Consider the following 120,259-nt stretch of genomic DNA (forward strand, 5'->3'; position numbering starts at 1 on the left):
ATAAGAAGCACAGATAGACTTATCTTCCCTTTCCTTGTACTGTAATGAGTTTAAATTAAGACATTGCTCTGCTTCATTCTCTTTTTTCTCTCCATTTCTGTTTTTCCAGATGAATATAACCCTTTCATTCCCAAACTGGAGAAGAGTGTCAGCGGAAGCAGCCCGTCCAGGGATCGCCTTCTCCTCACCGTGACGATGCTCCTTCTGGCCGCTCTCTTCATCTCCTAGCAACGGCCATCCCATCAGTGTCACCATGCCAACTAGCCTTGGGAGGGTGTACAGTATCAGCGGGTGGGGGAGTCGAGGGGGGAGTCAGGAGAGAGAGGAGAGTTAAGATACCACAAATAGAGCAGAAGGCGAGAGGAGCAAGACATTAGAGTTTTCAAGCATCAGTGTGAATGTGTGTGTGTGTGTCCAGCTGTGTGTGTGAGGAAGTGTGTGGTTTTCGTGGAGTTGAAAGACCTTGAGGCACTCGGTGACACAAACTGAACCGTATGTTTTAAAGTCAGCCTGTGCATACAGATGCAGGTGTGATAGACTGTGTGTGAGTGTGTGTTTGTGTGAGTGTGTGTTTGTGTGTCTGAACAAGCCACAGGTTGAGCTTGTTGAATCATGCACACCACACAAAGCATTTATACACCAGGAGAGGCCGGGCTGAAATCCTAGTAAAAATCAAAGCATCAAATCCACCCAACCAATTGAAAACCATTTGAAGACTTTCCCCTGGATGTGATTGGCTGAAACACTTCCTTAGAGCTAGTTGCCATAGTTTCTTGCAACAAGAATTAAAGTGAACTCAAATGAACTGAATCAGATAGATTTAATGAAAACTGAACTGAAATTGCCTTTTTTTTGTTGTTGTTGATGTTGATGCTGGAGACTTTTCCCAGTCCACGAAAGAAAAAAGGAACCAGCTGATGAACTGAGCAGGTCCTGTGTAGGAGACTAGTTGAAGTAGCTGATATTTCATAAACACACCCTGGGACTCCAGAAGCCAGTGTTTTAGTTTTCATCTCCGATGTCTGCCGTGTCATCCTGTGTTCACCATCAGCTCGTCTCTATGGAAGGGGCTGGACGGGGTCCTGGGGAAACACAGAGCATTTAAACAATGAAGCATTCACTCAAACAAAACAAGAGGGGATTTACTGTAGATGTGCCATTGACACGGGGGGTTTGTTGATGTTATAAGTTGCTGTGTCACTTTTCTGTCCTGTATTTGAAGTACCGAGGTTAAGGAAGAACACGATGGCTACAGAGCAGCCATGGAAACATGCAGCAATACTGCCCTCCTCTCAACACACTGCTGGCTGTTTTGAGGAGAGCAAGAGGAACAGGGACAAAGGAGGAAGAACAGTCCCTCACACAGGCGTCTATGAGCGGGTCCAGTCCTGGACAATAAGCAGCCCTCCACTGATCAATGTGGCGCAGCAGTCCGCTCCACCAATGCCATCTCTGTAAACCCATTCATCAGATACCACATGTAAACGGTTTTCTGTTACTGTTTGATTGTTAAGTGTGCCTGAAAGAGAAAACATATGTCTGAGTGTGCCACATGTGTGTTTGAGATTGAGAGAGACTATTTTAAATGGTACTAACGGTCAGAAAATACATCCACATTATGTACATCTTATACGTATGAAAATGCAAAAATAAAATAAAAATAAAAACACAAACTAAAGCAACAAGTAATATACAGTACATAAAACCGAGTGCTTTGGTGGAGAGCTGCGGCGATTCAAAACTCAAACAACTGTACCAGTCGGTTGCTTCAGAATAGTTTCCATAGCAACTAGCACCTTATTCACCATGGTTACCCCACCCTGCCAACGATGGACTCTAGTAGGACATGGCTTACCATAGTAGCTGATAAAAACGATGATGATGATGATGGTGAAGATGATTTTAGTGATGATGAAGACCTTGATGGACTGCGAGCTGACCGGCTCACCCACCGGCATGTGAGGCGTTAAAGTACGCGTGTAAATGTCATAACGGACAAAGAATGGAATAACAATGTCTTTACATTTGCCAAGGTGAAATGTATTGTAAGCATTTTTACAAACTTGAAGCTCAGTTTCCTTGTGGTTGTTTTTTAAATCTTGTTTTTTAATCTTTTATTTTTTAATTGCTGTGCTGAATTTGTTGTTGTCTTGAGGGGGGGTTGGGATTGAGCCATATGTAAACCTGGGCTGCACTGTGTGAGTTTCTTTGTCAACTTTAAGGTTAAGCTATCTTGGGTTAGTATGATTTCCAGAAATATTAATATTGACAAATCATTTATGGCTGTGGTTCCCATCCCTTTTTTTCTAGTGACCCTTTTAAAGGACAGTTCATCAATCATACACATAAGGATGACTTTACTCATGTTGCAAAATGTTTCCTGTCACACATAGGGACATTTTTAAAATCTGAGAAAAAATAGACCGACTGTTCAACCAAGAGATGATTATACTTCTTGAACAGGTCAAATTATCCAGTCATCTTAATTAGAACCGGAAAATCATAAGAAAAAAGTCCAAAATCATAGCAGATATTGTGCGGTAGAATTTCAATTTTTTGCTTAACGATCCCATGACTCGTCAGATTTGTGTCTGGGTTAAGTCGATCAGGTTGGGAACCACTTATAACGTTTTATTTGCATCAGTGTGCTAGTAGTTCTGGGTAACCTTCCCCAATGGGTTGTGACAGTTAGCTAGATTCTTTTCTCCACAAAACTTTGGAGAGCACACGTTTTTTAATGAATGTAGCTCTGTCACCCCAGACAAGAGTTTATACCTTTGGAAAAAAACATTGATCATGTAGTTTTGGAGCATCATTGAAATCAATACATTAGTGTGTTAAAGACCCAGGTGTATATATGGCTCATGATGGGAGGGTTGTGGGTCCTGGTGTGGAGGCAGAGGGTTACAAACTCTTCAAGAAGTTGCACTTAAGAACTTAGACACGAGAATAAGAAAGTGTGTGTGTGTGTGTCAGAGAGAGAGAGAGTACGAGCCTATTTCTGTTCATCACTTCATCTCTGTGCAGAGCTTTAGCATCAGAGGGTGTCTGTGTTAGTGTGTGCTGATGTCAGTGTGTACATGTGTGTGTGAGCAAATGAATGGGTGAGCAATAGTCTCTTTGTTTCTGCTCTTCCTGTGTGTGTATGAGCGAGAGTCTGTGACCGAATGTTGTCTGGCAAAAGAAAAAAAAGCATTTAATAGTGTTGGAAACAACAATTACAATCATGTTTACCTTTCGACTGGAATGACTTTAAATGAACTTGAAAATAAAATGTAAAATGAACAAACCATAACAGAGGTTATAACAATGATCATAATAACAAAATAATAAGCTTACAAATATTACTTTTAACAAGATGTGTGTTTGGCTCTTTATTTTTCTCCCTTCCCCTCTCGTGCCCTTTTCGCTCTCTCTTTGAGGATCTGAAAAAACAGAAAACATGCATGGAGCTAATCCAAGACAGCAGATCGCAGGAAATGTTTTTCCTGGTATATTCACCTCTCTATAGATAATGTTGTTTGGGAGCCCACAGATGTGATTTTCCATATCAAAGTTGGTGTGGCGCGCTCTCCCTCAGCAGTAATACCTTTACACGGTCAGATGAGGAGTGATAAACGCTTCAATCTGATCATTTGAATGACAATGGGCCCAACCTGCAGTGTGTACCTGTATGTCTGCGCTGGTGATTGAAGGATAAAACTGCTTCTAATGTCAGAGCGAAGCCATGCTCACTGATCTTCTGAACAGGTTTTTGTTGTGCCAAAGATATCTTTGACTAAGTGACAGGACGGCACGAGGAAGAAGATCGACAGATAGAGGTCAAAGTAGTCATGTTCACATAGACAATGTTCTGGCAGCAAAGTCAAACACGTTGAGGTTCGGGCTTTGGAAGCAAAGTATTGCTTTTCAAACCAATCCTGACCACCTCTTTGTTTACCATATGTATCGTACCAGTTGACATCTAAATTCAAAGAGTGTTTGCTATTCAATCACATGTCTTTTGGCTAAATTGTTATTTTAATGAGATACCGAAGTTCTGATTTGTCTCTGACTGATAAGGGAGGAATACGTTGGAGGATTTAGTCAAGTTTGATGCTTTGTTAACACTCATTGAGTGTATTTTCAGGTTTATAAATGATGTAGAAAGTTCCCATTAAAACGTATTACATTAAAAAAGTTCAATGAAACCATATTAGCTTTGTATCAGTGGTAGAGGGATAAGGGCATGTTGTTTGCTTTACTGCAATGACGTATCCTTATAATCTCGCTGATCTTGTGTTTGAAAAAAAAGCAACATCACATCTTTTAGGAAACCGATAGATCATCAGCCCAGAGGAATATGATCCAGGCCGTGAGTCAGACATTTAAGAAGAACACTTTTGATGGATGAATGCTATGACTGGCAATGCTTAACAAACCATATTCTGGAAACATCAATTATTTCCCAAGAATCACCCTGAGTCATGTTGGGGTGTAAACAAGCTTCCAGGCACATTTTTTATGATTTTTAATATAATCAAAACACTCCCTTCTTATTAATCTCAGACCATTCTTCTTATAATGCCTGATTTTGTGGTTGGGTTGAATTCCAACAATAACTTAATTAGCAGGCCTGAATAATTGATGCAGTTTAATTGAGGTAAAAGCCTTTCTATTATGTTTCCCCATCTTGAAGCTGATGCATTTTCCAATCACATTTACACTGATCATGATTGACCAAAGCTGTAAAAAAGGTGTTTTTAAATAGTGCAACATTTGCAGGATAAACAATTGTGAATTTACATATTTCTTTGGGGTCTCCATACATCAGTAACCAGTGGTGACCACTTGGGGCCGCTGTTTAGTCACAGCTCTGGTGAGGGGAGGTGCAGCCCCCCGATGCCCCTGCCTTGTAATCCTTTATTTGAATACATAAATCCATTAAAGCCACAATGGTCATTGTGTAACTGGAGTCACTGGGATTAAACATGGAGATGTATTTAACTGGGTTATGATATAACTACAGCATGTTGAAGCAGGTTGGTTCATGGAGAAGGTTTGCTGTGGCGCCATCTGAAAATGTGTCTTGTAGAGGCGAAGGACATTTTCTCTAACATACCAACCTTTGAAATATTGTGCATAATGCATCCAAGGCTTTAGAAAAATATCCCAGTCAAGGCAGCGTTTTTGTCTACATTCATTTATCACAATGAGTCAGGCTGAAGAGAAAATGTCCTGCCTACTCTGATTGTGTTTGTTAACAGAGAAACCAATGTTATGCATGGGCAGGCTTGTAAATATAAAGCTGTTTGCTAAAGGCTTGTTCTACCAATATCTGAGACACACACATTTACAAAGTGCTACCTTTTTGTGAGGACCTCTGACATTGCAATTATCTGTTTAAAATGCATTTTAACACTTATTCTCAAAGAGAGGAACACTTAAAGCTTCATTTATAGCTGTGTGTTAAAGGGTTAAGGCCTACATGAAGCATGCTGAAGCTCATCTGGGCCTCCTGAAATGTCTCCACACGTTAGTAGAATTCCTGTAACTTTAAATAAATACTATGATTAAATACAACTCAGGTTTTATGTGTGTAGCTCAGGCCTTCTGACCTTAAATTAATTAATTAATTCATTATGATACATTGTGACCAACAGTGTTGTGATTACATAATGAAGAAACATACCCACAAATAGCTCTGTTGAGGCAATAAATAAAAGTGGTCAGACAATGATACAGGTTGTAAACCAAAGTGAGCAAACCCACAATGATCTAATTTGATGATATAAATAATGCGTCAGCTGTGGAACAACTGGTGAGAATGTTAGGTCAAAGTTGAACAACAAAGTCTGGCTGACAGTTTTGGGGTGTTTCTCAATAGCGAGGATGCTGGCTTGGTAGTCGCGTACTTCCAAGTCACTTCCTTCAGATACGAAGCAAGTATGCTTCCAAGCCACTGGCCGTTTCTCAATCTCGAGGATACTGGCTTCCAAGCCAATATTTCAAGGATGCTACGTCATCGAGTGCCGCCGATGTACTGTTCCAATCTCCAGCATACTTGGAATTCCACCGAGGCCGCGTCCTTAGTTTGGGGAAAATTTCGAGGCTGCACATGGGTAGACTTTGCGTCCTTAAAATCCCCCCAATGCTTTGCGCACGGACCAATTTCAAAAACCCTTGCGGAGAACGACTGAACCGACGCAGCACACATTTAAATGTAAGTATGTAGTGGGTAGTGGCGTAGAAAATGTGTAGTGTTGGTACATTTGTTACTTTGTTAAATTTGTTACCACCATAAATGTGTTCCGTGAAAGTAAAGCAAGTTCATAATTAGATAGACATCGTGAGGTATTTATTTTCGGTACAGTTTATGTTGAAACCGTTAGAGAGAGTGGCACACTTGTTAGCCTGTTCCATTCTTCTTCGTTTTCCGAAGCCGTGGCTTGGAAGCATACTTGCTTCATTTCTGAAGGAAGTGACTTGGAAGTACGCGACTACCAAGCCAGCATCCTCGCGATTGAGAAACGGCCACGGCTTCGGAAAACGAAGAAGAATGGAACAGGCTAACAAGTGTGCCACTCTCTCTAACGGTTTCAACATAAACTGTACCGAAAATAAATACCTCACGATGTCTATCTAATTATGAACTTGCTTTACTTTCACGGAACACATTTTTGGTGATAACAAATGTAACAAAGTAACATATTTACATATTCTACGCCACTACATACTTACATTTAAATGTGTGCTGCGTCGGTTCAGCCATTCTCCGCAAGGGTTTTTGAAATTGGTCCGTGCGCAAAGCATTGTGGGGATTTTAAGGACGCAAAGTCTACCCATGTGCAGCCTCGAAATTTCCCCCAAACCAAGGACGCGGCCTCGGTGGAATTCCAAGTATGCTGGAGATTGGAACAGTCCTTCGGTGGCACTCGATGACGTAGCATCCTTGAAATATTGGCTTGGAAGCCAGTATCCTCGAGATTGAGAAACGGCCTAGGTGTCACGGTCTGTTTAATTTTATTTTGAAATGTCTTACCTCTTTGTGTCTTGTCTAGTTTTACTTCCTGTCTTTATTTCCAAGCGATAGTCTGATTGTGTTCACCTGTTTCCCTTGTGTTCCTGGTTTTGTTCCCGTTCCCAGGTTTGTGCCTTCAGTTTTTCCTTGTTATCGGCTTTTTTGTGGATTAAAGCTAGCTTTTAGTCAAACTACTTGACCTCTTGTTTTGTACTGCGTTTGGGTCCTGCCTTTCTACCAAACATTGACATTTGGTATTGATAGGATATGGAGTGTCTGGGCTCTCATTTTATCCAGTTCACCTTTTTGTTCTCCTTCAAACTAATTTCACTAACCTGGGGTTTGTTGTGATCTGACCACTCATGGTTGTTGCTCCATTGACCACGATGTAATGTGTTGCCTCATTCTGATGTCTTAACAACAACTTTGCCATGTAAAAGGTTATCAGAATCAGAAGAACCAATGACCTGAGACACAAAAGTCTAAACAAACTGCAAATGTTTCATTATCATATGGTCTTCATAATTCAGAAATAATCCGCCTCCCTACACCCATCCATCTGCAACACCCAAAGAACACATCAGAAAGAAAGAAAATACCGCAACAAATGTGAAACAGATGATCACCCCGCGTTGACACCCGCCCTGCTACCCGTGCTCTCAGTGACATTTGTTTGGTGATGAATCCCGGTACTGGCACAGAAAAACCCTGTGCCTTATGGCTTCTGCCTAAAAAAGCACGTTCCTCGACATGTGAACATGCTTTTCTGTCTTCATGATGATGAGCCTTGAATAATGTGTGTCATTAAGTCAGAGATGTTTCTCTGAGCATAAGGAAATACACGTGGTGTTTGGTGCTCATCGCTCCAGAGCCACAGAAGGTGAAAGCCAGAGAAGTCACTGATGTCACGTTGTGGAGGCACCTTGGGCAAAACCAACCAGGTCAAACATCACGTCTGTGTGGATGATCACACTTTACATGGAGGTACAGTAAAGCCTTCTCCATATCTCTAAGAAACCTGGTGGACTTAAGGGGTTCCTTTACAGCTATCTAAAAGTTCAACAACTGTTTTAAAGCTTTTTCATGTTTTGTTTGGATTTAAGTCAAAAGGAAATAGCTCAAACCTTGTTTTTGTTCTTGTTTCATAACTCTGCAAGGTTTAAAGTCTTGTTAAAAAAAAACACGTGTACAGAGGGCCCATACGTCGGTTACAGCATTGGCAGATGCTCTCACTAGTGCTTCATAGAGATCCCATAGGATTTTAAAGATGCAATTTCATCACTGATCAATGATGCCGATGATTCCACTTCTGTAACCTCATGGTAAAAACGCTAAAATAATAATCAGTGTAACTTTTTATGTAAATTAACTTCTGCTTTTCTATTCAGTATTAATTCAACTTGAAACATGTGTGTGAAACATTTAAAATGTCATGAAAACTTGGGAATATCAGAGGGAAATCTTTCTCAGCACAGGAAGTGATTTGTCTTTGTTATTCAAGTGGCAATAGTCAGTTATTTGGAATATAAAAAAACAATTGTGTGCTGAAATATTGAAAGCCACCATGGCTGGGTACATGTAGATATCAAAAACAACTTAAATTGTGACAAACAAAAGAACAAAGAAAGACATCCAGAATTTCACCCTGTTCAACACAATGCATTGGTTTTCATCAAACACTACTGCAAAACACCACCGTAAATGTCTTTTTTGGTGTTAGTTCAGGATTTGTGTTTGTTTCACTTTAGAAATATATGTTTTACATACCTTTACGTGATCCTCGTACATCATCACTCTTTCACATTCACACTGTACGCTTCTCCACTGAGAGTTTGGACTCAGCTGATCTTTTTATTGCCGACAACTATGAAATCAGACATTTGTACCTCCTTCCATCTCTACCACTGTAACGTGTCTTCCCCTGACAAGCAGAACACAAATGAGATTTTGATTACAGCTTCTCAAGACCTCTTTCTTGTTTGATTGAAAGGTCCATTGAAATTCAGCAATGCCCAAGAGCATCACGAGAAATAAATGAATACAATTTGTGTTATGTGGATTGAGTTCTGTGTTTATACAAAAGCCTTTGTTTGCTAATTTAGCTAAAAGAAAATCAATAATTCCCAGCAGTGTGAATCGTGTAGTTATGATTTATCCTGTCTCCGGAGACAAAAACACATTCAGTGAATTTGTTTGCATTCACTCAGAGAGATATAAGCACATTTCCTCCCTACAGACCAACGACCACATCTCCAGAAAGTAATAACACGGTGGATATTTATAACCAACTATATGTAAGGCTTTGATGAGATGTTATGACAGTTTTGAAAGTTACAAATGTCTCTCTTTATATTTCTGTCCATCCCTCCAGGCTTCCTTATTTTTGAATTCTCCCCGGTTCCTCCTCCCTCACATGGATGCAACATGCTTTGCCCCATCACATCTTTGCACAGCCGTCCTTCCATTTTCTCATCCTCCCCTTTGAGCGGCTACTCTGAAGCTGTCAGTCACCATCAGATTTATGCTTTTGTGTTAGTCACTGCCTGGCTTCCCCCCCCCCCCCCATCCACTCATCACATGTCCCCCTCTCCTCTATGTTTAGAACTAATCCTCTATTTCTGAGACAGCATCTGTACAGCCCAAAACAGATGGGAGGGTTATATATACCCTGTCTCTCTGTCTGTCTCACTCCATACAATACCAATGTACTTTAACACTGCACAAACATTAGAATACACACTGGAAATCAAAGACTTATCAATAAAACTATTGACTCAAGAGTAAACATGTAAATTAAAAAGTGTAATTTGATCCTTCATCTTGTCAAGTCACTACATTACAAATAAAGCTTTTGCATGATGCACTATCATTGTTCCCACATTATGCTGGTTTTCTATCATATCAAGATATTTGTGTTAAGTTCATACACAGTATCGGATATATCTAATGGACTCAGATGTAAATGATTACGAGCTTAAACTGTACTTCCAACCAGTCATGTCCTCATTTCTTTTCCTCTAATCACCAGATAATCTACCCTAAAATCTCCAGAGTGACGGTCGTCATTCGGGTGTTTATGTATTTCAACAACAACAACTTATTTAGCTCTCCACAAAGCTCCTGATCTGAAAGACCCTGTTTGACATCTGAATCTCTTCTTACATGTTTTCCTGTAACTGATAGTTGCCACTGTTTCCAAAAAATTGAAAATATAACTCATCTATTGAAAGATCCAAACTGGGATCAAATGTCAACCAAAGAACAAAGTGACAGGTATTTGAATATTAAAACTAAAACATAATAAAATCTAAAGCTAGCTAAATCTTAAAGTTATTATTTTTGACAAAATAAGGAAAAACATCCAAACTCAAGGTCTACTGTACTTACTTGTTCTTGAGAGCTTTCAACTATGTCTATTCATTCAGTGTATGGAGATTTCTTCAGAAGGTCTGCTTACATCAGTATTGTTTGAGAGCAGGCCTATGGTTTCAATAAAGATAAGTTAATTAGGTATTGATTAAACATTTTCTGCAATATTACATATTACGTATCTCACAAAACTAGAAGAAATGCATGGCCCCTAAAGAATCATAACAACTCATTCTGGATTCCTGAGATGTACAGTACAGCAAACTTTCCCAACCCGCACAACATACTGGCACAGTTTAGAGACATGTGCGGTGACTGTCTGAGACATATGTGACTATCGTTTTCTGAATCATCTCAGTCACCAAAAAAACATGCCACGCAAGTGTGAACATACTTAAATATTATATGCACTGGCACACACCCACCTACTGTATATTCAACATATGCACGCCCCAACGGTGACACACACACACACACACACACACACACACACACACACACACACACACACACACACACACACACACACACACACACACACACACACACACACACACACACACACACACACACACACACACACACACACACACACACACACACACACACACACACACACACACACACACACAGGGCGGCCATCAGGTGAGACATATATATATACAGTCTATGGGTGAGACATATTGTGTTGTTTGTTCTCAGAGTGTTGGAAATGTCTTCCCACCTTCAGCGCACATGCACACAGAGTACAAATGTCAGCTCAGGGTGACGGAAATTATTCTCTGATATATAATGTTTGGTTAAATTTGGCAATTTCCACGCACTCCAGATTATTTTTAATTAAAAATGTTTCACTAATTTATATTCTTCTCCCCCTCACTGTGTCCCAGGGAAGTGATTCTAAACCCAGAAAACATAAAAATCTAATAAAAGAAAACGACTTTTATGTTAAAAAAACTCCCTCCTGAAAGCTGGCTTTAACAAGTTATTAATTTATTTTTCTTGGTATGTTGTCAAATATGCTGCCAGTCTGCTTCCAGTCTTTATGCTCATTATCTAATTAACTCCCGACTGTAACTTACCAAAATGTTGAACTATGCCTTAAAGCATCCACCTTTCAGGCCATTTGAACTAATATAAGATTTGTTTCGGGAGAATCATGTTGAGACTATAGGGACTCCATGTGTACTTCTGCAACAATTAATTGTTCAAATGCCATTATTTTATCTGGAAATATGGAACCAAAAAGGCGACTGTAAACTGAATTTCCTTTTCTTGTTTTGCTAAATTGAGCTTCAAGAAACCCATTGGGTCCACATAAGTGAAAGCTCGACTGAAGTGGATGATACACCATGGGGCATATGGTGTTCTCTAGCTGCATTATTTCCCCCTAGATTTCGTGTTAATCTCTCATGTGTCTCATTTTGATTTTTCCGTCCTGCTTTTTACTCTAAAAATCCCAATTGTACATTTATCTACACAAGTCTCTCAAATGCCAAATGAAACAAACAGCTGAGCCGACTACACGACTCTCTCTGTCTCTCTCACACACACACACACACACACACACACACACACACACACACACACACACACACACACACACACACACACACACACACACACACACACACACACACACACACACACACACACACACACACACACACACACACACACACACACACACACACACACACACACACATGCATTCCCAAAAAAACACACACGAGCTGATGAGCACGACTGAAGCTGTGAGCACATTGCAACTTGCTGAGTACAGCTTGGCCAAGAAGAGGAATTCATGAGGAACACATTAACAGGCTGTCTGGGACACTATAATACATGTCTGAGACTCTTGAGTATTTACTGCATTGGACTCTTTATTGTTGTTTCACTGCTGCTTAATACTGGTTTTGATTTGAACAAATGTTATAGTTCTTGAAAGCTTCTGCTCATGAGTCCTACATTGGCCTTATTCTTAAATGATTAGGTCACCTCGAACTTTAACCTTTTGTAATCTTGTGTTGTAAAACTAGTTGGATGCTTGTCTGGTGCGGATCATGCTGTGTGTCTCATTGTAAAACAAAACGCATGCTATATTTGAGACTAACTAAAATTAATAATTGTACATGTTTCATTTCCCGGAGATAACGTTATGCTGTCAAATTGTAATGTGCTTTTGAATGAACCGCAGGTCATACGAGTTAATTAAAAAACCTTATCAGTTTCTGCAGCGAGGAGTGATTTCAGTGAAAAAGCTTTGCTTCTTTCACAGTGCTTCCGCCATCACACCTTTTCATTCACGCTTTCTTCAATCCAGGGAGTTTAATATTCACATAAAGCTTGTTTGTCAGTTCAATTTTGAAGAGAAAATGCTGACGATAGATTTCCCCCTCAGCTCTCCCTTTCTGACTTCTATTCTTCATTTGTCCCTGTCTCCTCAAATCTCTATTGCACTGCATCATTTCTTGTTTTTCCAAATGTCTCAGCTGCAGTGTACTGTAAAATCAGATCAAATCTCAAAGCCTTCTGGTGGCCTCCCTCTTTTTCACACACTAACACACTCTGAGACACTGATTACTAAGCACCTCCGGGCAGCAACCAGCGTGTCACCAATGTGGGTTATTGTGCATTTTAGGTGACGAAAATAGGAATTGATGAGCAAAGAGGACAGACTGTCAACCTGTCAGTACACGTGTACCTACAGTAGGCCTTCCTATGTTTGTTTGTTTGCCAAATAAAATACGTGTATTTGTTAGTGGGCTGAAGCGCACAGAGGACAAGAGAAGCATCCTTTCTGATTCTTCAAATAGCGGCGTGGTGGGCTAAATGAGTGTATCATTCCATGCCTCAGTTAGTCAAGACATGCGCTAAACCCCCAACTCGTCTTCTTATCTCTTGTAATTACAAATCAGCAATGGCTTAATGTTGCAGGAGTTTTATGTTGAGTTTCTCAAAGCTGTTCTTCTCGTGTCATAGACTGCCGTCAAATCAACACACCCAAGTTTTACATTTAAAATGTCCTTAAGATTTTGGGTTTATCCATAGTTTTGAAACTGAAATGAAGTTGTGTTATCGGGGTCCAAATGTTGCCATGCGAAGATTAATTCAAGATGATAGAAACCTACATTTTGCAAAACTGTCACGATCTTAGTTTTTGTGTTTAGTTTTATTTTGACTTATTTTCTCCTGTGTCTTCCTTCCTGTGTTTTCCCTCCTGTCTGATTGTCTCATTGTGTCCACCTGCTGCCCCTTTGTTTCACCCCCCCTCCCCAGCTGTGTCTTGTCTTGTGATTACCCTTGTGTGTATTTAGTCTTGCTTTCCCTAGTGTTCTCTATGAGTTTTTTATCGATGTTTCCCTTTGTTGGGTTCCCGATCGCTTGACTAAATGTTCTGGATGTCCCTCGTCCCTCCTGTGTCTTCTTAGTGTTCCTGGTTTTGTTTGCTTCTTTTCCCTTTGTTCAACCTCGCCTGCACCTGCTGTTTTTGTGTTTATTTCATATCAGCGTTGAATTCAATCACACTTGCTTTTGTTTACTCCTATATCTGCCTCAACTGTTTTTGTGATGACAAAAACTGAGATTTCTCACAGTTTTTTTAGGTTTTTAGGAATCTCCACAAGGTATACAGACATTACAAATATTGTTATGAAATGCAGAAATCCTCTGACATCTTTATGTGAATTGTTTTCTTCATAATGGACTCATTTTATTCCAATAATTTCATAACTGTGCCCTGCCCCTCGGCCTCCACATCAATCACATGCGAGAAATACACCAACTGTTTTGATAATGACAATGAGAAATGGGGTATTATGGCCATTGTATAACACATCTATTGTTATTGTCATAAATATCTGTTGAACAGTACCTATATAGACTCAGGGAGGATTCAGGTCACAGCATTTCATAATATAGATCACACAAATCCTTATCAGTACTGTCTCATTAACACAATGCACTGAAATATAATGTGAGCAACCTGGAGATTGAAATGTATTAGAGACATTATTATTTGCGCAAATGAGTTCGTAATGATCTGCATTATCCGATATAGAGGCCTACATGTGTTATCTAATGTTCTTTCCCTTCACAATCTGTCAAATGTAACCCCTAGTGTGACCTCTACAATCCAGATAAGACATCAGGTCCTACAATTCTCAACCTGCTGCACATTGAGCATAATGGTTGCTCAATAAACCAAAGTGTAATAGTTCCCAGATACATTGCTGTAAATGTTAATTTTTTCACAGAAACTTCAGGGGTAATTCTCATATTTCAAATTGCAGTTGTTTTGTTTCCCTACAAGCTGCTTTTTAAAAGAAGCCCACAACACTCACAAAAAACCCATTTTATCATTTTTCTATGCCAGAATTGCATTTGTTGAGTGCTCTGCCTTTGTGTCGCTTTGCGTGATTCAAAAGATGCCCTTCTTCTGATGTTTCCTTTCTGTCCTGGTCTTTAGGGCGCTGTTTGCATGCCGGTCACATATTAAATGCAACTGCTTTCATACAAAAGTGGAGTGAAAACTGTGTCTGCAAAATCTGATATATTTCTGCCTGCACACACAGCATACTATATCGCATGTGATTGCACTTTCCTCTGCAATTTCACAATCATTATGTGTGTCCCCTCCTTAAAGGGGACCTATTATGCAAAATCCACATTTTCATGTCTTTTATACATAAACATGTGTCCCCTCTGTGTAAAGAGATTCTGAAAGTTTCAGGAAAAAAGATTCACTCACTTTTTGTCCTGATCTATTTATATAAAAACCTGTCTGAAAATGAGCTGATCAGATTTTGGCCACTTTATGATGTCATAACTTTTTTTTGGCTTGTGTAACCATTAGCCAATAACCAACCTGTCATAGTCTGCTCCATCATTCACCAGTAGTTTCCATTCACCTGTCTCACCTGTTTTCCACACCCACTCGTTAACTCACTCTCTTTCTCTTCTGCACCCATTAGCTTCTGCCAGTATTTAAACCCGCACCTGACACACACTCTTTGCCAGATTGTACTTTGCCTCATGCTTGTCTCTCCCGCGTTCAAAACTAGATTGCCTACCCGGTTCCGACCCTGCCTGTCCCCGACTATCCTGCCTGGCCTGTTATCCGACCCTGCCTGTATCCACGCTGACCGCCTCGCTTACTCCCTCACCCTCTGCCTGTCCCTGACTCACCTTCTGCCCGCTGTCCTCCGGTGCGTTATACTGCCCGGTTGGTATTCCTCCGATCCAGTGGAATCTCCAATAAAGTATATTACCAATTCTCCTTGGTTTCTCGAGTGCTGCATTTGGGTTCTCCTTAAGATTGTGACAGAACAATCTGGCCAGAACATGGACCCAGCGCACTCCTCTTCACCAAGAGACCGTTTCAGAGGACGCGAGACACGAGAGTTGAGGACGCTCTCCAGAGGCAGGAAGCCTCGATAGCCATCCTGGCCACCGAGGCTCATCATGCTACATCTTCACAGGACCAGACGCTAACCTATTTAGCTGCGCAGCTACAGCAGCTAACGGCTACGGTGCAGCAGCTAGTGGCAGGAATGGCCACTCCAGCGCCTCTTCCTATGCCGTCGACACCCGCTTCTGCATCACCTCTGATGGGATTTACCCCGGAGCCTCGGGTGGGAACTCCGGAGCGCTACGCCGGGGAACCGGAGGGCTGCAGCCCGTTTCTTACGAACTGTTCTATCCTGTTTGCACTGCAGCCACACACTTTCGCTTCTGAAGCTGCTTGTGTGGCGTTCACGGTCAATCATTTGACTGGGAAAGCCCGACTGTGGGGCACAGCGGAATGGGAGCAACAAACACCCGCCTGCTCTTCGTTCCCCGCTTTTTCTGCGGAGCTGCGCAAGGTGTTTGGACCCGTGTCTGTGGGTCCAGACGCTGCAGGAGGACTATTGAACCTGAGCCAGGGTAATGGATCTATAGTGGATTATGCCATTGAGTTTCGCACCCGGAGCCGCCTCAGCAACTGGAATTCTGCAGCCCAGTGTGACGCCTATCTGCGTGGGTTGGCGGATTACATTAAAGACGAGCTGGTGTCGTTTGATCTGCCCAATTCACTGGATGGGTTGATTGAACTGACTTCCCGCATGGATCGGCGCATCCAGACACGGAGACGGGAGCGACGATCGGCGGAAGTTCAACATGCCTGGGCGCCCCGACGTCCGAGTTTGGCTGCGACTCCTCACCTCACTCCAGAGGAACTTGGAGGAACGTGAGCATCGCAGACGTCGTAACCTGTGTCTCTACTGCGGCCAGGCCGGCCATTTTGTTTCTCACTGCCCGGTAAAAGGCAAGGCTCAGCAGTAATGGGGAACATACTGGTGAGCCAAACCCCTGGATTTGTTCCCACTCAGAGACCATTGAGCCACGCCAGGTTGCTATTACCGGATAGCTCTCAGGCTCTTGCCGTTTTTATTGACTCTGGTTCGGACGCGAGTATTATGGATGAAGAGCTTATGCTGCAGTTGGGAATAGACCGGGTTCCCTTATCTCGCCCAGTTCCAGCCAACGCCTTAGACGGTCACCTGCTGGGGACAGTGACTCATCAGACTGTACCCGTTCACATGCTCCTGTCTGGGAACCATCACGAGACTATTCAGTTTCATGTTCTCCGGTCTCCACATATCCCGCTTATCCTGGGTTACCCATGGCTCCGCCGCCACAACCCTAACATTGACTGGGAGACGGGAGCCATTTTGGGATGGAGCCCCTCTTGTCATCAGATCTGTCTGAAACAGGCTGCCGCGCCTCAACGCTAGGGGAACCCCAGCCAAGTTCTGGATGTTACAGGAGTTCCACCGGAATATCTGGACTTCAAGGAAGTATTCAGCAAGTCGAGGGCTACTTCCCTACCGCCACACCGGCCCTACGACTGTGCCATCGACCTGCATCCCGGCACCAGCCCTCCCAGGGGTCGATTGTACTCCCTGTTTGCTCCGGAAAGAGTTTACATGGAGACTTATATCAATGATGCTCTGGCGGCTGGGATTATTCGCCCGTCCTCATCACCTGCTGGCGCAGGGTTCTTCTTTGTAGAGAAGAAAGACAAGACCCTAAGGCCCTGTATCGACTTTCGGGGTCTTAATGACATTACGATCAAGAATCGATACCCACTGCCTCTTATCTCTTCTGCATTTGAGTTGTTGCAGGGAGCAACCATATTCACTAAGCTGGACTTGCGTAACGCGTACCACTTGGTACGTATTCGCGAGGGGGATGAGTGGAAGACAGCCTTCAACACCACCTCGGGGCACTACGAGTACCTAGTCATGCCTTTTGGGCTTACCAACGCCCCTGCAGTATTCCAGGCGTTGGTAAATGACGTGCTCCGAGACATGTTGGACCGACACGTGTTTGTTTACTTGGATGACATCCTGATCTTTTCCAAGACGCTGAAAGAACACGTGCACCACGTCCAGGCGGTTCTCAGGAGATTACTCGAGAACTCGCTGTTTGTTAAAACGGAGAAGTGCGAGTTTCACACATCCTCTGTCTCTTTTCTGGGATACATCGTGGGACAAGGGAGCATCGAGATGGATCCTTCCAAGGTTGATGCAGTCACTTCCTGGCCGGTTCCAGATTCCCGGAAGCGGCTACAACAGTTCCTCGGGTTCGCCAACTTCTACCGGAGGTTCATTCGTGGATACAGTACCTTGGCCGCTCCTCTCACAGCCCTGACTAAGGTCATGTTCCAGTGGTCCTCCTCGGCTGAGGAGGCATTCCAGAACCTTAAGGCCAGGTTCACCTCCGCCCCCATCCTCCGAGTACCCGATCCTGTAAGACAGTTTATTTTGGAGGTGGATGCTTCTGATATGGGGGTGGGAGCCATCCTGTCTCAGCGAGCAATGCACAGCCAAAAACTCCATCCCTGTGCTTTCTTTTCAAAGCGTTTGACTCCAGCGGAAAGGAATTATGATGTGGGAAACAGGGAGCTGCTAGCAGTGAAGTTGGCTCTGGAGGAGTGGCGTCACTGGCTCGAGGGGACCAGTCAACCTTTCCTGGTGTGGACCGACCACAAGAATTTGGAGTACATCCGGTCGGCCCACAGACTGAATTCCCGACAGGCTAGATGGGCCCTTTTCTTCACTCGGTTCAATTTCTCCCTCTCCTACCGCCCTGGTTCTCGGAACATTAAGGCTGACGCTCTTTCTCGTCAGTTTGGAGAGGGAGGTAACATTCCCAGGGGCTTGGACACCATCCTTCCGACTTCTCAACTCGTCGCCGCCCTCATCTGGGAGGTGGAGGAGAGGGTCAAAGCCGCCCAGCAGGACCAGCCGGGACCCAGTGCCTGTCCTCCGAACCGCCTGTTCGTTCCGCAGACGTTGAGGTCTGATGTTCTCCAGTTGGCTCATAACTCCAGACTCACCTGCCATCCTGGGATCCAACGCACATGGGAGGTAGTCCAGCAAAGGTTCTGGTGGGCAACACTTAAGGAGGACACCAGGGAATTTGTTAATGCCTGCCCCGTTTGCAATCAGAACAAGTATTCTCACCAAGCTCCTGCTGGTCTCCTACGACCTCTGCCTATCCCTCATCGCCCCTGGTCTCACATTTCTTTGGACTTTGTTACTGGTCTGCCACCGTCCAACGGACACACTGCCATCTTGACGGTGGTAGACCGATTCAGTAAAATGGCTCATTTTGTGACAATACCCAAGCTCCCCTCAGCTAAAGAGACGGCTGAGCTGGTCCTGCTCCATGTGTTCCGGCTCCATGGGCTGCCTACTGATGTGGTTTCCGATCGTGGTCCTCAATTTACCTCGGTGTTCTGGAGGGAATTCTGCACGCTCCTTGGGGCCACGGTCAGTCTGTCATCCGGTTTCCATCCGCAATCCAACGGTCAGACAGAAAGAAAGAACCAGGAGATGGAGACGACCTTACGCTGTATAGTCTCCAAGAACCCAGCGGCCTGGGCTAAACAGCTGCTCTGGGTCGAGTACGCCCACAACACTCTGGTCAGTTCGGCCACCAAGCTGTCCCCATGTCAGTGTGCTTACGGGCTTCAACCCCCTCTGTTTCCGGCCCTGGAGAGGGAGGTTACCTGTCCGTCCGTCCAGGCTTTCATCCGTCATTGTCGACGGACCTGGAATCAAGCCCGGAGAACTCTCGTCTGTTCGGCCAACCGGTACGCCTCCTCTGCCAACCGCCGACGTTCCGAAGCACCTGTCTACCAGGTGGGCCAAAAGGTATGGCTTTCCTCCCGGGATATTCCTTTACGGGTGGATTCTAAGAAACTTGCACCTAAATTCATTGGACCGTTTGAGATTGTCAGGATAATCAATCCTGCAGCAGTAAGGCTAAGACTGCCTCGGACTCTGCGGATCCATCCCACCTTCCACGTTTCCAGGATCAAACCTGTTCGAGAGAGTGCCTTGGTTCCTGCGATCCCTCCCCCACCACCCCCCCGGATGATTGACGGCGGGCCTACGTACACTCTCCGACGACTTCTTCGTTCCCGTCGCAGAGGAAGAGGAGTCCAGTACCTGGTGGACTGGAAGGGTTACGGCCCTGAGGAGAGGTCTTGGGTTCCAGCTCGTCATGTGTTGGAGCCCCGGCTCATCAGGGAGTTCCATCGGCGTAATCCCGAGCAACCATCTAAGACCGTCACGTCGATGGGCAGAGACACAGGGAGAGTCTCTCCTCTTACCGTCAGCTCGTCAGAGGAGGACAGCGAGGGGCAGGCTTCTGATGAGGATGCAGATTCCCACAGGGGGCAGGAGAGGGAGGCGGAAAGAACTTTTTCAGATGAGTATTAATCCCACCTCCCACCCTCATCTGTAGATTAGCATTTAGGGACGTCAGGAGCCGTCCATTAAGGGGGGGGTTCTGTCATAGTCTGCTCCATCATTCACCAGTAGTTTTCCATTCACCTGTCTCACCTGTTTTCTACACCCACTCGTTAACTCACTCTCTTTCTCTTCTGCACCCATTAGCTTCTGCCAGTATTTAAACCTGCACCTTACACACACTCTTTGCCAGATTGTTCTTTGCCTCATGCTTGTCTCTCCCGCGTTCAAAACTAGATTGCCTACCCGGTTCCGACCCTGCCTGTCCCCGACCTGCCTGCTCTGCCTGTTTCCTGATCCTGCCTGTCCCTCGACTATCCTGCCTGGCCTGTTATCCGACCCTGCCTGTATCCACGCTGACCGCCTCGCTTACTCCCTGACCCTCTGCCTGTCCCTGACTCACCTTCTGCCCGCTGTCCTCCGGTGCGTTATACTGCCCGGTTGGTATTCCTCCGATCCAGTGGAATCTCCAATAAAGTATATTACCAATTCTCCTTGGTTTCTCGAGTGCTGCATTTGGGTTCTCCTTAAGATTGTGACACAACCATGGCAACACCCATTGATGTTGTTGGAAGGATTTTGTTCAGAGGGATTTTTATGTTTTTCCTTGCCTTATTTTACTTTGTTGCCTGGCCTAGTTCCGCAATAAAAGTATTTTGGATTTCAAACAATATTCTGCATTTGGGTCCTGTGTACCTTGCCCTCGAGCCGTGACACGTAGAGCACCATTGTGTTCTTTTTAACCAAATATCTCGAGAGGCGTAGGGAGTGGCTCCTTATTTTCATCTAAAGTAACAGACATAGGCTGAGTCTCACTTCGGTTATTTTTCATTTCCTCGCTCCTCGGTCTCGGTATCACCGGAAGTTGATTTGTCTGCGCCATCTTGAGTAGCGTCCCAGTGGCCTTATTTGTGCCGGAGGACCGAGGATCGAGGATCGAGGAGCGATAACGGAGGAGCGATAATCGAGGAACTACCGGACCATCCTCCGGTGAAATCCTCAGACACTCGCCCTGCCCCCTTACCAGAGATGGGGTCGCTACTAAAAAAAAAGTAATATATTACATATGACTTTAAAAAAAAGTAATATATTACACTTAGGGCTGTCAGTCGATTAAAATATTTAATCGCGATTAATCGCATGATTGTCCATAGTTAATCGCGATTAATCGCAAATTAATCGCACATTTTTATCTGTTCTAAATGTACCTTAAAGGAATATTTTTCAAGTTTTTAATACTCTTATCAACATATGAGTGGACAAATATGCTTTATGCTAATGTTTATTATCATTTGAACAATGATAAATATTCTCATGAATATTAAACACAACAACCTGGAATCTCTCTCATTCAATACAAATGTGTGTGTGTGTGTGTGTGTGTGTGTGTGTGTGTGTGTGTGTGTGTGTGTGTGTGTGTGTGTGTGTGTGTTGTGTGTGTTGTGTGTGTGTGTGTGTGTGTGTGTGTGTGTGTGTGTGTGTGTGTGTGTGTGTGTGTGTGTGTGTGTGTGTGTGTGTGTGTGTGTGTGTGTGTGTGTGTGTGTGTGTGTGTGTGTGTGTGTGTGTGTGTGAGAGAGACAGAGAGAGTCGTGTAGTCGGCTCAGCTGTTTGTTTCATTTGGCATTTGAGCGACTTGTGTAGATAAATGTACAATTGGGATTTTTAGAGTAAAAAGCAGGACGGAAAAATCTAAATGAGACACATGAGAGATTAACACGAAATCTAGGGGGAAATAATGCAGCTAGAGAACACCATATGCCCCATGGTGTATCATCCACTTCAGTCGAGCTTTCACTTATGTGGACCCAATGGGTTTCTTGAAGCTCAATTTAGCAAAACAAGAAAAGGAAATTCAGTTTACAGTCGCCTTTTTGGTTCCATATTTCCAGATAAAATAATGGCATTTGAACAATTAATTGTTGCAGAAGTACACATGGAGTCCCTATAGTCTCAACATGATTCTCCCGAAACAAATCTTATATTAGTTCAAATGGCCTGAAAGGTGGATGCTTTAAGGCATAGTTCAACATTTTGGTAAGTTACAGTCGGGAGTTAATTAGATAATGAGCATAAAGACTGGAAGCAGACTGGCAGCATATTTGACAACATACCAAGAAAAATAAATTAATAACTTGTTAAAGCCAGCTTTCAGGAGGGAGTTTTTTTAACATAAAAGTCGTTTTCTTTTATTAGATTTTTATGTTTTCTGGGTTTAGAATCACTTCCCTGGGACACAGTAATTTTTTTTTGCGTTAACGCGTTATTAACGCGTTATTAACGCGTTATTAACGCGTTAACTTGACAGCCCTAATTACACTACTTCATTACACTCTACATAAAGTAACTCGTTACTTTACTCGTTACTTTACTCGTTACTTTACTCGCAGGGCCGGCCCGCCCCTCCCTACAGGCAGATCACGCAGACTGCTAAAGTTTCAAATGTTCTCTTTAGTTCAGTTTCCATCGTCGCAGACTGATCCAGATAGTTCCTGAATGTTTTCCTATCTGACCATGGCTTTCCTCTGTCTTCTGCTATCTGTATTTTGCGCAGTATATCTCTGAACTATGGTGATTCCACTGTGCAAATGGCAACATTTCCTCTACTAGGAAGGATGCTACAAGCCTGTCCATCTCTGCTTTGGTTAGTCCTCCAAATTCTAATTTGTGTTGCTTCGGGGTCGGCGGCGGCGCACTCACAACATCCTCACTCTGGGTTCGGGGGTCCTTAGCTATTAGCTTCACCTTAGCATGTGTTCTTTGCAGGTGTTTGTTGAGGTTTGACGTGGTGTTTACAGCAGTGGATAACAGCTTCTGTCCTGGACACACTTTGCACACAACCGTGCTCTTATCGACGCTTCCATCCGTCCATTTTTTTTTTTTTTAATTCCCATCCACGGGGCCGACCAAAGCGGTCTCATCAGCTTGTTCGTTCATGTTTGACTATTGTTCACCGTGGTTTGTTGTTGTTTGAAGTCCCATACTGAAGTCATGAACGTTAGTTGGTGCTCCAGTATAATCGGTACGCCGGAAACTCATCCAGTGAGAAACGTTCCGCTGTGCAAAAATAAGTGCGATTAAAGTGCGATTAAAATGCGTTAATTTTTTTAACGCGTACATTTTTGTGTAATTAATTAATCTTAATTAACGCGTTAAAGTCCCGGCCCTAATTAAAAGTGATTCAAAGTTGATTTAAAAAAGATAAAAATACCATCCACAAGGTCGGGAAACCCAGTAGACGGTATAGAACATTAACCAACGGTGTTTTGGTGAGTCAAACCTTTTCATAGAAAAGTTTTGTATGAGTGATTTAATGTTAGCTTCATTGTTAGCATTTCATGTTGTTGAACTGTAAGGGAAGCTATGAACATGGCTTCCAATGTCATGTATTTGTTATTTTGTTTGGCTGAAACTACGTGGCTTTAATGTGTATTTTACAAGGGGAAATATGTGTTATTTTGTGTGAACAGGATAAATGACACGTGTAGAGGAGAGTAAAGCTGCCATTTTGAGCCCCATTATAAGCTGTATTGACAAAAGAGCTAAGTTTGCAGTAGTTTTGAAAATGTAATTATATAATGTATATTGTTAGTTTATATTATATTTATATTCTTTCATGACCTGTCGTACAGGTCAGGTTTTTTTGGACTGGATAAAAAAGTTGATCACAGGACAACACACACGCGCTCTGATACAAGATGGCGAGCCAGACACACGGACTGCTTTGATCTTCGCGCCAGTGAAACTTGCTGGTTTATCAAGAGACAATAGCTGAACTCACTGCCAGAGTGGTAGGAGTATTGAAGAAATTATAAGGTTGGAACTGGATTTAAGTTGTACCTGGATTTAAAGAGACACTATATATTGTACTCTAGGTTTTCATTTGTCAATTGATTTCATTGATGGTACAATTGTATTTTTTTCATTGAATTAGATATATTTTACCTGTGAAAAGGGAAACGAAAAAAAGAGTTAACTCAGGATATTGAAGAGATTAAAATAGGAAAAATCTATAAATAATACTTAGTAGACCGGTTTAAAATAAAATAGGCTATTTTATTTTGTTCATCCTATATGGATACCATTTACTAAGTCACAGAAATCAGAAAACAAGGGAAAGGTGAAATACTTACCTCTGATTATACCGTCAGTAAATTGCCGGCTGTTCTATTCAAACCACCTGGTCTCTGGTCTAATTACTTACCTGTCTATCCACTCTAGTAGAACCAAGAATCCTTCTAGTCAGATAGCATAGCCCAAGATAAGAAGTGTTACAACAACATAACAGAAATAATATCGATAGCAGCGTCCCAATGAAACAATGAAAACGTTGTATAGACACAATTTCCTGAATTAATCTTCATAATAACTAGCAAACTAAAGATCATGTACATCCACTGCACACATAATCTGAAATAGCAACTCATATTTCTCGCATCAAATGACATCAAAACGCATTTTAATGGCCAAACTAACCTTAAAATAGGCATTTTCCACCGAGAATAAAACGAAGTTCGGCCATGTTTTTTTTTTTCTGCAGGGAGAAATTTGAAGTTCACGTGACATAGACGCCAGCCATTGGAATGAATGGTGAAAAAAAACGTAGGGATCTTACAATTTCAGAGGCGTTTTTGTAGAAATACTACGTCCCAAGTTATGGACCAACGTAGTTATTACACGTTTTTTTATGAGACTGGGTTGCAATATGAGGCAATTCTCACAAATATTTATTGTATACAACTGTTGACAGGTTATGTAAAAATGTTCCCTGTTCCAAAGGCAGCAGCTGAAAGACAGGTGTTCAACTCTGCATCCTTTGATTTGAAATGTGCTGTTATGTTTGGCTCATCCAGTGCTTGTCTTAAAAAAAAACAGCACCAGGCTTTTGCAGAAAAAGAATCTCAAAATGCTGAAAACTGTCTCTGGTGTGCTTGTTGATACCAAGCTTTTCTGCTTCCACAAAGCCTCTGTTTTCGAAGGAGCTTTAAGGGGGTGATCTCCAAGAGTCAGACGAAACCATGGACGAAACACAGGATTTTAGCAAGTTTCTGGTCATCCTCTCAGTCCATCCTGATGTAAAAAAATAAATAAAAATTCCATCTCCTCCTCAAACTAAAGCAAAACACCAGTCTAAGCATCCTCAAATGTATTACACAATGTCAAAGCGAGACTTTAATGTTTAAGTCATCGTCTTCTAAACATCTGACGATATGCATCATTACACTCACAAACATAGTGATAAATATTTCAGGGTTTCCAGAAATGTGATTTCAGTTCACAGAAAGGTATGATCTGACTTCAGGAAGGCAATCTAAGAGCATGAATACATTTATGTTGTGGGTACTGTATATTCACATTTTTAAATTGGAGTGCTGCACACTGACACACCCAGCTATGGAAATTGATTGCCAATGCATTTTGAGTAAACAAGTGACAGATTTGAGGAATTACATTTGAAAAATAATAAAAAGTTTACTCACACAGGGAGTTTACTCACACATTCTCTTTGCCTTCACTGCCCTGAGGTTATACAATTGGGTCCTAAACGTTTTAAACGTTTTTCTGGCACACATGATAGTCATTTGAATATATATGTGTTGGGCTTATGCATAAAAAACAGGTTAATTATACAGAATGAATGTGGTTAAATGCACTATGGGAGAGTTGATACCATGTTTTCCCTTAGGTCTTTAAAAAGGACGAATATACCAGTTTGTGATACTCCTGAACAGACCCTGATCATACAACACAGGACCAATGCACATTTACATTGACATACATTCAGTGCAATACATTACAATGAATTAAAATGCATCTTTACATACAAGCTGTCAATCCTTGTATAGCATCAACAGCATATTCACTCGCATCTTTTTGCAGCGATTATACCATTGTGGTTTACCGGCTAAAAATACAGTTAAGCTCTCAACATAAGCTCTCAACATAAGCGTCCACACTACAGCTTCAAAAAAAGCTTGGAGCTGGGCGTGTCTGAAGCTTGGGGATTTTATTCAAGCAACGCGACCAACAACCAATCACATGAATCTCCCGCCCCCGACATACAAAGCAAAAACCCCCGGGGATTTTATGGGAGCAATATATCAATATATATATATATAAACTCCCCAAACAGGCGAAAACCTACCAGTTTCACCCACTGTCTCTGCCACCTCCCTCCATGCCTGGTTCCTCCGGTTTGTATCCCGGTAGGTGAAGAGGGTCTGGTCATACTAAACCGGGTGATTTGCTACAGCGATAATTAGTTTCTCCTCCATCTTTTTTTGAAATATAGAAATGAACGGCGGGATATCTCTCCCAGCTTAGACGCGGTTTGATTGGCTACGGCTTGAGCTGTCAGATTTTCCGAAACGGGATTTGATTGGCTGGCGCTGGCTATGGGTGGAGACGTCACGGTGCCTCGCTTTTTCGCCGAACTGAATTGTTCAACTTCTGACGCCGGAGACGGACCGCTCTGCTACCCACAATTCAGTTCGGCGAAAAAGCGAGGCAACGTGACGTCACCCCATTAAAAGTGAATGGGCAGATTGAAGCTGTCGACGCTGTAGTGTGGACGGGCCAAGAGTTACATACATAACAAGTCCAAAAATAACCTTTTGGATCAGAGATGAGATTAAATGCTAAGAGTGATGGACGGACAAATAACTAAAGAAGAAACAGCCGAGGGAGAGTGAAAAAAAGGAGATAAAAGGTGGGGATTACACAAATCAACAGTAGTCAGTCGGGCAGGACAGAAGGGTGAGCATGATGGATGAAAGAGAAATGGAGGGATAGAGAGAGAAAAATAACACTATGGGAACATCTGGGCACAGAGGGAGTCTTACATTGACAAACTCATACAATGCACACACAACACAATATCCCTTTTCTCTAGTACAGAGGATAAATCATTACACGCCTCAAAGAGAAAATGTGGATTCAGTTTTCCTCCTTGAAGTTCTGTACTAGATATTGTTCACATTGTTAGACAGTGAGTTAGTGTTTAGTCTGAAGCCTCAGGCTTGGTGTCTATTTAAACCTTGGGAAGTGATACTACATTTCCCAGAACCTCTTTCACCATCCCTGAGCAAACATGCCTGGACTTATCCAGCCTCTGTTTATATGTAGGTGTAGACCTCAATGGTGAGTGGAGGTGATAATCATAGTAACAGCAAGACTTCCCCGGTGAGAAGAAGTGAGAGTCTTATATTTTACTTCTTCTTCTTCTTCTTCTTCTTCTTCTTCTTCTTCTTCTTCTTCTTCTTCTTCTTCTTCTTCTTCTTCTTCTTCTTCTTCTTCTTCTTCTTCTTCTTCTTCTTCTTCTTCTTCTTCTTCTTCTTCTTCTTTTTCTTCTTCTTCTTCTCCACAGAGGATTTCTTCCTATGTGATTGTATTGAAAGTCATTGAAAAATGGTGAGTGACGTTAATCTTAAATTCTGACAGTTTGGGTTGCTGCTACACTGAATAGTTTATTATTTCATTTCCAAAATTCGTAATTTTCTGATTGTACTGACAACACTAATATAAACAATATACCAGTAGCTGTGCAGTATATGGTGCCTGTTTTGGCATTTTGACGTGTCATGGTAGAAAAAGCTTAGGTGTTACTATTGACATCATTGACACATTATTCATGGTAAAGCCTTATAGGCAGGTTTCCACTCTGAATCCTGTATTGTTCCCAAACACTCCAGGATGCAGAGTGGTAGAAAACCTGAGAGAAATGTGCACAGGGCTAACACTAACACAATTGTATTCTGAAGAACTACAGCTGTCAGATCAATGAAGTCAGTAAAGTAGACTTTTTCAAAAAATGTGTAGTGGAAGTTTAAAGTGGCACAAAATGGAATTACCTTAAAATTGGGTAAAGTACTTGAGTTGAAGTGCATACTTACTTTCCATCACTTCAACGTAATACCGACACATTGATCACAGAGCCTTTCAAAAGTTCATTAAATAGCCATATCACATATGAACAGTGTGTGCTCTCCTACCTTAAAACAAGTATTTCTTCCCTTGGCAAAAATCGCCCACCTGGATTCCAGTACTTTTCACTGGTATATAAAATCCAAGGCCCAGGTCTTTTAGCTAATGGCTAATGCTGCTCTCTCAGCTAACCTGTTGTGGGTGTTTCATGATTATTCTGTTCAGCTTTTGCTGCATGCAGCACCTGCGACTGGCAGACAAATCGCTTCCCCATTATCTGGAATAGGACGCCGACGCACATACAGTCTCTATCATACGTTTGACTCATATCAAAGGAGACACAAATATCACGAACAACGCTGTTGAGCAGCCATAAAAGAATAGATCTAATTATAAGAAATGTTAAATTGGTACTTTGATATGATTGGTTATGGCATAAAACTTTCATCTCATTAGTCGTACTTAGATTTCAAACTTTATTAATAAACCATATTACCACATAATTCATTTGACTGGGAAAGAGGGTCAAGTACCAAAGTTCTGCCCCCCCTTCCGTCTGCTGTTACATTTGACAGTAAGATAAAGGGATCTGATTATTACCATCAGTTCCACCACATGCAACATCACATGCATATCATTTGTTATAATCGGAGATATTTTGTCATATGTGCGTTCAAGTGCTTGTTCAAGTCAGAGTGTGTTTCTGCTGGTTTGCATCCGCTGCTAGTGCTGATATAAAAGACAACCATTTTCAAGCTGATCAATAATGAGCAGAGGTTTCGTAATCACTAAGCCCAAACAAACTTTCGCCCTGTCTCTGTTTTGAAATCCTCTCTTGTTGTCTCTCTCCCACAAATCTCTCTCTTTTCTGCTGTATATCTTGTTTGATCTTGTCTCAGTCCTAACAAATGGCCGGTTAATGAGTTTGTTCAGTCACAGCCTTGAACGCCTGCTCTCCTCACATTGGTACACACACACAAACGCTGAACTAATTGTTTCCCCTTGGACACAAACATCAGACAAACAGAGTTTTGACAGAGACACAGAGAGCTCTGTGGTACGAGGAAATAGCAGCGAAGCCAAACTGAGATTGGGTGATTGATGCAAGTATGAAATGATGGGGAGGAGGAAGAAGAGACGAGCAGAGCTTTGATTTCCTTTGACCTACAGTCGAGAGCTAGGCCACACTGGCTCCTTTAGTGTCAGACTTACATAGATGTATTATAATTCTTTATAACCAAAAAGAGCCTGATTAAGGGTGTTATTTACCTCTGTTTACCTGCCTTATTTATCATATCTTTAGAGCAAAATATTTACATTTCGGAAATACACATATCTGCTTTCTTGTTAAGAATTATAGGAGAAGCTTGATATCAAGATGTATATCCTGGCTGTTATGGTGCTAGGAGGCAAACTACGTAACTTTTGGACAAGCCATACTAACTGTTTCTCGTCATTGATGCTAAGCTATGGACTCTGGACGTTGGCAAGAACGTCATATTAAGCATTCAGACAAGAGAGTAGTATAATTTAATCTCTCTTGGCAATAAACTAAAATGTCAACCTTTTTCTGTACCTTGATTTGCAGATTGTGATGCTTCACTAAAGGCAGAGCCATAAAGCAACACGTGAACACATGAAACCGTGGCGTGTTTCTTTCAGTGTGTACAATAAAGGATATAGTTTCATAATAGTGATGTTTTGAAGGGGGGAGTATTTCTATGCTGCGAAGATACCAAGTCATTGACTGTGGCCTTGTGTATTATGGAAAGAAGATACAGAAAGTAACCCTCACTCCTCAGCAAGATCCTTAGCTCCACAGTGCTTCACATATTTACTCCATTTTAATGTTCATTCAGTTTGCTTGTTTCTTGAAACCAAATCAAGCCTCCAATAACAAAGTCCTGTCTGTTTACAAGAACAGACAAGCTACGATTTGCAGGTAGAGATAAATAAACGGGCATCATAGATTTTAGCACTGAGCAGAGGGTTTCAAGTTTCAGTTCCTGGAATAATGCTGACAGCATCATGGCATCACACGGTGAATGTGGTGGAGGGAAACAGAACAGGTTGTGAGTAAACAGGAGTAGTGTTTCTGGGCGATGCACACAGTGTAGTATCAGTGACCTGCCTTACCAGCAGGCATGATGTCACCTTGTTCGAAGTGTGATAAGACAAAAGGCCACGTGGAACCTCAGCTAGTTTCTTCTTTCTCTCTTTCTTTCTTACTTGAAATCGTTTCTTTGTGGACATGTTTGCTTCATTTTTGTACTAACGTGTTCACTCTAAGTTTTCTGTATTCTTAAGCTTCAAAGTCTCTGTCTTTCATTTTCACATCAATGCACGGTGTTTCTTTTGTCCCCTGACACCAAAGTCTATGATCTCCCTTCAATAAGACATGATGGTATACCATCATGCATGCATACATAAACCCATATGCTTATGTACACACTAGCAGATACCTTCCACACACTGGTGCACAAGGCAATAACTATGCATATGCATGCACAAACAGAGACAATGGTGGTCTGAGGAAGGGACAATAGAGGCTGTGTTAGCCTTAGCGAGTGTTGCTGTGCCTGGCTCTGTGGGAGTTCAATGGATTCCAGCCAGACTCACAGAAAGAAAGGTTTCAGAGCTGAGTTCACAATTTTACAATGTCTGTTTGGCCAAAACAACCCAACTTTCAAAGTCCGTTTCAGAGAACAGACGTGAACTTTGCACGTTCACTTGTACGATAAAAGTTGTATTGAGTTATGATAACGATTACAACCATACATGCTCCCCTTCTCGTGTTTTATATCGCTTTCTCCCTGGCTTTTCTTATCAGTGTCTGTACAAGGTGCACACATCCTGGTTCATAGGCCTCACAAATGTGGAGCTTGCCATGACCTACTGCACGTACTCTTGCACGTGTTTTTCAGGATGGCAAAACATCATGGTAACATGATTTGTGTCACATTCTATTAATCCTGCAATACTAGATACATTAACATCTACCCTCATGAGTGTTGAGTGTGTTGGCAGCTTGTACTATGGGAGTACATCACCTTTTCTACATCCTATAGCCTACATCCCATAAACCAGCCAGCTGTGTCTTTTGATGCAAAGGTAACCTGTGCGAGGACTCTAACTACAATCTGCCATTACGCACTCTTTCCCTCGTTTTTCCTCCCTACATCCTCCTGTTTCTGTCTGCACAAACATCTACTCTCCTTTTCCTCTCTCCCCAACTCAGGCTTGACAGAAACAAGAAAATGTGGCTTTTGGTAGATATGTGAGACAGAGTCTGCTCTTTCGGTCTTTCAGGCATCTGTCAATTAAATTCAGTCCGTCTGAATCCGTCTGATCCTCCTGACCCGCAGAGACCAAGCAGGCTGATCCCGGTTGGACTGTAATAACCAGTCCTTCATTTGTGGAGACTTTAGTACACTGACATGTCTTCTAAGGACACGGGATGAGGGCTGAAATGTCTGGGGAAACTGTCCCAAATACAGTTTGTCCTCTGTCTCTGTTTTTGCATGATACACCCAGGCAAATGTGCAGCCTTTATTTTCTCAGGCTGCTCAATTAACACTGTACTAACGGCACCAGACCAGGATCCTTTAAGCTGTAATAGATTTCCGTAACGTTGTTTTTAAGTACGGCTTAGCCTACTGTCAGCGCTCTTAAACTATGGACAGAAAGATAGGTCAAGTCAGCCCCGACGGATGGACACAAGTTGAATATACTGTATGTATAGTATATATATAAGCTCTTTCTTTTCATCCAATGTTTTCTTAAAGGGGTCAGACAGACAAGCAGTGCTAGTCATGTTTAGACTGCTGTATGTCCACACATTAGGTCATTCTTCGCAGAAAAGTCAACACCAATCGTAATAAAACATTGACAGTGCCAACAAGCACACAGACGTAATTCAACAAGAGTCAAAAACACCTCGTTGCTCAACCCCGAAGCACTTGAACCCCACCCAAACACTCAGAAATAGACCACACAGTCCCGAGAGACAAATATCATCCAGAACGAGTGCTTTGGGTGTTTACCTAAGAAAACTGTGATTTCATCGACATTTTGAATTGCAAACAACTCCTTTTTTCCATTTGACCATGACTACTTTTTTCTGTTTTTAGCTGTCATATGTCATTTTTTCTGACAACAGCTGCTCATGTACATTTCTCTGTATTCTGGCTGTCAATCATTCTGGTTCATGTGGCAGAGCAATAATTGGTGCTGTATTGGACTTCACTTAACCTCTTCAGACCAGCCAGCAGGCTATCTTAGTCCTTCACTTATTTAGTCCCCTCTCCTCTTTCACGGCTCCCTTCTTTCCAATCTGGTACTAGTGTCACTTATTTTGCATTTCTAATCTTACATTTTCTCTCCTCGTGTATCTCTTGAACCCAATCTACATGTCTACCTAAATTACACTCTCCTGTGGGTAACATACTCAGACTCTTCTCTTCTCCCCAGCCCTGTACAGCAGATCTGCTCAGTGACACAGAGCTGTTTCTGTAACCCTCAAAAATAAATGTGGCTTTATCAGGACACAGATCAGGTTACCCCCCTCCATCATCACCCTATCCCCCTTTATACTCTCTCTTTCTCTCTCTATGTTTCTGCGTGTTTCTCTTTTAAGATCTCCACATTTCCTTGTAGCTTTGGAAATATATCCTTACTTACTTAATTCCCCCATTTTACTCGTGCCTTAACATTCACCCTCATGCTCATTTCCTGCGGTCTCTGGTTCCCTTGTGGACCGGAGCGCAGTAAAAGGAATGGCATAATTAGAATCACACACTCTTAATTGGCCCTTTCCCAGCGCCATTCATAACGACTCTATTTAAAATCCCACCCCTGTCAGGGTGCCGGCGTATGCCTGTGTGTCACTGGAGGCAAAAGTGTGAAATTAAGCTCACCAGAATGCAGTTAAAGCAGTGAACTCCGGACACGATGTGTGAGTGTGTACTTGTGTGTGTTCCCAATATATGTGTGTGGAGTGCACTCATTAGCCAATGTCCTCTAATGAGAGCCACAGGTGGTTTAACACCTCGGCCCTAAAGGTGGGGCCTGGCTGAATCCGGCCTGATTGTAATTATGGCCGTCAGTCTGGACAGACGACAGTGAATTAAGAGCCCTCTCTCTGTTCTGTAATTATATATGTCACCACTGACCTATTGTATATCTTTGGCCATTTCTCTGCCTTTCTTCCACAAAGACATGGAAGACACACAGCTGGAGATAGAATTTAACCAGCAGCCATTTTTAGTCTGGGAACAATTTCCAGTGGGCTCATGTGAGGAGTGGAGGCCAGAAATAAGGTGATGCAAAACAGCAGGGATTAGTCCAATGAATCTGTGTGTGTGTGTGTGTGTGTGTGTGTGTGTGTGTGTGTGTGTGTGTGTGTGTGTGTGTGTGTGTGTGTGTGTGTGTGTGTGTGTGTGTGTGTGTGTGTGTGTGTGTGTGTGTGTGTCTGTGTGTGTGTGGTGTGTGTGTGTGTGTGTGTGTGTGTGTGTGTGTGTGTGTGTGTGTGTGTGTGTGTGTGTGTGTGTGTGTGTGTGTGTGTGTGTGTGCAGAATGACAACCTTGAGAGAGCTTGACGTGAGAGCTTTTTCAAGCCGTCATGGTTCACTGATTAATTGAGCATTCATATCATCCAGCAAGCGTAGTTAAATGAAATTTCAAGTTTGCTAGATTTTTATTACCACCAATATTTAAAGCCCCTAAAATACACAGTGCGACGAGCAGGCTTTCAGTAGAAATCAATTTCAAAAGTTGACATTTTATTGAAATCCCTCTCAGTGCTGCACAGTGAATCACATGAATGCTTAATGCAACTGTGGCTCTCAATGATTTTTAAATCCTCTTTAGTCAGGTAGAGTAACATTAAACAGTAATATGTGTTGCCGTGAAGAATGATAATTTCCCTGGATACAAGAGAGACAGAATGGCTCATTGCAAATATGAAAGAGTGAAAACATACCTTCACAAAATACAATAACAGATCTAACATACATGAAATGAAATTGTGTAAATCCTTAGAAAGATAACATGATGACAAACAGTGAACAGAGTTAAAGCATTTTGTTGACACTTGCAACACACAAGTATCAAGACAATACATCTGATGTGTTGTTGATAAGAGCATTACATAGTTTCTTGTTGTTTGGAGCAATCACTTCCAAATCTGATATATTTATTTGACTGATTGAGGCCAATGCACTGTTAAACTCCATAGTGTTTTTATACCAGAATACACGGCACCACTTTACAATAACACTACCCTTATAAAGGATTCATAAATGGTTTATAATTAGGTTATGAATTAGGTTGTAAACACTTTATTAATCATTAAGAACCATTTATAAACCAGTTCTAACATAGTTTTCATACATCAAGACAGGCTCACTATTTGGCAAGATGACTAAGCCTTACATTGGCTACTTAGCGAGAATCAACTCGGTGAACAACAGATACCAAGGATGCTGGCTGATGAAGAACACAAAGTAAGCTAGGTAGCCAAAATAAGGCTTAGCAGTACAGATAAATGTGGGCTCACTATTTGGCAAGCAACCGGTCACAGTTGCCCTGTTTATCTCATGTCTTATAAAAGCTTATTAATGATTTATAAAGTGTTCACAACCTAATTAATAAATTAATTACAAACTATTCGTAAACCCTTTATAAGTCTTATTGTAAAGTGGTACCGAATACACTGTAGAGTGAATGTTCACTCCAATTCACAAAGATGCACTTATCGCTGTGATAGGCATAGCCCTTGACGTTAACCGACTTAAGTTTAATATCCAATAATAGGATTAGATCCTTTATTCCATTGACGGTGAAGAGTAAAGAGAGGAGAGGGTCCCACACACACTGAGACGACCGTAAAATCAATCCTCTGCGACGCCACAGGATTCATTCTTATACTCAATCTCTCCCTTTTCATATCCTCTCCAGTTTAAGTTGAACCAAAAACAGATGTGAAATTGCTGTAACAGATTAGATGATATATACTGAGACTTCAGAAAGATGATGCCAAGTTCTTTGAAGCTAACAGCCCTTTACTTTAAACCTGTTATAACCAGACTTACTGCGTCTCCCCTTTTTACCTTATCCCTCTGTATGGACGTGACACAGTAATGTGATTGATTATAATCCTATAAGAGTAGCAATAGAGGTTTAGAGGAGGTAGATAATCCCGTCCGGTAATGTTCTTCTATCGTTCTTTACGTCCACATCCAAGCTGACCTCCGGCTGTATTACTGTATTACATGACATGCTTACACTGTACAGCTGTCAACCGGAAGAAGGAGGTGTGGATAGGCTTCAAGTGGAGTTTTCACAAAGTGTTGTTTTTCCTTTAAATGTCTCTCTAAATTGGAATCTCAAATGTTACGAAAGCAGTACATGGTAGGCCTTTAGGAATTCTAACAGTGAATAATAATTCAATATCTGAAGTCTTAGGTCAGTGTTACACCCAATCTGTGACTCCGTGTTTCTGAACGATGCCAAAATGTCACCAGGTTTGGCCAGTAAGCCTTTACAGATGGGATGGCAGTGATCAAAGCCAAATATGACCACAATATTATCATTCTGCCTGCACGCACCTATCCAATGTTCATTTAGTTTGGAGTTCACGTCTAGTCTTCCAAACATAATAAAGAGACATGTAATCTGCAACATCCCTTACAACGCACCCCATTCATTTTTTAGGCTGCCGTGTTTATGAATCATTCCACAATGACTAAGTTGTCTTTATTGTCAGCATATTGCCCTTTTGAAAGTCCTATAAAAATCCCCCGCTGGATTTAAACATTTCATTTGAATGAGTAGAGTCCCTGATGAAAAGGCTTTTCCAAAAGAACCTCCCTTTCCTTGCAACTGAATTATCCAAAAGACATTCTTCAGATCCCCATGAGCCTCTTTCCTTGCAGGATCAATGGGTGTTTCTGTGTATGTCTAACTGAATCAGGCTATTTCATCCCATTAGTCCATTCTGGTAGAGGACACCATCTGTTAGCTGTTAGGAGCTTGGGAGGAGACCACCGCCCTAACTGAACTTTCAAACACTGCCTGTTTTAACTCTTCCAATAACCTCCAAAATGGGAACTGACCTTCCCTCGGCCCATCACCTGCTTTCATCAGAAAACTGGACACACAACCTGCATGGCCCACTCAGCTAACGTCCATAGATCACTCAAGTGAATCAGTTCTACCTGTGTTTGGACGAACCGCATGCTGATCAGGTTTTGCAGCCCTGCAATAGGAACATATATATCATCTACCAAAGATACAACATCCATGTGTGTGTGTGTGTGTGTGTGTGTGTGTGTGTGTGTGTGTGTGTGTGTGTGTGTGTGTGTGTGTGTGTGTGTGTGTGTGTGTGTGTGTGTGTGTGTGTGTGTGGGTGTGTGTTGATGTGTGTGTGTGTGTGTGTGTGTGTGTGTGTGTGTGTGTGTGTGTGTGTGTGTGTGTGTGTGTGTGTTTGTGTGTGTGTGTGTGTGTGTGTGTGTGTGTGTGTGTGTGTGTGTGTGTGTGTGTGTGTGTGTGTGTGTGTGTGTGTGTGTGTGTGTGTGTGTGTGTGTGTGTGTGTGTGTGTGTGTGTGTGTGTGGGCGTCTGGTCTGATTCAGCTCCTGTACACATACTGTAACTAGAGGATTAACTAAACAGCTCACTAATCTAATGAGGACACTTTAGCGAGTCCCGCCGTTTACAGAGCTAAAGTAGGACATTTAGTTTAGTAACTAACAGATTCAGATTGTTGTGATGTAACTATTAAAGGTAATCCCTTTGTTTTAGATTAACACTCAGATATAACTTTGAGATGTGAGGCTAGGACAACAATGTCAAGTTTAAAACAAAATCCTTAATATCTACCAATTCTTTGTATTACTAATGGCCATAAGATTCTAGAGATCCACTCATTTAACTTTCACTTTGCCATTATACTTAGATTGTTTTTCTGTGCATTGAGAGATTTAAATGTGTATGATATTTACACCTTTTTTGGTTTAGCTGAAATGTCTAAACTTGACCATCTGGCACAGGGCTGAGCAAGGATTTTAGAAATAAATTAAGTAATGAGTGCAAATTCCCACAGCAGCAACCACATCCAGCAAGATTTTAACAAACCACCAGCAGAACGGAATTACAAAGATAACTTACATTTATTAATTCAACTATTAAATGTATCTTTTATTAATTGCATCACCCTACCATATTGTCAGAATATTGATTCAAAGCGTTCATTACTAAGCCAGGGATGTAATTCTGGCAGAGATTCTGGCAGCACATATTTTACTTCACGACATTTAATTGAAAAAGCTCAGAATCACTTTTATAAAATATCTAATATTAAGGATGTTAATCTTTTTTATTAAGCTGCACACATTCCCAGGAGAATTTGCAAAAAAATACATGTATACCTTTGGCCCACATCTGATCACTCTCGTCTTTGCGCTGCAGTGGTTTTACCACATCCACACAACTCACAGTATGTAAACTTACAAAAACAACAACAGGATTGTAATGAAAAAGCCATGTTGTAAGAAGAAATGAAAATGATCTGTATGACCTCAAGTAATAATTGTACTGTAATACATAATACATTCAACGCTCTCGCTAGTATAGAAACACATATAGAAAGATGTTTTTGTTCATGTATGTTTGCCTTTGTGTGGTCATTTGATATCTGAGGACACAGCTGCCACCCACTTGTGTCACTTAGGACTAGGAGACCCCGGTTTTGGAGATCACCATGGTGACCAGTCTTTGCCAAGAGGTGCACACACCAACAAGTACACATCTCCTGTTTGACTAGAGTGCATATCAATTATTAATGGCCTCTGCTAAATGAATTCCCAGTCTTGTATTAGACAATCTTTTAAATGATCAAACATGAGCTGCCCTTCTGAGTGACTCCTGTTGTCTTATCATTATCAACATTTGCACAATGTGATATTGGTACTCCTTTACAGGAAATGTGAACCTACAAAAACCTGCAAAAAAAAAAAACTTAAATAAATCTAACGCATGTAAAAGCTTCAAAAGTCTATGAGTGGCTGAGCGTGGGTGGATGTGCCATTGTTATACTGGAAGTTGTATTACATTTACATCTACAGGTGCTTTTCTAGTGGCACATTAGCATTATGCAACACATTCTGCTCAACAGGGGATGCAACAAAAGATGCAGAGTTAATGGTTAAAGACATGAAGGAGTCTTTGATTTAGTGTGTGTGTGTGTGTGTGTGTGTGTGTGTGTGTGTGTGTGTGTGTGTGTGTGTGTGTGTGTGTGTGTGTGTGTGTGTGTGTGTGTGTGTGTGTGTGTGTGTGTGTGTGTGTGTGTGTGTGTGTGTGTGTGTGTGTGTGTGTGTATGTGTGTGTGTGTGTGTGTGTGTGTGTGTGTGTGTGTGTGTGTGTGTGTGTACGTGTGAGTTTTTGGTTTGTGTGTTTACGTGGAGAAGGGAACAGAGACGGCCCCACAAGTGCCAGACTGAGCGTTCTTGATAAGTAAGCGACTGTGCGATTATGCAATGATCGTGACCATGCCAATGATAGACAATGAAAGAACATAGAGACAGAACAGGAGGCATAGAGGACAGTGTGACTGGTTTGGATGGATTCATGAGAAAAGAAAAGAAACACCACTGAGAGAAAAAATATGCATTGCATTGCAAGATAAAGTTGAGTTCTTTGTGTTCCTTGCTGTTTGTTGGACGGAAACTTTTATGGTGTGTAAATTGGGATTTATGCTACTAGTAAGCATGCAGTAAACTATATTTGGAGGGGGTCAGCCAATGTGTGCATGCATTTAGAGAATGCTTAGGTATCCATGACACACATACATGCACTTTGGCCTTGCACCTGTAACATTGTAACCTTAGCAGACTGTGTGTGTTTATGTGTGTGTGAGTGTGCATCGTAGGACCTAAACTTGGTTAACAGAAGGCTATTAACTCCTTGCCTTCTCTAACTTGTTTATCCTTTGGGCCTATAGACAAGGACGATAACTCACTGATAAATTGATAGGTATAACATTTTCCTAAATAAACTACATTGCATGGATGCAAAGATTTGCTTCCATTCAGCCCGACAGACATTTGTGAAGCTGGACACTGACGTTGGGCTCGCAGTTGGAATTCCAGGTCATCCTGGACTACTTAGATGAGATCGAGGTCAAGACTTTGTACAGGCCAGTCAAGGTCTTACACACCATTTCTTTATGCCTTCTCATTGTTTTCAGATGCATTTTCATGCTGAATGCCTTCCCCAAAATCTTGCCACAAAGTTGGAAACAAACTACAGTCTCAGACCCCGTTTACACGAGGACGATACGGGTTGTATCCGCATAGTTTCTCTTGCGTATAGCCCTTTCGTTTACACGAGGCCATAAACAAAACGATAGAAAAGGACCCTGCAAACGATAACAGGACCCAAAGGGGAATAGATCCGCAAACGGAACGCTCTGGGGGGTCAAACGGCTCCGTGTGTACGCCCTATGAATACGATCATTTTCTGATTACGATGTAATAGCCCCGCCTCCCTCTCCCCACGTCTCCTGCTCAGAGATCAGCTGCTGGGCTGTCAGAAGAGGGGGAGGAAAAGAGAGGCTCCGTTTATTATTCTTACATTATTATATAGAGAAAAAAAATGTTAACGGACACTCTGCCGCACGGTTCCCTCGTCCCTTGGAAGAGGCGGAGAGGTGGGTGTTTTTCATCTGCTGGTGGACTACCGGAGAGATTCACAGCAGGAGCACACGCCGTCCACCGTGGAGAATAAACAGGCTGTCACTGGCTGTTTCTCAATCGCGAGGATGCTTGCTTGGTAGTCGCGTACTTCCAAGTCACTTCCTTCAGAAACGAAGCAAGTATACTTCCAAGCCACGGCTTCGGAAAACGAAGAAGAATGGAACAGACTAACAAGTGTGTCACTCTCTCTTACGGTTTCAACATAAACTACCGAAAATAAATACCTCACGATGTCTATCTAATTATGAACTTGCTTTACTTTCACGGAACACATTTATGGTGGTAACAAATTTAACAAAGTAACACATTTACCAACACTACACATTTTCTACGCCACTACATACTTATATTTAAATGTGTGCTGCGTCTGTTCAGTCATTCTCCGAAAAGGGTTTTTGAAATTGGTCCGTGCGCAAAGCATTGTGGGGATTTTAAGGACGCAAAGTCTACCCATGTGCAGCCTCGAAATTTCCCCCAAACCAAGGACACTGCCTCGGTGGAATTCCAAGTATGCTGGAGATTGGAACAGTACTTCGGCAGCACTCGATGACGTAGTATCCTTGAAATATTGTCTTGGAAGCCAGTATCCTCGAGATTGAGAAACGGCTGTGGTGACAGTCTGTCACTCCCATTGATGTATATAATAAGAACGGTCACTTCCCGATCTGCAGCATGGATGTATAATAAGAACTAAGATCTGCAGCCCTGCCCGATCTGCATTCTTTCACACACACATACGGGTATTGGGCCGAGTGCGACACCGTACTTCCGGTATCCGTCATTTCACGCGAGGTGCAAGCAGAATATCATAGTCTATTGCCTTAATCAATATCTAGTCAACTCTAAAATACCACATATATGCAATGGCATGATAATATTATTGTGAGACCTGGTGTTTCCAGAAATTAGACGTAGATGCAGCCAAAATCGACGAAGGCCACTTTCAAGGTTCGTTTTTCCATACATCTGCAGGCAGTCTGTAAAGGCAATCGGACAACCCACACAGCTCTAGTTTACGCTGGTAACGACCTAGAGCACACCCCTCAAGTCCAGAGATGTAATCCGAAGACATGCAGCAATTTCTTCGGTCGTTAATTCAGAAAAAAAACCTAGTGGGCTCTGCCTGGCTACTTTAGCTAGCTGTTTATATTAGCACCTCCAGGATATTAGCACCTCCATGAAAATGGCGTATTTATATATATATATATATATATATATATGGCGCGCGTTGCTTTGTGGGTAGCTCGTGACGTCACTGTGTGTGAAAGAATTGCGCATATGCGAGATGGTCCGCCATAATGGACAACTCCGGACGGCAACCCAAGTAGGACACTTGACACAGTGGCTTTTGGCAAAACTCAAAAAGAAAACTCGAGAGAGATGAGTTATTGTTATTACAATGTGACTTCACTATTATTTAACAACTCTTTTTATTGGGTTATTTTATTTGGGGTTAAGTACATTGTCAGAATAAGTGAGAAATGAATTTAACTTCTGTTAGACAGCTATCATACTGAATACATATTTACTGTGAATGTATGCAAACATGTACGGCATATAGCTGTCTAACAGAAGTTAAATCCATTTCTGACTTATTCTGACAATGTACTTAACCCCAAATAAAAGAACCCAATAAAAAGAGTTGTTGATGTCACGTTGTAATAACAATAACTCATCTCTCTCGAGTTTTCTTTTTGTGATTTGCCAAAAGCCACTGTGTCAAGTGTCCTATTAGAGTTGCCGTAGTTGTCAAATATGGCGGACCATCTCGCACATGCGCACTGCAGGTTCTTATTATACATCCATGTGCAGATCGGGCAGGGCTGCAGATCAACATGCTCCGGTGTCTTCTTCTCTGCTTTTGGTATATTTTGTGGCGGCAGCAGCGCCACTTACAGGGCCGGCATATGTACTACAGCGGTTCCAGCGGGTCGAGCGGTCTCGTGTGAACGGACACGTTAATTGAGCCGAATGCGTGTGAATGGAATACTTTTTTGAAAACGCATACGGTGCGTAAACGCAAACGTTCCCGTGTAAATAGGGTCTTAAACTTTTCTGAAGCATAGATGACCCAAACAACACAGATAGAGGCGTAACAAGGTTGTGATTGGCCCCGGTGCAAATATTGTTTTGGGCCCCCCCCCCCCATCACCCCAAACATAAGCACACGCTGATGCGCTCACACACGCACGGACGTACACAACCACTCAGAAGCGCCACATGCATAGACTATCAACAACAGCCTGCCCTGGCCTCAGACCACCACAGCCTGACAACGGCACAGCCAACTAAGAAGAGGATTACACCTGTTTCCTTGATATTTGTCTCTGGGGAATGGGCCGGTTGGCCTACATAGACCGGTTGCTATAATATAGCTTTTGATCTTGGCGTCGGGGTCTCAATAGCGCCATGGGGGAACTGTTGGACCCCCGCCAGGCACAGCCAAATCCAGCCTCTCCTCCTGGCTGGCTGGAGAAGAAGGTTGCACAGCCACGGCCACGGATACAGCTTCACTTGTGGAGCTAGATGGCAATGATGGTGGTGAGGCAGGTGAGCTATCGTTAGCCTCCGGCTGCGGCTGCATGTCAACATTGCTAACGTTAGTGCTCGATTTCGAGGACGATGTATGACAAAAAAAACGGTCTATTTTTGTCAGTTTATCTGTTACATCTCCTTGTTCTCTCTTGTCCTTTCTCTTTTGAGCGCTGCTCTTGTGCTCTGTACATTATAAATGCAAGCTATTACATTTTTTATAATGATACCGAACTTGCTGCTGCTATACAGTACAGTACAGGTTGATTAAACGGTTCGCTCGTCACACAAGGTATCACATGACATGAAAGGGAGCAAGGTCATTGGACAGACAAATTAATTTAGGTTGCTTGGTTACTTTGAAGACTGCGTGAACTGGTCAATGCCATTGGGCTTTTTTTTTTTTTGCATGAGCCCCTTGCCGGCTCTGGGCCCCGGTGCGTTGCACCGGCTGCACCGGCGATAGTTACGCCACTGGACAGAGGCCAAACCATTACAGGAGTATTTCCACATTTTGAGAATGATGCTTGTTGTGCAGCATTACAATAAACGATCATTACTCTTAAAGGTTCTCTGTGAAGTTTAGGGCCTGTTGGAGCTGTTTTTGGGTTACATGGTTACACCATCCTAATAATGGTATCTAACTATTCTAATGACAGCTGTAGTAACATGCCAAGATATGAAGGTATTGTAAAAGAAGACTGCAAGCTAGTACGTTTTAACGTGAGGAAATTCTGGATTCATATTAAATTAGCTTAGGGAGTGCACACATTACAATCTGTGATGTATAATGCCATGGTAACTGATGTTTCTAGAACAATGTAAAATTTTCTAGGAAAGAGAAGCCAATCACATCATATATTATTAATGTATCATCTGTCAACAAACAACACGCCTTTGCAGTGTGGCAGCTTTTTCTATATGAGGAATTACTCAAGAGTCTCCAAGTAAAAGCAAGAATGAGACGCTTGGCCCAAAGGTGCTAAATTATTACTGTAGCCAATAAGCAATACACATGACAAAGCTATTGTTCTGTATTGTATAGTGCTGCAAGATTAAGATGTTCTCTCAGAGCTGCTCATTTTGAATTTGTCTTTTCAAAATGATAGTACAGGAGGAGCTTATGACTCACTTTATATTCAAAGAGAGAACAAATTCTGCATGAACTTTAAGACCTCCTCAGCTGCAGTCTGATCAATTTAATTTTTGGCTTTATGAAAGAAGGTCATAAGAGATGCAGAGCATAATAACCGAGCAATCTTCTGCCTGGAGGGAAGCAAACACTCTCTTTCTTACTCAAATGCTGATATAAACATACAGTACATGCACATATGAACACAATTATGCACACGTGTACCTAACAGCCATGCATGTGTACACACACACACACACACACACACACACACACACACAAAAACCACCCTTGGAAGAAGCAGCTCACACCTCGCCCCCATAGAGTACATGTCAGTCCATCTGGGATCATTAACACTATGTTAATGAATATAGGGCTGGGGCCAGGAGCATGTGAGGAGACGAGGGAGGGAGAGACAGAGAGAGGGATGGAGAGAGAGAGAGGGATGGAGAGAGAGAGAGAGGGAGAGAGAGAGAGAGAGAGGGATGGAGAGAGAGAGAGAGGGATGGAGAGAGAGAGAGAGAGAGAGAGAGAGAGAGAGAGAGAGAGGAGACAGAAAGAGAGAGAGGATGGAGGAAGATAATGGATTCTCTACTAGCAAATGCACTGCCTGAGGTACTTGTAGACTGGGGAGGGCAGGGATAAGAAAAGATCGAAAGTGAGGGGAAGGCTGCAACGACGAAAAAAAGGACAACACTGAGACAGGGGAAGCAGGAACTGATACGGAGAAATAGAGCATAAACAGAGTAAAAGAGGAGATATTCAAGAACTAGTCAATGTGAAAAGAAAACAAGAGAACGGAGAGTAATCAGGGAGAGATGTACTCAGTAAGTTCTGGCCAGGGGCTGACGAGGGCTCTGTGGAAATAACTGAACAGATGAACAGAAGAAAAGGAAGGAAGGAAAGACAGCAGAGACAACAGATGAGCTGAGAGAACAGGCAGGGAGACAGATGAGGAGACAGTATGACAAATGATGGCCGAGGCAATGCAAGATGAGTAGCGCGGTTAAATATTTCACCGTGGTTTGTTTGTGCTTTTGTGTGCCGGTGTGTGTGTGTGCATGGGATTGAGAGTCCCTGGGAGAAAGAAAGGAGGACAGAGCAGCAGGGAGGGAGCGAACGAGTAAAGTGTGCCTGTTGACTGGGCCAGTTAATGATTCCTGCGGCCTGAATAGTGACACAGTGTTACTCCAGGAGGGAGGGAGGGAGGAGGCTCATTTACCCCCTGCTGACATACACATGCCACCTTGTTTTATTTAGTTTGTATGTGTGTCCTTGGCTTGTTTTGATACCCTGTCAGCCATGGACATTCCTAAAATGGTCAGAGCAGAAACACCACCTCATTACAAGTTTAGCAATGCAAGAATCCCTATTTGGGCTGCATCAAACATGGAGCACTATTAAGCACAAGTGTGCCTGCCTGTGTTTGAATGGGTTGACCACCTGTATGCAGATGAATGGATGTGAATAGGGGGACATGCCTTTGTGGTGCCAGAGATGGAGCAGCTTGGCGGAGAGTGCCGCTATGAGCCAGAGGGGCGAGGGCCCGCGGGAGGCCGGGATAAAGGGACAGAGGGCAGCAGGGTGACAAGCTGTCCATGTGTCGATGAAACAATGCCAAGTGTTAACAAGCCTAAGCTAGCGGTTATGACAGAGGCTGGGTGAACAAAAGGCAACTATTTGAAATTTGATATGTGATCAACTGGAGTCAATGAGGAGCATATTACGGTGCTTTAGCCCCTTTAAGGCTCTTTATACCCTTTTCAATAGTTGATCTTCCCGATGATCTTTTTTTTCAATAACAGCTAAGGCTATTCTCTGAGGGAGAGGCTCAGAAGGATGGGCACCAATTGCACATCAGCAGCTGAGGCAAAGGCAGAGGCTCCAGGGCACGACGAGTGATGACGTGATAACTCGGGACAAAAAAAAAGAGGCAGACATGTATTCAACAGGATAACATCTCTTGCTTTCCACCTTTTTGTGTTCTGTTGTTTTTATGTGTAACCAATGTGCTGCAGGTCTCCCTTGAAAAAGAGATTGTTGATCTCAATGGGATTTACCTGGTTAAATAAAGGCTACAAAGCAACAATAAAGACAGCAGCGGGGATCAGAGCACTCCTACACAACCTACATTTTAATAAAAGCCTGTGCAAGCACATACATGTGTATATGTTCATATAACTGCCTTAAGCACTAAGCAGTTTCTCTACCATCCCTGTTTGGTTCTTGTTATGTTTCGGTGTGGCTGACGCCCATGTGTTTCCATGAGCCTCTCATCTATAACACCCTACTTTGAAAGTTTCACTCCAACTCGTGGTTTGATTTACTCTCTCGTCTCTATTAAACACTCCTGCTATATATCTCTGTGTGTTTCAGAAAAACTTCAAATTTCAAGACCCGACCAACTCTGATCCCTGCCTGAGGCCAACAGGATGAGAGGAGAGGAAGAAGTGAAGGAAAGAAGCAAGACTGAGAATTGAATAGACTGAGGGGACTCCTTTTTTCTAAATAGCTGTCTCCCACATATCCTTAACCCTTTTTTCTTACCGTGCTGATATTTTTTTTCCTCTCACACCATCTGTTTTTGTTTTCATGTATCTTTTCACTCCCCACAACTCATCTATATCTGAAAGAAAATTATTTGCCAAGGTTGAGAGAGTAGGAAAGGAAAAAATCAGGTATTGCCAGGTACAGGTAGCGCTACACACTCTGTTTTTTCTACTTAATTACGCAAGTTATGTAATTGTGGGATTTCCATTGCATGTTGAACAACTCATGCCAGAGACTGTGACGCCTGGACACGTAATACCTAGGAAATAAACAAGGCAATTCCTCTTTGCTGAGAAGTGTATAGCTGTCCGGTCTTCCCCAGACTTCCTTTAATCCACTTTTAGAGCTGTCAAGCTTTCCTTTCGTCTCCAACACTTTTCTTCTGTGAGTTTCTTTTTTGAGCTATCAAGTTTTCTCTGCTTTACTGTCATCCGCAGAAGCCCCGGTCTTCCCTGTCTGTATCTATGGGCTGTGGGAGGATTAAGTCTCAAACTGAGAGTCGATCATAGTTTCTATAGCTACAACACCATCATAAGTGCCAGCAGAGAAGACCTATGTTTGTTTGCGTGTGTGTAGATGTATATATGCATACATGAGGGATCCCTGCCACCTGACGCTTGGCTGCAGCAGCAGAGAAGAGGTGTATTTGTGGGTTGTGAATTTCTAAATTTGTGTTTCTGTTTTGTAACAGGGCTGGTTATGTATCATGAGAGGAGCCTGTTAGACCCGCGGAAGTCTGCTGGCAACGAGAGCAACTGACAGTGACTCCTAGTGTCGGCCTCTGAGTGGGAACCAGGGTTCCTGTTGCTGGTAGTCTGAAGGCCGTGAATCACTCGCTAGTTTTGGAGCTGCTGTAACAGTATTTGCATTTCAGTCATTCCTGAGAGGAAATCAATACTTATGTTTAAAGCAGTTTCTGGTGTCAGTAGTGAAGAGGTGGGCTTACCGGAATCTACTTGTATATATGAAATCATCAATAGGTTTTAGATAAGGAGAATGTATTTGTAGCTAGGCTTGTTCACATTATTCTTGATCACGCATCACTTCCTCAACCCTCTTCCTCCTCATTTCCCGTCATTTTTGGCGAGACATTATTGAACGGAAAAGCACCCTCAGCCGTGATTTACCCCCACTGTCTACGGGGTCTGTGTGAGTGTGTGTGTCTGAGTGTGTGTGATCCTCTCAGAGTGCCAGGACGTGTGTCTGCTTGCCCAGCGAAGCCTAGGGACAGTTAGACACTCAGCTTGTCTGCACATACTCACACACACACTCGCACACAATGCTGTTACTATGCAGCTATGAACCAGCTAACCGAGGCTGGGGTCCATCCCTGCCCGAGGGAAGCCCTCTCCTGCTGGGGCCTCTATCCCGCTGACACGTGGTCTGGACTTTATCCACACCATCTGTGAGGTTGTTTTCTAAACGTACCTGTCTGGGGACGCAGCTAAGCAGAGACCAGAAGATTAGATTGGCTGATAAGAGGGTAATAATTATTTATTATCTTGCAAAATGTAATTAGCACTCCAGTGGGCCTACACAACAACAGCCTGCAAGAACGCACGTCTCTTTGCAGAAGATTCTCAAATGAACACTGAGACACATTAGTATATCGTATGTTCAAGTTATGTCATACAGAAGAAAGTGCAGCCACATAACAGCTCGGTTCCAAAGTCCATGTCAACAAACAGTTTTTAACAATGCATTTTATTGCAATGAAAAAAGTAGTTGACAAACTTGTGTACTTGTATGAACAAAACAATAACAACAAGAAAATATACCACCATAACACAGTAGCTGTCGAATACCACTTAAATCAATTTTTAAGTAATTATTTTTAAATGTAAAACGTATTTCCATGTTTTTAAATGAATCCTTCCTCACTACATTTCAGATGTGAATACTGTACTTTGTACTCCACTAGACAAAAGCAAGTTACTATAAGTTACATTTCAAATGTTAGTTTGAACACTGTATGTTTTAGATTGCTGGACATTGACTAAAAGACTATATTTATAATGAAGAAAATGTGTTTTGCTTGATCTAAATAATGCATTTGAAATATATTCTGTGATCACTCACCTCTGCAAATTGTATTTTTTTAAATGTCTTTATTGTATGGTAGCCTTTAATAAATAAAATGTGTTGATCATTGGTGCTTATTAAGTCTCTTAAAAATATATTCCATACAGTAGAGATAAGCCTATCAGTTGTTTTTTAATCTATTAACATTTTCACTTTTTTTGTTCATAATGTCTTATCCTATCAGCCCAATATGACACAGTGGCTTACATTTATTTGTTATTCTTCTAAGATGTTCATATTATAATCCTAGTAGAGTTGTTTTTGTGTTTTTGATGTTCCTGCTTTAGAGTGGGAGCAGCTGGAGGAGCGTCTCTAGTGGCTGCTGTAGGCTGGGCATTCAGATTGTGTCTTAATGCTATTGGCTGGCACTATATCGGGGGGTGGAGTGTATGCTCCACAAAACAGACAAGTTGCGCTTCTGTGAACCACTAAAGAGTTGCCACTGTATTTGATGAACTGCATCACTTGATCTGCCTTCATTGCTACTAGAGGGCTTTCAATCCGTTGTTGTTGTTGTTGTTGTTGTTTTTCGGTGCGCGTATTTACGCATTAAAAACTTCAATAACAGAAGCGTTTTTTTCAATTATCGCTTATTTAGTTTCACTCAAGCGTCCTTTGGAGAACAGGGGATATGGAGTTGGTGTATCTGATGTGTTTGGCGCTGAGCATCGGTGCTTGGTTCGCTTGTGCAGAGAGGCACAGCGTCTACTGGAACGGCTCGAACCCAAAGTAAGTGCTGATCTGTGATTGTGTGCGCTATATGACTATGTCGTGTGTGCGAGTGATAGTATGTGGCTCAAGTTGTATGTAGTTCAGTCTCAGTCATTCATTGCTCTGTCTGTGTGAGTGTGTGTATTTCCCGATGTTTCAAGTGATCTAATTTATCTTATTTGACATGTCATGTGAAGCTTCTATATTGTATACATTGTGTCATTAAGGCCAGGAGGCTGTTTACACTCTCTAAAGGCTACAACTGGCAAAGCTTGTTGTTGTTTTTCATTCGGTGACAATTAAAGGTGCATGAGACGGTTAAGGTGTGAGGTCTACATTTTTAACTCGCCTAACAGGATTATGCTCAGACTGTAGCAGCGGGGTTTAAAAGCAGAAGACTGTGAGCAGGATGCCAAGACAGATGGACAGATTCTCCACTATATTTAACCGCAACACATACACAGACATGTACTCCAATAGTAGAAAATAGCCTGACGAGTATGAACTTGGCCACTGAGGCTGTCTGTATGGTCTGCACCTGTGTGTGTGTGTGTGTGTGTGTGTGTGTGTGTGTGTGTGTGTGTGTGTGTGTGTGTGTGTGTGTGTGTGTGTGTGTGTGTGGTGTGTGTGTGTGTGTGTGGTGTGTGTGTGTGTGTGGTGTGTGTGTGTGTGTGTGTGTGTGTGTGTGTGTGTGTGTGTGTGTGTGTGTGTGTGTGTGTGTGTGTGTGTGTGTGTGTGTGTGTGTGTGTGTGTGTGTGTGTGTGTGTGTGTGTGTGTGTCAGAGTGAGAGGCAGATATTGCTGATTACTTTGTTTTGAGGTCAGAAATGTAATGCTATCCTACCACTCAGTGGGATCGATGGAGATTGACAGACGCGCAATATCGCGGTGCGATGTATTGAGCTTTTAGCGTAGAGCGAGTGATCCCCCCCATGCTTGAAATACAGTATTATTTTATAACTGAGCTGAAACAGAAGGACGGTCCCCGGCCGATCCTCTGCTCCCGAGATAGGTCGATTAAAACCCGCCACCGAGACTAAACAAGGGCAAAAGCCATTATGGCCTTTTAGCCTTTGTCTTGATTACATTACTGGCTCAGTCTCTCTAATTGCCCTTTAAGAATGACAATAGACGCGGGGCTAAACAAAAAATAGCCCCTGCAACAAGGAAAACAATTGTCCTGATAATTGGATAAGAGGAGTCTAATGGAAAGTCCTATCGTCAGAGCAGTGCTTGTGTCATGGGTTAGTCCATGTGTGACTCACAGGCTGGGTTTGGACCCACCTGAGTTCTACACCTGAGTCACCACGCACAGAGGCAAAGAACTCTGGTTCAGGTGAGACAGAAAGAAAAGGGAGAAGAGAAATGTGAAACCAGAGGCTCTTTGGTCTGGAGAGAGAGGAAACTGGAGCTTCAAGTTTTAGTTCAAATAAGATAATGAAGACAAAAAGAGGGCAGAGATGGAGACCCGGGTGGTCCGCCATCTCTAATCCATCCCTGAACTATTTATGAGAGTTGTATAACGAAAAATCATAAGTCTAATCTCTTTTGTCTAAACATAGACCTGACACAGACAGATATAAACTTCACATTCAACAATTGAGACTCACCACACATCTCTGCTGTACTACAGTTGAACTAAGACCTTTCCCATTCCCCAATGCTCACTCAAGAGGATAATGACATATAAGCCAAAATGAAACTATAATCGGCTGATCCCTACATGCCACTTGTATTATATATATTATGACATTGTACAGTCTAATCTCCACAACTTGAATCCCTCATTCCCCTCCTTAACCTCCCCCTTAACATTACCTCTCACTTCTGTCTCTTGTCCTCTCTTTTTCCATCATCTCCCTTTATCTTCTGGACTCCTGCTTGCTAGCTAAAAGCCCACCTGCCCCAAATCGTTCCCCAGTGATCAATCAGTCACCTGTTCGAAAGGATCATGTTGATCCATCAGCAGGGCTTAGACGGCACCGGGCCGTGGATAATTGATGCTACTTGATTCTAATGATTGAGAAGCTGTGATTTGTCTTAGTAGGAGGACAGTGACCAGATGGCAGCATTCTGCCTATTCATGTAGTTGAATATAGAGATGTGAAGTACACTGACAGCAGCTGAGGAGTGTGTTTGTGTGGGGTGTGTTTGATGTTCACTAACTTGTCGGTACAGTTTAATGTAATCCTATACTTCAAGTCTTAAAGGGATTTAATACGTGTGCTGTGTGTGTGTGTGTGTGTGTGTGTGTGTGTGTGTGTGTGTGTGTGTGTGTGTGTGTGTGTGTGTGTGTGTGTGTGTGTGTGTGTGTGTGTGTGTGTGTGTGTGTGTGTGTGTGTGTGTGTGTGTGTCTTGTTGAACTTGTGATGCCCTTTACCAACCTTTAACGGGAAGTGTTCTTGTTTTGGAGAGTACGTGATTATTAGTGTGTCTCCTAGTGAGTGTGTGCTTGCTCCAACGTCAGAGTAAAATAAGGAGTGGCCGTACCCGTAAGCAGCCTAACCGAGACACGATAAATGTGTGACTCACACTTACACACTCTGGGGGGCAAGAGAGGGAGAACTTGTGTTAATATTAGCTACAGCCAGCATTCCACCCCGCTGTTACTATACTCATCTCAGGTGTGTGTGTGTGTGTGTGTGTGTGTGTGTGTGTGTGTGTGTGTGTGTGTGTGTGTGTGTGTGTGTGTGTGTGTGTGTGTGTGTGTGTGTGTGTGTGTGTGTGTGTGTGTGTGTGTGTGTGTGTGTGTGTGTGTGTGTGTGTGTGTGTGTGTGTGTGTGTGTGTGTGTGTGTGCTCTCTCACTGTACCTGTCTCTTCCTCTCCCCATCTTCACTCCTTTTACTCACTTAAACAGCTGGGACTCCTCCCAGAGTGGCCGCTAGCCCTGTGCCCTCCATCTCTTTTTGTGCATTTAATATCTCCAGTTTTCAGCACAGATGTGGAAGCACAGCCTCCTTTATTACCGTTATCTCTGTGTTATTTGGCGGCGTTCATCCATCTAGAGTGGCCCGGGTTTATTTCCCATGCTCCCTGGTATCCGTGCAAATATCTTTATCAGGAGTTTGGTGTAATGTAATATTCTGTTTATCTCCCTCTGTGTCTGGCTCTGTGTCCGGGCCTGCCTCAACACGTAGATTTGGCCTGGAGGATGAGCCCAGCCCCCCCCTCCCCCTTTAACTCCCTTTAACTTGTACATTTTATACATTTTGTTCCCACTATTCGTCTCCCGTTTCAATCATTATTTACCCCTCCCCACCCCACCCCACGTCCCGTCTGGTTCTTGGCCTCTAATCTCACCAGACTGAGAGCATATACACACACACACACACACACACACACACACACACACACACACACACACACACACACACACACACACACACACACACACACACACACACTTACATAGATTGCAGATGACTTGTAATCTGACCCATAGACACAAAACCATCATCCTGCTGGCTATATATATATATATATATATATATATGCCCATGTGATCCTGTGATGTAACTTTTGTCATTTTCGTTATCCACTATAGTCTGTGTATGTGGGTCGGTGGTTTATTGTGTAATCATTACAATATATATAGATACATTCCTTAATAAACCTGGAGATGTCATAATGAATAATTCACTCCATAATCTCCCTGATGGGATGCTTCCTTCATCAGAACAATCAATTACAAGCACTATTGGACATTTCATTTAGCCTGCTGTGCATACTTCCATTTAATATCAGAAGGATTTGTGTGATTTACCTACTGATATAACTGTCCTCTTTCCATACATGCTTATAGAACATACATACTTTCATGCATCATCCCACCCAGCACCAGCTGGCTAAATAAGGCAAACTACATTATATAGTTCATATATGTGTCCCAGGTCTTTGGTCATTCTCATTCCCGGTCACAGTATCCTTGCACCTCTGTTTTTCTCTCTGCTCTTCCTCTCGCTTCCTTATCTGTGGTCCAGACTTCCTCCCAGTCCCCCCCATTCTCACAGGCCTTCCTCTGTTTTGGCCCCAGTAGTTTTCCACCAGAGCACCTCTGAGCTTTGGCTCTGCTAACATTAGAGAAGCCTACTCCTGCCTAGCACTATCATAGTATGTGTGGGCAAGCATGCGTGTGCGTGCTATGTGTACACTGCTCATTCATAGCATTTCAGGCATACCGTGGCACTGTTGTCCACTCATAGCCCACAGTCGCCCTCTAAGGGCAGAACTGACTAAATATTTCTCACAGATGGACTCCTGCTCAAGTATTTCGAGGACGTTCTGCCTCAGTTAATTAACACTTTTTTTCAAATATGACAAGTTAAATATTTCATTTTGGAAGAAGTTACTGAACTTTTTCCCTCTCACTCAGCTAATCAAGACAGACAGAGGAACACAGATTAACTCTCAATGACCCCAAAACATATGAAACCAAGCATGATAGCATTTGGCCTTCCTCTATTCATCGCAGACAGAATAGGAGGCTACAATAACGGAGACAGGGTGAAAGGATTTTGGGGGCAGAGAGGAGGAGGAGTTGAGGCCGGGGTGCAGGGTGAAAGAAGGGTGAACTAGAGAAAGGGATTTGTGTTGAGAAATTAGCCTGGATGAAGAGCGTTGGTATATTATGTCAGCATTAACAGACAAGAGAAAAATAGAGGATAGGCAGAAGGGGGATGGGCTGATTTTGGAAGAATAAAGGAGAGGCAGACGGAGGGAGGAGAGAGTGGACAGTGATGGATGAAGGGAGGGGAGACGTCTTGAATTGAATAATGGAGAAACGGCTGGACTGACCACTTTAAATGCTTATCTTGCAAGGGCCAAAAGGACTCTCAGTATTTTAACTATAGTGCATGCGTATAACAACACAGATTAGCATGTAGTTACTACAGTGAAGCTGAGTAGCGACAGCCAATGGTGTTGGTGCCTAGTAGACGAAGAGTTGTCTTCTTATTGCAAGACAATGAGACAGAGGAAGAATGAGGCTCTATTACATTGGAAGCTAATCTAGAAAGATGTAACAGTGTATATTAGATTGGCTCAGTAATGGAGTATCCCACTAGTGAGCTGCTAAACCCATTAGAACCACTGACAGCTCCTCTGCCTGTGTGGAAGGAGGTGTGAAGCTGCTATTCCACAGCAAATTAATAGGGTATTAAGTGTACACGTCAAAGTAAAAGTGTATGAGAGTGTGACTGGAAATTTGATGAGTGCGCCTTGTGAGAACATAGTAAACCTTCCAAACTGCAGCCCCCCCCCCCCCCCCACAGATCTAACATTCCAGTGTGTGCACACTTACTACTTGATTACCTGCAAAGCAAATGGAGGGGGATGCATCTGTTTAGTGTTTGACAGTGCTGACTTGCTCAGTGTGTGAAACGAATATCTTCAGCGCTGACTCAGATGTTAGCGTGTGTGAGAAGTTGCGACCCTGAACTCTAACCCCTCGACCCAGCTGACAGTTTGAAATGCTCCCTAGAGGGAACGTTGAAAGACAGAGTTCCTGTGTCAGTTGTTTGACTGCAGCCAGTGAGAGTCAGGCGACAAACAGCGGGACAACAGGGAAAGAGGAATGGCAGAAAGAAAATGAAAGAGGTGGTAGAGCTGTGCAAGGACAATAGCAGGACTTTAAAGCCTAAGTGAGAAGGCCGAGTGTTGAAGAACTCACCTACTGTCATAACCCATTTTATAACCTTAAACTCACACACACACACACACACACACAACTTGCCCGCTGACGTAAAAGCAACAGTAGCTCCGTAGTGAGAAATGACCTCTTTGCCGCAGAGAGGAAGAACGGCTACAGCCACCTTCAACCCTTGCTGTGTACCCACACCTCAGTCACATGCAAGAAAACTCACACACACACTTCAACACACAAGAGGCTTCAGTAGGCCTTGATAAACAGATGTGCTCATGAGCCCGGAGCATGAGACGCCCTGAATAAGGGTCTTCAGAGTATCCCTCTCCCATGAAAACACTCACATACACACAAACAAACTAACACACGGGAAGTAGACCCTGTGTGGAAAGGAGGTTTGCAACATCTCACACACCTAGCTCTCACTCTCACACACGACATAGCTATCACGTTAACGCGACTCTCACTCTCCCGAGAACTGTCAGTCAGAGGCGAGAGAAAACGCAGAGGGATACGAGAGTCTCCGAGGGTGGAGAGCTTTGATGAGTGAAACGTAAAGTAGAGGGAGCGAGGCGGATGGAGTGAGACAAAGGTTTACTATGCAATTCTGCCCCTGAGTTTTTTCCAGTTACTTGATTTGTTGCGAGATAAAGATAACAGAATCCCAGGGGGGAAAGGATTGTTCGAATATTAACAAAACTGGACATCACAAACTTTAAAACAACTTGCAGTCATATGAGCACACATATAACACACATCCACACCAGGCAGGGTAGTGAAAGCTCCACATGGGGTAAGGTAGGGGTTGAAAGGGCCCTGCAGCCTTCAGGCAATCTGTCTTTGGGGAGGGAAAGGGTGTAATTACACCCCATTCATTCCCCCTCCCCTCCTTTTCAAGAGAACACGTTGGCCCCAGACCCCTAACAGCTTTTAATTAGCCAGACCAATGGTGGAGTGCAGGAGGAGGGGGGCAAATGAGGAGGTGAAGAGAAGGATAGAAGGAGAGTTTTCCTAAAAGCATGAGTTGTGAATGAAATTAGCAACAGTCTGTTTTTGTTGGCTTTTGACAAGCCTGTGTTTCCAAGCGGAGGTAGGCCAGGACGCAGTGTGGGAAAAAAGGTGTATCCTATACAATTTGAAACTACTCTTTACTTCAGAGGAAACAACTAGAGATCTCCAAGTACCTTGTTTTCTTCTTCTTCTGTTATTACTGCTCCTTCTCAAAAGAAAACAGAGCAGAGAGGAACAAGACGAGAGATCTTTTTTGCCAATTAGGCTGCTACAGACTATGTCTGTTTTTTTCTTTCACTAAAACATGTGCACTTGCAAATACACACAAACAAAGGCGTGCACACATACACAGGAGTGTACACGCATACAAATAACCTTTTCTATGCGAGAGCAGTGATTGCAAGTGGAGGCTGATCAGCCTGTTAGCCCTGGATAACAAGTGTAGAGCTGTGCTCAGGGAACAAAGCATGTTTTGACAGGTATAGGTTAGCTCTAACGACACACACACTAGTACAGTGGCAGGAAGGAGGGGTTAGAGGCCCACGATTGGAGCCAGTTTGTCTGTGACTTGACCAGGGGGTCCTAACAGGAGCCACAACAACAGGACAAGGGGGGCTGGGGACACCACGTCCCTGGCTTTGATGCTGGGGCACACACACTTACAGCACACATAAACAATTGCAGACATAAAGGAGCTGTTATCGTATCACTTTCAATCTCCACAATGCATCTACAAGCAGTCATTCAACATACAGGTTAATATGTGGCCCCAACAAATCAGTTCATCACTGATTCATAGCTAATTAATATCAAAGAGTTCAATTTTAGTGAGGGGAAAATGTAACAACTCGTGTTTTGATTGAACATTGTCACTGCAAATATGCAGTGCTGCATTTCTAGAAATTGTTCATCTTTCCTCTAAACTTCATTAGGACCGCAAACAAGCATAGGAAGTGAGCAAAGAGGAGCCGGGGAGTCTTGTAAAGAGCCATAAAACTAAATGAAGGGTGAAGATGAAAAGGGAGAAAGAAAGCGACAGTCTGACGGTCTTCCACCCACTCTGTCTTTGTCTTTAATGAAATCCCAGAGAAATAAGAGACAGATCTTCAGATGGAGACAGCTAATTAGTGTCAGGCTTCACAACAGGAGCTTTGACACATTAATGGACACACACCCAGGTGGACAATTTAGTGAGACAGAAGCAGTTGAAAAAGACTTGATGGAAAACGACACTGTATATATATATATATATATATTATATGTATAAGATAGAAAAGTGGAATAGCAAGAGAATGGGAGATATTGTCCTTACAAGTGAGAAGTGAATATCTGCTGAAGGCAAAACAGGGGGAAGAGAGCATGAAGGTGTGTGAGTGGGTTGGTGGTAGTGTGAGATTCTAGCATTTTTTCTCGTTCGTAAAAAGTGAACAAGTCCGACCTGATCCGCCTTTGCACAAGTACAGCACAAACACCCTCACATGGTACCTGACCTACACCCTAGTAGCTGTGACTGTGTGTGAAAGTGCGTTATCGCGTGAGTAAGCCTGTTTGCTGTTGCTGTACGTGCAAATGTGTGATTAGCCCTCATTGTTACTATTAAAGTGGTGTTGTATGAGCAATGCTGTAAGGGTGTGTTTTGAAAATTAACAAAACCCCAACCGATAATATTTGTCTCTGTTTTTTTGGTAACTGAAAACGTTCCCTGCTCGATTAATACATTTGTGAGTAACCTCCTCCTTTCTTTTTGTCTCCCTTCAGCTTCCTGTGGGATGAGTACAAAGTGGAAGTGCGTATTAACGACTATCTGGACATCATCTGCCCCCACTACACCCACGGTGAGGTGTCATCGCATGCAGCTGAGCGCTACGTTCTGTACATGGTGGAGAAGGAAGACTACGAGGTGTGCAAGCCTCACTCCTTCGACCAGCTGCGTTGGGAGTGCTCACGGCCGTTTGCTCCCCACGCCCCCGAGAAATTCTCAGAGAAATTCCAGCGTTTTACCCCCTTTACCCTGGGCAAGGAATTCAGACAGGGAGAAAGCTATTATTATATCTGTAAGTATAATTAATAAAACATTTTCATCAACTTGTTGTGATCCTCAGAAGGTATCTTGTACTAAAACTGTCCCTTCTTCTTTATTTTCCACAGCCAAGCCAATGCATCACCATGGCCAGGATTGTCTAAGGCTGAAAGTGGATGTTGCCGGGAATAGCGGCTCTGCAAAGACCAATGTAGAAAAATCCAAGGCAGAAAATACAGGAAAGAGCTCAGATGGAGGCAAAGGGAAGTTACCCTCTGGAGGAGTTCACAACCCTTCTAACCGGCTCCCAGCAGGTGAGGATCGTTTAAACTAAAATACCAGACAAATGCAACATAGTCACAGCAGTCCCATGTCTGCGAGGAGCTCAGCTGGGGGTGTTTTAGATGCCTGATTGATGAAATCCAATACTGACTCTCCCTCCCTTTTCTTTTCTCAGATGACCCTGCTGCGATGGAGCCAAAAGTACAGAGGAGCGTCGGCAGTTCACAAGCAAAGCTGGTCTCCTTTTCACTCGTCTTCACCCTGCTCCCAGCCCTGTTAGCCCTGATGCTACACTAAGACTGAGCAGGATGCTGAAACAGAGACAATGTCAACTCAATGCCGGTCATTGGGACCATGAATGAACACAGATTTTTTTTATACATATTTTTTATACAAGCATGGACAGTGCTGTGAGTGTGCGTTTGCGTGTTTATTTGTGTGAATGTGGAACGTGGATCGTTCCAAAGAAGAGGACCTTTTATAACGAGGATGGAAATTCTCCTTTATGATCGTTTAAGATGCATTCTTTTTTAAAAGTCATTATGAACAAAACTTCAAGCAAACTGATCAAATACTTTGTGGATGATTATCAAAAGGACAAGAGGAATACATTGTATTCATTATCCCGTGTTTTCAACTTTGGTACAAATTTGCATTGTGCTCCCCATCTCCAAATGTTAGTCATTTTTCTTCCTCTACATGTAGAGAAGTTATTAAGTCTGTATTGCAAATGTTGTCCTCAACTTCCAGGACTGTAGGATTTGTGTCATGTTGTTGTGTAGCACTCAGCTCCCTATTGTTCCATCTGAAGTCTGTTTTATCTTTCAAGTCTGTCAAAACACCACTGAGATACAAAAGCAGTCAATCTGGTTTAGCTGAACTCAACTGAAAGGATCTGATTTCACACACTCTTTCAGTTCAGCTATAAGACAACACAGGCTCATGGGTCATTAAACACTAAAGTAACATAATACATTTAATGAAGTGTTTGATTTGATTAGAAGAAATGCACCAGAATCAATTAGGATCCTAAAAATATGTATTATTTTTTGTGTCCCAAGTCCTTACTAGTAGATTACATGTTCTCATTAGGCAGAGAGCCACTGATCAGCAGACAAATATATGAAGATACATTTGAAAACAAACATGGGATTCAGGGAGCTGAGCATCTTCAGTACTTATGGTTATTCACTCATTTCTCCATGGTACACTGGCTGATGTGCAGATGTGTTTCCATTTGCACATAGCCAAACCTCAAACTGAAGGGACTTCCCAGATTACATTTACAGTTGTTTGTTTTCTTGTTAATCATGCTTCATTTTGTAACTGTATATGTGAATATGTACATAGAGAAAACTATAAGAAACTGTTTTAACATGTGAAATAAAAAACGTGACGTAATTATAGTTTCTTTGTTTTTCATTAGCACCAGTGGGTATTCATTTTGGGTCTTAAAATCCCGCTGACATCATTGTTATGAATGACACAATATTTTGGTACCGATAAAATCTCTCCTCTACATTTCCAGGTCTTTCCCAACCTCAATTCTCATCCCCCCTTTTCTCTGCCCTCTCCCACCTTTCATCCCTGGGTACACAACTTGCCCTGGCTTAGATTTCACAGTCTGAAAACCATACAGGATAGTGCAGCCAGAGAGGCCCACGAGCAAACTGACAACAGGGTGTGAAGGTGTCACTCTCGCCTCCTCGTTTAGACTCTTTTTTTCCCTCCTTTTTTTCCCTTTCTTGTACTGCTCTATACTCTTGGATCTACACAGCGGTATGTTGGAATGAAGAGGAGCACAGTGCGCTGACCTTCATACCTGCAAACCTCAGAGCTGACTGAAAACTGCCAAAAGTCACCGTCCCCTGTAAAACCACGCAAAATACACATTCAAATCCAGGAGTTAAACTGAGTTGTTGATATTTCTATACTCACGTCATAGTTTAAATGCACCGCAGATGATCACACAGCCTCTGAAATCTAACATTGATGTAATTGTATAGTTCTGTGCAGGTTAAAGCAGGAATTTCACTGCCCGATGAAACACACCAAACATGGTGGTTTTCACAGTACTGTCCCAATAATGTTTCATGATGTCATACAGCAATGTGCAGAGTTTATGAAATGCAAACAGACTGTAACCCTAAGATTAACAAAAGTAAACGGTACAAGCCTCACAAATAAAAAACATCATCAAACTGGAGACAAAGAAGTGGCAAAAATCCCTCAAATCAGAAATGTGTACTCTGCAATATTTTCATACTTTTACGTTAATGTTGTATGTAAAATCTTAATTGGCACAATGTCTAACCACAGCAATCAGATGTTGCCGAAAATAAGAAATAATTCAGTATTTCCCTCTGCATAGGCGGAGCAAAAGTAAAATACAATGAAATGCACTTCAAGTTGTACTTACGAAAAATATTGGCAAATATACAGTTAGTTCTTCTAGAAAGCAAGAAACCACGTGTACTTAGGAAACATATTGAGATATTTCACATGTCTGAAAGTATAGACAAGACAAATGGTCCATTTAGGAAAGAGCTTTAGATATTGCAATTATAGTCTATATTTTATTTACAATGTAATAACAGGAACCAGAGACAAAAGAGCATCTGTAGAAATGACAATAATCATTATAAGATAAACTGAAAAATAAAATGTCAGATGCAAACTCTTTCTGTTAAAGCTAAAATAAAAAAAAAGTGAAGAAGGGAACATTATACATTAAAGGTGGGGTAGGTAAATTTGAGAAATCTGCTCGAGATAGCTAGAATTTGAAAATACACAACCGGAGAAAATCTGCCACTTCCTTATAGAGCCCCTCCTCCAACACACACGAACGTGCACATGACCAATGAGGGCACGAGATAAGTTTGTGCCCCGATGGAAGGCTGACAGGCAGGTAGGCCATCCAATCCGTTTAGCCGGGCCGGTTGGTTGTACTTTTTACAGTATTACGGCTTCGACAGATGAAATTTTTTTATGGATTTTTTGTCATAGCACTTAAGATATTCATTACTATCGGGATGTTAAGAGCATTTAATGGAATATAACAAAAAGTGTATCTCGAGCCGGTTTCTGAAATGTACCTACCCCACCTTTAAAGGTCAAGTTTGAGAGATTGTTAACAATGGTCCTTTTTTAAACTCACCTACTTCTGCAGCTATGATGCTCAGCCTGAGTCATTTGATCGAAAGGCCAATGATTGTGGGGGAACAGAGGTAATTCTGGTAGTCCTGCATTTACAACACGCTGAAGTCAAAATCCATCAGCAGGATCAGTGAACCTTAAAAATTCTAATATCTGTCAAGTAATGATTTATTGCTGATCATATACACATATTCCTTAAAATGGTTTGGATTCAGTGAATATTACATGATTCATCTCAGTGTACTATAATTCTATTTTATTATTTTTGACCAATTTAATTTGTTTTTGGTGAATTGCATTGCTAATAAAACCATTATCCACTACAGGAAATCACCAAAATCATGCAAAAGTATATTTCTTCAAAGAAATATAGGATACAATTATTGTGTAAAGCTATTTCACTTCACTGAATGAAGTTATTGAATATTTTTGCAGTATTTATTTTCGGTGTTGCACTTTGTAGACGGTCCCTGAGCACTCGTCCCCAGTCCTGCTTCAGGTAGAGATCAATGCAAGTTGTACAGCTCGAAGGACAGCCCGTATTAACTTAGCCTTATTACTGTTTTAAAGAGACGTGGTGTGTGTTTTAAGAAGGTTTTGTTCTTTGATCGGTAAAGTTTGAATCCGTCTTTCTAATTTACTTCTACCGACTACTTTTTTCAACGTCATGACGCGCGTGCAAATGGCATCGTTTCAACATCCTATTGGAGCAACCCTTCCCACATGCTTCATCCCACAGCCAATCAGAGCGCAGAAACAGGAGCACACTGATTGCAAACACGGAAATACACAGTGAGATAAACAGATCGTCCGCGTAGTTGTATTCTATCTTTTATTGCAACCAATTTAAGCACCAGTTTATAAAAGCACACATTGCTCGTAAAACACACAACCAGGTAGACTGTTAGAGTCTTTTTCTCTCCTTCTATGGATGTAATGCAGCTTCTGTCATGGGCCTGCATCGTGTTTACAGTCGGGATGTTCTCGACTGGACTGTAAGTTAAATGGCTAATGTAATCTTGTAGAGCACATTTTCCATTCACATGTTTATGCTACTTTATTGGTTTGAAGGACACATTAGTGCATTAAGAATAATTGTTTGAACCCATGTTATCCACAGTGCTGTTAACTTGTAAAATAAACTTTACTCTGTCTCTCTGTCTCTGCCTACGTCTGTGCGTGTATTTAGGACCGACCTGAAGAAGATGAGAGAAACCAAGAGTGCAGACAACATCCAGTTTCTACCTTTCCTCTTCACGTGTCTTAAGTAAGAGTGTGTGTGTGTGTGTGTGTGTGTGTGTGTGTGTGTGTGTGTGTGTGTGTGTGTGTGTGTGTGTGTGTGTGTGTGTGTGTGTGTGTGTGTGTGTGTGTGTGTGTGTGTGGTCATCACATCTGATGCCCATCATGTTTCCACAGTAACCTGGGCTGGTTGTATTATGGGCTTCTGAAGAAAGATAAAACGATTGTCTTCGTCAACGTTATCGGAGCTCTTCTCCAGATCCTCTACATTATCGCGTACCTCCACTACACAACACAAAGGGTGAGCCAATAAGGGTAGACGGATGCCACTCAGTGCGGATACAACTATTATTAAATTGGCACAATCCTGTCTCACCTCAACTCTGTGTTTTTTGTGTGTTCATGTCAGAGGCTGGTGACGTCCCAGACTGTAGCAGCAGGGACGGTGCTGGCGTGCGGTTGGTTCTACTTCACCACGTTTCTTCCTGAAGGAGACTCTCAGCTCAGCCAGCTCGGCCTCACCTGCAGCGTGATCACTGTCAGCATGTACCTGTCCCCACTCACTGACCTGGTACATGCTCACACGCATTACAAACAAACACAACACGCACAGTGCATGCTCACAGTCAAATGAAGATATGAGGAGATTAAAAAGTATCCCATTTCTAGCAATATGCAATACCCACTGGTGGTCATTTACAGAAATACTTTATTTAGGTAAAATGTTGAGGGTATTGTCCTTTACTTAAGTATTTCCATTTTCTACATTTCATAGGCAAATATTTTACTTTTTACTCTATTAAGGCATACAAAATAAGGGTAGACTTAAATGTTCACTGGGGGAAGTATTTATATATATATATATATATATATATATATATAAACTAATTAAAATTAACTTCACCTTCGGCAGCTGCAACCTTAAAGTAGAGAACACTTTAATAGATCAATTATTGCATTCCAGTAAGATGATGTATCACTCTGAAATGGTCCATTCTGCATCATCAATATTTGTACTTATGGTGCCAATACTTTTTTACTATTCAATGATAATGCTACTTTTAGTAAAATGTTTGAGTAGACCTACTTTCACCTCTGCTACCAATATGCAAAGTATCACAGGGACAGACAGTTGCCCGATAAATACATTTTCAAATCTTCCGTCTTTTGAACAAAATCTATAAAATGCCAAGATGAAAATGTAATGCTGTTTTTTTTATCACTCTTAATTGCTTGTTCTGTTGTGCAAATCTAGAAAGTATAAATAATCACTTAATACTTTATCAACAAACCAGTTATGATATACATACATAGGATTGATCTTCATGTAGTGAAAAATCAAACAAGATAGTCTTTTGATTTGATCATATGCGTTCCCTTATTGGTGTCATACCTTGTTTGGATGGCACTCTTTTTTTAATTATAATAAATCTATGAGTTATTTATCAAAATTATGTTGAGTTTAAGAAATGAGCTTAGTGAATTATTGCACAGCCCAAAGTGTAGGCAGTCATTCATGTTACGAGTAAATTCTGTGTTTCCGCCTCTTAAAACCTGTCGAATGACAGCTGGTTTCATGTGTAAGTGTAGCTTTTGGTGGATTTATGTCGTTCCTGTAAAGGAGCGCTAATGATGAAATAGAGAAAAGTGGCGCCCAGGGCTTTATAATGATTCTACTGTACAAAGTTTACATATTTTACCTCCAAAGAGATGAAACCGTCACTGAAAAAGAATGCATCCTGTGAAACCTGCAAATTAAGTTTTTAGGCAGGATGTTATTCTTAAGTGTTTTTGTATGTGTCACAGTGCATACAAAATTAGCAATATTCACTTCACAACACAACTGTAAAAAACACATGTAGTTTTATTTGTTGACCATGTACCTATACTGAACCTCTGCACAGACAACAGGCAGCAGCTGTCCATATCAGTGTCTAAGTATCTGACCTCTTTCAGGTAAACTCTGCACGTGCATATTTACCACTGAAGGGATAAGTCCCCTGGTCCCTCTCTTTCTTTTGTCTCGTTGTGTCATCTTGTTGCTCCGTCCACTATCCTGTTTGTCTCCTTCCCTCCATCTGCTTCAGAGCACTGAATGACCCTCAGTCAGTTTCCTGCCTTTTTTTTCTCATCTGCGTCTTCCTGTTATTCTCTGTCTCTATCTGTTTGGGTTTACATTATGTCTCTTTACATCATCTTTTTGTTTGCACTTATTAGCGGGGATAATATCACACTTATTCAGACTGTTCTTTATGAAAGGCATTCATAGTGTTGGAATTGTTTATGCACAAATAGTGATCTGTAGTTGAGAGGAGTTCTTACCTTGCATACTTGGTCATACCCACACACTAATCGTGAAGCCAATTTCTTTGTGTGTAATGTAGAATTTCTGTGTCAACGTTGTAACTGTGCGAGGGGAATGCCAAAGCTATTTGACCAGTACTTGAATGTAATTATGCTAGAGCCCTAATGCAGTGTGTATTTTAGCAGCATTTTGTTTTATTTGGAGGGGGGGCAAATAAGCATGTTATTTCCTATTTACACATTCAGCAGAACATAGCGACATAATTATTCATTTGGAGATGACATCTAACATATGCAATTCTGATATTCATTGTCCTTTTAGCTCTGTTTTGGTCTGTGGGGATCTGCAGAGGAGTCAATGATAATCTTTGTTTGTCACTGCGAATTATATCTTTCACATTACAGAGTTATTTGATCCATATAAAACACTTTAATTACAGCAGCTGTAACGTTTTTATTTGTTAAGTTATTGTTATCTCTTTCCCACCTCCCTTTCAGGTACAGATAGTGCGTAGTCGTGATGTTCAGCGCTTGTCCTTCCCTCTGAGTGTCGCCACCTTCTTCACTTCAACCTCCTGGGTCCTGTACGGCCTCCAGCTACACGACCAATATATTTGGGTAAGACACAACAGTGAATATGCACACAAATCACACCTGGTAACGCACCTTTTAAAACTGAAATGAAATGTAGGTCAAATGAAAGCTATGGTTTCCTAAATGTTCTTCCTGTTTGTGTTCATTGCAGGTTCCAAACACGCCTGGGATCTTCACCAGCCTCATCAGATTTTATCTGTTTTGGAGATTTGCGGCTGTCAATCAAAGCTCACCTGCTTATAGGTCCATGTAGACATGAGAACATGAGGGGGGAAGTAATAAAAACGAAAAAGATCTGTTGACACCATGAAGGGCTGCAGCGAAGAGCCCTGCCCATCACCTGTCTTGTACAGCAGAGAGAGATAAACTGTTAAATGGTGAGCACTGTTGAAGTGGAGACAGTTTTGTGTGTTTTTGGGGAGGTGTTCTCAAATAATGGTGTGATGGTCTGGTTCAACAGTTTTTTTGGCTGAAACTATTTGTTAATCATGTCTCCTTCTTTGTGTCCTTCAAGTGCCTTATGTGAGATCCTGTTTGCCATTAAAGATGAATGGCATTTACTGATCTTCCAACATGCTAGGAGACTTGCAATCTGTTCCCAATCCGGTGAATGTGACACACCTACTAGCCAAAGATGTGGAGTTGAAACTTGCTGGCTGCTATTTTAATATCATATTGTGCTCTGTTCCCTGGTACTCATGTATGGAATAATATAGTATATTCATATTATTCCCTGGTGATGCAATGATGGTTTCATATCCTTTTAGATTTGGTACTCTCGCTTTTGTATCCTGGTGCAGACACATATATTGAGTTATCAGTAGCAGTAAGTTATATTTGTTATTTCTATTATATATTTCATGTCAGAGTCTTTCTGTTACATAATGTGTATGTTGGATTATGTCCACGACAAAATATTGTCTACTTTTATTGGTAATGCTATTTTTATAAACTATTTGTATATGAGATTACAAATACAGTAAAAAAAAAATAACATCATAGTGTTTGTTTAAAAGACTGAATAATGTGTATTTCTCTCATGGCTGACTGTCGTGGGTAATGGAGTCTTGCTTGTCTCCTCATTATAATCTGTAATATGGACATGTTATGCAAATGAAACAGCCGGTTGTCAGCGCTGATTCGCACTTCTAAAGTGTGTAAGAAGAAGACGCAAAAGGTGCCATGTTAATACATTTTTACCTAAACGATCAATGACTTGTGTTTCTTATTGCTTGTTAGAGAGAGAGAGAGAGAGAGAGAGAGAGAGAGAGAGAGAGAGAGAGAGAGAGAGAGAGAGAGAGAGAGAGAGAAAAAAACAACACAAGAAGAGACAAAAGCCTGTTTGATGGTGCAGCAGTGTGAATGAGCTTGTTTGTGTGAGTATGTTGATATAGAGAGTGCAGTGGTGGGAAAGGCCGTGCCAGAGGTTCTCATCGTGTGTGTGTGTGTATATGTGTGTGTGACATTGGCCTCTCTTCCTGAGCCCAAAGAGCCTGCCCCTGACGGAGAACACAGACACAACACTGTATTGTGCTGGAGTTGAGTGTTATGTAGAAAAACTAGGCTAAACGTCCTGGAAGTTGGAGATAAATGAGCTAGAGTTGAAAGAGAGAACAAAAAAAAAAGGGGGGGGGGACTTTTGAGCAGGCGATGAGGAAGTAGAAGGGAAGAATGTGTAAATGAGACGGCGGTAGAAACGATAAAACCTGGGACAAGAAGAAAATAATATCCAAGAGAAATATAGGTTTGGATTTTTGTATTGTTCTGGTGTAACATGACAGAAGTTTAGGTAAACAAAATACTACAGTCATGCTAGTGGTTAGCTGGGCTAAATACTAGCAACAACATAATTCTCAGGTCATTGCTAACATGCTGTTGTGGTTAAATGTTTACAATGTTGACTGCTGGAATTGAGCATGCTGACATACTAATTGGCACTTAGCAAAAGGTGTAGCTGATGGTAATGTCATTAGCTTATCAAGTGTTTGATCATAAACAACAATATTGAACACATTTCAATGTTGACTTGATAAAGGATCTGGATTAAATGTCAGAAATAAACAGGTGAACAGAATACAGGTCATCCTGAGACAGACCACATTTTTCTTTTAATTCATGAACATTTGTCGATACATTTCCCTTTTGGTGGAACTCGAGTAAAGTCAGAGGATCCCCAAAGTCAGTAGAATACATCCTCTGTGTGTTTACCAATCCAACCAGTACCACAGGATAAGGGAATGTTATGGATTTGGAATGTTATGGATTTAGCACAGTGCACATGAGTGACTCATTAGGTCTGATAGTGGTGGCCTTGTAAATAGACATTAGTCTTATATGAGGAACAACTAAATTGGGGGAAGTTTAGCAGTAAGAAAAGAAAAATGATTGAATCATGAGTCCAGGACAAGATAAGGGAGTATTGGGTGTTGTCCATTATTTTACTGAAAGAGACAGACATGAATAGGGTTGGAGGGACAATGCATGGAGTCAGATAGACTGGCCGGACACACCCATCATTCCCAACTATGGTTTGTAAAGAGACAACGTGTTAAATGCTAAGCAGGAAATCAAGTGCACGGTCCTTACCCTGATGTGTACACGTCTTTGTTCATCAGCCAAATAGTAACATCGGGCCAGTGTTTTGTACATGAGTCTGTGTGGAGGAGTAGGGGGTGAGGGGGGTGGTCAATCAGCCGAACAATGAGTTCAACTCACAAACAGGATCCCTCTGTTTCCTGAAGTAGAGACTGTCTCCTCAAACAGCACACACACAGCTGACTCTTGTACTTCTGCACACATCCTTAAAGGCAGTGTATGTACACTACGTTCTCTCTTACAGACACACCCACAATCTCTCCCCCACAAACACCATGTGTGCATTCAGATGTCTATTTGTGCTCATTATGGGCAAATTCTGATTTATGGGTTTTGTTTCCTCCGTAATTACAGACAACAAAGTCTCTGCTAACATGCAGTCTGCAGACAGTGTGCATACTCAGCATATAAACACACGGGATACACACAGCACTCTTGGGGGCAGTCAGCAGCCTGTGCACTTTCTACCATCAGTAAAAACACACCTGTCCCAGCTGCTGTTTACGAAGAGAACAAGAGGGAAAGAAGGAATGTGCTTCCCTCAGTTTTCCTGTCCGACCCTCACCCTTCCCAGCCATTTGCATTGCTCCTCCTCTCTTAAATGTCTTATCTAATTATTCCCTTGGTCAGCTCCTCTTCTCGAACACTGTCATATCTTTTATTTATCTATATTTACTAAATCATATCTCTTCTCATATCTTCTTTTACCCTCTCTTTCTCAGATTCCCCTTTTAACTTGCATTCCTCTCAAATGACTCGGTGGCCCCTCCATTCTTCTCCGACACTTGTGAAATGGTCTCACATCATGTTTGTACTCAGATCATCTGCAGTGATTATCAGGTCTGTCTTGTGAAACTGTCAGCCAGTCTGAGATTTAAGTTGATTCAATAAGTAGAGCTACAGCACAAGCTTTCTCAAACAGGAATTATTTCAATTCAAGCTTGTTCGGTAGATTTTTGCTGAAAGTCCCCAATAAACATTCACACTGAAGCTTTCTCTAAGGCCTTTTTACCGGTGTACATGTCTGTGCAGGCACCAACTTGTTTGTAAAAGCAGTTGCTGCTGTAGCTATTTATGGGGAACCATGTGCAGCGTAGCAAGTTGTTTTCTATTCCCAGTTTTACCAGCTCACCCACCTTAGTTTACAGCATTTCCCCCTTCAGAGCCACATGCAAGGTACCACACACCTTTTTTTTAATACACACAACAATTTCAAACATGTGACTTTTCAGCTCTTTTACTATTAACAGTTGTTGCTGTTAGACCTTTGCTTTGTACGGAAATAGATTTAAAGGCAGCCCTCCGGTGTGTCCTAAGTACTATATTGTGTGGTTCAGTATGTCCTGTCTCTGTCTTCTATTCCTCCTCCTTCCTCTTCTTCCTCCTCCCTCTGCGTCTGCCGCCCTTCAGAATGGGAACAGTGAGTGGAGTGATATATGGACAGCTAGTAATTAAGCTGTCAGAGGCGGGCTATGGACCAAAACACTGTCAGCACTGATGAACATACACATTTCACCTTTGATATAAATCATTTGTCAGGTATCCTCCTATCAGCAGTTCAATAACTGTGCTTGGCACTACTGGACGCAACAACAGCATTGAATGTTACAAGCTCCAAGTTTCATTTAACTCACTTCAAAAGTTATATTTGCATTCAAATCACAAACTTCTTCTTACTCTTGTTATGTGCTATAAATAATGTCGTACTTGCATGATGAATACAGTCACAAAGCAGGTTACAGTTTCCAAAAATATAGTTAACCATCAAAGCTAACAGGTGGGTCCGAATAGTTAAGGACTTTATGGAAAGTTAATGTCTTTCCAGTCTAAAAATGACACACACACTCACCCATAAATACTCACAGAGCCTGAGGGGATTTGGTCCTGTCTGAGCATGCTTTTTACTTTGGCATCCATCCAAAACACACACATGCTGCAGATTTTTGTTTGTATGTTTTTGAGTGGCAACTATAAGGTGTATTTTATTTGTGTGAGTGTGTGTGTGTGTGTGTGTGTGTGTGTGTGTGTGTGTGTGTGTGTGTGTGTGTGTGTGTGTGTGTGTGTGTGTGTGTGTGTGTGTGTGTGTGTGTGTGTGTGTGTGTGTGTGTGTGTGTGTGTGTGTGTGTGTGTGTGTGTGTGTGTGTGTGTGTGTGTGTGTGGACTTCGGTGCAGTGACACACAGACATGTGTTTGGTGATGTCCACAAGCCTCAGTGAGCGGTGGAGATCCATTGTTTGACAGTTGTACTGACAGAAAAAGTGTAGACCATAGTTTGAACTTGTACATTTACTTGGGGGATGAAATGTTGCGGAGAAGTGTGTGTCTGGGTGTGTGTGCAGAACACACATGTCCACTGTGATGTGTGCAGAGGTGCTGAGTAAAGACAGGAGACACAGCTGTTCAGGGGACTTGGAGTCTGTGCTTCTTGCATTAGCAAAAATGTTTGCAGCTTCCTGCACTGTATGCACATTTAAAAGTTTGCTACATCTCATTGTGTGTGGGACTTATTCTGAATGGCAGCATTTTGGCTTCATTTAACTCTAACACATACAAAAAACATTGTTGGCTATTCAAATACAGTGGTTTAATTCCAGGTAATGACTTAAAACAGACAATCTCAGCCAGTGACAGTAGATTTTCTATTACAGAATTACATATAAATGTTCATGGTAGATATATGAAAATTATGTTGAAGCAGCATAGGTAAAAATAACTTTATTTCATGATCATCTGTATTCTTCTGAAGCACCAAGGTTTTCCCCGTTAGTGGTAGCCATACATACTGTAGTTTATTTGCTTATTTATCTTATCTTCTTATCTTGTTCATCATTAGAAAATATATAAACACATCCATTGAATCATCTTACAAGGACCATGGATGCATTACACAACATACTTCATTTTGGGTTAAACTGGAGTCAACACGCTTGCGTGCAAACACTGGCTTAACTTTTATAGGGAGGAGTCTTGTCAGGTAAACAAGTGTAAACAAAACTGAGCTGTAGCTAAGTAATGATGCAACCACCAAAACCCTGAGGAGTTGGATTTAGTACTACAGAGAGGGAAAACAAATGTTTTATTTTCATTGGCACATCTTGGGGTTTGATTAAAGAGTAACATCAGGGTCCAATATGGAGTTAATGTCGTGTTTGTTCTATAGGAGGTGCTATGGTATGTCAATGCTTTCACGTGGCTGTAAAAGCAATATCGCGTGATTATATGACCCTCCCCAAGTTCATTTTCTCAATAGACAGATGAAAATGAACAGAAGCACCAAGCACGTGTACATAGAAATGAATGCTGAGTGATATAGCCTACATTGTCTGATACCCATATAAAAAGGTAGCCTACATATAATAGTGGAAAGAGGAACAAGGGGAGTGAGATAAATATTCATCCAGGTGTGACACACAATGAATAGCAAGGATTAGCCCAGAGGAACCAAACAGAAGCTGAGTGTCTTAATTTATATCTGACCTGTCATCACAAATGTGTGACCAGACAAGTCGCTGTTGACACATCATGCGTGATGCACCTGTTGCTGACTAACCTTTTTCCACACAAAACACAGGAAACCGACAAAGCACACACAATGTCGCCCCCTGATGGTTCAAGTTTATTATTGCATACTCCTTTAGCAGAAAGTGTATTCTTCCAGAGCTCCAACACTAGTGTGATTGCAACAGCTCCTTTGTTGATGTTAAAAGACAATAACAAATCGCACAAATACAACCATTGTGCTGTTACACAATCCCTATACTGAACTCTTTCACCCTGTTGCTATGTGTCAGGGTGAACATAGCCTGTTATGACTGTGTTCTTCTACTACCAGTCCAACTGGCTCACCTACCTTCGTGTTGCAGTCGTTCTGTATCAGGTGTCCGGAGGCGTTTGTTGGCTTTGTACAAAATGGGTTGATTAAATGTAAACCCTGTGGCACAAAAGATCCACTTAACCTGTTCATGCAGATCTGGCACACTTGAATGATTAGGGGCACGCTTGCTCTTACACGCAGGCATGCCCACACACTTTTTCCATGACATTTAAACAAGGAGAGTCTGTTTTCATTCATCTGTTCTCTAATACGCTGTTTACAGTCAATACAAATCTGACAGCTTTATAACTTGTGGCAATTAAACTAACTGTTGCATTCGACCCAACACGTGTTTGTCATTTCGGCTGTAGGGCAGGAAATGTGACAGGTGAAACAAAATGTTAAAACCAAGAAAGTACTTTGTGAATCAAATTAAAAGCCTGTAACAATTACAAAACAGGAAGACATTAGGTAAATTAAAGGTTTCTGTCGGAACTATATCATGGAAAAAGACTTTTGAGTGATATTAATTAGAAAAGAGAGGATTGCTACTGTATAAAAGACAGGTCCTTTATGAAACAAAGCGACTCTGTATAAGAGATATCAGTCATTTATTGTTTTTCTTATGATATGATAGAAACATTCGGCCAGCCAAGGCTTAATCTAAATGAAGAGATTCTGATTTCTGGGATGCTACAGTCTAAAGTCGTTCAAGTGCTGTGCTATAACTCAAGTCTAGACCCCACGTTCAAGAGAGGACACACACACACACACACACACACACACACACACACACACACACACACACACACACACACACACACACACACACACACACACACACACACACACACACACACACACACACACACACACACACACACACACACACACACCACAGAGAGCATGGAAGTCACAGGCAGGGTTCAAATATACACCAGATAATCATAATGTATATGAAAATACAGTCTAAGCCAGTTGATTTTTAAATATTACAATAAAGACAATCTCCTGCACTGAAATGATACATAACTGGGCTCTTACATTCTCCAAAAATACATCTTGATCAGCTAGAGTATAAGTAATAATAAGCTAATGTCAACTACAGTAGCAAAAACAAAGGTATAGAAAAACATTTTGAAGTCATTCAGAGGAGCCCATAAAATAGACCTCTTTTATTAGCCTACTTTATCCATCCATTTCTATTAAAATCACATCTCACATCAAGCAAACAGCACACTTTAATACTGGACAGTAGGCCATGTGCATTGTCGAAATCTGAAACACGGAAAGTATTCACGTTATGAAGTCGGACAGTATTTTGAGAACATTATTCTTCAGAACCTTTTTGTTAGTGTACTGTAGCATCTCTTCAGAGAACATTGAGGCAACTGTGAGCGTGTTTATTGAAATGCCAAACATATCCATTTTGAAATGCAAAACAACAACTTCATAAAATTCCATCTAGGACTTTTCAGATTGTGAGACATGACATAATGACGTGAGCCTCCAGAACATTACATTTAACTACCGCAGTAAATTCACAATCTCTTATTCTGGATTATATACACACCGTTAACACTTTGTTGAGGCTACATAAAACAATCAAGTTATAAAATTAGACATACAGTACATCTGAGGTGCTTTTACCAGGCTTCATTTATCTGTATATATGCCAGTAAGGAATCCTAGTTACACTTGCATGCAACATTTTCGTCCAGTCATTCTGGAAAAAATGAATACGTGTAAAAAAGGGCAGATTTTCTTCTTATGCTGCAAACAGACTTTTTTAAAGGGGATTACTTCACCCTGCCAACATAACTCTGCATAGTCTACAATCACTTCAAAGTCCATCGGAGCATGGCAAGATTGAGAATAAATAAAGCAGGAAAACCAAATAACCAAAAGTCAGACTTGATATTCAGGCCAAGTGCAAACGCAAAAGCACATCTGATAGTTAGATCAAGTTCTCAAGGCAATTAGTTCTGAACTCAGAGTAAGTGGTGAATAAAAAACACCTTTAGCTCTACAGACATCAGCAAAACTGAGTGAACTGTGCACATAAACTGCCCTCACCACTATTTATTTGCTGAGATTTGTTGCACGTGTTTGGATAGTTACCCTGCGTGGTGGCGGCTCTTCGACGCTCCGGTTTGCCACGAGGTCCTGCAGCTGCAGGGCTCCCCCACCGATGAAGCAGAAGGCTGGACACACAGGAGAGGAACAGTCCATGTGCGCCTCCCACAGGATCCGCAACGAGTGGGCATCGTAGAAAGTGACACGTCCTTTGTCACAGTCCAGACACACTCCCAGTCGGGGTGGCAGGGGAGCAGTGTGAGGGTGAGGCAGGTTATTATGGTTGCTACTATGGGAGTGCACTCCCCCCAGGCTATGGCTGTCCCCCTGGGTATGAGTGTGACCGTGTCCTTGAGGAAGCAGGATTTTGCCCATTCCCATTGTGAGGAAGCAGTAGGGAGGAGAGTCCTGGCCGTCCTCTGCCCCACTGTCATGGCCACTGTCTGGGTCACAGCTTTCGGGAGGCAGAGGGAAGGAAAACATTAGGCTGGATATGTAAAATAATGTAAAGTACACCTTCATTCTAGCTTTACACCTCATTGAAAATTCAACACCTTTTTTTTTTATTTTTCCAACAAAAAGAATGACCCTACTCCGACTAGAGATCGGTTGGAACCACTGTATTCTTAGTGAGTTAAAAAGTAATATCTTTTTGAGTATACACTATTAGTTTTACTAAGAGTATGTATTGTTCATTAGTAAGGGAACACACAGGGAGGTTTTTTCTAGTGTGTACTGTATGTATGTATTTATTTATGTACTGTATGTATATATCTAGAAAGTTCAGAATTATGGCTGCAAAACATATAGATGGATAGGAGTGTTATACTATCAATAGTTCTTCCAATTGATGGGACAGAGGTCCATCCTGTTTGAGTGGTATAGTGCATTATATTTGTGGTCATAAGAAATTATCTTGGTCGAAGATGTCGTAATATTTAAGAGGGTAAAATGTAGTTACCGAGGGCTGGCCATGTCCTGAGGGAGATGAAACCATTCTTGTAGCTTAGCCTCCTGGCCTACTCCTACCTGCAAGACAGACGATCAGAAAGACACAGATCATTGGTCTCATCCATTTTGCATGTGTTACAAAGCTGATTACAACAACGTATTATAATACCAAACTAACTGCATCCCCCTCACCTTAACCAGGTAGGAACCAGGCTCCACAGAGCAGGCCCAGTAGTGTCTGCCTTGATTGACAGACAAGTCGCCCACTAGCAGGTCGGAAGTCAAGTGGCATGAAGTGAGTGTGCGGTCTGCGGCCTGCAGGAGGGAGAGGCCTGGCACACTGCGGGCATATGTCTGGCCTTTACCCAAAGCCAGCCTGTCAGCGTGCAACCCCCAGCGAGAGTGCAAGGAGAAACTCAGCACTGAGAGGGCGGAAGAAGAGGGATATAGGGAAGGAAAGGGGGGGAGAGAGGAGAGAAATGTACAGTAAGGGAGGTGTGGGAAAGGAGTCAGGAGGGAGAAGCGGTTAGATCCTGAAGCTGGGACAGGCAGGCCTAAACGCATAACAGAATAAGAGCGCAAAAAGATTTGAAGGCAGATCAAGAGAAAATGTTCACGCGAGAGGAATCAGATAAACTGCTTTTACGTGGAACAACAGCAAAATGGAAAAATGGACCATAAAAAGAAACAATGCATAATGTATGAAAGTGCAAAATAACAGACCTGTAGCAAGAAAGACAGAAGTAGAAAGAGTCTGACTGAGATGAAACTGGAATGGACAATAAGAAAAAGAAGGGTTGGTGCAGAAGATTAAATTAAAAAACAAGGTGGGAGAAGAGGAAATAAAGAGATGGAGAGAAAAGAAATAACAACATTAGTCAATCAATTGAATGAATGGCATTACTGGAAAAATATCCAACTTAAAATGATTCTACCACAGTTCTGTCTTTGTTACCAATGCAAAACCAACTTGTTGTATGCACTAAATAATAAATATACATTCAAATTCAAATGTCTGAGACTTGTATACTCCCACACGATACTTCTTTGTAATAAATTAGGGTAAATTGCATTGGAAACAAAGAAATTAGAATGGAAAGAGGATGAGTTTTTTGTATTGAATGAAATGTAATATTGAAAACATTGGTCATGTAAAATAATAGATTTCATATCTTACCAGGTGCTGGTGGAGTGTGGAGGTAAACTTCTTCACTGTACTCTCCAAACCCGGCCTTGTTGCAGCCTCTCACCCTGAGCACATACACACTGTCCATCTGCAGCTGATCAACCACAGCGTTGGTCCCTCTCACTTCGTCCAGACGCAGCCACGATGTCGCAGCGTTGGGGGATCTGGTGCCGCCCCACGTCGCTGCTGCTCCCCCCGCTCGCCGCTGGTATTCGACAGAGAAGTGCCAAGCCGGGGCCGAGTCCTGAGGGAGGCGCCAGCACAAAAACAGCTGATCGTACGCAAGTGTCTTCTGAGTGTCGATGACTGGAGCCAGTGGGGCTGTGGAGAAGACAAAACAACAGAGGCAGGTTAAGTCATTTACAGTCATTTCAGTATACTTTAACACAGTTCATATCAGAGGAACAAAGGTGCCCACCATATATGAAATCCAAGCTGTGGATGAGTTTAACCTCTTTGGACGTGTCCAGATGAAAGTGTCTGAAGGTGGGATCAGCTGAGAGAGTGAAACATTGAAGGTTTTCTATGGCCTTCCCTAACCTGGAGAGTGAGAGACACACAGATGTCAGATAACCATATCTTACCAATTCATTCCTCTTAAATGTAGGATTCAGCTGACTGTGTGTTTTACCTGCTGTGAGTGACTCTGGCAGCCTGTACAAAGCAAGGTTGATCGGTCTCCTTGAGCAGCTCCTGTGTGTAGGCCATCAGGCCTGCATGCTCCAGCAGGCCCCTCCTCTCTGACACCTGGGAAGACAGGGCTTCCCCCTTCCTGCAGTGGGACCCCTCCAGGGCCAGGGCCAAAGCTCCCTGACGCTCCGAGATGGCCGCCCCCAACTCTCTGATACAGTGGGTCAGCTGATGCAGGGCCACTGAGCTGTTCGCCTGGAGAGAGACCGAGAGGGGAGAACGTGTTGAGATAAAGAGCAATGACTTGGAATGATAAACACAGAATCAATGGTGTAGCTATTGCCCGCACAAAAGTGTGTCATTGCACTAAAGTCCTAGGCCTCTAGAGGGCCAACTTATTATACCTTTAATAGTTGCAGCTGTAGTTACAGTAAACCGGCAGGATAGGCTATGTTTTGAAGTACAAAAGAAGTAGCTTCCTCTCCACTACAGTATGTTGTTGATTGGTTCTAAACAAATATGCTATTTTGCAAGGAGACATAGCTAACATTTCAAGCCAACATCCTGCTTTCACCCCATTATACAAACACAACTTATTGGTTGATTGTTTAGACAACAGCACAGGATGAATCACAAAGGTCCTGCTAATTGCATGGGATAGTCATTTCAACAGAAACGTCTTGCATCAGAGTCTCTTTGGAATACTCTTGCACCAACACAAAGAAGAGGGTTTCACAATAATTGGAAACGGGTTCACCTCCATCTGTTTGTTGGCAGCTTCCAGTTGAGTGATCTGACTCTGTATTGTCTCCTGGTTGGCCAGAATGAAGTTGACTTCCTTGTTAACTTTGTCCTGTAAGGCCAGAAGAGAAGTTGACATTTCAAGGCTGCTAACCTCCAGATCTCAACACAGTCGAAGCAGACTCACCTTGAGGGCCTGGTAAGCCTGTGCTATGGGCAACACTTTGTGCCCATGGTGGACACGACGGAGCTTACAAAGTGGGCACAGTAACTTCTGGCAGTCACGGCAGTACCACAGCAGTCTCTCCTGCTCATGCTCTGTGCACACCAAGACCTAGAGCACAACAAAAGGTTTAAACCACAATGACAATAGAAGGGAAGCTACTATAGTTGATCCACAAAAAAATAAAACAGACAAACCTTTGGTCGAAAGTTGTTGGTGGGTAAAATGTGTTCGTGCTGAGCTCGAGGGGTTCCCCAGGGATGGTAGAGTTTGAAACATTCGTTGCAGAAGTTGGACTTACAGTCAGCGCAGCCCTTTGTAGCCTCCAGAGACTGAGGAGGCTTACAGAAACCACACATGATGGCTATGCTGCCCAGACTCACTGTGTGCCTGTACCTAAAGGGCAGACAGGGCAACAAGGAGATAAGAACTGGGCTAAAGCAACGCAGCAGAAGAAAAAATAGAGAGCCAATAAGGAGCCTTTAAAACTAAACAAAGGGAAGATGGAGCACATCACAGTTTGACCTGCTCTCTTTTCAGTAGTTAGGATTCTAACTCTGACCTGGATACATCCCCAGCAGCTGCCTTGTTAGTACATCCTGTGCAGTAAAACATGCACCGTCACACTTTTCTGACCAACCCAACTGCTGTCTGGGGAGGAAGCAGCTGCACTCATCAAAATGCTGTGTGAGAAACTGGTAACGTGCCTATCCCCTTCCCAGAACACTTCTTTTTTACAAGCAGCTCCTCTCACTATGATCTCCAACATTTTAACTGATAAGAGAAGAGGATGATTCAAATTAAAGAAGGATATGAAGAACTCTGCTTCTAAACTTCCAGAACATAACTTTGGTTCAATTGCGTGTCTTTCCACAGTTTTGTAGTACAGTACACTGCCGTGTTTGAGCTGTCCCTGCATTCTGCTCTCAGGGTAAGCCTTGAATCAGGAGGAAAGGAAAGATTCATTATTGAAACTCCTTCCAGCAAGTGATTTCCTGTCTCGTTTATTAAGCACTATCGACTAAACCCTTCCTTCACTGCCGTTCGTTTTTACCTGCATGATTGTTGAAAATGTTTTTCTTTATATATAGTTTCTGTTAATGAGCTCATGCCGATACATTATCATAGGATGAGATAACAACACACCACAAGTCATGTTTGTGCCAGCACCATCAGCTCTGACTACAACCCCCGACTACACTCTCTCTGCTACTAGATTTATGATGTTTGTGTGTAAGCGAACCTCTCCACAATCCGCTCCAGTGTGAGATTGCGGAGGCAGTCTGTCAGGCCTTTCTCTCCGAGCTCCACATCCTGCTGACAGGAAGGACACGGGAACAACATGGGGGGAAGGGTCGTCTCTTTCCGCCTCCGCCCTGGGTATGTGCCGCACACTGAGGGAAGGACGCAGGTGCAAAGGAAGGGAGATGGTCATGGATAGATAAATAGAGGAGAAAAAAAGAGCAGAACTCAATTTTCCCTAAATTAAATACAAATAGAGCACAGTGATACATAAATAGGTTAGCTCACTATGGAGGAAACACTGTTTAACCTATATTCAACAGACCCTTACTGCCTGCTTCACTCTCTTCCACGATGGCCATTGCTCTACATGCACTTAAATAAGTTATGAGATGAATGCATAAAGCCCTGGATGCACAGCAGGATACTGATTTGTCAGCAAGATCATCAATTAAGTCAGATTCGAACTGGTCAGTGGCATCATATTAAATGATGATGTCACTCTAATATGACTTAATACTGAGATCATTCAGTTTCATTTTCGAAGCTAATTGCATGTTAAGTTGCAAGGCCATTTAAAATGCCCATCCGTTTCCTGTACCAAACACCCATACAAGTAAACTCCTCATCCTTTCTGCACCTGTTCTGAGGACTCGTTCCAGGCGGTCGGGCGTTCTGGGTGTTGGTCTTCGTGCCTGTCGAGGGGAGCGAGTGTTGGGTGTTGAGGCCGGTGAGTTGGGCTCTGGAGGAAGGTCTGGAGGAGGGTAACCTCTTTGTACCAACACCTCTGCCGCACACAGCAGACACACACTGTGCAGGCAGGGCAGAAGGATGGGCTGCTTCACCATCTCATCACATACCGGGCAACGCAGCTCCTTTTCCATACTCTTCATGTTAGACTGGAGAGGAAATAGTCAAGAAGAGAACTGTGAGGTGTTAAATCGATAAAGGCTGAGTCACTAGAGAAAAGGAAGCTGGCTATTTACATTCTGCACCTCCTGCTGTGACCTGAAAAGAATGTATATTGGGCTATGCTATATAAATAAACATTGATTGATTGATTGATTGATTGATTGATTGATTGATTGATTGATTGATTGATTGATTGATTGATTGATTGATTGATATATGAGATATGTAGGTGTCAAGAGTGGGAAGGGGAGCAGAAGCAGATGGTTATGTAGGTGGATTTCCAATGTACAGAGCCAAAAAGAGGCAAATGTTAAGGACAATATAGCATTGCCTGATTTCAAGTGTTAGCCCACCTGCTTTGATATTCAATAGTCAGCTAGCCTCCCCTTCCCTTTGAACCCTTAATATGTCAACTCTGGAATAGGATGCTTTGGGAGCTGACTATGAGGCGTGTTCAAGGGGAAATGTTCAACTCAAAATGAATATATCTCTCGGTTGTTGCAGCTCTGGCCTCGTTTTTTAAGTGTTGCTGGTTGTGGAGGAGGCCCTGTTCCGGTGTTAAAGCTACTAAACGCAGCATCCCGTTTCTATGACAACGCCATCATCTCTAGTTTCTGATCGTATGCGGCACGTAAGCATTTCAGCTACTGCTGTTAGCAACATATTTTGTGGATTATAATGATTAAAATATCCATGCTTTATATGGTACAAAGATTGGGCTTTGTGCATATGTTGTTGTGGCCTTGCTTTTATGTTTCTACCCACATTGCTAGATTTGCTGAAAATCAAACCTCTCTTTGATTGGATTGTTGCCAAAATATACTGTAACGAAATAAATGCATCATATTCCTTCATTACGAACACAACCTGTGCATCCATATGGATACGAAAAGGATATATGGCTAAATGATGTGCTCTTTTTACATTTAAACATTTACACAAAACATTTACACTACGCACACGTGGGTTAGATAAATAACGTAATAGAAATTAGAGTCATACTCACACTAATGCGAACCAAAGCGTCCATGATAGAGGTAAAGCTTTGTAACTCCGTTTCTGCCATGGCTGCCAGAGCTCTGCGAAACAAAAGGTAAAATGATTGTTATCTCTGGTGAAAGGCAGGTGCAGGTTGATGTCAGTCGTACAGACCGAAAAGCCGACCCTGGGCCTCGGATGGTGAACCGGACAACAGATCTGCTGTGGCTGGTTTCAGTGCTGCTGTTGCGCACACTGTGTTTCTGTCTGTCTCAGAGCCGCTCGATGAGGATGGGGATGGGGGGGGGGTCTCGGTCTCCTGTCCGATTTCAGGCTAGGCTATATTACAGCCGTAATGCACAAGGAATACATATGTTGAAATGCTATCTTATTAGTTTTATTTGACAGCAATCACTAGTTTTAATTGAACAGGTTATATATGATGTATTATGTATTAAACGCCATTTCTCTTTATACCGTTTAAATATATAATGTTTGAAACGTTTTCGCTTCCTTCTTGTTTTCTCCCAACTATAGCAGCCCTAATACGCAGCTCAGTTTGTCAAAAATAAACCTTATGGTTGCTGTTTTCGGAGGTACGTGTCTCTCAACATGTCCAAATGCCAACTTGTTTGTGGCCTAGTGTTCGCAGTACCGTTAGATGGCAGTGTTGTGTAAAAAAAACACGAGCAGTCCTCTCTCAATTGTTGTCCGTGTCAGGAACCTTTGGAGGCTGGTCGTTGGTTAAACCGGACTGTATTGACGAATGCACCGGATTATATCGGTTGTTGTAGCAACCGCTTTAAAGCGCAATAGCGTCGGTTTGCATCTGTGGTGTGTTGATGTATTTAGCTAAATATAAATTGAAGTAGCGATATGTTTGTTAAAATCTATTAGTCTACCTTCAGTGGCGAGCTGTAGTGATGGTTTGCCTTTGATAAAGTTACCTTAAGTATCACACCTCAGCTAAATGCTAATGAGCCAACTAAACTAATCCTAACACTGGTTTAGCTAGGCACGTTTACATACCGGTAAATAACGTTGCATTGGTTTGCCCATCGTTTTTTAGTGTAAGTTACTGGTTGTTTTATAGTTGCACCATGTCGGCTGTCAGCAGTCTCGTCCCTGCACGGTTCCTGACTCTCACAGCTCACCTTGTCATCGTTATCACAATATTTTGGTCGAGGGTAAGTAAAGCGTTTTTTGTAAACACATTGGTTGACATTCAGATAATAGTGTTAGGTGTTTTTAATGATAACAAATACGTGTGTGTCATTAAATATACGTTCAATTCTCCACTGTTTCTCCGCTTGTTTGTAAGTGTTTTCGATGCTAAGTGGTTTGAAATGTTCTTTCACAGGAACACAACGTGAAGGCTTGCTTGCCTTTGGATTTCACGCAAGAGCAGTATGACGATGAAGACATGAAGTAATAAGACAAACCCATACACAAATAGAGACATAACTGGCCACACACATGCACACACACCCTCTAATATGTCTCTCTTTGCCTAAGGTTGGTGGTGGGATTGGCCGTCACCCTCGGTCTCTTTGCTGTAGAGTTGGCTGGGTTCTTCTCAGGAGTGTCCATGTTCAACTGCAGCCAAGGTCTCCTGTGTATCCTTTACACTGATAGTGTGGGTCCCTCATAGGTGATTATTCATAAGATAAGACAACCTAATACTCAAATAAAGATAGATACTTATGAAAGTCAAATAAAGAGAGATATTCAATGTTATCATCCAATAATAATAATGTGCACACAAAAAATAGCAGCTGTGAGATTACAGCAGCAAGTGCATTGACATCTGTCTCCTGGACAAAGGATGGGAGGTGGGATTTTGCAATTTTAGAAATAAAGACAGCCAGCGAATTTGTGTCAAGTAAGTATAAAAACTAGAACAAGTGATATATTAAAAGTCATTCTAGTTGTCAGTTACAATTCCATGACTTCAAACCTCTGTATATTCCCCTCCTCGTCTACATTAGCAACAGGAGCCCATGCCAGTGCATCAGTGGCTCTGCTTTTCTTTCTATTTGAGCAGTGGGAGTGTGACATCTACTGGTGGATCCTTGCCATTTGCAGGTTAGTGTATACCTACCCAAACGTTTTTCCAAAAAGAGTAATTTTTCCCTGACAGTAACTACACCCAGCACTCGCTGTCCACTGCAGCGCTTCCGTATCCCTGTCTTTCTTTGTAATTGAGAAGTGGGAATGCTGGACCTATTGGGTTATTTTTGCCATCTGCAGGTTGGTGTGTGTTCAGATGATGTAACAGCTGTTCAGAAAGCAAATTCATAGTGTCTCTATACAATTGAGTATAAGTAAGTATAAATGTCTTCAGGCACTGTCCTCACTGTTGCACTTCTCCCTACATTTCTCTGTCTCTCTCTCTCTCTCCCACCTAGTGTGCTACCTGCCTTCGTGGAGATGTTTCTGTTTATAGCTGTTTTTGGACTGAAGAAGAAGCCATTATGAAAGAAACTCCTGAAGCTACAAATGAGTGTGGATGTGGACAACTTCCTCGCTGTATCAACAGACACTGTAGCTACAGAGGGTCTGTGATTCAATGATAATGTGCAGAGGAATGAACTGAAAAACTGTGTTTTACTGAGTTATGTGAATACAGTGCACCAACATACAAGGGATATACAGGCCACTTTCTGTCTGTCGTTTTATATTTTTATACATTTAGGTTTTCATTAACCGTAAACATTGATGTGGTTTTATGTTTGCATTCTATCTGTCAAATTCCTATGGAAGTCTCGAATGCTATTATAATGCCAAATACATTTTGTATAAATTCTTTCTCAAACTGTTGATGGTCGCCAATTATTTTTGCTCTGAAACGATTTGGCATTTGTGTTTATTTTTGCCTCTCTGGGACATCTGTTTCACAGCATGTAGAAATACTGCTTTCTTCACGCAAATTAGCAGGCCCTCAAATGTAATACCCTTTTAAGCATTTGAAATGTTGAGCTTTTGGTATAGTCAACAGCCTGAGCCTTTTTGTAAATGTTGGAAAGCATCACATTAATGATTTTACAATACAAAAACGGGGTTACAACAATGACGCAGAGTTGATGATGATGCTGTTTCCCTACAGCAAAAGGGTATCCTATCAAAAAAAAGCCACTAAATAGCAGAACGAAACCTTTTTGAAGTTGCTAATGGTAATACACTCATTTGCAGTACAGGCTTTCCTATTATAGCAGCAATTCATGGTTTAATGTACGGTTCAAATGTGTCAGCAAACAAAATAAAGGGCTTTCATTATTGAATGTTCGATTGTGTACATGTAAAAAAAGTTAATTATGAAAAATAAGAACCAGGTGTTACGAGATTTATAACAGGGCGTTTTATTCAGCAGATAAAATAAAAACAATACAAATCTAACCAGCACAACAACAGGTTCCTCTTGCCTCTCTCAAGACTCCGCCCACTGGTCCCACCTGTAATCTGGACCGGGTGGAGAGGGTTTTTAGTTCCTAGAGCCGGGGAAGTTCGCTGGCACAACCAAGTACTTAATTCACCTCTGTTTCCTTACACGGACTCTAATTAAACATTGAAATATGGGTATGTATTGCATGATTATTTTATCATTCAAGTCAACTCAACAAGTGCGTTTGTATTCGTAGATACATTGTTTATTAGTGCCTAGTTCTGTGTTCTAGCTAGCTAGCTAACGTTAACGTTTAGAAATAGATGACTTTATTAGGAGCTATTTATTTAACAAATGCATTATTATACGTCTGCCATGAGTCACACTTTGTATTGCACTTTGTATGTAGAGAGTTGCATCAGCCGTATACATTTGCTGCTACCCTCGGTTGTTTAGCTTATAGCTAGCAGCAATCTGACGGAAACATTCATGAACGAACACTGACGTGGCGTTACGTTATAACGAGTTCGATTATATTAGTGTTTTTACTAGCTGAAACGAACTAGTTTAGCAGTCAAAGCTATACTTCTGTACTCTACGTACTGTTTTCACTTTTGATTGTATTGATATTGCATGTACTTTGTCTCATATCAGAGAAAAATTCAATCAGTTTAGCTGCAGCTGAAGTGTCCTGCCTCTTCCGGTGTATAACTCCAGCATACTTTTCCAATTATTTTTAGATAAGCCATTGTCTTCCTTGATTATTGTCTTAACATTTGTGTTTGAATTATCCCTCTTTGTCTTGTAGCAGTGAACACAGGCACCTCTCTAGTGCTCTCCAGTCTGCTGTCAGTGCTGGTATTTGCTGGCATGCAGATGTTCAGTAAGCAGCTGGGATCCACTGAGTGGCTCACCATCGTGGGGGGTTTCCTGGGCTCAGTCCTCTTCATCTGCTCCCTCACTGTATCCTATTGACCTGTTTCAATACCTGTTGTCAATTACTAAACTGCAACAATCTTTATTACTTCATGCTTTGTTTAAATGTAACTTTTTGTAATCATCACCCAATACTATTGCAGGAAAAAGGTACACACCATTTCTCTGTGTTCCCTGTTTTCTGTATGCATGTACATACACAGATACCACTGAGGAGATTCCCCTTAACTTTATATCCAGGCATTTAATAATCTGGAAAATCTGATTTTTGGGAAGGGATTCCAAGCCAAAATATTCCCAGAGAGTAAGTAATGACAACACTTAAATCAGACTCCTGTCGTCACTCCAGTGTTTCTTTTTCCATTTCTATTTTGCTGACACAATACATATCCAAATATTTCTCCTTTCATATATCCTAACGGCTTATTTATTATCTCTTCCAGTTCTGGTGTGCCTGTGCCTATCGCTGTTTGCCTCTGGACTGGTACACCGCGTCTGTGTCACCACATGGTATGTGACAATACCTCTGCAGATCACAAAGACCATAATCAGCTTTATAAAACACAGTTAAAAGTAGTCTCTAAATTCATTTGATTATATTGCTTTTTCTTCTTATTTCTCTTCCAGCCTGATATTCTCCCTCTTTGCCGTGTACTACATCAACAAAGTATCTGCTGCGCTCTACCAAGCCGCTGTTCCCGCGGTAACACCAGCCAAGGCTGCCAGCAAGGGCAAAAGGAAGAACTGATGAATCTTGTTGGATCCCACTTGCATCCAGTGAATCAGTTAATAGTACCCAGGTGCTGATGGCCCAGTGCAACAAAGAAGTTGCACATTTTGTAGTATTGTCTTCAATCCATAACCCTTTGTGTATTTCACCAGACTTTTTAAAGATTATTTGGAAAGCAACAAACAGTCCCATGACTTCAAGTCAGTCATAGTCCTTCTTTTTTTTTTACAATGATCTCGTGTTTAGGGTCATAACAAAAAGCCAAACAGCTGTCAACATTCCATTGATAACCTTTTCCTCAGCACTCGTTTTACACTGATTGCAAAGAGATTGAAACATCCCAACCTGTGTATTCATCAGCACATCAAGTTGCTTCTTTTGTTTAATTCATTTTGTAATTAAACTCTGTAAAAAGGCTTTTAAGGCGTTTTAATTTTGTCAAACCACATTTGTGTACTTAGAAAATGGCTGTGTATTGTATGTAGTGTAGTGTATGTATTCAGGTGGGTTTGGTGATATCCTAAAACATCTGTGAGCTGACATGCTGTTTAAGAAATGTGGAACTACTTGAGCAGGTCTCCCTTGGAAAAGAGATCAATGATCTCAATGGGATTTTATCTGTATAAATAAAGGTTTGAAATGAAATGAAATGAAGAAAAGACAGGGGAGGGAGAGACACATATTCAGTTTGTCTTGGTCTTCTGCCAACAGTGTTCCACAAAGTAACTATACCATCGATGCTTGATGATGATAAGTAAACCGGTTATGATTGTCATGTGTGTGAATGTGTAATGTCAGGACTGCCGTGATTCACAAAAGTCTTAGAGTAATTGTATTTAGACAAAATATGGAATGTGTAATTGTAATGCACACAGGCTGACACAGCATATGGTTTAGTCTATCTATCAAAAGTTCATGTTTACACAGAGAATGCTAACTTGTGATTTGAAATGATATGGCCATGGTGGGGACTGTAAAACCCTGGCATGTGGACAGGTACTACCTGTCCACATGCCAGGGTTTTACACTGTCCCCACTTGTCAGTGACTTCACTGTTTGCTCAAAGACAGGTGAGTGATATTCTTTAGGGTGGTGAAAAGTACAACATGCCATCAATGCCAAAAGGTTAGACAAAAAATATTATATTGACAAGATACAATTAAAAAAGATGAAATCACTGAGGATCTCAAGTTATACTAAAGAACAATTCTAGTAAAGCTCAGTTGCCATCAGACCGTAGGATGGTGCTTCTGGGCTGTCTGAACAGGGCGTGCCTGATGAAGGATCTTCCTTAGATAAACGGAAGGCTTTAGATATAGATGGTTAAAGAAATCACTTTCTACCTCATTTGAATCAATGTCATCACAAATCAATAGATGCGAGTTGGCTGTTCGAAAGCAGAGAAGAACAAGTATGTCTTATTTAACTGCGTAATACCGTTATGTTGCCTGATAACAGATCAAGACTCAGGCATGAGAGGCTCGGGCTTGTTCGTACACAGCATGTCCCAGCAAATATAGGATATGTGTCTGTCATTCAGCAGAACTGCGTCATTGCGCTGGGCTTTACCCACCTTAATCATGATTCAAACAACAACTTTGAATAACTGATTGTCTTACGCAGATTTTCCTGATTTGGGAATTGGACCTGAACTTTTCTAAAGATAACATTATCTTGAAAAATATAAAGGAAATATATATGAACAGTAAGTAGCATTAGTAGATGCATCTCTGTATTTCTTGTGGCGAGAGTTGTGGGAAAACTTGGATAGTATTTGCTCATGGCTTTTTAAGTTAGCTCCCTCTTTCTCTCTGCCTCTTTCTCTCTGTCCCTCCCATAATATTGGGCGTTGCCCAGCGGACTATAAATTCTTGAATACATATCCAGTGAGCGTCTGCACTCTTCACTGACTCTCAAACTACACTTTCTGCCTCTTGGTTTCCTGGTAAGTTTGTTTTAATTACTCAAAAACGTACTTATCTGTTCCACTGTTGTTTCGTGTTCTTAAATAGCTAGTTTCGACGAAATCTCAAAATCTATTATGAAGATTACAGATTATTCTTCTCGGTTGCCTATGTCTTTTAAGGCTATGTTTAAATGTGGCTAAATAAAACTATTTTTCTTTAAGTTTAGTCTGTTATTTCAACATATTTCCTTGGTGAGCTTGGGCGTTGTTGGCGCATTACGCACGGCTTTTCTTCAGACAAGTAGCGGCTCATCCCCGGTCTGTTATTCTACCTTAAGTTATTTCCCTCTTTTTCGTCTATTCGATTTCTAAAGATCTTCGGGTTTTTTGTTTTTTTTGGAACTCAGCCAGAAATGGTTCAATTGAAGGAAGGGGAGAGGAAGAGTTGGAGGCTTGAGATAAGGATTTTGGTTTATGTGCCGGAAAATATTGTCTAATGGTTAAAGAATTTGCTCTGAGTTCCAGTAAGACCAACGCCCACTTTCCACTTACCAATGTTAGTTTTGGCTTAAGTAACCTCAGTGGTGGACAACGATTTCATATATTTGTCTAAGCAAAAGTACCACACTGTAGAAATCCTCTGTTAAAAGTCCTGTATTCAAAATCCTATTTAGAAGAACAGTAAGGACAATAACTGTTGTATACTGAATGTATGTAAGTCGCTTTGGATAAAAGCGTCTAACAAATGACATGTAATGTAATGTAACTCTTATTGCAGAATAGCCCATTTCAGAATAATGCTGTTTTGCTGAATTATAATAATTGATACATTAATATGAACATTGCTATGTTGCAGCTGGAAAAGGGATGTGGTTTTCTTTTTACATACTGCAGAGAAGTTGAACAAGGGATCAATACAGTCTTATATTTATCCATTATAACATCTTAAATTGTAGTGAAGGGTGTGACGTAGCATACATACTTAGTTAAAGTAGGCCTACAATGTAATTAAGTGTACTGCTTTACTGCACTGCAGTCTTATCCTTCATTGAAGTTCATGTACAATGTCAAAATGTGTATCGTCTTTCCTCCTTTCAGCCCACACTTCCGCAGCCATGACTGAGTTAGAGAACTGCATGGAGAGTCTGATCAAGGTGTTCCACCGCTATTCTATTGAAGACGGTGATGCAAAGACCTTGAGCAAGAAAGAACTAAAAAAACTGTTGGAGAATGAGTTGCCAACCTTTCTGAAAGTAAGAATACTCTTCCTTATATCAAATATTATCTATATCCCTGGTGTACTCCTATGTAACTGTACTCACTTTAACTTTGCACCCTGAACATTTCTCTTTTGCTAATGTTTTTTCAGACCCAGCAGAACCCCAAAACTGTGGATTTCATTTTGAAAGATTTGGACCAAAACAAAGATGATAAATTGGACTTTGAAGAGTTTCTTCCCCTTGTCGTCGGCCTCTCAATGGCCTGTGAGAAGTGTTACATGCTCCACGAAAAGAAGAAGACCAAGAAGTGATGGGAAAATATAAGGAAGAATTATGATGTTGAATGTTTTTAGAGTAGAACATGAATCACTAATGTGGGACAGAATCCCCAATTAAAAACCTTTTACAAGATGTTACCTCCTGTCTGTTTTTGAGCATGTCGTGAACAAAGCACTTTTCCAACCTTATTCATGGAATCTTTATTATGGTTATACACTCTTTACTATCTATTTCGTGTTCACATGGACACATTACAGTCAAAAAGAGTTCTCCCAATGCCAGATACATATACCTCAGAAAGTCCAGAGAATATTGAGGAGTTCACATCTCAGATACATAATTTTAACCATAAATATCAATGTTCCCTTGAGGCAGCAGATTTTAAACAGTATTTAAATGGTTCAATATGGGAATGTGCTGTACTCAGATGTTGCAAGATGAACATGGGTGCAGCACCACATTCCTTTATGGCATGAGTTAGGGTTTTGCAAGATAAGCATGCTTCTTTAATTTAGATTCCATTATCCTATTTCCTTTCTTGCACATTCTTTGGTTATATTTTTCTCACACACACACACACACACACACACACACACACACACACACACACACACAAGGAAAGAATATTTCAAAGCCTTTGGGCAATGATTACAAAAACCCTCTCTGTCTTTTCAGCCTGCTTCTTTGGAACGTTGGAATTCACCAGCAGAGAGATCTCACTGTTGAACACACCCAGACTCTCAAATACATTTCAGAGGGAAGGAAACATGCCTTTAATTATTTTAAAAGTAAAACAACATTTGAAGTAAGTTAGCTGCTAGGCTGCAGGAGTGTGTGAAAAGGGCCTTTAAGCACCTGATAGCTTGATTTGTCATGAAAGTAAAGCACAGGTGTGACTTACAGTATCTCAATAACATTGTCATGAGAGTCTGGCAAGACAATACATAAAAGTTACTTGGAGGAAAAGCACAGGTAAAAGTAATGATGGCTGAAGGCTGTTTAGCTGTTTTGATTGCAGGGTCTATAATGTGATAATGTGATCGTTACCGTTATAAGTGACACCGGTGCTTTTCCAGAAACTTTTTTAATAGAATCGGTCATAAGACCTTTATAGGCCTTTAATAGGGCTAAATAATGAACTCATTAACATACCAATAAGTGGAAAGTGAACATACTTGATGAAATAATCAAAAACAAATATTTATAAATGATAAATAAGTATTCACTGTGATCTGGTGGGTCACGTTACATTTTTAAAAGGTATACAAAGCAGAATTTACCCTCACTTCTTTGTCAATAAAAACAGCATAAGCGACTTCTAAAGTGACCATGATCATATATGAGTCGCCAGCCCTTCTGTTAACATGCAAACAAGGAACTTATTTACAGGTCATAACATGAGCAGAGGTTAACGCTAGATCACAGTGATTCATGTATCAGCAAATTACTTATTAATCAACGACAAATACGTTTTTAATGATTATTTCAGGATTAACTAAATGTTTGTACATGACATTTCTGGCTCAAAAAATTTGACCTCTGTGTTGTGATGTTGTCATTTAGGTTATCTTGATTTGATAGTAGTTTCATACTTCATCTCATAAAAAAAAATGTCTTTCATTTCTTCCCTTTTCCCAAATTTAAATGGCCTGCTCTTGACATTATGTAGGTATATTTTTACACATGCCAGTAAATTAACTGTACCTGAGTATAATTGCCACGAGGTGTCAGTACTTTTACTTGATCATGACACTCTTTCTATCCCTGTAAATGTATAGGTATAGTTTTCATCAATTATGTGAGAGGTCCAAGTAAGTTGGATGTCACAATATATAATAAGAAGTTAGATATCAAAAAGACAGTTACAGCTAAATGTACTCAATATATTTCTGGCGAGGGGATAGTCACAACCCGGCTATCAGCCTTTAACATCACTGGCATTTGGTCCTTTAAGCAGGAAGTATGGACTTTATCACGCCACTAGATGTCAGAATACTCTTTTAAAAAACAATCTTTTTAACTCGGATATTGCTCCACTGTTTTTTCTAATTCCACCTCTTGAGTTTTATAAGAAAATGCAGCTTGAGTCAAGGTTGTGTTATCTTAAGACACAAAACATCAGTTGAATGGACATCATACATAAAATATATATTTTTTACAAAGAGTGATGTGCACAGATGATGTACAGTATAGGAGTTGTTAGGAACACAGTGTTCCTAACAACTCCTATACATCCTATCCAGTGTCAGAGACTTATCTTGCTATCAGTCAGAATGTAAGTCTGTAAATGTGAAAAAGGCATTTTGGGTATGCTGTTTCTGTGGGTGGAAATTGTTGGTTAATGTTTTCAAAAGTACCTCCTTTGGACCTTTTGTTTGTATACACTACAATGTAGAGAAACCTACCATCCAATGGAAATTCCATCCATTGCTGTATGATTCATGGCTATTATGTTTAAGTGTATATTTTACGACTTTGTGCTGTCGTTTTTTCACTTGCAAAGGTGGAGGCTTGCCTTTCTGCTTAACTGGTGGGTTTTATTTAAAATGAAGAGAGCCATAGCAGCATATAGATTGTAATAAATGAATTTAGATTAAGTCTTGAAAACATTTACAGCTGTAACTTAATGGTAAAACTAATATTTAGAAGGTTCTAAGCTATTTGTATTTCATTTAAGATCATGTGCTCATGTTCATGGTGCAGACTGCAGAGGTACAGAAAGGCTCCAACAGTGAGACTGTAACTCCAGCCAGCAGAGTGTGGAGAGATGAACTTTTTTGTAATTAACACCACATGATCCTACGTCTCTATTTTCTTTTCCTCCCCTGCAAGGAGAATCTGATCGTATTCAATAAGTGAAAGTAATACGGCCAAAGTGAAGAGCAGACTGGTGCTGAATGGTTTAATCTAAAAGGGACTTGGCATGGGGCAAAACAGGGTAAGAGAGGAGGGACATGTTTCTCTTCTGCCGCCTATGTACAGACGAGTGGAAAATGGAGGCTGAGTTTTGCAACAGTTCAGCAGGATGAGTGGGGAGTGGCTCCAGAAATCCAACATGTTAAAACAGACAGCCATAGACACTCACATTGAGATACTTGAAGACTCTAATCAAGCAGATGTATAATTATGACTGCTGCTGCCAAGTTTAAAACTGGCTCTTTTTCACCTCTTAACTTTTCAAGAGAAAGAGTTTTAAGAAAATAAAAGAAATCACTTTGTAACTGCAGTAGAACTACAGGAATAAACTACTGTGTTTGTTCTGTTCTGTTTTTTCATGTTCTTTGTGAGTTATATAATTGACTAAACTATACAACCATGACATCATTTGGTGGTTCCACACATATTGACAATAAATTAGCCTTAAATGAAGCATTTTCTTTGATAGTTTTATCACTGCTGATATTTGCAAAACTTCTTAGATTTAGAAAAAAAAAACTCCTGGGCAAACAGGAAATGGAGACAAATTACGGACACACGCACACACACACACGCACACACACACACACAGCTATGACTTCACACTCGCCACTTTGGGCTGGGTGCTGACTGTAACTTTCCATTCACTGACATATTTTCTCCAGAAGGCTTCACCGAGCAGCTCCTCAATGAAGAGCCTCGCTTTGCCTTGCCTTACTCCCACTGTTCACCATTGCACACAGACACACACACACACACACACACACACACACACACACACACACACACACACACACACACACACACACACACACACACACACACACACACACACACACACATTTCAACATGGGTAACATTTGCTCTATAAAACACAAACATAAACACTGTCTTGTCTTTATTATGGAAATACTCAGAGAAAGACATGGTAACACTATTTTGGTTGGAAAGGGGGAACATTTCCAGTGCATGAATCACTGCTGGTGTGGGTGTACAAGCCCCTGTGTGTGTGTGTGTGTGTGTGTGTGTGTGTGTGTGTGTGTGTGTGTGTGTGTGTGTGTGTGTGTGTGTGTGTGTGTGTGTGTGTGTGTGTGTGTGTGTGTGTGTGTGTGTGTGTGTGTGTGTGTGTGTGTGTGTGTGTGTGTGTGTGTGTGTGTGTGTGTGTGTGTGTGTGTGTGTGAGAGTGTGTGTGAGAGTGTGTGTGTCTTCTCTTTAAGAGGAGGCTTTCCCCTCAGTCTGAAACATTTTCACTTGGGACAGCCGGCAACACAGACGTGATCTCTCTTCATCCGGGGAACTTGAACTCTAAGGTAAGTACTGATTAAAGCCAATTGTTAGAGAAGGACAGTAGCATTTTATTTAGATGATGATAATGCAAGGCACAATGGAAGAGTCAATAAATGGCATTATTGTTATAAATTCATTCATCATGTTGATTCAGGTTTCATCCTATTTATTTACTCTTTAGCCAGTACTTTAAGCATCCTCTGATTTGTCTGATCTTTCTCTCCAGCTACAGCCATGGCTCGTCTGGAACAGGTCATTACAAACATTGTTGACGTATTTCTGGAGTATGCTGATGATGATGATGGCAAAAAACCCCAGTTAAACATTGAAGAGTTGAAGAAGGTGTTGGAGCTAGAGATACAAAGCCCAGAGTTAAAGGTAAGAGACTTTAAACACCTACTTTTCATGACATGCTATTCATAAAATAAAAATGATACTGTAGACAACCATTCAGGTGGGCTGCTGTGCATTTCATGTTGTTATTTAACTGTTATGATGTGTCCTCCAGGATAAAATCAATGCAGATGACATCGGGGAGGCAATGGAGATGTTGGATAAAAACCACGATGGAGAGGTCAACTTCCGAGAGTTTTGTCGGTGTGTGTGTGTCCTGGCCAGATGCTACTACCAGAAGAAGACAGGGAAGGGTGGCAAGAAAGTCAAGGGCAAAGAACCAGAAGCTGAACAAGAAGACTGAATATTACCTGCAAAACCTACAAATGTTTGTATAATATGCATAATATATTTACAAATGGCATCTAGGCCGCAGTATGTTTATGTTATGTGTGACACAACTGACCCTGAAAACAGATGCTGCTGCTATTAAGCTATTTGCACATCCATTATTTGCACATCCATTATAATATTTAGGTCACAATATGCATATCTTTTATGTGACACAACTGAACCTGAAAGCAGGTGTGGCTGGTATTAGCTTTGTGCACTTACATTATGAAACTCAAGCTTGTGTATTAAAGTTGCATGCAAAATGTGAGATTCACTGCCTTCATACCTAAGTCATATGTTTTCAAAGAAAGTTTCATTCCAGAAAATAAACTTCCATAAGTTAAGTGTGGTTTGTTGTGTTTTATTTTTGTATTGGTTTATAGCAATCACTGTACAAGTAGCTGATAGGTATCTGATGTCACTGCTGTGGAAACATGCATCGGATCATCAAACATTCAACAGACATCACCTGCTACAGTATGTTGCAGTGCACGCATCACTGTCAGTGCTTCATCAATATAAATGTTAGCTCTATTATTTCCAAAACTACTGACTTGGGTGCAATCAATGGGAGTGATGGGTGTTCAGACTGTATATATAAAGGTGTTCATACTACTTTTAATATCAAGATTGTTTGATTTTGCTTCATTTTATATGGATTTTCTTCCACTCCACAAAGCAGCCTGTCCTCCTATAAAAAACGACCATATAGGTCGATTGTTCAGCAGCTAAATACGACCCAGAGACACGTTTTAAAGTGTAGCCCCTCTAGTGGTCGTGTAAGAAACAACATGCTCCTGTCAATTGCAAACGCTCCGGAGGGTCGTTTATTCACAAATAATCCTCTCTGGAAAATCCTAAATTGTGGAATAGTTTGGCCATTAAAATGCTTTTTTATTAGATTTCTAGCGAGAAGTGTATATTGTACTTTTATAATCCACGTCCAGTGGATGTGTAGGATCTACAGTTTGATAGATATACGAAGATGATTTGAGGTCTCGCCAGGAGAACGTGACCTGTAGGCTATATGGGCAACTTCCATGTAAAGTTAGCGTGGGTGAAAACAGTATTTCCGGTCTCGAAGTTTTCATAATAAAACCGGAAGTATTCCCCACACTGTCAAATGATTACGCAGTGATATCTCCATTACTCATCCACTAAAAAACATCAGTGTATCCTTGTTAATTACACAATATTGATTGGTTTAAATTGTGTACAATGCTTTTGTGTTTTTAACCTTCGATTCGGAGAAACAAATTGTTTTTTCGGAGTTTAGACACTACAGAGTTTCCGAAGACCCTACACTACCCAGACTCCCCAGCTATCGTTTGGGACTACAACATCCGCCTTGCTTTACAAACCCCGTGATTAGTCCTCAAGCTCTGTGATTGGATATTGGAGTGGCAGTGCGACAAGGTTACGCTGAGCGTCACAGCTCTTTGAAATGGAATGGAACCACGCCAGACTATCCAAAACTGGACTTGGACGGGTCCAGCCCGGCCCTCCCCCCCAGAATTACACTTGCTCGCTATTGTGTGTTTCGCAACATGTTCTATGGCACGTCTCTACTGGGAAATGTAGTTTTAAAAGACGTTTTCGTATTTCCCACAATTAGAAGTTGCCAGTATTAAACTGTATACATCCCTGGAGGTTTAGGGGACAAGAAACACATTGGTGTTATCAAATTTAAAACATATAATTAATACATGGGTGAAAATTGCTTGTGTCCATAATGGGCAGCATTAATACCACATGACAGCTGGTCTTATGTCTGTGACCCCTCCTGTTGTTAATTGATAAGCCTGAAATATGCACTTGTCAAGGTTCAGATGCACATTTAGCAAATATGGCAGTAGCCATCGATCATCTTAAGTTAAGATACTTTATTGATCCCAAGTTGGGAAATGTTTTTGTTACAGCAGCATGTACTACTTTGTTCTACTCCACTACAATTCAGAGGTTAACCTGGTATTTTTACTCTACTACATTTATTTTGTTACTTTGCAGATTCTGATTAATGATGTGAAATATAAACAACCCTTAAATCAGACTTTAGTTACACCTGAGTAAAATTCAGCCTTATCAGTTTGTCTGTTTTGCACATCCTCCTGTTAATATCTTTGGACGTCCTGCACTAAACTGTTTTATTGTAGAGATCACTACAGTATCTTCTAGATATTTTCCATTCTATATATTTCTATCATTGACCCCGGCTACTCTTAATATTTAAATGTTTTCATCACATATTTATATATCAAATATCTTGTAAGTCGCTTTGGATAAAAGCGTCAGCTAAATGCAATGTAATGTAATGTAATGTAAAAATATAACTTATTCAACAACTACATTCAATAACGTGCTTTAACCACTAGGAGGTGCGGTTTAGACCAGTAGTTAATAAAACATAATAATATCGTACATAATATGACTATTCACTTTATTGTGAGTTTAAAACAGAACGGTAAAGGAAAATACATTTTCAGTCTCTCGATGTGAAGCTTATGCATTGTACCATGAACCTGTATAGACCTGTAACAGTCAACTGCATGAGGAGTTGGAAAGGTAGTTCAGAAAATCAGTAATATCTTTAAAAACTACAAAAAAGTCCCTTTCTATCAGCTGTGCACCGTTATGGTGTAAATACAGACTATCTACTAATTGGATCAAATATAAAAGTCAGCCGAATTAGTGTTGATACTGCAAGGAGACGTATTGTGTGAAAAGAAATGGAAGATGTTGTTTAATTGTTTATATATTTATGGTCCACGTCACGTATTCAGTTTTGGCGGCATCTCTTCCAGTTTGTCAAAAGGTCTTCTGATCAGGGCTCTATAAATACATATCTAGGGCAGATATGTAATATTTAATGCAGCCGAACCGTGTATTACAATGCCGTTATGTGATGACTTTCAAAGAGAAAAGCAAGAACACTCGGAATAAAGTATTATTATTACATATACACGTTCTCCTGACGAAATCTCAAATCATCTTCGTAATATCTATCAAACTATAGATCCTACATATCGACTGGACGTGGATTCTAAAAGTACAATATATACTTCTCGCTAGAAATCTAATCATAAAGCGTTTTAATGGCCAAACTATCCTACAATTTAGGATTTTACAGAGAGGGTTATTTGTGAATAAACAACCCTCTGTAACGTTTGCATTCAACGGGAGCACTCGAGGCCGACAATTTTCAAACGTAATTATAGGTCGTATTAAGCGCTTGAACAAACGACATATTTGGTCGTAATAAGGGCTTAAACAATCGACCCATTTGGTCGTATGAGTTGGAGGACTTGTTGCACAAAGTGTTAACTCACTCCCATTCAGTTTATCAGCAACCACCCCATTGTATCTGTTCTAGTTTTTTCGCATAAGGCTCTTGTGATTGGCTGAAAGCGGTTTCCAAAATAATACCTGCTGCAGGCTATTCAATAGCATAGACAGTGTTTAACTTGGCTGTGGGAGAAGGTTGGGCAATTATGCAGCAACAGGTAATGCAGGTTTACCTTTAGTGTCCAACAGAGGGCAACAACACCCCAAAGCAAATCAAATATCAATAACTTTAACATGTTTTAATCATGAATTGATTGTAGCACCATTATTTATTTGCAAATGACATTCAGCCCACAGTAGGTTAATGTTATGTGTGACATAACTGACCCTTAACACATGTGTGGCTTAAGCTAAATAAAACTCAAGCTTGTTATTGGTCCATGTTGAGTTTCAGATAACTTTTATTCTTGAAAATAAACTTCCAAAAATGTAGTTTGGTTTGTTGTAAAATCCTTTACAGTTTATGGAAATCACTGTATATGTAGTTGATAGATATATAATGTCACTGCTGTGGAAACATGCATAGGATCATCAAACATTCAACAGACATCACCTGCTATGTTTTACGGTGCACATATCACTGTCAGTGCTTCCTCAATGGAAATGCTGTATCTGCTGTATTGTTTTCCAACACTACTGTCTGGAGTACCTCACAGGTTAAGGACTTCTTGTAGATCAGATTCCTTTTACGCCATAAAATGAGTTAAGAGTATATCTCTCTGTTTTCTCTCTTTCTCTGTTTGGATGTATTTGTGTCAATGAACATGAATCAAACCCAACATTTATCTTGTCAAATTCCAAAATTCCAAACCATAAATAAACATTTAGAAAATGACTTATTATTTATGATTAACAAAACACAGGGGCAGTATTTGCATATTATCTTTAGCTGCACCTTAAGTTCTTAGGAAGCATTGTTTTAGGGTTTTGTTGTTTGCCAATGATGCCTTTAGAAGTTTGATTAAAACACCCTTTGCTCAGTGTGAATGTTTTCATCCCACTTTAAATATCAAGATGAATTGATTTAGCTTCATTATATATGGATTTGTTCCCCCTCCATAAAGTGTTCAATCACTTCCATCTGGTTTACCAACAAATATACTTTCTTTTGGTTCTTGTTTGTTTTCATAAGGCTCTTGTGATTGGATCAAAGCTGTTTAAAGAAATACCTGCTGCAGGCAGTTGTAGAAAAATGAGACTGTTTTACTTGGCTGCCAGAGAAAGGTTGGGCAATGACAGGTAATGCAGGTTATCCCTTAATGTCTAACAGAAGGCAACAACACCCTAAAGATAAACAAATAAAAATAGCATTTAAGATGTAATGCAAATTACCTTCAGGCCACAATAGGTTTGTGTTATTTCAGACACACCTGACCTGACCCTGAAAACAGATGCTTCTGCTATTAAGCTATGTGCAGAACCATTGTGAAACTCATGCTTGTTATTTGTGTATAAAAGTTGCATGCAAAATATGAAATTCACTGCCTTCATGCCTATGTCAACTGTTTGCAAATAACATTTCATTTCTGGAAAGCAACTTCCAAAAGTTTGGTTTGTTAAGATCCTTTACGGTTCATGGCAATCACTGTACAGTACAAGTAGCTGATAGGTATCAGATGTCACTTCTGTGGAAGGAAACACTCATGGGTAGGGTAGGGTACCGAGAACCGGTTCCGGTTCGGAACCGGTTCCAACATTTCGATTCCAACGGCATCATTTAGACATGTGAATTTCGGTTCCGCTTTTCGATGCCTGAGGAAATGTTTCTCGCCGCTCTCCGTAGCCTACTGTATGACTGCGGCGCATGGATGCTGCGGCGGGGCGGGAAATGTAGCGTTGTACCTACACTTCCTACAGCGTAACCTGAGACCAGGGCCGGCCCATCGCACTGGCGTTTAGTGATGGGAATTCCGATTCCCTTCGGGGACACGAATCTTTTGATTCAGTTCACTTGAAAGATTCGTTCACTGATTCGTTCACTGATTCGTTCACCGGTTCGCGAACGACTTCTGGTGATTTGCACGTTCGCGAACGATTCGTCTTTGTACTTAATTCGTTCAGTGAGTCTTCACTACTGCCAAAGTCCGTACAAGAAGTTTGCTGGCGTAACATTTATGATATTAAAACACATTTTCCACCTCACCTTGTTGCCCCATGAATTATGCACTGGGAATAGGCTACATATTATTTAAGAAATATAATTGGCCATTGTTAAATCTCATAAATGTGTGCCTGACTATACGATGTAATACAGCAGGCTAGAACGTTATACTTTCAAACCCATGCATGGACTATGTGCTTAAATCCCAAAGCATTAAACTCCATTTGGCCGAGTTCAAAGTGAATACAAAAATATATCCTCTACATCGGTGACGATTTATTCATATTCTATAGTATGTACCCATCTATGTTTACCTTTAGCTAGTGGCTAAGCTAGCTGGACGCTACGGAGCCCAGCTATCCGCCCTCTGAAGCTTTTAGTGCCGACAGGGGGAGGAGAATCTCCCGCTAACGCTGTGTGTGTGTGTGTGTGTGTGTGTGTGTGTGTGTGTGTGTGTGTGTGTGTGTGTGTGTGTGTGTGTGTGTGTGTGTGTGTGTGTGTGTGTGTGTGTGTGTGTGTGTGTGTTTCACATTAGCGGGACGCTATGGAGCTCAGGTATCCACCATCTGAAGCTTTTAGGGCCGACAGGGGGAGGAGAATACAACGATGTGTGTATTTATCGCTAAGCTAGCTGGACGCTACGGTTCAGGTATCCGTCCTCTTTATTGCGGACAGGTTGAGGAGGATGTCCCGCTCCTGTGTGTGTGTGTGTGTGTGTGTGTGTGTGTGTGTGTGTGTGTGTGTGTGTGTGTGTGTGTGTGTGTGTGTGTGTGTGTGTGTGTGTGTGTGTGTGTGTGTGTGTGTGTGTGTGTGTGTGTGTGTGTGCGTGTGCGTGTGTGTCGGAGCTCAGGCTCTGATTACAGTAGCTACACTGTAGGAAACAGTTCTGAACTGTTTCCGCCAGTTCTTTAAGTTCGTCATTCGCGAACAGCTTCTCTTTAGCGGCGACTCAAACAAACGAATCGTTTTGTGGGAGGAATCAGTTCCTCTCGTTCACTTCAAAGATTCGTTCAAAAAGAACGAATCGTTCGCGAACGACCCATCACTACTGGCGTTATAGATGTTCGCCTAGGGCGCCAGATCTGTGGAGGCACTGTGCTGACAGCTCTGGGAGGGGAAAAAAAAGTTTTGACCGTTGGTGCTCATCCTAATTTTCGGCCTTGATGTAACAACATTCATAATTAAGTAAATGTAACACCCTTTTAATCCCGGTTACACTTTTCATTTGCCCTGTACGATGGGCGCTGTAAGTGATGAAAATGGGGGATGTTGGCTTATCTGGCAACCGCAGCTCACAGCCAAAGTGCGAGGAGTGAGCGAGGGAGAGAGCGAGGCCCTTTCTCATTTCTCGAACTCCCCTCCTCGACTCCCCTCCTCGACTCCCCTCCTCGACTCCTATCCTCGATACTTAGTCCCGCCCACAGGAGATGCGAGCGGAGGAGCCGAGGAGGGGAACCGAGGAGAGAGGAGGGGAAGCAGCAGGCAGTTAGAGAAATGAGAACTCCTCTCCTCTGAGCGGTCATTTTAAAGAGACGTCCATCAATGATGACAGGAGGCACAGCAGCCCTCAGTCTGATGGACAGATGTGTTCATGATGACTTATATATTTACTTTGATTCATTCACAGTGCGGTATAATGAGACAATAACAGGCTACAGATGCGGACACGCACACACACATATATATGTATATATTTATATAAATATATACAATTTCAGAATCAAACAGAGCACTCTCATAATAACGTAACACTATCAGAGACTGGATATATCCCCCCCCCCCCTCTCTGGTCGCTACAATGAGGAAAATAAATTACGGGACAAAAGTTTTATTTACAAGTATTAAAAGTAAGCAGAGGACACCAAACCAACTGAGACCTGTCTGTCCGCTGCATCTACGCACACACTAGAGGCTTCTCAATACTCAAATTTCCTCTCCTCAACTCCTCGACTCCTCGGTCCTCCGGTAGTGACCCGGAAATGAATTTCAGCGTGCCATTTTGAAGGACGTCTCATTTCTCTAAATGCACACCGAGGACCGAGGATCGAGCGTCGAGGAGGCTCTCTGGAGGAGCTATAACCGAGGATACACTGATGGTTCCTCCACGGGTCCTCCGCGGATGCATTTCCGGGAACGGTGGCGGCGTGACGCACGGCCGGACTTATCTCAGCCAATGACAGCTCTGCATGCATCCCCTGGATATTATTTTAGAAACTGCTCTCATCGCAACGCGATGTTTACAGTGAGAACAGCTGTGAGGCCCGTGCAGAAAGCAGAGCAGTGTGTAAAATATATATCACTCAGTATAACAGGCCTACTCTCTTTATTTGCTTTAGTTTAGTAGATATCTACAAAGAGTCCATATTTTTCTAAGAACATTTAGTGCTTCACAATAAAATACACAACGGCTGTTGCCTGATTATGCTTTAGGAGCTGTAGGTGTTTTCATTTCATTTCAAACCTTTATTTAACCAGATTGGTCCCATTGAGATCATAGATCTCTTTTTCAAGGGAGACCTGCAGCATATAGGTCCCACATGAAACATGAAACAATAAGGACATTATACATTATATTTACAGGATACATAGTTATAGACATTTACAAGTGCCCATTGTATCAGCAAGCATTTCATTTAGCCTAGCTTTAAAAACATGCAGAGGAATGAGATTGCTCAGTTTCAATTCTTGCTGAAGATTGTTCCAAGCATGTGTGTGGTAGGCCTATAGTGTCGGTGCGTGTGGTACAGTGTGTAGGTGCGTGTGGTACAGTGTGTAGGTGTGTGTTGTACAGTGCGCAGATGCGGCGGACAGACGGGTCTCAGTTGGTTTGATGTCCTTACTTTTAATACTTGCAAATACAACTTTTGGCCCGTAATTTCAATTCCCCATTTCAGCGACCAGAGAGAGGGGGGGGGGGGGGGGGGATATATCCAGTCTCTGATTGTGTTACGTTATTATGAGAGTGCTCTCATACTTTAAATTGCTTATATTTATATAAATATATGTGTGTCTGTGTGTGCATCTGTAGCCTGGTATTGCCTCATTATACCGCACTCTCAATGAACTCAAAGTAAATATGTGGGGGAACAATGTTCAGCTGATCTAACAGAGATTATAAAATATGACGAAACACTCGACAGCTGATGCAGCTGTTGCCACGTAATAATGAACGGACGTCGCTTTAATATGACCGCTCAGAGGAGAGGAGTTCTCATTTCTTTAAACGTCTGCTGCTTCCCCTCCTCTCTCCTCGGTTCCCCTCCTCGGTCCTCCGCTCGCATCTCCTGTGGGCGGGTCTAAGTATCGAGGAGGGGAGTCGAGGAGGGGAGTCGAGGAGGGGAAATTTGAGTATTGAGAAGCCTCTACTGTAACACACACACGCACCTACAGCTCCTAAAACAGGCTACAGCCGGTGTATTTTATTGTGAAGCACTAAATGGTTTTAGAAGAATATAGACTCTTTGTTTGTAGATATCTACTAAACTAAAACAAATAAAGAGAGTAGGCCTGTTATACTGAGTGATATACATTCTACACACTGCTCTGCTTTCTGCACGGACCTCACAGCTGTTCTCACTGGCCCCTACACTCGGCGGCGTGCGTTACCGCTTGGCGGTGGGCGTGTCTTGAGCTTGGGGAATCAACGCGAGCAGCCCGACCAACAACCAACCACATGAATGTCCCGCCCCGGACATACAAAGCAAAGCATTCATGCTACATCCATGCTGGCTAAATATACTGTCTATGCTTGCTAGCTGTCCATTCAAACGAAGTACACTGGATATAAACTCCCCAAACAAGCGAACACCTACCAGTTTCCCCCACTGCCTCTGCCACCTCCCCCCATGCCTGGCTCCTCCGGTTTGTATCCCTGTATGTTCCCTACCGCCACGATCATTTTCTCCTCCTTTTGTTGACATATGGGAAATAACTGCGGTCTGGCTCTCCCAACATACACCCGGTTTGATTGGCTACTGCTTGTACTGTCAGATTTACATACGAGGGATTTGATTGGCTGACGCCTCCGTCGAGGCGGCAAAAGTAGAACATTGCTCTACTTTTGCAGCGAGCACCTCGAGAGAAGCTACGCTTTACTACCAGAATGCAGTTCGGCGAATCGTGACGTCACCCCATTCAAAGTGAATGGGTAGAAGCGTTGAAGCGGCAACGCACGCCGCCGTGTGTAGGGGCCGTCAAACATCGCGTCGCGATGAAAGCAGTTAATAAAATAATATCCAGGGGATGCATGCAGAGCTGTCATTGGCTGAGATAAGTCCGGCCGTGCGTCACGACTCTTTGAAACATCTCTGTTGCCGGAAATGCATCCACGAGGGAGCCGTGGAGGACCGTGGAGGACCCATCAGTGTATCCTCGGTTATAGCTCCTCCAGAGAGCCTCCTCGACGCTCGGTCCTCGGTCCTCGAAGTGCATTTAGAGAAATTAGATGTCCTTCAACATGGCGCGCTAAAATTCATTTCCGGGTCACTACCGGAGGACCGAGGAGTCGAGGAGGGGGATTTGATGAAATGAGAAAGGGCCCGAGGGAGAAAGGGAGGGCGCTGTTGTTATTAGCATCTGGTGCTAGCTGCTCTAACGGAAGAAGAAGAAGATGTTTCTACAATGATGTGGAGGGAGAGTCCTCTCCAGTCAGACTGAGAGGCTCAGTGAGGTAAAGAACTCTGAGTGTTTAGATAGTTCACGTTAGTCTAAGACTAAGTTATCTCAGTGGGTCTCAAACGTTTTGATCACAAGTTATGTAAACACATATTTCCAAGGCACTCCTTTATAATTATTGGGATAAAACAGGTTTGAAATCATTCCAATGTATACTAGGACAGTAAACCAGACATATCGTTTTAAACTGGAGAGATAAAAAAATATGCATAAATAAAATAGTAAAATAAGATATGAATGTTACATGTATTTGTTTTTGGCTATGGTAGGTTATTGGTTATGTTCACATACTTATTTGATTATTAAAATGTAAACCGATCTTTTTCATATGGGTGTTGTTTAGAGTTGTACCCCCTAGATCTAGTCTATAGTAATTCTGCTTAAAGTGCACCAGATTGAAGCATTTTACTTCAAAATGTTCAAACATTTCTTCCCGGTATGCCTGAGAAGGCAGATATGCTTGTTTTTCTCAACAAGAACAGTTTTTAAATGGGGGGGGGGGTCCTTTCAAAGTTGGACTGTTGCACTGTTGTAGCTTCAGTGGTTCTCAGGTTGCAGTTACATAGCAGTGAATATAAACAGACTGATTAATGTGAATATTACTGTAAACTAACCTGTGTAAAAGTTTCTCGAATACATTTTTTTGGTGGAAGAAGCATGTATCATTTTTTTACAGGAATCGAAAAGTAGAATCGGAATCAGAATCGTGGAAATTCAAACGATACCCAACCCTACTCATGGGATCATCAAACATTCAACAGACATCACCTGCTATGTTTTCCGGTGCACATATCACTGTCAGTGCTTCCTAAATACAAATGTTATGTCTATTATTTCCAATACTACTGATTATTCTCCCATATCAGATTTGTTCTGATTGTTTCATTAATATCATTGATAGAATATATCTCTTTGTCTTTCCGTCTTTCTCCCTTTGGATGTGTTTATGTCAATTAACATGGTCTAATCCCAACATGTATTTTATCAATTTATTCCCAACCCATCACTGCACATAGAGATTATTACGTATTATAAGCAAAAGACAAGGGGCACTAATAGTATTTTTGTATGTATCCACACAATTATCTTCTTAGGAAGCATTGTTTTGAGGTTTTGTTATTTCCCAATAATGTCTTCAGAAGTTATATTCGAACATTTGCTCTGCAATGGGAATGTGTCCTTACCTTCTTTTTAATATCAAATAGTCTTGTCTCCACAAAGTGTTAACTCACTCCCATCTGGTTTATCAGCAAACACACCTTTCTAATGGTTCTCGTTTGTTTCCATGAGGCTCTTGTGATTGGTTAAAAAAAAGGCGGTTTGACAGAACCTAATGCAGGCTGTTGTCTAGCACAATGGTTCAACATGGTTCACTTGGCTGCCGGAATAAAACAGTTGAGCGATCAAAACAGGCAATGCAGGTTTACTATTGGTGTCCAACAGAGCCTAGCAACATCCAAAAGCAAAACAAATAGACAAACAATAACGTGTAGAAATTAAATCTCAAAAGGGAATTTGTTCAAATAGTGACTTCATAAAACCACCTGATCATTTATGTGATTAGCTTATAAAATGATGGCTGACAAATCAACAACAACTGATCCAAATAGGTTTTTCATTATTTAACGCATGTTGTGGCAAAGGTAAATCATACTTTCTCAATATAAGTTATTTTAATATTTACAAAAGTTTGTGTTCCAAAGCCTTTGATAGCTGCAGAGTGTAATGTAAACATAGGGGACATTCAGTGATTCAGTATTGTTGTATTTCTATGATGTATAACCTTTGAATCACTTCAAGTTGTGACCACACCCATCTCTTGGGTCCTGTCCTCGTGAACTGTCAGTGAGTTTAAAGGTAAACATTTATTTCAAAATTCAAATGTAGTGTGTTTCCAAGACGTTTTAGAAGTAGAACACATGGTTTCTATATTGTTGGCTGAGGAAGTAAAGATATTCCTTGTGTGTATGGTTATACATTTTGTAACAATGAACTAATCCTTCGGTTCATTAAGGTGGTGCTTTCAAACAAATAAAAGCATATAGGATAAAACAGGGGGTTCCCTGCAAATAAATGGGAAATGAGTGAGAGCAAATACTTTTACACACGCAGCAATTGCCATTAAAAGACAAAGAAGATCATAAAACATAAACATTTATATTATAATTTGTCTTGGTCATTTTTGGATGGACTCTTTTTTGCAAACAACTTTTAAAGTGAAACATGCTTGAGTGGATGTAGCAGTAGCACCTGTCAGTGAAGGCCGGTTCATAAATGCCATTTGTTTGTTTTAGTTCGAAACATTATGGTTTTGAGGTTCTTACTTAATTTTAAGGGATTTCTTTATGCAACAGTTTTAACGATAGCAGATTCCTGAAACATATCGACAGTGTTGATTGATTTTTAAAAGTTTAAAGAAAACGTAATGTAATTTAAAACAAAGTGAATGAACAGAGAATTAAGACAAAACAACGTGCATGTGTTTATATCCAGTTTGTTGTCTCAGTACCTATACTCTGTACAATGACAACAATAAATCAATCTAATCTAACATAAGTACATTACAGGATGTATCTTTAGTGTCTGCAGTAGCACAGAATAAAGCTTACATTTAAGGAATTACTCTCAAATTCTAGATTAATAAATATGTTGCCATGTTACATACAACATTTTGCAAGGTCATTGCATGAATCAGCCTTTTTTTACCTTCAAATCTTGTTTTAACAGAATGTCTGACACATATTGTAAAATTAAATTAAAAAACATCAGCCGATTCATGTATAATAAAACTCTGAGCTACTCCCCACACACCGGCTTGGCCTGTCCTTTTATGCCATAGAGACTAAGGGATAGACTATAACATTGTAACAATCCTGTATACAAGTTCATGCATTGATGTGTGAAGTGTTTTGGTTACAGGCAGATTACATCATTTTAGAATATAAAATCCTTCTTTCTATTGAGTAGCTGCCATGTGGGGCCTATTGTTGAGAACCTTTGTCAATTAATCAAGTTTGATTTATATAGCCTAACTGTCTCTTAACATTTGGTATACTGTAGTATACGACCCCTTTTGTTATTTGGAAATTCCCTAAAGAAACACCACAATCAACGGTGCCACCCGGTGCTTTCAAACTAACTTTCTGACTTCATTTTCAGGGTGATGTTAATGTTTTTCAAATGCAGATAATGACCAGAAAATAGTTGTTGCCAAAATGTTAGCATTGTCTAATGGTCAGACCTCTTGCTTGTGTGTGTCCAGTTCCAGTTGCCATTTCCATTGTATGACTCAGCATTTTTTACCCACAACCCTAACTCAATGAGAACTCCTTTTTTTTCAAAAGCAGACACAATGTCTGACATCTGTCGACACCTATTGCACAAAGAAAAAACAGTGATTCATGGAATAAAACGGACCTACGCACCACAGAGCAGCTTCCCTTGTCCTTTTGTGCCATACAAATGAAATACTCAATACAAAAAGTGTATCGTGGTTCACGCATTATTGTGTAGTATTGTGATTACTGATCTGCCCTGTGGGGCTATAATCAGAACATTTTTGTTGAAATCAAGGAAATGTTATTTACAAAGCAGAAGAATACAAATGACACATTCGTCTCTCTACAATTTGTACAGCACACACCCTCAGTGCTTAGATTATTGTAGCGCATATGAAAAAACCTCCACAAAATACACCAAAAGTGGCAAAAATGGCAGAACTTCAGGGAGAGCAACAGCTCCAAGGTCGGGCTGACAGGCATTTGTTGCGTGTTCTGAATAAAAAACAAATTGAAACAACAACTGATAATGACAAAATTGATGAGAATTGGGAAGCTGTATGACCAATAATATAACTTTTAGGTTTTACAAAGGATCAAAACCTTACCATGGATTCAAATCAGTTACTTGAGACCAGTATCTATTATTGTCAGGAATAATTATATTTCTCTGTCGTGTAGAAGTTTAGTTACAATTACATAACTATTGGTTATTTCGTAGTGGGAGGGGACATTTTCAGGCAGGAATACTGTATAGCTTTCCATTTATAGATGTTTCTCTACAATAGGTTAGGCTTTACAAATCTTAAATGTGCTCCACCTGTAACCAAAACACTTCGAACATCAATGTACTGCACACACAGTTAGACAATGTCAACAAAAGCTTAGCAACACAAACATGTATACACCCATGATCTATAGGTATGCAGTATTGCAACACACTGGTGAAACTGGTTTGTTGGGAGAACATACATTAGTGTACAAGTGTTTTTGCCTGGTCATTCATGGGTGTGTACACCATTATAAAAGTAGGCTTTCCCCTCAGTCCAACATATGTCTCATCTGGGACCAAGTTAGTGACACGGACGTGAACTCTCTCTACCTGGGAACCTCAACTTTAAGGTGAGTCCTGTTGGAAAGCAACATATTAGTGAGTATGTTTTGTAAAAGGAAATACATTAAGTGTCATCTGTTTTGCTATTGAATTGTCTTTTTGTACAGATACAGCCATGTCTCGTCTGCAAGAAATCATTAAAAACATGGTGGAGTTGTACGTGGAGTACTCTGATGCTGATGGCAAGTTGAGCAAGGAGGAGCTGATGACAATGGTGGATAAAGAAATTGAATGCGCTGAGATGAAAGTAAGAACCTCAACATACTCACACATGATGACAAATTCTTCTTCTTTATTAGTCAGGTGTGTTTCATGATTTTAACAGTAATATCATTTTTTTTCCAGGACAAAATCAAAGCTAAAAGATTTGAGAAGCAGGCACGTGATGGAGAGATCGATTTCAGAGAGTTTTCTCGTTGTGTGATTTCTCTTGCCAACAACTGCTACCACAAGAAGACAGGCAAGGGCAAAGACTGCGGGGACTGCTCCGATGAATGAATGTAAAACCTTTGAAGAGTTATCATTATAACGTGTGTATATGTAACACTAACTGCACTGAAAATGAAACTTTCACTGTCTCACTGTCAATTGGTTTTCATAGGCTGTTCAATACTGGTCAAGAATGAATATAAATAATTGAGTTTAAGTCAACGTGAGCGTCTTCATCTGTTCGGTTTTATGGCTATCACTTGCATAGTTGTGTTCAACGTTATTGCTGTGGATGAAAATTTGCATAGACTGCATATCTCCAAATTTGACAGATTTCTTAAGATGTAGGTCTCCACAACTCTCAGTCTACCTGTAACTTGTGTTAGGAGTCATCTTTTTGTATGAAACCATTTATCTTTACCTATTTGCAAAAATGTGTTTGAAAGCTCTGCGTTTATGAATCCATCAGTCAGTTCCATCTGAATAAACAGAATGCACTTGATCTGAAATAGGTCCAAGTATCATGTATGTAATTCAAAACCAAAGACAACTTCTTGCTGTGCTTTTCAATCAGAAACAATCTATTTTCAAACAGGATGAAATCCTCAACCGCCAAATGCACACAGGAGTAGTTGCTGAATGTAAATTATGAACAAAACACAGAAGGCATTTGATGAAAAACTCTAAGGGGCTTGTACAAAATATTCAGAGTTTACCATTATGGCACAGAAATCCTATATTAACCATAGAATAATCAATACACTTGTTCATAGAGTCTTTTCGCAGGTGACCACTTATTCCATCAAACAACAGGAATGCGTCCATATCACTGTTTTGATTACATAAAATGCTACATTTTCATGAAATCACTATGAATTGTATCCACTCCCACCCCATAATCACTCCCACTTGAGTCAGGGTGCGGCAGGCCATACCAGTAGGGGAAATTATTATGTAATATATTGAATGATACAGTGTTTAATTCAACTATTTGTGTGAGCAAGCAGGTGTATAATGAAAACCAGTTGTGATATAAAGAGATGGTATAAAATAGCATTAAAGATTTTTAAATGCAGCTACTGTCAGTGACAGAAATATGAGTCTGTATGACAGGAAATCTACACATACAGGTACTTTACATAATATGTCTGTGTAAATCCACTCCAACAGTGGTCTGCAACGGACCCACAAGACTGCTGAAGCAAGCTACACCAACAGTAGTGGAAGCCTAAATGAATGCTAATGCCAACTTCATAATGACGTATAATGAATCCCGTACAGAAGAAACAACACACAAGTAAATTAAGTATTTTAGTTCAATATGCAACTCCCCCCTGCTTCAAATCAAATCAAGTTTTATTTATACAACACATTTTTAAATTAATTATTTTTACAGCAAATACAACAGCACAGTTTGTGCAGAATATCAGTATGAGAAAACGACACCCTCTGTCCTAAGACCCTCACATCGTACAAGGAAACACTTCCGGAGAAAACCCACAGTTTAAAGGGAAAAAAGGGAGAAACCTCAGGGAGAGCAACAGAGGAGGGATCCCTCTCCCAGGACGGACAGACGTGCAATAGATGCCGTGTGTAAATCGAAGAGATAATACATTTTACAGCGTAGGTAGACCAAATGTTTGGAAATGCATGTATCTGCAATAAGAAGGTGAAGGTGCTTCCTGTCGTTGTCCACAGAATACGTCATGGAGGAATCAAACTACTTTGTAAAAATGAAAGGTGAATTTAACAATGTACATGGGATGCAAACAAATCAATTCCCTCAGTTGAGTTTATTTAAAAAAGTACCAACTTGAGCACTGGTCTAAAAAAATGTGCCTTTTGTTTGACTTGCCAGTTTCTAACTTGTTTTTGAACAGTATACTTTACTTGCACCCTTTTAGACAATGTGTACAGCTTAAAGACTGGTCTAAACAAGGGGCCTATCTTTTTACATGTCAGGGCAGAATGAAAGAGGTTCAACTACAGCAAAGAAAACAATTGTAAAATTAAAATAATCATGCATTTCCTTGATATGGTGCAAAACTGTTTGAAATTGAAAATGCCAAATGCAAAATGTGCAGCCCAACAGTGGTTTATAAGATCTCAGAGAATAGATACTGATTCAGTTTACGTGCATTTTCACCACAGAAGGGATCAACCTCCCTTAACAGCACCTTTAAGCAGTGTAAAGAACACACCCCAGCATGGTATTACTTCCGCCTTTGCAAGAAGCTATACAGGTGGCTCTTTTGTTCTGTATTTTAAATCTCAGATGTGTGTTGTGTGTGTATTCTAAGGTCAAAGTCATTCAAATCATCAATGGTATCATCGTTAAAAACATTTTCCATGTAACATCTGAATGTACAAATGTAACTAAACAGAAATCAAATGAAAAGACGGAAATAAGTGAAGCACTATGCCTTCACTGAATTACAGTATACAATTACATTAATGTGATTAATTACATGAATATGAAGTAAGAGAAAGCTCCTAAAATACTCCTCATAGCTACAGCCAGAACAGAGCACTTGCATGACACACACCCACACCACACACGATTAAAAACTGGTTTGTAGTGGAAGGTTTTTTGGGCGTTGGTACAAAGAAAGAGTGAGAGACTATGCAGCACACACAGAAGCCTGCTTTTGCAAAAACAAGGAGGTCACTCCGAACAGTAATGGTAGTGTATGACACTCCAAGCTTTCTTCAGTCCACAAATAGTTTATATTCATACATCAAAAACTAATACTGAGCACATTTCTTTTACTTTTGTACTTGTATTTGCAGCAGTAAAAAGTCTGTTGAATATCTGCAGATACTGCCACTGTGTGTCTCAAGTGTGTGCATTTAAACTGTCAGATTTATGTTTTCAGAAATTAAAAAAGAAAAACATGCAGGCACACGATGGAAAACCTTTGAGGCTTCACAGGGGTCCATCAAGAGATTTGTAAACATATCAGAGATGAGATGTGAACTGATGTGATCTGAACCAAATTCATGGCAATCTGTCCAATATTGTGTTATTAATTTCAGTATTTCAGTTCACTGATGGAACAACTACTGACAGAAATCAGTATGGCTAAAAAAAACCTGTTAAATCTGTATATTCTTCATGAAAGATAGACACATCATTTCAAAAATAATGCTGAAAACCTGCAAATCAATAAGTAAGCAAAGTAAGATAAAACATATTTTTGTGTGTATGCTGTTTGCTCTTCAACACAGTACATCTTTGGGACTTCGGCATGCACTTCTAATTAACTGGATTATACACAAGGACAAAACCACAAGCTGTTGCACCATGGGAATTCAAATAAAACAACTTCTGTTTGTCATTCTAGCAACACGCCTACTAGTGTGTTGTTGAAAAAGATTGGCAAGGAAAGGGTTAACCCTCACAATAGTTTTAGAGTTATTAATTGCTCATCTACTTAGCAAATGTGTTCTGTAGATATGGGTGTGTTTCTGTAAAGAGACCAAAATGAACAACGGTTGGGCGTAGTCGGTGCCTGCAAACATTCCCCACCAGTGAATCATGGTGTCTCCTGACTCTGCTTATCCTTTGTTGTGGTATTCTTCTTAATGTCTCTACAGGTGAATCTATCTCTCGGTACTTAACACCCACAACATTAATAATCCGATGTTACTGCACGCAGCAATCAGTTGCAACATTTCATCCATCAGACTTGTTTTAACCTTTAGTTTCGTTCTTATGTTACGACTGTTTTGCTTCTTTCATGAAAACAATAATTAGAACAATCAATGGATATATCAACTAAAATAGACTAGAATATAAAGAGAGATTCCTTAGTTAGTCGTTTTATAAACTCTTTAGCCTTGCTGTGAAAAACCCTGACAGATACCAGGCATGCAGGTACCTGTCAATACCTGCATGCCTGTCAGGGTTTTTACATGTAGTCATTTACTTTGTACTGGGATGCACCCTGCGAGGCCAAATGTGCTAGTTTGACAACGAAGGATATTATTCTGAATCTTAAATTCGATATTGGCCCTTAAGAAAAAACAACGTTTATAAAGTGTGTCACGTACAAACAGAAAAATAACCAACGCAATAACAAAAAGGAAAGTTCACTGCAGTCAAGATATTGAAACATAAATGAATGAAATCAATGAATGCCAGCAGAACACGTAAAGTAAACATGTTAATAATAGAAATGTTATTAAAATACATTTTTGAAAGTGTTTCAAAAGAGTACACTGAGGTAATAGCATTTGTGTCCCTATTCAGACTTGGTGTAATTATGAATATTATCTAAGGTAATTAACCCTCTGTTAAATAAATTGTGAGCCATAGTTAGTATGTAGCCTACAAGGTTGTTGGAAACACAGTGGCCTATTCTAATGCTGATAGTTGCTGGTTTGTTTAGGATTATAAACCATGCTGGTTATTTTGGTATTTCATCTATTTCATTACTCATTGTTACATAGAGTTTGGAGAATATGTATCCTACCTCTTTGTGTAATTGCCCTTTTCTCCTCTTAATAAGATCATTGTTAATCTTTTAAAATGACTCATCTAGTTTTCACCTTAGAAGCTCTCTCAAAGGCTGGTACTCTATAAATAACGTTTACCTGCAGGGTCTCAGCTTAACTGCAAGGGCAACTTTTATTATAAAACATCATCCTTTTGAGAGTGTTCTTATAGGTTTGTCACAAGGTAAAACTCTTTCTACCAGGAAGCTTTATGAATACACCCTCTGACATTGTGTAAGCTTTTCCGGAGAGAACAAATAAAGAAAAAAGAAAAAACCAGGGCGTGGGTGCTTGAAAAGTGGGTGTGTCAACCTCTCTATATCAACCAAGGTGTCCGTGATCTCTTCACAAATCCTACTCTTCCATCCTTTCTACCTACTCAGGCTTTCATTGAATTTGGTAAGTGAACATTTTTCTTTAACTCCATTAAGACATTACATTACATTGCATTGCATTTAGCTGACGCTTTTATCCAAAGCGACTTACAATAAATGCATTCGACCAAGAAGATACAAACTTGAAGAAAACAGAATCATAAAAGTACTCAGGTTTTCATAGAGCCAAAAAATGTCAAGTGCTACTCAACTGGCTTTAGATAAGCCAGCCCTTTATTCGTGTATAAGTGCTTTGTTAGTCATTTTATTGCTCGAAGTGGAGTCGAAAGAGATGAGTTTTCAGTCTACGCCGGAATGAATCATTATCCATTGTGCATTTGAATTGTCTAAATAGTTGATATCTAAAATGTAGCATTATGTTTTATTAGTGCTATGTATAGGATTTAAATGTCAATGCATAGAAAGATTATAGCAATTCTCTGATTTACATATTATAGTGACATTCATCAAAATTGTGGGAATTCTGTCAATTTGAAAATGCAAAGTTGTTTGAAAAGTCATGCAAAAGGTAGGAGAAACTGAGATGAATTGAAGGAGGAACAACACATAAAGGGAGTTTGGAAATCAGACTAGATGTGTTTGGTTGCCTTGAATTGTTTTGGAAAGATGCAGAATTGCCTACCACACCAAATCACTAGCTTTTCTCTTGCCCCACCCAAACATGACTTTATCATGTCTGTTGTTCAAAACCAAGGTTACATTTAGTAATTACCCCTTAAAGATGAGAAGGCAACATATGAGCAAGACTTTATCGCACCGTTTTAAAATAATCAGTAATGTTCACAAGACAAATGATGGTTGGGCAGTAAGAATCTTGATCCTAGCACGCTCCGAGAATCCATTTATAAATAAATAAACACTGAACTACACAGTCAACAGTATTTTTTCGTTTCAGCAAACATGGGAGATAGCATGCTGGGGGCCATGGCAGTATTGATGAAGAACTTCGATAAGTATGCTGGAACAGACGCAGAAAAAGGTTCAATGAGCAAGGCAGAACTTTCTGAAATGCTCCACAAGGAGATTCCTGGAATGATCGTAAGTAAAAAAGATGGAGCACTATTGTAATATAGATCTGTGTATGCCCCTTTAAAAAAAAAATTATGTTTTAAAATCTAATAAAAACTTCTGTGGACTTTATCTCTTTAGGGAGACAAAAAAGAGTTGGACGCATTCTTCACCAGCCTGGATGGGGACAAGGATGGCACTGTTTCTTTCAATGAGTATATCGTGCTTGTAGGATCCTTAATGATGCTGCTCAAGGATATGTTCGATAAATAAAGTACATGTCATTATCATGTGTTCTGAGGGAACACAGATAAATCATTGATGGGTTCTTATGTTAGCTTAAAGAACCTGAAAGGTGCTGTCTTTGAGCATAAATCATTGATTTTTAATATGAGATGTTAACTAACAAAAATAAATGTTGTCACATTGTATAATTGTTTGTGTGTGTTATTAAACCAAAGAGATATTGTGAGAATTGTTACAGCCAGCCCTCGCTTTAAAATGCATTTTAAAATATTATTTAGAGCGTACTCTGAAAAGCCATAGAACATGTTCAAATAATATCTCTTGGCTCCTAATTAAGAGATCTATCCTATATTAAAAATATTCACAAGTATGTCCCTGTTTAGACGCTTTCCCCTTAAAAAGAATATCTGTCTATGAAATTCTCCCAAGATGTTAACTTGAATTCTTATTCTTACATGCCTCCAGGGTGAACAGAGAATCCAATAATGTGGTTAATCATTCATTAATTGAAGTAAATGGATACCAGGTTTAACATTAGCAAAACATCCAATCCAACTTTTTTAAACTTTAAAACCTCAAGACCAAAGTGCTGTACAGATAAATACAAAATTACACAGAACTAAAAATAAATAAATGTACAGTAAGAACACTAAATAAACAAGAATACAAATATCAGCCATATATTACAAAATATATACAATTTAAAAGCAACAATCTGCAAAGTGCAGAACGCTAGGGGAAGAGGTGGGTTTTAAGACTTAAGATTGAAAAACGGACAGTGTAGAAGTCTAATGTGGAGGGACAGAGCGTTCCACAGTTTAAGAGCCGCAGTGGAGAAAGCACGGTCTTTGAGCTTTAGCTTGGTTCTGGCCTGGGTACATTCAGGAGCAGGTGATCAGCTGATCTGAGAGGGGCGTATTTCAGACAAGTGCAGTACATGCTATGTTATAAAGCCGTGGAGGGCGGGAGTTTATAAACCAAAGAGTAACCGCCCTTACGGGACGCTGTAATAAGTAAAGCGAACGCACCCGCAAGGACACCTGACCTCCTATTGGTTGAGGGATTTTGACAGGATTGTTGCACAACAATTTCGAGCGCGCACAGAATAAATCTCAGAGCAGAACAAATCTGTAAACAGCAATATATCTGAGTGCAAGCGTACAGTTTGAGCAGAAGCAGAGCAAATCTAAGTGCAAGCAGGCACTATTATACCATAGTACATAATGCATGTTTTTCTGCTATCTTTGATGAGTGATACAAATATAATTTTACCATTAGTTCTTAATGAAATTGATACTGTTTGACTTTGTATTAGCCTACTATTTACAATACATTGAAGTACTTTTACTGTACTCTTGTTGGCCTCTTGATGATGCTGCTGTCTTTTAATGATTATTTCTCAGCCGCTAGTTCGTCACAGATTCTTCAGTCTCATCAGCCTCATCCTTCCATCAGTCCCAGTCAACGCCTCCAGCACACTTCCAGTGTCTGACTCCATATGATATTGTCCTGATGCTGTAAGGGTGATGCCCCATGATCACACAGTGCCAAGGACCTCATATTATGTATGTCATTAATCTTGTTGTAGTTGACATCTTCGTAGATTCATCTTCTTATTACAGACACATGCATTTCCAAACATTTGGTCTATGTTGTAAATGTATTATCTCTTGGAGTTACACACGGGCATCTATTGCACGTCTGTCCGTCCTGGGAGAGGGATCCCTCCTCTGTTGCTCTCCCTGATGTTCCCCTTAAACTGTGGGTTTCCTCCGGAAGTTTTTCCTTGTACGATGTGAGGGTCTAAGGATAGAGGGTGTCGTTTTTCTCATACTGCTATTCTGAACAATCTGTGTTGTTGTATTAGCTGTAAAGTGTCTTTACTGTAGGCTATTTTTATTATATGTACAGCACTTTGACTTGACCAAAAATCGCTTATAAATGTGCTATATAAATAAAACTTGATTTGATTAATGTTACATCACCCATTATAACAAATTGCTTTCCTTTTTCTCTTCTCTTAACTGAATAGCCCTGTCTTTAAGTATAATACAATGTAAAGTCCTTTTCCTGCACCATTTGAAGGCTTCAAAACAGGCATTTTTACTGTATGTGTTTGGAGAAATGACACAATCAATGGCCCAGAATTGTACTTTATAAACTCTGAATCTTGCGGTGCTTGAATAATTACACACTGGTTAAGCCGGCCAGGTTATATATGCCTTTTTTGGAGCCCTTTTTTTGCAATATTATTAAAATGTCAATAGTTATTTAACCAGTTAAACCCCGCGGGCGGGAGCAACACGCAACATCTTGCAAGAAACAGCGTCTGAGGGCTTCTTAATATTTAACAAACTATGAATGTGTCATACACTTAACGGGAAGAAACTCAGCTATCAGACAATATTAACCTTTTTAGCTAAACAAAACAAAAGGGTAATAACAAAGGCTCTGAATTAGCCCTGAGCGAAAAAATGCTAACGCACTTAGCACAGAACTCAAGGTAAAATACCCTTATTACTTATCGGAACTGCACAAAAAAGATATATTCCACAGATTCCAGACATATAAGTATCATCACTGAGCGATCAGAACTCGCGGCCAAACGACAAGAAACAACAACAAAGAAATGTGCTTTACGGAGCCAAAACGTCTTACCTTAGCTGTTGTTCTGATCAAAAGTTGTGTTCAATGGCATTAAAACGAGAAAAACGCTGCTGAAGGTTAATCCAGAGGTTAATCCATCATCATATTTATGGCAATAAACGTAGTTTTCTATACAGTGCAACATAGCTTTCGGTTTGGGCAAACTGCGTGTGCATCACTCTCAATCCTCAATGGTAATGTTTAGATGGATTTAGGAACCCCCCCTCGATTCTATTGGCTCTAACGGTTCAAAAGAGGTGTCAATCACCAACATCGACCAATGGGTTTGTTGGAGTCGGGAGGCCTGTTAATTTATTCCGGCAATTACTCAGACCTACTAATTAACCTAACAGAAACTATTGAGTCTATGTAAGTTTACTGCCAGGCTCGGATCCACCTGGATCAGCTAGGTCTCACCCCTACTAACTCCTGAAGAACCAGGTTCAATAAACTGCTGTTTCAATTCAGACGACGCACTAAATCCGTATAAGTGATCCCGAAGGATTCTGGTATCAGTAATGAGGTGTGGCCCTGCCTAAGTGTGAGTGTGGCAGTGTGCAATATTACAGATTTATTTTAAGTTATCCCAATCCAAAAAGGTGGGATGATTTTATTTGAAGAAAATGGTCCACACTTTTACAGGGTTTTTACCTTCTGTCGTTACAATGTGACAATCATACGAAATATATCATGCTGTGGTCCTTTTCTAATATAAAACCTCAATTCACAGTTTTACATTTCTTACATTAAATCCTAACTTCAACTGGCTCACTTCAGTTGTGACATTACATTCTAACTTCAACTGGCCCACTTCAGTTGTGACATTACATTCTAAATTCAACTGGCCCACCTCAGTTGTGACATTTAAATTCTAAATTCAACTGGCCGACTTCAGTTCTGACATTTAAATTCTAACTTCAACTGGCCCACTTCAGTTGTGACATTTCAATTCTAACCTCAACTGGCCCACCTCAGTTGTGACATTAAACTATAATAGGCCTTAAACTCAATGTACCAAACCCCTTGTGTTTGTAAATACTGTGATTATAGAATAACATTAAATATAATGCATTTTCATAATGGGTTATACAAGAATATATTTGATTATTATTTGATAATATTTGATTATATTAACTTTCGTTTTAATTATTTAACTTAAAGGAGACCTATCATGCTATATTTAAATGATATAGTGTATGACCATACATATATAAGGTATATTTATACATACAGATCATTTTTTAGACATGCCTCGTTTCGCTCATTTTCGCTTTATTCCAAGCCCGTCTTTGAAAATTCTGAGCAGCAGCTGACCACGCCCCCCTGCAGAAGAGCAGGCATGAGCCGGCGAGAGTCACGTTACCATGCTTGCTGTGATTACGAGTGTCGAATAAACATGTCATCTCAGAGCAATGCATGTGTTCAAGCATACTATCAATTTGATCCAGAAACTGACCCTGAAGCAGCGGAGGTTTTGGTGGAGGTGCAAAAATCTCGGTTGCAGCAGGACGTTTCTGAATGGTTAGCTGACAAGCTGTTGTCCCTATTTATTTTACTCTGTTACGATGCTTGCTCCTTATTCCGTTCATATTTTGGCTAATTAGCAAGAATGCAATGTGTACAGTTTGTAACGCAAAAACAGCGATATGTATATATATATTTATAAAGGGAGACATTCATATTTTCAGCATATATACAATGGCCTCATTGCGTTTAATAGTTTACAGTCCTTTTCTTCCAACATCCTGCAACAACCGTTGGAAAGTTGAATAACTTAGGATGATAAAAAGTATAACTCCAACCAGGGCCGTATCCAGGAGTTCCGAAATACCGAGGTCCAAACATGCTAGGGGGGTTCTGGGGATACCCCCGAGATTTTTGGGATTTTCATGATCTAGTTAGGTGCTTTTTAAGTCCTGTGGGGGGTCACACATTGGATAATATATCGATTTCAAACCATGTCAGTGGGCTGCAGCATAGATTATTTTTGAAAGTGTAATACATAAGAATCAGTTGATTGTTACTGTTAATGATCTGGACATGCAGACGAGGCTAACATGATCACAACACATTGTCAACATTCATTTTCCATGTCTCTCTCCTTTCCATAACCCTCTCTTCCATCTTCTTTAGTCTCTGTCTTCTTCCTGTTCTTTACTCTCTCTGTCCTCTACTCTTTCTCTTTGTTCAATCTCTCCCTCGTTGTTCACTGTTTGCTCCTCCTCACTTGTCGCTCCTGCCAGTGAATTAAAAGCAATTCAGCAATTTAGTTCATTTCTCTGGTTTGTTTGCATTCTTTTTTTATTTAAAATCTGTTTTGTTTGATTCTCAAAAGAGAACAAAGATGTAAGCAAATGGTGTTTTATACAATTGTATGTTATTATGACATCCTAACTGCAATAGATATATGTCGTTTTAAAAGTATGCCTATTGTAAATGAAGACTATTGTTATAGATAAATAGATACACTGAAAAAAGTGCAACAACTGTGTCATTTAATTAAAGTACATTTTTAAATTGGTCTAATTAAGAATCATGGTTTCCGTTTTTGACATGATTTTTTCCGTTTGCCCAGAAAACAAAACACACACCCCCTGAAATAACTTAAAAACAATATTCAACCTAAATCGTTATTTTCACTTCAAAGCATGTCACATGACCACGTGACGTACAAAGCAAGGTGGCAGCCGCCATTACACCGC

At 41.1% G+C, this 120,259-nt stretch overlaps 7 protein-coding genes across 9 annotated transcripts in view; 6 read left to right on the forward strand and 1 right to left on the reverse strand.

Annotated features, from left to right (window-relative positions):
- The window catches only part of efna3b (ephrin-A3b), an 89,154-nt gene extending 85,795 nt beyond the window's left edge, over nucleotides 1-3,359 (forward strand). Inside the window, exon 8 of the mRNA XM_034102960.2 lies at nucleotides 110-3,359. Coding sequence (XP_033958851.1) covers nucleotides 110-228 — 119 coding nt within the window. The 3' untranslated portion in view covers nucleotides 229-3,359. The remainder of the gene's footprint in view (nucleotides 1-109) is intronic.
- Nucleotides 3,360-48,576: 45,217 nt separating this feature from the next.
- Nucleotides 48,577-59,205, forward strand: efna1b (ephrin-A1b). The gene is made up of 4 exons (XM_034103137.2): nucleotides 48,577-48,868; nucleotides 57,261-57,556; nucleotides 57,651-57,836; nucleotides 57,980-59,205. Exons 1-4 carry the CDS (start codon nucleotides 48,771-48,773, stop codon nucleotides 58,099-58,101), a joined length of 702 nt encoding a protein of 233 aa, XP_033959028.1. The 5' UTR covers nucleotides 48,577-48,770; the 3' UTR covers nucleotides 58,102-59,205.
- Nucleotides 59,206-61,706: 2,501 nt separating this feature from the next.
- slc50a1 (solute carrier family 50 member 1) lies at nucleotides 61,707-66,305 on the forward strand. 2 transcript variants are annotated; one of them, XR_004553701.1, is made up of 7 exons: nucleotides 61,707-61,955; nucleotides 62,150-62,227; nucleotides 62,377-62,500; nucleotides 62,609-62,770; nucleotides 65,002-65,121; nucleotides 65,249-65,474; nucleotides 65,612-66,305. XR_004553701.1 is itself a non-coding variant. In XM_034103348.1 (6 exons), exons 1-6 carry the CDS (start codon nucleotides 61,888-61,890, stop codon nucleotides 65,348-65,350), a joined length of 654 nt encoding a protein of 217 aa, XP_033959239.1. In that variant the 5' UTR covers nucleotides 61,707-61,887; the 3' UTR covers nucleotides 65,351-66,305. The 2 variants fall into 2 exon arrangements, 1 of the variants encoding a protein (XP_033959239.1); XM_034103348.1 differs by having other exon boundaries at nucleotides 65,249-66,305.
- A 5,957-nt stretch (nucleotides 66,306-72,262) lies between these two features.
- On the reverse strand, nucleotides 72,263-80,684 carry trim46a (tripartite motif containing 46a). The gene is made up of 12 exons (XM_034101651.2): nucleotides 80,474-80,684; nucleotides 79,196-79,454; nucleotides 78,557-78,707; nucleotides 77,511-77,709; nucleotides 77,278-77,424; nucleotides 77,107-77,202; nucleotides 76,351-76,604; nucleotides 76,138-76,259; nucleotides 75,711-76,040; nucleotides 74,726-74,955; nucleotides 74,544-74,611; nucleotides 72,263-74,036 (listed from the first exon to the last, which is right to left on the reverse strand). The coding sequence occupies exons 1-12, from the start codon at nucleotides 80,531-80,533 to the stop codon at nucleotides 73,589-73,591; spliced, it is 2,364 nt and encodes a 787-aa protein (XP_033957542.1). The 5' UTR covers nucleotides 80,534-80,684; the 3' UTR covers nucleotides 72,263-73,588.
- A 528-nt stretch (nucleotides 80,685-81,212) lies between these two features.
- Nucleotides 81,213-83,265, forward strand: tmem107l (transmembrane protein 107 like). Of its 2 annotated transcripts, none has more exons than XM_034103029.1 (5): nucleotides 81,213-81,632; nucleotides 81,806-81,873; nucleotides 81,961-82,061; nucleotides 82,434-82,530; nucleotides 82,854-83,265. In XM_034103029.1, exons 1-5 carry the CDS (start codon nucleotides 81,546-81,548, stop codon nucleotides 82,921-82,923), a joined length of 423 nt encoding a protein of 140 aa, XP_033958920.1. In that variant the 5' UTR covers nucleotides 81,213-81,545; the 3' UTR covers nucleotides 82,924-83,265. The 2 variants fall into 2 exon arrangements, with proteins under 2 accessions (XP_033958920.1, XP_033958921.1); XM_034103030.1 differs by lacking the exon at nucleotides 82,434-82,530 and adding an exon at nucleotides 82,599-82,695.
- A 631-nt stretch (nucleotides 83,266-83,896) lies between these two features.
- On the forward strand, nucleotides 83,897-85,910 carry krtcap2 (keratinocyte associated protein 2). Its single transcript, XM_034102577.2, has 5 exons — nucleotides 83,897-84,021; nucleotides 84,636-84,790; nucleotides 85,004-85,067; nucleotides 85,207-85,273; nucleotides 85,391-85,910. Exons 1-5 carry the CDS (start codon nucleotides 84,018-84,020, stop codon nucleotides 85,509-85,511), a joined length of 411 nt encoding a protein of 136 aa, XP_033958468.1. The 5' UTR covers nucleotides 83,897-84,017; the 3' UTR covers nucleotides 85,512-85,910.
- A 1,417-nt stretch (nucleotides 85,911-87,327) lies between these two features.
- On the forward strand, nucleotides 87,328-94,171 carry LOC117460659 (uncharacterized). Its single transcript, XM_071206058.1, has 5 exons — nucleotides 87,328-87,438; nucleotides 88,498-88,652; nucleotides 88,769-88,928; nucleotides 93,328-93,479; nucleotides 93,610-94,171. The coding sequence occupies exons 2-5, from the start codon at nucleotides 88,515-88,517 to the stop codon at nucleotides 93,796-93,798; spliced, it is 639 nt and encodes a 212-aa protein (XP_071062159.1). The 5' UTR covers nucleotides 87,328-87,438; nucleotides 88,498-88,514; the 3' UTR covers nucleotides 93,799-94,171.
- Nucleotides 94,172-120,259: the final 26,088 nt, after the last annotated feature.

The sequence above is a fragment of the Pseudochaenichthys georgianus genome, chromosome 16, assembly GCF_902827115.2.
Source record: "Pseudochaenichthys georgianus chromosome 16, fPseGeo1.2, whole genome shotgun sequence".
NCBI lineage: Eukaryota > Metazoa > Chordata > Actinopteri > Perciformes > Channichthyidae > Pseudochaenichthys > Pseudochaenichthys georgianus.

Bases quoted from the DNA above. Each gene is read 5' to 3' on its own strand.
- efna1b (XM_034103137.2), top strand. From the start codon at position 48,771: ATGGAGTTGGTGTATCTGATGTGTTTGGCGCTGAGCATCGGTGCTTGG. The intron at 48,869-57,260 runs GTAAGTGCTGAT...GTCTCCCTTCAG, and splicing joins TGGAACGGCTCGAACCCAAA to CTTCCTGTGGGATGAGTACA. The intron at 57,557-57,650 runs GTAAGTATAATT...TATTTTCCACAG, and splicing joins AGAAAGCTATTATTATATCT to CCAAGCCAATGCATCACCAT.
- slc50a1 (XM_034103348.1), top strand. From the start codon at position 61,888: ATGGATGTAATGCAGCTTCTGTCATGGGCCTGCATCGTGTTTACAGTC. The intron at 62,771-65,001 runs GTACATGCTCAC...CCTCCCTTTCAG, and splicing joins TGTCCCCACTCACTGACCTG to GTACAGATAGTGCGTAGTCG. The intron at 65,122-65,248 runs GTAAGACACAAC...TGTTCATTGCAG, and splicing joins TACACGACCAATATATTTGG to GTTCCAAACACGCCTGGGAT.
- trim46a (XM_034101651.2), bottom strand. From the start codon at position 80,533: ATGGCAGAAACGGAGTTACAAAGCTTTACCTCTATCATGGACGCTTTG. The intron at 76,260-76,350 runs GTAAAACACACA...CTCACTCTCCAG, and splicing joins GCCAGAGTCACTCACAGCAG to GTTAGGGAAGGCCATAGAAA. The intron at 76,041-76,137 runs GTGGGCACCTTT...TCTTCTCCACAG, and splicing joins CAGCTTGGATTTCATATATG to CCCCACTGGCTCCAGTCATC.
- tmem107l (XM_034103029.1), top strand. From the start codon at position 81,546: ATGTCGGCTGTCAGCAGTCTCGTCCCTGCACGGTTCCTGACTCTCACA. The intron at 81,633-81,805 runs GTAAGTAAAGCG...GTTCTTTCACAG, and splicing joins TCACAATATTTTGGTCGAGG to GAACACAACGTGAAGGCTTG. The intron at 82,531-82,853 runs GTTAGTGTATAC...TCTCCCACCTAG, and splicing joins TGGATCCTTGCCATTTGCAG to TGTGCTACCTGCCTTCGTGG.
- krtcap2 (XM_034102577.2), top strand. The intron at 84,791-85,003 runs GTATCCTATTGA...CTTTATATCCAG, and splicing joins TCTTCATCTGCTCCCTCACT to GCATTTAATAATCTGGAAAA. The intron at 85,274-85,390 runs GTATGTGACAAT...TTTCTCTTCCAG, and splicing joins CGCGTCTGTGTCACCACATG to CCTGATATTCTCCCTCTTTG.
- LOC117460659 (XM_071206058.1), top strand. From the start codon at position 88,515: ATGACTGAGTTAGAGAACTGCATGGAGAGTCTGATCAAGGTGTTCCAC. The intron at 88,653-88,768 runs GTAAGAATACTC...ATGTTTTTTCAG, and splicing joins AGTTGCCAACCTTTCTGAAA to ACCCAGCAGAACCCCAAAAC. The intron at 88,929-93,327 runs GATGGGAAAATA...CTTTCTCTCCAG, and splicing joins AAAGAAGAAGACCAAGAAGT to CTACAGCCATGGCTCGTCTG.